General features: G+C 52.9%; 10 protein-coding genes across 24 annotated transcripts; 4 read left to right on the top strand and 6 right to left on the bottom strand.

Annotated features, from left to right (window-relative positions):
* Positions 1-3514: 3514 nt before the first annotated feature.
* Positions 3515-6030, top strand: SSTR4 (somatostatin receptor 4). 3 transcript variants are annotated; one of them, XM_077176183.1, is made up of 3 exons: positions 3515-3635; positions 4015-4155; positions 4622-6030. In XM_077176183.1, exon 3 carries the CDS (start codon positions 4669-4671, stop codon positions 5899-5901), a length of 1233 nt encoding a protein of 410 aa, XP_077032298.1. In that variant the 5' UTR covers positions 3515-3635; positions 4015-4155; positions 4622-4668; the 3' UTR covers positions 5902-6030. The 3 variants fall into 3 exon arrangements, with proteins under 3 accessions (XP_077032298.1, XP_054484833.2, XP_054484832.2); XM_054628858.2 differs by having other exon boundaries at positions 3544-3696; XM_054628857.2 differs by lacking the exon at positions 3515-3635 and having other exon boundaries at positions 3703-4155.
* Positions 6031-6605: 575 nt separating this feature from the next.
* On the bottom strand, positions 6606-11186 carry THBD (thrombomodulin). Its single transcript, XM_054628856.2, has 2 exons — positions 10933-11186; positions 6606-10341 (listed from the first exon to the last, which is right to left on the bottom strand). Exons 1-2 carry the CDS (start codon positions 10953-10955, stop codon positions 8436-8438), a joined length of 1929 nt encoding a protein of 642 aa, XP_054484831.2. The 5' UTR covers positions 10956-11186; the 3' UTR covers positions 6606-8435.
* Positions 11187-13227: 2041 nt separating this feature from the next.
* On the bottom strand, positions 13228-17685 carry CD93 (CD93 molecule). Of its 2 annotated transcripts, none has more exons than XM_077176184.1 (3): positions 17620-17685; positions 17212-17499; positions 13228-17076 (listed from the first exon to the last, which is right to left on the bottom strand). In XM_077176184.1, the coding sequence occupies exon 3, from the start codon at positions 16897-16899 to the stop codon at positions 15157-15159; it is 1743 nt and encodes a 580-aa protein (XP_077032299.1). In that variant the 5' UTR covers positions 16900-17076; positions 17212-17499; positions 17620-17685; the 3' UTR covers positions 13228-15156. The 2 variants fall into 2 exon arrangements, with proteins under 2 accessions (XP_077032299.1, XP_077032300.1); XM_077176185.1 differs by having other exon boundaries at positions 17179-17499.
* A 17594-nt stretch (positions 17686-35279) lies between these two features.
* On the top strand, positions 35280-43920 carry LOC129117884 (GDNF-inducible zinc finger protein 1-like). 2 transcript variants are annotated; one of them, XM_077176192.1, is made up of 8 exons: positions 35280-35382; positions 35613-35796; positions 37393-38304; positions 38927-39784; positions 40648-40742; positions 41683-41850; positions 42371-42528; positions 43363-43920. In XM_077176192.1, the coding sequence occupies exons 3-8, from the start codon at positions 37394-37396 to the stop codon at positions 43603-43605; spliced, it is 2433 nt and encodes an 810-aa protein (XP_077032307.1). In that variant the 5' UTR covers positions 35280-35382; positions 35613-35796; position 37393; the 3' UTR covers positions 43606-43920. The 2 variants fall into 2 exon arrangements, with proteins under 2 accessions (XP_077032307.1, XP_077032308.1); XM_077176193.1 differs by lacking the exon at positions 35280-35382 and adding an exon at positions 35405-35540.
* An 80-nt stretch (positions 43921-44000) lies between these two features.
* On the top strand, positions 44001-52999 carry GZF1 (GDNF inducible zinc finger protein 1). 2 transcript variants are annotated; one of them, XM_054628846.2, is made up of 6 exons: positions 44001-44158; positions 45321-46620; positions 49071-49165; positions 49625-49792; positions 50425-50582; positions 51444-52999. In XM_054628846.2, the coding sequence occupies exons 2-6, from the start codon at positions 45335-45337 to the stop codon at positions 51753-51755; spliced, it is 2019 nt and encodes a 672-aa protein (XP_054484821.2). In that variant the 5' UTR covers positions 44001-44158; positions 45321-45334; the 3' UTR covers positions 51756-52999. The 2 variants fall into 2 exon arrangements, with proteins under 2 accessions (XP_054484821.2, XP_054484823.2); XM_054628848.2 differs by having other exon boundaries at positions 44035-44158; positions 45324-46620.
* A 457-nt stretch (positions 53000-53456) lies between these two features.
* NAPB (NSF attachment protein beta) lies at positions 53457-61833 on the bottom strand. The gene is made up of 11 exons (XM_054628843.2): positions 61600-61833; positions 59675-59754; positions 59267-59383; positions 58489-58535; positions 58334-58411; positions 57595-57650; positions 57301-57385; positions 56618-56722; positions 56309-56377; positions 56025-56075; positions 53457-55063 (listed from the first exon to the last, which is right to left on the bottom strand). The coding sequence occupies exons 1-11, from the start codon at positions 61695-61697 to the stop codon at positions 54959-54961; spliced, it is 891 nt and encodes a 296-aa protein (XP_054484818.1). The 5' UTR covers positions 61698-61833; the 3' UTR covers positions 53457-54958.
* A 135-nt stretch (positions 61834-61968) lies between these two features.
* On the top strand, positions 61969-71358 carry LOC143693646 (uncharacterized). Of its 4 annotated transcripts, none has more exons than XR_013181581.1 (9): positions 61969-62563; positions 62706-62921; positions 63051-63231; positions 63373-66555; positions 67075-67317; positions 67582-67754; positions 67999-68116; positions 69049-69444; positions 69659-71358. XR_013181581.1 is itself a non-coding variant. In XM_077176186.1 (8 exons), the coding sequence occupies exons 1-8, from the start codon at positions 62481-62483 to the stop codon at positions 69307-69309; spliced, it is 4458 nt and encodes a 1485-aa protein (XP_077032301.1). In that variant the 5' UTR covers positions 61969-62480; the 3' UTR covers positions 69310-71358. The 4 variants fall into 4 exon arrangements, 2 of the variants coding, with proteins under 2 accessions (XP_077032301.1, XP_077032302.1); XR_013181582.1 differs by having other exon boundaries at positions 69758-71358; XM_077176186.1 differs by having other exon boundaries at positions 69049-71358.
* ZC3H6 (zinc finger CCCH-type containing 6) lies at positions 71037-84429 on the bottom strand. 4 transcript variants are annotated; one of them, XM_077176190.1, is made up of 13 exons: positions 83808-83874; positions 82265-82405; positions 80022-80202; positions 79612-79737; positions 78824-79079; positions 78484-78623; positions 78277-78393; positions 77224-77337; positions 76614-76721; positions 75889-76142; positions 74948-75450; positions 74331-74570; positions 71037-73458 (listed from the first exon to the last, which is right to left on the bottom strand). In XM_077176190.1, the coding sequence occupies exons 4-13, from the start codon at positions 79684-79686 to the stop codon at positions 71957-71959; spliced, it is 3309 nt and encodes a 1102-aa protein (XP_077032305.1). In that variant the 5' UTR covers positions 79687-79737; positions 80022-80202; positions 82265-82405; positions 83808-83874; the 3' UTR covers positions 71037-71956. The 4 variants fall into 4 exon arrangements, with proteins under 4 accessions (XP_077032305.1, XP_077032306.1, XP_077032303.1 ...); XM_077176191.1 differs by lacking the exons at positions 82265-82405; positions 83808-83874 and adding an exon at positions 84102-84429; XM_077176188.1 differs by lacking the exon at positions 82265-82405 and having other exon boundaries at positions 83808-84429.
* Positions 84430-86880: 2451 nt separating this feature from the next.
* FBLN7 (fibulin 7) lies at positions 86881-92439 on the bottom strand. Its single transcript, XM_054630203.2, has 8 exons — positions 92281-92439; positions 90927-91086; positions 90657-90827; positions 90203-90328; positions 89982-90119; positions 89463-89600; positions 88329-88467; positions 86881-88004 (listed from the first exon to the last, which is right to left on the bottom strand). The coding sequence occupies exons 1-8, from the start codon at positions 92374-92376 to the stop codon at positions 87632-87634; spliced, it is 1341 nt and encodes a 446-aa protein (XP_054486178.2). The 5' UTR covers positions 92377-92439; the 3' UTR covers positions 86881-87631.
* A 1443-nt stretch (positions 92440-93882) lies between these two features.
* MERTK (MER proto-oncogene, tyrosine kinase) lies at positions 93883-111446 on the bottom strand. Of its 4 annotated transcripts, none has more exons than XM_077176195.1 (19): positions 111081-111446; positions 107171-107504; positions 106957-107057; positions 106688-106861; positions 105448-105534; positions 104756-104871; positions 102384-102567; positions 101615-101766; positions 99056-99209; positions 98639-98759; positions 97458-97543; positions 97267-97362; positions 96990-97070; positions 96785-96877; positions 96573-96691; positions 96253-96362; positions 95952-96111; positions 95521-95657; positions 93883-94413 (listed from the first exon to the last, which is right to left on the bottom strand). In XM_077176195.1, exons 1-19 carry the CDS (start codon positions 111160-111162, stop codon positions 93939-93941), a joined length of 2862 nt encoding a protein of 953 aa, XP_077032310.1. In that variant the 5' UTR covers positions 111163-111446; the 3' UTR covers positions 93883-93938. The 4 variants fall into 4 exon arrangements, with proteins under 4 accessions (XP_077032310.1, XP_054485668.2, XP_077032311.1 ...); XM_054629693.2 differs by having other exon boundaries at positions 98639-98792; positions 99056-99206; positions 111081-111445; XM_077176196.1 differs by having other exon boundaries at positions 98639-98792; positions 111081-111440.
* Between the last annotated feature and the right edge of the window lie 2734 nt (positions 111447-114180).

The following is a 114180-nucleotide window of genomic DNA, read 5'->3' on the forward strand; positions in this document are numbered from 1 at the left end:
TATGGAGCTGTCGCTGCTTTCCCTCTATTCTGTATTCCCAGTTCTTTCCCTTTCCATCAGTTTTGGGATACAGAGCTCCCAGCAAGGAGAGCTACAGCTACACCTTACACTCAGCCCAAATTCCCATGGAGTTTGCTTCCCAGTGCTCCTTTGGTGTTTCCAAGTTGGAAATCCAAGCTCATCCACTGCTGTTGAATCCAGAAGGATTCAGGCAAATTCCAGGTGCTGTTTCAATGTTAATCAGGATTTCTCATCCCTCCGAACCTGGGAGGAACTTTTCAAGCAGATTTATGGAAAAGAGCCAGTGGGAATTGCCTCACCTTCCCCAAATTCCTTGGGAGCTGATGATCTTGAGATTGGGATGAGATTGGAGAGGAACAAGGATAATTCATGGGAAGAGCCACTGGAGCTTCCCTGCATTCCTTGGTCACGGCCCCGCCCCACGGGGGCCGGATCCACTCTTGGTTCCTCTCCACAATCCCGGGATCCCCGAGCTTTGGGACACCACCACGGTTGTCCCCCATCCCTGCATCCCGATCCCCCATCCCAGTGGGAATTTTTTGGAGGAGCAGACACAGGAGCATTGAGCGGGGCCTGGAATGTGGCAGCGGCTGCCAGAGCCCAGGAGCTCCCGGGAAAAGCGCCAGGCCGGGAATAAGGAGCTGCAGTGTGGATCCCAGACTGGATAAACACACCCCAGCTCCCACCTGGCATCGGGAATCAGGCTCTGACCTCCGGCTCCACTTCCCGCCGGGATAACGCCACCTCCTCTCCCACCGGGAAAGGGAAACGGAGGCCTTTACACGTTTTCCAGGTTTTCCAGGGAGAAAACAGCAGGGAAACACCCCGAGGAGCTGCCATGGATCCATAGAAGTGACATCCAGGATCCAAACATCACCAAAATTCCAGGCTTCCCAAATTTTTGGGGGATATTCACTTTATAAATTCCCAAAGTGGATAAATCCTTTTTTTTTTTTTTTCCCCTTATCATTCATCCTGGGATTCTCCCAAATTTTTTCTCCAATATATTAATGAACTACATAGGAATTTTTGGGAATTCCTTTACTTCCCAAAACAAATTCTGATTCTTTTTTTCCCCAGGAAGGAGCAGAAAGCTCCGAGTTAAGAGGGAAAAAAAGCTTGGGAAGTTTCAAGGTTCTTTCCTGGGAGACAAGGACAGATTTTGGCCAAGAACCTGTTCCCAATCCAGGTTTTCCCACAATTCCCCCCAAAAAATTGGAGGTTAAGGAGGGAAAAAAAAATATTCAAATTTGTTTTTTCTGGAATTTGGGAAGGATCCTGTTGGCACCGTTCTTGTCATTCCTGGGAATACCTTGGAGATTTTAATTTTAAAAGCTTTAAAAAATTACAAACATTTCCAAGCATCCCAAATCCCAGGATTTGGCGGCTCCCAGGAGAGGGCAGCAAATCTCCATGTGTCGGGCTTTCCTCGGGAAAATCGGGAAGGAGGGAGGAGGGGGGGAGGAGGCGGGGAAATTTGGGAGCAGCCCATGGAAGTGGGGCTGGAACATCGTGTCTTTCAGGATCCCTTCCGAATATTCTGGGATTGTGTGGAATTCGTTAATTCCGAATTGTTGGAGGCTCAGGGAAGATCCAAGGGGAGGAAAAAAGGATTCCATAGGGGATTTACCTGGAAAAGGGGAACGGGACCCTTTAAATGGGAATTTCTCCAGGAAAATTCCACCCCATTCAGGGGTTCATTAATTCCCAGAACCACAGGCTCCTCTCCACTTTTCCCACTTTTCCCAGGTCGTTGGGATCCAGCCCCGGTGAGAGAGCGGGACAGGGATCCCTGGACAGGGATAATGGGAAAAAAAGAGGAATATTAACTGGATTCCAGGATAAGGAGAGCTGAACAATTCCCTTGGACATCAGGAAAAACACATTCCACTAAACCCCAGGATGGTTTCCCTGGAATTCCTTGACTTAGAGGCTCCCTACGAACCCCGGATTTTAAAATCCCAGAACTGCTGATCCCAAGATCCACACATTCCTTGGGATGCACCGAGCAAATTCCGCTTTTCCCTTGCCACCAGAGCAGGCTCCAAGGTTGGGATCTGGGGCAGCTCCTGAGGGTGGGATTGAGGAGAATCCTAGGATTTTTAGGAGTTGGGCTCTTTGTGGGTCCCTTCCTACCGGGGATATCCCAGGATTTTATGGATGCTCCTGAAATGGGAAGAAAGCCGAGATTTCCTAATCAGGGCATCCTTATCCCACAGCGAGGCTCCAATCACCTGGAATTGTCCCCCTGGAGCCAAAGTTATTCCTGCTCCTCCCAGCCCAGATTTTTCCATGGAATTCTGGGACCACCTTGTGGCTCAAATCCATGGCGGAGTTTCCTCCTTTACAGTAAAGGAGCATTTAAAGGTTTCCTGTTGCTCCAGGAGGTGGAGGGGGCCCATGGAATCCGCGGCCCCTTCCATTGTTTAATTCCATGTTTTCCGGTCTCCTGCTGCAAGGGGAACGCCCAGAGCTCCTGAGCTGGCACCCGGGAATTTCTGTGTCAGCACTGTGGGATCCCATTGCCCTTTATCCCACTGGAACACCCCATGGAATTGGGAGTGGAGATGGGATGCCAGCACTCCCTGGATCCTGGATATTCCCAGTGGGATCAGTGCCAGCTGCACCATTAACCACGGTCACAGATTTAAGCAGTAAGGAGAAAATCCACCTGTTTTCCCAGGATTTCCAGGCACATTCCCAGGAGTATCACATGGACGTTTATCCCTATTTCCATCCTGGCAGTAGGGCCCCAAAATGGGCTCATTCAGCCAGCTCCAAATTCCCAAAAATTCCCAGTGCTGTGATTTTGGGATGACTGAGGCAAGTTTGCTTCATCGCTTCCTGGCCAGGGTTGGGATAAATCAGATAAGGAGGAGCTGAGGGGGAAGGGAATGTTGGAAAAAAGGAGGATCTGGGGGAATTTCATTCCCTACAAGTCTGTGACGGGAATTAGGTGGGAACTGGGCTCTGCTCCCAGGGAACAAAAGATGGGATAAAAGGGAATGGCCTCAGGGGACATTTAGGTTGGATATCCGGAAAATTTCTCTCCCAGGGCAGTGGTGGACTCCTTATTCCAGGAGGGATCTAAATTCGCGTGGATGTGACACTGGGGGACCTGGGTTAACATTGGATTCCATTATTTTAGAGGGCTTTTCCAACCTCAGTGATCCCTTTATTCCATGATGCTAATACTCTTTGATTCCACAATTCTGTGATTTTATGATTCTATGATTCCATGATCTGGACTGAGCTGATTGCAGGGATAGGATTCCCTGGATCCCTCCCATCCAAAAAAACCCAAACCCAGCAACGGATTTAAAAACAAAAACAAAAACAAAACAAAAAACAAAAAACAAACCAAAAAAGATGGAATTTCCTCCTATTTTTACTTCTTGCACCCTCAGTTCCAGCACAGACTGCGGAATGGGGTGGAATTCCCGGTGGGTTGGGATGTGGGGCCAGGCCGGGCTGGCCCTCACCTCTCCAAACGCGGAATCCTGGGATGCGGTGCCGCAGGGAAAGGGCTCTAGCGGGAAGGATCCGGGGGCCCTGCAGCGCTGGGAAGGCGGGAATGCGCGGCAGGAATGCGGGATGAGGGATGCGTTGCCAAGGCAACCATTCCTTCTCCATCTCCTGCCTCTCCCCGGAGCCACGGGGGGATGCGAGGGCGGGGTGCGGGATTTGGGATGCGGGATTCGGGATTCGGGATTTGGGATGCGGGCGGAGGGGGGGGTTCGGGCTGCGGATCCCGCCCTCCGCAGCGCCGGGAAGGAGCCGCTGGAGCGGGAATGCTCCGGCCGGGAGCCGCAGGACAGCGCAGCCCGGCGGGAGAAGGGCGGAGGGCGCTGCGCTGTTTTCCAGAGGAAATCCTGGAGCAGAAAGTTGCGCCGCGTTTATTTTTTCACGGAAAGCCGATGCCTGCGGCATAGGGATGCGGGAGAGGGGGAAGATCCTGCGGGTCCATCCCTGCTTTGTCTTTCACTTTAAAAGGTCCGGATCTTCCCGGTCATCTGATCCAGGTCAAGTAGGACTTTCCGTTGGCGACGGATCCCACCGGAGCATCTTCCCACAGCGGCTTCTTCCCCACGGCAGGAAGCCGTGAGGCTCCTTCAATCCCTGGAATACTGAAAGGTAAAATATTCCCGGCTGACTTTCTCCTTGGCAGGGTGAATGAAATCCTCGAGATTTGCAGGGGCTCCTTAAGGTGGATGGCGTTGATTCCCAGGCAGGGTTGGGATTGATTCCCAGGCCGAGCTGGGATTGATTCCTAGGCCAGGTTGGGATTGGTTGCCGGGCCTGGTTGGGATTAATTCCTGGGCCAGGTTGGGATTGATTCCTGGACCAGGTTGGGATTCCCAGGCCATCCCACCTGGTTTGAGGAGCCCCACGGAGGGTTAATTCCCACCCCACCCCACAGCCTCTGAGATCCCAAAAAACCAGGATCCTCCGGCCTGAGGAATGACGTGGAGGTGTCCAGGCAGGAAGGAGGTTGATGGAGAGAGTCAGGGGGTGGTGGATGGAGGTTCCCAATCCAAGGGGAACGTGGCCACTGGGATTTCTGCGCCCCACAGCCCTCACCCCTGTGCCCTGCCCGCAGGTTGACCCCATCGCCGCTGCTCTCCCGTCCATGGATCACCTCCCGCCATGAGCACGGACGGCGAGCAGCTCCTGGCAGCCGGAATCCCCCTCTGGAGCGTCTCCAGCTGGGCCGGCTCTGAGCCGCCCCCCAACAGCAGCACGGTGGCAGCGGCAGTGGGAGATGCCAGCCGGCCCCCGGGAGCGCCGGAGCGCGGCGGGAGCGCGGCGGAGATCGCGGGCATGGTGGTGCTGCAGTGCATCTACGGCCTGGTGTGCCTGCTGGGGCTGCTGGGCAACGCGCTCGTCATCTTCGTCATCCTGCGCTACGCCAAGATGAAGACGGCCACCAACATCTACCTGCTCAACCTGGCCATCGCCGACGAGCTCTTCATGCTCAGCGTGCCCTTCGTGGCCACAGCGGCGGCGCTGCGGCGCTGGCCCTTCGGCCGGGCGCTCTGCCGGACCGTGCTGGGCGTGGACGGCCTCAACATGTTCAGCAGCGTCTTCTGCCTCACCGTGCTCAGCCTGGACCGCTACATCGCCGTGGTGCACCCGCTGCGCGCCGCCTCCTACCGCCGCCCGCGCGTCGCCAAGCTGGTCAATGGCGGCGTGTGGCTGCTGGCGCTGCTGGTGGCCTCGCCCATCCCGGTGTTCGCCGGCACGGCGGTCACCCGCGACGGCCGCGCCGTGGCCTGCGACCTGCTGTGGCCCAGCCCGGCGTGGGCGGCCGCCTTCGTGGTGTACAGCAGCGCGCTGGGCTTCGTGCTGCCCGTGGTGGCCATGGCGCTGTGCTACCTGCTGCTGGCCGGCAAGATGCGCGTGGTGGCGCAGGGCGTGGGCTGGCAGCAGCGGCGGCGCTCCGAGGGCAAGCTGACGCGGCTGGTGGTCACCGTGGTGGCCATGTTCGTGGTGTGCTGGCTGCCCTTCTACGTGGTGCAGCTGCTGGAGCTGCTGCTGCCCGGCCGCCTGGACGCCAGCGCGCACAACGCCTCGCTGCTGCTCAGCTACTCCAACAGCTGCGCCAACCCCATCCTCTATGGATTGCTCTCCGAGAATTTCCGCAACTCCTTCCACGGCGTGCTGCGCCGCTGCCGCGACGCCGGCCTGTGCTGCTGCCGCGCCGCCGACGGGGACGGGGCGGACAGCGAGGACGAGGAGGAGCCGCTGGATTACTGCGCCGCGCCCCGCGGGGACGCCAAGGGCTGCGTGTGTCCCCCCCTGCCCTGCCAGCAGGACCCCCTGCGCCCCCAGCCCTGCTGCGCGCCCGGGGCCCTCCTCCCCAAAACCACCCCCTTCTAGGGGGCCCCAAAATCGGGGGTGAAAGGGGATGCTGGATGGAGAGGGCCCCCGATGCCGGGTCCAGTTGGCGGCTGCGCCGCGCCGCTCTCCAAAATAAAAAGCCATAAGACTGGCCTGGGATGGAGCAAATTCCATGGATTGAGTGGTTATTACCGTTATTCCGGCATCCAGGAGCTTTCACCAGGGATGGGGAGGATCCCAAAGTGTTAATCAGGAGCACATGGCCCTCCTGATTGATAAATGATAAATTCCCATTTCTTCCCAAGAGACAGGGAGACATTGGGAAAAATCCCAAAGCCCATCAGCTCTGCTGCATCTACAGCAGAATGAGATCCCATCGTACACATCTCCCTACCCAAAATTCCCTGGATTTTATCACACCCAGGACCAGATTTCCACCAAAAGAACCAACATACCAGGATAACCAGATTTTGGTGGGCTTGGAACCCCAGGGTGAGGAACAGCACATGGAGGCCCCATGGAGAGAGCCACTTCCAGCTTTATTTGGGGTTTAACTTTGTCCTTGGAATGGGATCAGTGTTGTCCATTATTCATGGGTCATTCCTTCCATTTTAATCCCACTGGGGAAGTAACCAGCCGGGAACATTTTCATCCCTGTGCTGCCCTGAATGCTCCTGGGTTTTCCTGGATTTCTGGAGGGATTTTTGGGAAGGGGAGAAAGAACAGGCCCTGAGCAGTTCCTCTAAACCAGACTGGCAAAACTTTATTGGTGTCCACACAGGATCTCCATGAGACAATTCCATCAGACAGGGTAAAATTCCAATAAATAAATAAGGATTTACAAATGGGCCCGGGGGGAGCAGGCCGGGGTGAGGGAGAGGATAAAACAGGGAGTGCTGGGAATTCAGGACTCCGATGCACGATGCACCGTAAGGAAGGAATTTGTGATAAGATAAAACTCCGCAGTGGGAATATGAGATTAGGGGGGAGGAGGAGATTTTGGGGGTGTGGTGGCAAAACCTTGGATCCACCCAGGAACGAGCAGGGGTTTGAGCTGGATAACAAGGAAAGATCCATGGGAAGCAGATTCTGCATATGAGATGATGCCTCAGCGAATTCTTTCCTCTCTCAAACATTATCCTCTCTTTCCCTTCCTTTTCCTTGGATATTTTCCCAAGTGACACCTTTATATTTTGATATCTCTTTCTGGATAATTATGGATAATCACAACAGCTCCCTCCTTCCCACTGCAGCCAAACTGTCCTAAAATAAACCTGGCACATCCACAGACTTACAGCCCTCACTCCATGTGGTTTCACTTTAATCCATCCCCAGGGATCCATGGACAGGACCCTCAGTTACGCAGCCTTCAGGATAACGACCTTTTAGGAAAACCACAATTCCTACAAATGCCTCATTTTGATTTTCCTGGGAATTTGCAGCGGAAGTTTAGCATTCCAGGGGGGATGCTGAGTGCTGGGAAGTTCATAGGGTGGGAGGGGGGAATGTGGGGGAACAGAACCCCCCTGTTCTGATCCCAGGCTTCCAAAATTTCTCTGGGATAATATTTCACAGGCATAAAGCTGCCAGTGGCCGCTCGGACAGCAGCCGGAGCAGGACCCCCCCTTTGGCTCCCCAGGGAAGGATGGAGCTGGAAAACCAGATTCTTCTCAGAATTCTCCTCCCAGGCCGTGGCTGGGAATGAGCGGCGCGCTGGAATCCCGCCCCCTGGGAATGTTTTGCCTCGGGCTAGAGTCAGCCCTGCACGAGGGAACAGGGAAAATCCCTGTGGGTAGCAGGGGTCAAATCCAAATCCAAAATCCAACAATCGAGTTTAAAGCAACAACAGCGGAAAGTCATGGAGGGACCTGGATGTGGCTCTGCAGCACCACAAACCTTTCCTACAAAATTCACCCCAGCAGCCTTCGTGTCCCTGTTTAACCTCCACATCCCGCAAAAAAATAAGGAGAGGGAATGGGAATCAGGAATTTCAGTCCCACCGAGCCGGGTCCCTGCTGTCACCAGTGGCTTAAGGTGACAAGTGCTCCCCACATCTTTGCTCCTCCTTCCCTCAGCTTAAAACAAACAAACCCCATCCCAAATAAAAGCAGGAGCTTCCCAGCTCGGGAAAAACATCCAGCCCGGGGGAGGGGGATTTCGGTCAAGGAGTCCTTCCAAAGTCCCCGCCTTGGTCACACCGTGCCCTCATCCCACGGATTTAGGGTCACTTGCACACGGAGCCGTCCCTCCTGGATTTTTCCTTGCGGTTTTCCCGACCGCCGGCTCGGGAAAAGGAGAGCTGAACGCCAAGGAAGCGGGAACAAGGAGCAGGAGCGGAGCAGCCTCGGGGTGTTCTGCTGTCCCCGCTCTCCTGCGCCGGCATTCCAAGAGCCGGCTGGGAAGCAGCGGGTATTTCTGGGAGTGATGTGATCACAGCTTTTCCCGAGTTATCATTCAAAAATTCCAGCCGGGGCGCGAAAGGGCGGGGTGGGGGGCAGGGTAGCGGCGGATAAATGTCACCCAGTTCGGCCTCCCAGTGTCCAATGTCCGTCCGTCCGTCCTGCCCGCTGTCCCTACGGCTTCTGTGCGGAGGGGACGGGCTGAAGTCCCAGCTCTTTCTCGTGGGGGCCGCTGTACTTGTAATCCATGGAGCCGTGGGAGCGGCAGCGCTTCCTGGCCAGGTAGAATCCCAGAGCGGCCAGGGCCAGGAGGCTCAGCAGGGCACCCCCGGCGATGCCCACCAGCACCCCGGGGTGCAGCGGCTCCGCTTTCGGCGGGGGCCGGCTGGGGACGGGCGTGTGCGGTTCCAGCTCCAGATCCCCCGAGGACGTTTCGTCGCCATCCCCGTCCAGGATGGTGGTGCAGTCGATGCCGCTCAGGGGGTGGCCGTGGGGACAGTGGCACTGGAAGCTCCCGGGGGTGTTGGTGCAGTTGAACTCGCAGTGGCCGCTGTCGCACTCATCCACGTCGATGCACAGGTTGTCGTCCTCGTCCAGTATGAAGCCCTCGGGACACTTGCACTTCCCGTCGATTTCGCACAGGGCTGGGCACTCGGTGGTGTTGCAGTGCGGCAGGCAGCGGGAGGGATCCTGCGGGTGCACGGCGTAGCCGGGGTGGCAGCCGCAGCGGTCGCCGTCGGGCAGCTCCTCGCAGCGCTGCTGGCACGACAGATTCCAGCAGGGCGGCAGGCGCTGGCAGCGCCCGCCCACCATCCTGTAGCCTTTGTGGCACCTGCACTCGAAGCCGCCCTTGGTGTTCTCGCACTTCTGCTCGCACGGGCCGGGCTCGCTGGCGCAGTCGTCGATGTCCTCGCAGCTGACGCCGTCGGCCGCCAGCTGGTACCCGACGGAGCACATGCACACGAAGGAGCCGTCGGCCACCACGCAGTGGTGCTGGCACTGCGCGCCCTCGCAGGGCGAGCGGCACCCGCGCCCGTCCGGCGCCAGCACCGCGCCCTCGGAGCAGGAGCAGCGCGGCCGCCCGCGCTCCTCCGCGCACGTCCCCGCGCAGCCCCCGCCGCCCAGCTCGCACGGCCACGCTCCCGGCGTGTCGCGGCCCCAGCGCGGCCCCGCGCCGTCCCCGTCCTCGCAGCGCAGCCGCAGCCCGAGGTCAGCGATGTCCGCCACGCTGCCCGGAGGCAGCGCCAGGAAGTCCGCTCCGCGGGCGCCGAAAGGGGTGGTGTAGGTGACGGGGACGCCGCGCTGGGTGGCCAGGCGGGGACAGCTGCCTCCGTAGCTGTACTGGCAGAGGAAGCCGTCGGCCGGCTCCTCGCAGCTCCGCTCCTCCCAGCGCAGCTCCCGGGACACGGTCACGCAGAGCTCGCCGCAGCGCTGCCCCGACGGCGCCCAGTTGGTGTAATCGGTGCTGCGGTCGCCGGTGACCCAGCGGAAACCGCGGAGCCGCCGGCTGAGGTCGGTGCAGGACAAAGAGGGCGACAGCGAGAGCCCGAGCCAGAGCCGCCCCTCGCGGTTCTGGAGCAGCAGCGCGATCGCCTCCTCGGCCACGGTGGAGCGCACGGTCATGAGGTGTCCCCCGCCCCGCTCGCAGCCCTCGCTGGCGGCGGAGAAGGAGCGGGACGCCCAGAACACGGCGAAACACTCGTGCTCCAGGCACTGCGCGCCCGCGGGGGACAGGTCCCGCGGCTGTGCCAGCGCCACCGTCCCCAGCAGCAGCAGCAGCGGCGGCGGCAGCAGCGGCCGCATGTCCCGCGGAGGGGGCGGCCGGCGGCGCCCCGAGCTGAGCATGGCCCGCTCCTCCCGGCCGCCCCCTTTATAGCGGCCCCGGCGGGGGAAGGAAGCGCCCGCGGGGCCGGGAGGGAGCGCGGCGGTGAATCCCGGGCGGGCGCTGCCCCCGCCCCCGCCCCGCCGCCCCGGGCCCCCTCCCGCATCCTCCCGGCGGCTCCGCCCCGGCGGGGCCCGCCCGGCTGCGCGGGGGGAGCGGCAGCGGCCGGGGCGTCCCGCGGGAGCCGGGGAAAACAGGGTGAGCCTCGGGAAAAGGGGGAGACGGCAGCGGGATTTCACATGGCAGGAGGGGGCGTCGGGGTGGGAGCAGCGCCCGCCGGGAATTGTCACCCCGCTGGGAATTGTCACCCCGCTGGGAATTGTCACCCCGCTGGGAATTGTCAGTCGCTCAGTTGCCCTGCGGAGGGCACAGCTCAAGCCCTGCGTCCAGCTCTGGATCCAGCACAGAGCATCTCTGTGTCCAGACATGGAAATGGAGCCGGGAAGGGGCGGCAGCACCAGGAGGGAGCTGGGAGAGGGGCTCAGCCCGGGGAAAAGGAGGCTCCAGGGGGGACCTTCTCCCTCTCGGCAATCCCTGACAGGAGGGTGGAGTCAGGTGGAATCGGGATCTGCTCCCGGGGAATAATGAACGGGATGAAGGGAAGCGGTTTAGGTTTAATTAAGGAAAACTTCTTTAATAGAAAATTAACATATAATTATGTGTTTCTATCTACAGTTATATATAATTTATATAGTTCTACTATTTGGTATTATTATTATTATTGTTATTATTATTATTATTATTAAGCATTATTATGACCTTTCTTCCTATCCCCCCTATTCCCCACAGACGCCTCTGAATGGATATCCCATTCCATCGGTTTATCCTTGGGGGATCCCCCTCTGCTGCCAGAACAGAGCCAAGAGCGACCTAAAAATGCAACCTAAATGTTCCAAGCTTCTCCACTCCACAAAAAGGCTGGTTTTTGCATGGAATTCCAACAGCCCCGGGCACTGCAATTGGCCTTTGGGATGAGCAGCAAATCCTAATTTCCTCGGATCATGGCAAGGAAGTTTCTTTATTAAATTCTAGTGAACTTTATTGAACTTTGTTTGTCCTTTCTTAAACCCTCGGGGTTTGTTTTGTCCTCTCACATCCCTGGGTGCTTCCTGTAAATCCCATGAGGCTGTGGGGAAAAGGGAAGTTTGGATTATTATTATTATTATTATTATTATTATTATTATTATTATTATTATTATTATTATTAAAAATAAACATAGATATAGCCATAGACATAAACATAGACATAAACATAGACATAAACATAAACATAACATAAACATAAACATAAACATAAACATAACATAAACATAAACAACTATTCTTTAATCCCATTGGACGTTTCGGATCTGCCCCAAATATTGAAAAAAAAATGTCCATGGAATTTAATTCCAGCAGCAGGGATGAACCTCAAGGAGAAAGTGCCCATGGAGGAGCTTGGAACAAAGAATTTATCCAAGCAGGATCATTCCCAGAAATCTCCTGGGAGCTGGATAACTCTGACCTTTACTGGCTTTAGGAACACCTGTTGCTCCCACAATTTTCACTTCACTATTTCCAATTCCTCCTCCACTTCTCCTTTTACTTCTGCTTCTGTTTTCTGTAGAAAACCACCTAGAGAAGGAGGAAAACATCCTGGCAAACCACAGGAAAAGAAGGAAAACAGAACGTGGTGGAGATGAAAAAAAAAACAAAAAAAAAAAACCAAAACAATAAATTTCTGCTCCTGCTGTTATTTTTTTTTCAGTAACTGCAAACCCAGATAAAAAATTCCTTGTCAAGGTTTTTTCCAGGAAAAAACAGAGCCTTCCCAAACAATGATCCCACTTCGCTGGCCTTGCCCGACTGACAAGTTTTGTCCCTAAAAGATAATCGGGATGGGGTGGGAGGAATGGGATTAATCACGCTTTCATAATTCCCTTTTATCCCACTGCTCTGCAGGCTGAGTCAGGGTGCCAGCACTGCCCTGCCTGCTGACAGGCTGCTTTTCCTCTTCCCCAGTCCCATTAATCATGTTTTCCCTGCCTTTCCCTTTGGCTCTGACTCATCCCGGCTGTCCCTGTCACTCTGCTCGGAGCGGGCACTTGGAATGCTTGTCCTGACCCCCCGAATCCGGGAGTTTGCGTCAACAAGGGGGGGAATTTTTGGCTTCTTTGCAGGGTTTTGGGATGAGGTTGCTCTGTTGGAATGCTGGCAATTGGCCATGAAGGAATGGAAAGCAATGGAATGTAAAATAATATGAAATATCATGGGATAATAGGATCTAAAAGGGGTCTGTCCTATGATTTGATCCCGAAAAAGCCCTCGCGCAGAGAGGTGCTGAAATCAAAGGGATTGCATGTGGATTTGGGATCGTGGTCGTGGGATTAGGGCCTTGGTCATGGGATTGGAACCTTGGTTGTGGGACTGGGACCTTGGCCATGGAATTAGGACTATGGCCATGGGATCAGGACCTTGGTCATGGAATCAGGACTTTGGTTATGGGATTGGGACCTTGGCCATGGACTCAGGACCTTGGTTATGGGATTGGGACCTTGGCCATGGAATCAGGACCTTGGTTGTCAGACTGGGACCTTGGCCATGGAATCAGGACCTTGGACGTGGGATTGAGAACATGGTCATGGGATTGGGGCCTTGCTCACAGTTTTAGGAACTTGGTCATGGTCTTGGGACCTTGCCCGTGGGTTGAGGTCCTTCCTCATGGGGCTTCCTTGTGGTTTTAGGAACTTGGTCATGGGATTAGGATCTAGCTCATGGACTTGGGCCCTTCCTCCTGGGTTTAGGGCCTTGCCTGTGGGTTTGGGACCCTGTACATGGATTTAGGGCTTCTCTTGTGGCTTTGGGACCTTTTTTATGGGTTTAGGACCTTCCTCGTGGATTTAGGACCTTCCTTGTGGTATTGGGATCCAACAGAGCCCATCCCAGTGCTCCCACCCCATGGCCTCAGCAGGGATGAAGGGAATGGCCCCTGCCCAGGAGCACAGATCCTGGGAAAGGCTGAGATCGTGCAAAAAGCCCTAGGAAAGGATTTGGGATCACCACCCACCCACCGTGGGGAACACAAAGATTAGGAGTACCAGACCATGGATTTTTAGGAATATCTTTATTAAAACCCACTGCAAACACATTTTTATTCAGGTTTTCTTGGAATTTCATCCAGAGAGAGGTGTTGGGATAACTTTATCCTGTAAATCGAAGAGTTTCATTCTGAGAAAGCAAAACACTCATGCACAACAAAAAATTCCAAGGAGCAGGATGAACATCCCATCTCCTGTGGAAGACAGGGCACCAAATTATCCTGCTCCAACTTGTGGGACTCACCAGTCCCTGGACAACTCCCTAAGGAGGCCACGGATCAAGATGTGGCAGGAAAAATGAGAGACATGAGGCTGGATCCAGGTGGAATTGCACCAGGAGGGAGGATGCTACAGCAGGAAATATTCCATTAAGGAGAATCCAATGTAAACCTTGGCACAAATTCCTGTCTTCCCCTAGATCCATCATCATTCCCCAATGGAATACACAAAGGTTGCAACAGAAATCAGGATTTTGATTTTTGGGGAATAAACAACTCACCTCAGGTATTTCCCACCTCTGGTTCCACCCTCACCTTTTCTTTTCTTTTTTTTTTATAGCCTTATATCCCATAAAAAACCCCAAGGCTGTCACTTCCCACAGACCCCAATCCAGCATAATTACATGGGATTCCCTTCATTGATCCAGCTATTTCCAATGCTCTGCTGACTTGGGATTTGGGAATTTTCGGCAGGATTTCCGAGAATCCTGCTGCTGCATTCCCTCCCTTTCTCCCAACTCAAGCAGCACATGGAAAACGTTCCTATCAGCTCCATTTTTCCTGTTTGCAGCTCACAATGGAGCCCCAAGACAAGAAAAAAAGCAGGAAAGGGTTTTGCTCAGCACATGGAATGACAGGATGCAGCTCCCTGCCCACCACAAACTCCTTTGTGTTCTATTCCCATTCCTGGAGCAATTCAGCTCCAGGGACAAAATAACTCCAACAGAAACTTCAGGAACCTGCTGGACCCTTCAAATCCCGTGGCTGATCTTTTCCAGCCCTTCATAGCATGGATAAACCATGGAGGACGTGCTGCTGGGTGTGCCCTTCAGGATTTGGGGCAGAATTCCCACTGGAAAGGCTGGAAGAGGCTCAAGGAGTTTTGGGAAGTACCTGGGGAGCAACTTGGCCCAGAGAGTTTTTTTGGGAGTTACGAGTTTTACACAGAATAATCAGCAAATATTCCAATTCCTGCGTGTTCCTTACACAGGGAGAGAGGGAAAACATGCTCAGCCTGGAGCCGGGAAGGATCCTTCCCAAAACAAATGATCCAACAGGAAAAGCCCAGCCTCTCATGTGGCTGATGGGAAGGAGAGCATTGTTTTCTCTGTTTAGAAGTGGATTTAGGCAGGATACTCAGGAAATGAGGAGGTGGTTATTCCAAACACAGCTTTTCCTACCTTTATGCCATTCCTTGGCTCCATGATGAGCAGTTTTCCCTGGTTTCAGGTGATAGATTTTTAACATAACCCCAAAACCCCACCCTGGTTGTGCCTGCAGGGGCCTGTTCGAGCTCTGCTGAGGCACATCCCAGTTTCAAACCCTTTTCCATCCTAATTTCAAACCCTTTTCCATCCTAATTTCAAACCCTTTTCCATCCCAGCTTCAAACCCTTTCCCATCCCAATTTCAAACCCTTTTCCATCCCAACTTCAAACCCTTTTCCAGGGGAACGAGGCAAATCCAGAGGGAGCAGTGCACAAGGGGCTGCAGGAGAATTCCAAGTGAGCAGTTGTCCTTTAGGAACGCGATCCAACAATTCCGAATTTGCCTTTTGGAGCAGAGCTGAGGAGACAAATTCCACCCCATTCCCTCTCCCCTCTCGTTAACCCTTGGAGCAGCAGGACTGCAAATCCCACTGGAACAAACAGCCCGAGGAGCTCGCTTTGGGCACAAAGCATTCCCTCCCACCCTTTCATTGGGATTTTTAACCCTCTCCTACCTGCGCTCCCCGCGGCTCTCGGGCTGCTCGGGCACCCAGCAATAATTATCGGCCGCGTTTTTGGCCGGAGGTTTCTCCCTCTTGGCCGCCCTTTTCCTGCAAGCCACGAGCGCCAGGGCGAACGCCAGCAGGAGCAGGATGGCCACCAGGCTGCCCACGATGTAATAGAGCAGCAGCCGCGGGCCGTCGGCGCTGTGCTCGTCCGAGCCGGCCCCCAGTCCCGCGGTGGGCATTCCCAGAGAACGCGGGATGCTCGTGGTCCATGGGATGCGCGTGCTGCGGGGGATGCTGGAGCTCTGTGGGATGCCGGAGCTCTGTGGGATGCTGCCGGAGCTCTGTGTGATGCTGCCGGAGCTCCGCGGGATGACGGTGGAGCTCTCTGGGATGCTGCTGGAGCTGTGTGGGATGCTGGAGCTCTGTGGGATGCTGTTTGGGATCGCCTCTCCGGGGCTGCAGCCGTGGCCATCCGCGTCCCGGAGGGAGCCAGGCGGGCACAGGCACTCGTAGCCGCCGGGGAAGTTGTGGCAGGCGCCGGGACATGGATCCCGCAGGCACTCATCCACATCCAGGCAGGACTCTCCCCCCGGCTGCCGCTGGAAGCCGGGCCGGCAGGCGCAGCGGAAGGAGCCGGGAATGTTGATGCAGAGCTGCGGGCACGCGTGGGGCTGGGCACACTCGTCCACGTCGTGGCAGTGGTGGCCAGCGGGCCCCGCGGGGCGGTAGCCGGGCGGGCAGAGGCACTGGAAGCCGCCGGGAATGTTGTGGCACTGGTGCTGGCACGGCCCCGACTCGCACTCATCCACATCCAAGCACCCGCGGCCGTCGGCTGCCAGGGCGTAGCCGGGCTCGCAGCCGCACTCGAAGCCGCCGGGCAGCGGGCGGCAGGATCCCTGGCAGGGGTTGGGATGGCAGGAATCCTCGGCAAGGCAGGAGGCCATGTCGGCGGCCAGCACGAAGCCGGGGTGGCAGGCGCAGCGCGGGGGCTCGCCGGGCGCGTCCAGGCAGCGCTGCTGGCAGCCCCCGTTGTGGTGCCCGCAGTCCACCGGGCACAGGGGACCCGGCGGGTGCCAGGCGAAGCCACCGCCGGCCAGCGGCCCCTTGCAGACGGCGAAGGCCGAGGCCCGGCCGCTGTCGCACTGCACCTCGGCCAGCGTGCCGAAGGGAGCGGCGGCCAGGCGGGCGCTGCGCACCCCGAACGGGGTGGCGTAGGTGACCTCGCCGCGGCCGGCCAGCGGCAGGAGCCCGCACATTCCCTGGAAGCTGAACTTGCAGAGGAAAGCCGGGAGCGTGCTCCGGCAGGCTCGGTCGGCCCAGCCGCCGGGGCCGTGCGGGCCGGGCGGCCGCAGGGCCACACAGCGGGCGCTCACGCAGGTGACGGCCGGCTCGGATGCCCACTGCGAGAAGTTGCCCGGCTCGCCTCCGGCCACCCAGGAGAAGCCTCGCAGCGGCTCCTGCGGCCGCACGCAGTGACCCCGGGGCAGGGCGAGCCCGAGCCAGGCGGGGCCGGCCCAGCCGGCGCTGGCCAGCAGCTCCCGCAGCCGCTCGGCCTCGCCCGCGCTGCCCACCGGCGCCAGGTTGCCTCCGTTATCCTCGCAGCGCTCCTGGGCGCTTTTCCAGTTGCTCTCATCCCGGTGCAGGGTGTAGCAGGCGCTGTCGGCGCACAGCACCTCCGCGTCCTCCCCTCCGCAGCGCCAGGCCAGCAGCAGCAGCAGCAGCAGGAGCGGCCGGAGCGTGGCCATGCCGCCGGACAAGTGGACAAATGACCAGCGGAGTCACATCCCGCTGTCCCGCCGAGCTCTCCCGAAACACATCCTGTGCTCCAGGCTTTCCTATTTATCACCGGAGGCCGCGGCTTCCTGTAGCGTGCACCCCGTTGTGCTTCCCGGCTTCCCTTTGTAAGAAACACGTTTGCTCTCCTGTGAAAATGCAGAAAGTTTAATAAAGGGCAGCAGGAGACAAAGCAAAGCGAGGATTATGGCTGGGCGCATCCTGGCACTCAGCCAAGAGCACCCCCTCACCTTCGGGGGTATGGAAAACACCTTTTCCATTACCTCTGTCCTTTGCATCTTCACAGAGCCTTGTGCATATCCACAGGGCAGTTTACATATCCCGGGAGCTGTTTTGCACGGCCTCTCCTCGGGTCCGCCTCTCCAGAGCACGCGTGTCCCTCGGGTGTGGTTTGGGCTCCTCTTTATCGCTGCCAATGCGGGGCCTTGGTCCGTACTTCCCTCAGGGCGCAGATGCTGATAGCTGGCGTATCAGCAGCGGGGTCCCCATGGCACGTCTGCTGGGTGTTATCCCCGCCAAACAGAGAATTCATTCACTCACAGCCACCGCCACTGCCATGTCCGAGGTTTTGTTAATTGCAGGAATAAAAACAAAGCTATTTTAACATCATACACACAGCACTCACCCTAATATTTGCAAAAAGCCAACAGTACAATATGTATTTATAGCACCTTTCCCGCCGGCTCCGTGCTCCCATCCCAAAGTTTTGGGTAAGACACGCTGCGTTCCTGCTTTTATGCTCTTATTTTTGTGGTGTTCCTGCTTATTTTTTTTCCCCCCCCTCCAAGAATTTGATTTATTCCCTCCGGCAGCAGCTGAGTTTTCCAAGCCCTAATAGGGGCCGAGATTTTTCAGGCACGTGTTGCTAAAAGGGGAAGGAAAACATCCCGGCTAAAAAGCCGTGGGATCTGTGGATAGCAGCCTCTAAAAAAGAGGGAATATTTGACGCGGCCTCTCCCGCGCATGCTCAAAGATTCCAGCACATTTTCCCCTTTCCTTAAATAGATGGAAGAGCCCTGAAATAGGAGCTGGGTCGTGGGAAGGTCCTGGGAATACCGGGATGGAGCCAAGCTCGGCCGGGCTCCGGTGCCATCCCAAGCAGCGCTGTCCTGGCATCCCATGGATGAGGATTCCTCACAGAACTCGAGGTGTGGGCTGGAAAAGCTCATCCATGAGCAGGGCAGGGACAATTCCACTGGAATGGGCTGTCCCAGGGCAGGGACAATTCCACTGGAAGGGGCCGTTCCAGAGTGATGCTGGGATGCTCTGTGGTAACAACTAGGCTAATCCCGGTTCCCTCCCTGCATTCCCAGGATTTCTCCTGAAGCATCACTTCGGCAGCAGCAGATCCAGGATTTAACCCTGGGAGTCTGGATTTAACCCTGGGAGTCTGGGGAGCCTTTTCCTGCTTGGCACAGCCATGGATCCACTGTCCATTCCAGGATTTCTTAGGTTAGGTGGGTTTGGAATTCCTGAGGGAATGGCTGTGATCCAACAGAGAAATTAAAATCAGGAATCTGCTCCTTCACTTCCCTCCTAAATAAAAAAGCTGCCAAAAATCCCAATAAAAACTGTGGGTTATTCCCAGACCTGCTCATGTACAGCATTCCTGGGAAAGCCCTGACTGCTGGGATATCTTCTGGAATCTCCCATCTGAGGGAAGGTTCAGGGAACCACAGCCAATGCTCCCAAACTAGAGCACTGAGGAAAAACAGCTTTCCAAAAAAAAAAAGGGAGAAACCCCACCTGGATGCCATTTCTAATTGGATTTATCCAGAATTCCAGGAGTGGGGGAATTTTTTTGGGCTTGGAATGAGAGAGCTCAGCACAGAAGCAGTTCCCTGATGCCAGCCCAGGACACGGCTCCACTGTTGGAAAAGCATGGATCATGGTTTGTCCGCCCAGCTGATCCCACAATTTTCCAACACACAACTTCTTCCCACAGCCCAACCTGGCCTTTTTTATCCAACCAAGTTTTCCTGGACAAAAATCTGTGAGTTTTTAACTAAAGCTCCTCTGGATATTCCCAAACTGGGGGAAATCCCAAAATATTTGAATATCGTTTAAATATTAAAAGTCATTCCAGGATAATCAAGGAATTGATGGGAATGTTCTTTCTTAGGGTGTGTAGGATGTCCAATCAGGAATCCTGTCCCAGGGAAGAACTTCCTTTTCAAAACCATGGAATATTCATGGAATGTTTGCAAAAATAAAGCTAAAAACATTTTCCAGTGGTTTGGGTTTGGTGTTTTTTTTTTTTTTTAAAAAAAAAGGTTTATCCTTGTTTCCAAGAGTTTCATGGATAAGAAAGCTCCCTCCCATCACTTTTAGTAAGATCTCCATGTTCCAAGCTTACGTGGGAATATTTTTGAGAATTTTTGGTGCTTCTTTGATTTTTATTGACTATTCCACACTCCTTACATTTTCTTGGATGTTCCCATTGAAAATCCAAGTCCTGGCTCCAAACTTTAGAAGGATTTTCTCTCCCAGCCCCCTTTGGCTGAACACACAACCATATCCATAACGCCCCATTTTCCTTAGGAATCCAATCCCAACGATCTCCTGGAGACCGGAACCCCCACCAAAGGGAATATCTAATATGGTTAACTAAAAGCAATAAAAAAAAAAAATCGGGAATTGCTGAAAATTAAGGAATTGGTTTAAAAGTGTCGCTCGGAGGTTAAAGAAGGAAAAGGGGCGTGGAATGTGTGACGTCAGCGGCGGCAAATCCCAGGACTGGGATGAGGGACAATGGAGCCGGAGTCGGGGACACCTGGGCGGGGGAAAAGAATTGGAGGAACTCGGCTCCCTCTGGAGACATCACAAGGACACGGAGCCGGGGTTGGGAAACTCCGGGAAGGCTCTTGGAATGGGGGAGTTCCTGTTACACTAAATTTTGGGAATTTGGGCAACGTAGAGGAGCAGGAATTAGAAGGGGTTTAATGGGAACAGAATTCCAAGCACCAGGAAAAGGAATTGCTTTGTTTGGGTTTTCATATCCCTTCTCCTGTGCTCCGGGGAAGTCCCACCTGGAATTCTGCATCCAGGTCTGGCTCCCAGCAGAGGAAGGACGTGGAGCTGTTGGAGCAAATCCAGAGGAGGCACCGGAATAATCAGAGGGATGGAGCAGCTCTGCTGGGAGTAAAAACTAGGAGAATTGGAATTGCTCAGCCTGGCAAAGAAGAGCTTCAGGATAATCAAATTGTGGCATCCCAGGAGCTGAAGGAGACAAGGAGGAAAACAGGGAGAGATTATTCCCAAGGGATGGAGTGACAGGAGAAGGGGAATGGTTTTCCACTGCCAGGGAGCAGGCTTAGATGGAATATTGGGAATAAATCCTTCCCTGGGAGGGTGGAGAGGCCCTGGCACAGACTCCCAGAGAAGCTGTGGCTGCTCCATCCCTGGAAGTCTCCAAGGCCAGCTTGGAGCACCCTGGGATAGTGGGAGGTGTCCCTGCCCATGGAATGAGATGAGGAACTAAGATCCCTTCCCACTGAAACCATTCCATGATTTTTTTCATGGAGTGGCTGAATGCCCTCCTAGATGGAAATGAAGAAAGGAAGGAGTAGTTCCCATCCCAAATATTCTGTTCCTTCCAGGCATCTCCCTCCTTTTCATGGAATCAGGGAATTGGTTCCTTGGAGTCCAGACTCCATGCTGGCATTTTTGATTCTTCCCTCCCTTTATCCTGTCCACGATTTTCCAACGTTGGACCAACTTCCAGGAATTCTGTATCTCTCCAGATAAAATCCAAGACAAAACTCCAGGAGCTCCATGGGGTCTCTGCCAGCTGGGAGGGAGCTGCTCCAGGTGTTTTGAGCAGCTCCAAGGAATTTGACGGATGCCAAGTCAGGACATGATTCTTGAATTTTGTCCCATTTTTCCAGCCCACCTTGTGCTTAAAACCAGGAATTCCATTTCTGTTTCCATTTGGAAGCTGTCGCTGCGATTCCAGGGAGGAGAAATCCCACTGGCCCCCAGCAGATCCATGCTTGGAAATTTCTTTGGGATAGAAGTGGGGCACTCTTCCCAAACTCTTTCCTCCTGGAAGCGGAAAGAGTGGAGCACAGCTGGAATATTAGGCTGGATAGCAGCTGGAAAAGTGGGAATCTTGCCTCTGGAAGCCTTCCATCCAAGAAGGACAAGATTCTCAGATCCCAGTGGGAACAGGACAAACACCCTGAGGAAAATCCTCACTCCAAGGGATGTTTTCCCTCTTCCTTTGTTATCTGAGGGATCCTTTTATTATTCTTGAATTTTTCATCTGTTCAGAGCCTTGGAATTGCTGACTGGACTGTCCTGGGTGGTCCAGGGTGGGAATGTGGGCTGGGAACAACCTCTCCTCCAGATGGAGCCAGTTTAGGAAAAAACAGGAATTCAATCAGAGGCTTCCACGGGGACGGACCCCTCCTCCCACCAGGAGATTCTCCAAGGAATATTTCTGGGGGAGCTCTGGAAAAGCAGGGGGGAAGATGAAGGGGAGGACGGAGATTAAATCCCAACCCAAATTCGCTGCCTTCATTCCAGCGGGAGATTTGGGGATATTAATGTTGGAATGCCACCAGGACACCTGGAGAGCACACACACAAATAAACTCCAGGATTTCTCCAAACAATCCAACCCATCCGGAGGGGCTGCATTGGGATTTGGAGCTCAGACCAGTCAGAGTGGGGGAAATGCTGCAGCTCTGCAAAATTCCCTCTTATTCCCAAATTTCCTGGTCATCCAGAATGAGCCATCAGGGAATTTGTCAGCTCCCGCTGTTCCTGAGGGAATTACAACTCACCTCCCTAAACAGGGATTGCCTAGGGAAAAGAAAATTGGGAAATTTTCTCCCCCAAAATACAAAGAAAGTGGAGAACTCACTAAGGATGGGGAATTCCTGTGTGGTTTTTTCTGGGATTTGTGTGCCTGTTCCTTGTGGGAAGCTGGAGGCAAGAGGGAACATCTTTAGGATATTTGGGAGGGGTTTTTTGGCATAAACTGGGGTTTTCTGCTGGGCATTCCCTCTTTTAGCTCAATCCGTTTGGTGGCAGGATTGGTTTTCCAGGTGGAATAATCAAGGATTAAATAAAAATTTAAAAAATTAAAAAACAAACAAACAAAAAATTAAAAACAACCTAAAACTAAAACTAAAACTAAAAATAAAATACAAAATAAACTTAAACTAAAACTAAAACTAAAACTAAAACTAAAATACAAAATAAACTAAAAGTAAAAGTAAAAGTAAAAGTAAAAATAAAAAATAAAAATAAAAATAAAAATAAAAATAAAAATAAAAATAAAAATAAGTGTATCCATAGGCAGGTGCTGCCTGAATAAACATGGAATTACCATGGGAAGGAACCATTCCAAGGGATCCATGAGGAGTTGATTCCTTCTTTTCTCCCCCTCTATCTCACACTTTTTTCCCCATTGAAAACAGGTTTTCCGTGCCCACAAGAGCTCTGGGGAACAGAATTCCCAATTTCCACCAAAAATCAGGATCAGGGGATCCAAGGTGATCCCTGCATTCCCACGTGGTGCCAGAGGGAGAATTCCAAAGGAAGAAGTTTAAGACCCAGCCTCATGATCCCAGAAATGGGGACAGGCAGGTCTGGAAAAGGCACTGGGATCCTGGATGGAGGATTTGGGTAATCCCATTTTTCTTTGGGATGTTTAGGACAACGATCAAGGAAGGTGCATCCATAGATCCATTTTTTTTTTTCCTGGAGCAGAGGCTGGGCTCTCTTATTACATATTAATTTCCCCCCTTTGCACATCCCACAGAATTCCCTGCCTGTGTTCCCTCCCGCTCTTGTTGGAATTCCCACATTTGTGGCACAATCCAGACTTCCAGTCCTTCCCAAATTCCCGCAAGCAGCAAAGACCAAGGATGGGGTTAAAGCGGGATCTGGGCTGGCTCCGGCTGCTCCAGCTCCACCTTGCGCTGAGCCAATCGGGATTTGCTGCCATTCCCAAATGTCGTTCCCGGCCGGAGGGGCTGGGAGGGCCGGGAATGACTCAGCCCTGGCACGATCCCAGAGTTTCCAACACCCCCAGCTGGATTGCTCCCTGTTTTCCCATTTTCCTCCCGCTTTTTTAACGCTGTCCCAGCCCAGCTGCGCTGAATCGCTTTTCCCGCTGATGTGCCAAATCCTGGGAACGAGGTGGCTCTGGAATGTGAAGGGAAAGGCAGGGTTGGAAACCCACCCGAGGCTCGGGAAGTGCCGGGTGTTGCCCGGCAAGGGCGGCAACAACTGGAAGGAAAAGCAGGGTGGGATTCTCCAAAGGGATGAGCGGCTCCTCCAGACCCTGCCCAGCTTTCCCGGGATCACGGCAGCGGCGTGGGGTGGGCTCGGAGAGGGGGATAAAAGTGAAGACATCCCAAAAAAACAGGGATGTGGCTCCACAAAAGGGCAAATCCAACCTGCAGGGGAAGCAGGATAATCAATTCCTTGTTTTCCAATGGGGTTGGGAATGACATGGGCTTTAAAGTCATTCCCAACCCAGCCCAGCCTGGGATTATTGTTCTCCTGATCCTGATCTTTCCAGAATCTTCTCCCCCCAGATGATCCTGTTTGGAATGTGGGATTCCTTTGCTGGATCACGTCACAGAATAAATTCCATTAAATAAAGGGAATTATAAATATTGGCATCCACTGGGAAATCCAGAGCCCCCCCACGTCGGGATGTGGCCGCTCCAGCCCCTCTCTCCATCCAAGGAGAGATCCCAAAATTCAGAAGGGAGAGGAGCTGAAAGTTCAAATATTCCTTAAAATTGTCAGGAAAATGGCCTGAAGCACCTGAAAACATCGAGGTCATTCCCGGCAGGAGCCGATCCCAGCAAAGCCCAGACTGATCCCGCCAGCAGCATCACCATTCCTGCTTCCCACACTGGGCTCTTTTCCAGGTTTTTCCTTTTATCCACAAATCTTCCTCCTCGGAGAGGAGGAGGAAGAGGGACAGGCTCCGGCAGGGCCTTGGATTTGCCCTGAGAATGGGGTAGCACTCATGATTCCAGGGATAGGAGGGGAATCCTGAGGGAAAAATCATCTGTTTTCCTTTCTGCTGATGGAGTTTGTGGCTGGGAGGTGAGGAAAATGGGATATTCCCACTGGAATTTTATGGCTGGATTGAAAGATTATCTCAGCAGGATAATCCCTGTGGCAGGATCAGAAGTATCCCACCTCCTTCTGGGAGGTGCTGGAATGACAGAATTCCCAAAGAATTCCCATTTTACCCTCTTCAAGCCCAGGCAAGTGTGACCTCGGTTCCCACCATTTGTGTGGAACAGATGGATTGAAAATCCATGGCAAACAGGAGGGAAGAAAAGCCCTCTGCTGTTCCCAGATGTTGGTGCACCAATTCCATGATTTGGATTGGGAAAAACACCAAAATTCCTTTTTTTTCACGGAAAAGATTCCCAGTCTTGAGCAAAGCCTGGTGGGATTTCCAGAGCAATTCCAAGATGCTTTTCCTTTTGCTCCAAGTTTTCTTCCCCTTGGTTTTGTCCACTTTAACTCTTTTCACTCTTCCTCCTCCTATTTATCCAAGGAAATGGGGCTGCTTGGGAAATCAATGGGAGGAAGGCAGGAGCTGCTGGCTCCGCATCTGGAGGCTGCTGGGGGGATCCTACTTTTTAATGGGATTGAGGAATAATCTCCTATCAACCCCACTGGAAAACTGATAGAAAAACAAGATCCCAAAAGCTGGAGCCAGGGCAAACCAACTGTTAGGGAATTGGGAAGTTTGGGAAAGGGGGAAAACAAAACAAGCTCTACAATTCCCGGGAAAAGTCAAGCAAGGTTTTAATTCCTTGCTTGGGCTCTGGGAAGAAGCAAATCCTGCCCTTTTTGCAGCATCACAGGATCTCAGGTTTTCCTGGAATGGGATGGCCTTTGCTCTGTGCTGGTGATTTATGTGGGAATCAATCCCTGCTCCTGACCTTGGGATATCTGGGGTCACTGAGCTGGGAGTGAGCTGGGAAGTTGGGAAGTGGCTGGGATTCAATCCCAAATGTATTCCCAATCCCTCTGGTGTTGGGACAGGGCTCAGTGGCCCAGGGGAATATCCCCAGATCTTCCCAGAATCTCAGAATCCCAGACTGGATTCCAGCCAGAGGTCATCACTGCTCGGGCAGCACCTGCAGCTCCCTTTGGATTCGCTCCATTTGAACAGAGGCTGGATTAACAGAATTTAGGGATCAAATCCCTGCCTTAAACTGGGTTCTAAACCCCATCCCAAGGTTTTCTTGGAGCTGCTTTGGGAAGCCAGGGCGTCACTCCATGGGCAAGGCAAGAGCTCCCAGCCCACGGTGGAGCAGGACACGGATCCTGGCAGGATTTGTCCGGAAAACTCCGCGCTCCCAGTACAATGCCCAATTTCCTGCAGGGAGGGTCCCAGCAAGGCAGGAAAACATCAGCACTTTTCCAGGGGCTCCGAGCTCTGCCTCCCTGCTCCCAGCTGCTTTCAGGGCAGGGAGGATCAATCCTATGGTTTTTGCTGGAATTGCACTGCTGTCAATCCTCACCTTGGATCCAGCCCATGGATGCGCCAGAGCTTCTCATAACCTTGGGGATGAGAGCTCTGTAAATAAAACTTGGGATTGTCAGGAATGTGGGCAATAAAGATAAGGGCTGGGAAGGCTGGGCAGAGCTTTCTGGCTGGAGAACGTGTCCCAAGGCTGCTCTTTTCCCTCCTTATCGCGGCTCCACAGGAGGTGGGTGCTACTGCCAAGGGATGTGCCGGAGCTGGGACTGCCTCGGCTGGAACTTCCCTGCCTCAGCAAGGGAAAAAAAAAGGGAATACGAAGTGAAAATTCCCTGGGCTGCCGGGCAGGGAATCACAGGCGGAGGAAAATCTTCCCTTGATTCCACACCAAGCTCTAAGGTGGTTTCTTTAACCCTGAAAACAGGGAAGAAAATGCTTCCTCAGAGTTTTAAAAGGACTTTTCCCTCTTTTCCAGCATTATTTATTGGTGCTTCCACAGGATCCTCCTCCATGCCATGGCTGTGGGCATACAATGCTGGATTTGCCTATGGAAAGGGAATGGATGGAGCAAAGGGAATTCTGAGGCTTTGGTGCAGCGCTGGGAAAATGGAAACAGCCACAAAAAAACATGGATTGGGACCCATTCTCCAGCTCCTGAGATGGGGTTTCATTGGTTAATTACATTCACATTCCCATGTTGGAAAGGAATTAGGGATCATGTTCCAGGTGCTCCCTGCCCTGCTGTGATTCCAAGGGTTTTACCTTTCCCGGGGAGCCAGCCCAGCTTGCCGGGTTATCTATGGCTGCTTCCGGACCTCCCCATGGAATTTGGTGAAGGCCAGCGTGGAAATGGGAAGAGCCCAGTGGATAAGCATCTGGATCCTGCCATTGTTATCCTGAAAGGAGCGGCTGGAGAAAGGTGGGGAGGAACCAGAGATGCTCTGAGGGGGGCTGATGTTTCCAAAGGGATAAAATCCTTGGATTCTTGTCCCTCCCGGCCACCTGCAGGCCAGATCCCAGCTGGAGGCAGCTTTTCACTGACCTCACTGGGTAAACATTCCCTCCTCCCTGGTTTTGCAGGGAATGAGACACTGGATGCAAAAGATTGAAGGAAAAATCCATGGCAAAAAACAGGAGCCTGTTCCTAAAGGCTGAGCCCATTCCCAAATCCTCCTGGGATTTTCTGAGGGCTTCAACTGAAATCCAAGCTGGATGCCTTCAGCTCCAGGAGGTCTTTTTCCCAAGGAATGTGCTGTGCCAAGGCCAAGCTTCCCATTAATTCATCCTGCTGGAGCCGATTCATTTCCCAGCTAAACATCCCAGGTTTGGTGTGGTTTTTCCAAACTTCCCCGGAAAAGCTGGAAAAGCCTTATCAGGCAGCTGAGATATCCCAACAGGGCAGCCAGAGCTGGGTAGAGCCAATATTATCCCTAGGGAACTGGGAAGCATGAACTGGAAGTGGGGCAACTTGGAAAATAATGGGAATGTCATTCTCATCTTGCAAAGAAACAGAGGGAAAAGAGATGGGATGGATTTGATCCCAAACAAATGGAAATGGTTGGTTTATTGCTGGCATTGCCACAGCATCCATGGCTCCTCTTCCCACTGTGTTACCCTGGATAAGGGAATTCCCAGCAGCTAACCAGGATTGCTCCCTTTGAACTATGCCTTGGCAGGATTGGAACCGGGCACAATCTCCAGGATTTTCAACAGGAAGAGATGAAAAGTGGCATCCACTGGCTCAGCCGATGATTTTAGGAATGTGCAGTGCTGGCACTGCCTTTCCTCAGAGTTTTTCCCTGCCTGATTTCCCAATCTTTATTTCCAAATCTGTAGCATTCCACACTGATCTCCTATGGAACTCAGACTATAAATTTCCCTGTCAGTTCTGGCTCCGAGTGGGAATGCTGATGTTGAAACACTCCCACCTGGATTCCAAATGCCATTCCCTAAAGGTGGAGAATCCACCCTATCCTGGGGTGGATCCATCCAGGATCAAACAGCCACGGCTCCAGGGATGAGGAGTGAGTGGTTTCTTTTGGCGGGATCTGTTTTCCCCCCTGGAACTGCTCTCCAGGCATTCCAGCTGTTTCCTGGGAATAGCAGCTAATTGTTCTTCTTAATTCTGTGGGATTTTAGGGATTGTACTTCCCACTTCATTCCCTCCTCCTCTAGAGGTCTTGGTGCCAAACTGGGGAGCCCAAACTCCCCGTGGGAATAGCCTGGAATGTACCCGGAGCAGCTGGAAAAATCCCAAATTGTGGTCCCAGCTCTGTTGCCATGGAAAGGAGCTCTTGGATTCCATGAGCACAGTGGGGTGGGGTCATTCCCAGTTCTCCTGCTTGCCCCAACCAGGATCCCAGCAAGAACAGGGCTCCTTACCATGAGCTCCACATCCTTATCTTGCTTTTCCAAAGGGAACTGTTCCAGCTTCTGCTGCTGGACACAGCAGGATCTGGCGGTCATTCCCTGCTTGGAATGCCCTGGGATGGCCGGAGCAGTTTCTTGGGAAAGGGGGATTAGAGGGAACAGCCTCTTTCCGTCAGAGCAAACTCTGGCTCCTGCCAACATTTTACTGGGAACAGCGTGAAAGAATTGGAAAAGCCCCAGGGAACACAGATCCCCAGAAGAGATCGGCCTCCTCCGTCACGGCACATGTGATCCACCGTCACTTCCCGCCGGGATGCGAATTTGGGATTACTCAGGGGTGAGGTGATGAATCCATGAGTGTCCCAGATGTGAACCCCTGGGATGGGATGTGTCAGCACACATTCCCAAGAATTCCCAAGAAGTGCTCTCCAGCTGGGATGAACTTTACTTTTCCAAAGCCTGGATAAGGAGGGGTTATCCTGGGACACGTGGAGCTGCCAGGCTTGGAATGAGCAGCCCCTGTGGAAGGAGCAGGGTGTGGAGATCCTCTTGGAATTCTGTTCCCAGCAAAATAACCGAAGTGGCTTTTCCACCTTTATTGGGATTGTTGAGAAGAAGGGAGAGGTGCCAAGGCACCCTCCTGTACTCCATTCCCAGCCGCCCCATGCCAGAGGGAGCTCCTGCCCCTTGTCCTTGGAATTCTGGAGTTCTGAGCTTCTACTTCCTTCCCATACACTCCCATTTTCCAGAGGAACAAAGTTCTCCCCTGATCCTTGTGGCCCAGCCCTCAGTGATCTTGTCCCAGCTCTGGGAAAAGGCAGGAAAGCTCGGATGGTGGCATTGCAGTTGGGAATTCTGGGCCTATAAACGGCTCCCTGCTGCTATCCCAGCTCCAGGTGCGTGTCCGGAATTCCCAGTTTTTCCTCCGGAAAGGAAAGTGCTTGTGGAGTCACACGGATCCACTCCTGAATTTCTCCACAGCCTGTTCCTTTGGGAAGTTGGAAATGTGCATCCACAGCATCTCCTGGATGAGCATGGATCCTTGGAACCAGGTCCATGGACCTAAAAATGACGTTTAAGGAATTTGGGATCTTTTTTCCCTTCCCTTGTCTCTCCCACATTTTTCCCTGACACTTTCAGGCTCCAACCTGTTTTCCTATTTTTATATTTTCTAAGGATGGGCTTCCATGTGTTCACATGCCTGGGAGTAGTTAGGCAGTAAAAACACGGATCCATCATATTTTGGGATGTTCTTCCAGCTTCCAACGCAAGCCTAGGCTTGGCAACCCCACTGCAGCCATCCCGGTGCTCCCAACAGATTTTTGGGATAACCTGGAGCCAACTCTCCAGCTGCTGGAAAACCTCCTGACTCCATGGATCCCTCTGAGCTATAAAAACAGATCCATAAAATCATCAGCCTTTGGAATGTTGGTGGGTACCCAGTATCTGATGTTGTGATTTCCATGTGGAAAAATAAAGGAATTTTAGACAGAATTAGGTGCCACATCATGTCCAGCTCCCAGGCTTTTGTTTGTTATAATTCCCTATGGAATGTGTTTTCCCTGAGGAGAAGTTTCCAGAGGTTTGATCCATCCCTTTCAGTGCAGGAGTTTGCCTTGCCTGTGGATATCCCAGAAAATTCCTCCGCCTTCTCCGTGCTTGCAGCAACATTTTCCTATTTCCCTGCAATCCCAGTTTATAAGGGATAATGAATCCAGATGGGAAAAATTGGGGCAGGACATTCTGGGGTCTGGAACTCCAGCTCCATCCAAAGGGATACTTTTCCTTTATCTACTTTGGCATTCCTCCATCCCTGGAATTCCTGGCAATCATTAAATATCCCAGAGTAAAAGCAGATGCTTTAACAAAGAGTTCATGGCCCGACCCAAAGCCATTCCTGCTGCTTTTCCAAAGGTTACACAGCCATTCCCAACCCCACTGCTCCCAATGAATATGAATTTTTGTTGGGAAAATATTCCTTTAAAGACGAGTGGTCAGTCTGGGAACACTTCTGGAGATGGATTTTTGTATATTTGAAGGCGGACATGGTTCCAAAAGCCATTCCTGAAATTAATTGGGATAATTATTGTGATCCTTATTAGGGATAAGCGCAAAGCTGGGAAATTAGCGGTGGGAAAACTCAGCAAGTCCTTCTCCTCCTCCAGAAATCCCTAATCCACACTTTTATCCCGAAGGCTGGCACGACCCTCATGGTCATTCAAGTCTCACTCTGCAGTTTGAAGCTTAGCGACCGTGCCTAATGACTGTGCCGGGGCCGATGGGGATGGATCAGAAGGGATTAATTGGGATTTTAATGATCTTGGACACTTGGCCTGGGATGAGTCCCCGGTGTTCCGTCGGCTTTGCGGGGATGGATCTTGGCATAGACCTTCTCCAGGTGGGAGAGCCGAAAGGAGAAAAGATGGAATAAGATGAAGGCAGATGGGAGTTTCTTAATGGAATGGGGTGTTAGCATTGGAGTTGCTCGGGGAATTTTGGAGTTCCTATCCCTGGAGCAGTTCTGGAACGGGATAAAAGCAGATGGGAATTTCGTGATGGAATGGGTTGTCAAGCTTTGGAATTGCCCGGGAAGGTTTGGAAGCTCACTCCTGGAAGTGTCCTTGAATTCCTAGAGATGAAGGAGATGGGAATTTCTTCATGGAATGGGATGTTAGCATTGGAATTACCCAGGGGCATTTGGAACCCTGGAACAGTCCTGGATGGAATAAGAGATGAAGGCAGATGGGAATTTCTTCATGGAATGGGTTGTTAAGGATTGGAATAGCGCAGAAAGGTGTGGAATTCCCACCCCTGGAGGAGTCCAAGGAATACCTGGACGTGGCACTCCTGGGCTGGGTGACAGGTTGGACACGATAATCCCGGAGGTCTTTTCCATCCTCAGTAATTCCATGGGATTCTGTGGAACTAAAGGCAACCTCCCAAGCTGCAGCTGGGGCCGAGCTTCCCCAGCAAGGCCCGGGATGACTCATCCTGAAATTCCCCAAAATATTTTGCCAGGTGTTTGTTTCTCCAGGCAGCTGCTCCTTCCATGTTTAGTCATTCCTGTGCCAAGATTCCACACCCAAACTGGGACTAAAAAAGGGCATTTTCTCATCCTTGCAGGAGCACCTGGAGGCAGGAGTACTCTCCCTGAAAACACTCAGGCTCAGGGCGCAGATATAAACTGAGATTCCTGCTTTTCCCCCAAATAATTTGGATTTGCAAACCACGGTGAGCGCTCAGCACTAAGGAAAAATAAACACTGAGGGAAAAATATTATTGCTGGGAAGCCAGATATTTATATGAAAAAAAAAAAAAATTGGGATAATTCTGGTGGCTAAAAGTCAAGAGGCTTCTGTAGGAGGACATGAAGTTTGGGATCTTGGGAGGGAATGCTGCTTTCTGGGGAACAGCAGAAAAACACAGCCAGCTGTTGGAAAAACACCACTTAATCTGATGTATTTAGATTTATTTTCCTTATAATTTTCCCCGGTGAACAGCTGTGATCAGCTGGAATTTGTCTGGAATCACCTCCATGAAATCAGCAGCTCTTTTAATCGGAGTCTTGGAACACCAGGAGCGTAAATCTGGCAGGAATTCCCTCTTTTCTTGCCATTAGGAATAACTTTGGGGGTTGTTTTGCTGGATTTCTTCTGGCTGGCAGCAAGGTGCGAATCTGAATTTACTCCCTGGGATCCTCTGCATTCCGTACAGCTTTATCGCAGAACATTGAGTTGGAAGGAACCCTGTGGAGAAGAGGGGGGAGGGAAAAAAGGGATTTTCCTCCCCACCTCCTATTGCTAATGGAATATTTGTTTTATATTGAGCTGTAACTAAACAGGAGGCAGCTCCTTTCCAAGCGGGAAAAGCATTAACATCCTGTCCATTAGCTTGAGACTAAACATTATCCACCTGTTTTCCAGACCCCAGATGGGGAAACAGGATCTTTAGGATATTCCATAACCCCCAGACTCACCTATTTCAAAATTCAACCAGAACTCAGCTATTTAAAGGTCAATTAAAACAATTTCAATTTCGGCTTGACTGGGAGTGTTCAGGAGTTAAAAATACATGGATCGGGCCTTCAATATCCATGGAATGTGATGGAAAATCCTTTGCTTCCAGAGGCAACTTCTGGGTTGGATGCCCACGGTTTAGCAGGGGTTAAAATATTTGGGAGAAGAAGGAAAAGCAGTTTGCAAAGTGCCAAGAGCTTAAAAACGTGTGATAAACAAGTAAATGAGCTGTGCCGAGGATTTATTTTGTGCCAGAAGGAAAACATCATAGATACACTCCCAGAGTTTGGATTTCCATCGCCCTAACACATCACTTGTCAGGAGTGTAGGGTCAGGATTGCAGGGAATGAATCCCAAAGCAGCCCCACTCCTTCTTCTCCTGAAGCTGTGGGAATACATCCTATCACAAACACCGCCACACAGGAATGAGCTCCCGAGAAAAATTAGAGGGAACGTCCGGAATTCACAGCCCAGAGCCAAAATCCTGTGTGCCTTCATGCCCAGGGTGCTGCTGAGCTGGCTCCAAGTTCATCCCAGAGAAACCTTCCCAAACTGGGCTCTTGACCTTGGTGGGAGCCCTTCCACTGACTCCTGGATGTGTCCCCACATCAGGGACACCGGAGTTGGCATCCAAAGTGTTCGCTCCATAACTCCAGGGAACACAGAAGGGTGAAAAGGGCTTTTAACTGATTTGTTATTTATTTTTTATTTAATTATATTTTATTTAATTCATTTATTGCCTTGATCTGTAAAAGTCATTGGTTTCCCAGAGCTCCAAGTGTTCAGCCTGGAGAAAAGAAGCTTTGGGATGACCCAAATGTGGCATTCCAGGACCTGAAGGAGCTACAAGAAACATGGATTATTTCCACAGGCCTGGAATGATGGGACAAGAGGAAATGGTTTCCCACTGCCAGACAGCAGGGATAGATGGGATATTGGGAAGAAATCCTTCTCTGTGAGGGTGGGGAGGCCCTGGCAAAGGTTTCCCAAGAGAAACTGTGGCTGCTCCATCCCTGGAAGTGTCCGAGGCCAGGTTAGAGCACCCTGGGATAGTGGAAGGTGTCCCATGGCAGGGGGTGGGACTGGATCATCTTTAATCTGATCTCTTCCAACACAAACCATTCCATGATCTTGGAATTTGGTGGCTGGACTTGATGATATTAAAGTTATTCTCCTATTCCACCTTGGTTTGCTCTGGTGTTCAGGTTTTTTCCCACCAGAACCTTGGTGGGAAATGAACTTTGCTGGTTTTTAGGATTCTAAAATCTTCCTTTTCAGACAAAACACACGCAGACTTCCCTCAATTGCCGTGTTTTCCAAGTGACACCAGTATCTTGGAAGCATTCTGCCAGGATATACAGAACTCCTTCTCCATGAGACTGAACGCGACGGGGAGAATCCATGGGAGGTTTGATTTGTAGCATGATCCCATGCCAAGATTTCTTATGGAGAACAGGACAAGAGGCTAAGCAGCACTCAGTGCTGACACACGGAGCAAGGGCTGCTCTGTGCTTTCCATCAGGATTTTCTCTGGAATTTGCATTTTTAGCCCGTGCTGAAAGCTCTGTCCCTGTTTCATGGATGATCTGGAGGTTTGCTTGGCTCCTGAGAAAAGGCTTTTGGAAGCTTTCTCTGCAGTGCCATGGTTGATATCCATGGTCGGATTCCTCTGGATTAAGGGGATGAGCAGGGCTACAGTGCGGGCAGCTCTTTCCGAAGCCTGCAGCATCCTCTGGTGGAGCTGTAAGGAAGGGATATCCATCCAGGGAAAACACACAAGGACGCTTCATGGGGGGCTCCAAAATGTCCCCCAGCTTTACTGGGAAGAGCCAAAATTACCAATGCCCCGGCACCACTTCCTGCTGTGTCCAGGGGGAAGGAACGTGGGATTTGAGAACACTGCCATCCCTTGCTTTGCTGGAGATGTCCTGGCTGACCTCGAGCCACAAACACCCCATGGATCAGAAGCAGAACCTGACTGGCAGAGCCAACTCCCAATTTTTCCCCTTTTCCTGGTTTATTCACCATGATCAAAACCCGTGGTATTTCTCCACTCCCAACCAAGGGAAGTGCCCAGATAAAATCTGAGTTCCCAGGCTCCAGTTCTTTCCTGGATTTTATTGTTTTGGCTTAACAGGTTGTTTTATTTCGCCATCCCAGCGCCTGGAATTCTTCACCCACCACAGGACACCTGGGACTGGCATCTCTCACATCTGCCTCCCACGTGTTTCATCCCTTCTGTTAAAATTGCAAAATTAGGGATTGGGAAAGAGCAGCTGTGATGCTCTTCCTTCTCTCTCCCCACAGGAGAGACATGGAGAATTCCATGGGTTCTAGAGAGCCCATGGAAACACATCCAAGTGCACAGAACATTTGGAGAATCAAGTGAATCTCCTGAGAAACAAAACTGGTGGCAAAGAGCAGAGTGAAATCCAGCCTTGGGAAAATCCCTCCTGGGATGGACAGACAGATACAGCCCAGCAGTGTATCCAGAAATTCCCTCCATCCTTGTGGAATTCAGACTAAATTGGCTGGGAGCTTCCCAACTCCTCTGGGTGAGAGCTGCCGAGCACGCCAGTTTTCCGATAAAGGAAAAGCAAACACCATTCCCTCGTGCGAAGATACAGGAATATTATCCTGACATTTTCAACACGGATCACTCATATTGCTCCTCGTTCTTCCCGCTCCGAGAGCTGTGTCTGGACAATAGAAACATTCCCTGGCTACAAACAAAATAATCAGGATTGAAAACGTGGATAACACAGATGTCTGCCTTTCCTGATTTATGTTTTTATGAAGTAATTTATTTTATATTTCCTCAGGGAATTACAGTCATCCAACATTTTTACAAACTGTTTAAATGTGAAGATTTTAAAACGTGCACTTAAGTGGGGAAAAAATGTTTCGAAAGAGGAATCTATCTTTGAAATAAGATTGGAAGTGCTTGGTAGCCTACCTCGAAATTATTTTATGTGATAACAGACAGGAATATGGGCTCACCCGTGGGAAGAAACAGGGAGACCCTGTGTTTGTCCTAATCCCAGATTTATCCCGCTAAAGTTCAGAGCTTTATAGTGGTTTATACAAACACCTCTCTTAACTCTGGCACTGTGAAAAATGTGTATTTTATGATTGGCTCTTTGCAAATATTAAAATGAATATTATATGTGCTATGTTAGAAAGTTATGCTGGCGTTTTTCACAGGCACTGATCTCCCAGTATCCACAATGGATATCCCAGTACCCTCATGGATATCCCAGTATCCACACTGGGAGAGCCTGAGGAGCTGCCCCAGCAAACTGAGGCACGCATCACTGAGGTCATTTAACCTCATAAAACCCGGCTTTTTGACAGCGTGAAAACAAATTGTTTCCAAAACGGGTCGTTTTAGGAATGTTTTTTTTTTTTTTTGGCGGGGGGATTCGGTTCGATTTAAGGCGCGGTTTAAAGGGTTTTTCCCCAGCTGTGTGGGAACGCCCTGCCCTCACTCAAAATGGCGGCGGCGCTGCGGCGCTGAAGCCGCGGCCGCCATGGCGCTTTCGGGCGGGAGCCGGCGGCGGAGGAGGCGGCGGCGGGGTAAGGGCGGGCCGGGGCCGGGGCCGGGGCCGGGAGGGACCCTCGGGATGGAGCCCGGGAGCGCCGGGAATCACCCCCGGGAGCGGCGGGAGCGATCTGGGCTGCTCCTGCCGGGCGGGAGGCGATTCCCGGCTGCTGCCGCCTCCGGAGGCGCACAGGTGACCCCTCATGTCCCGGAGCGCTGAGCCTGCCGCTGGGATAAACATTCCCTATCTCTGCTTTCCTCGCAGCGCTTCTCAGACATCTAGGGATAAAAATCTTGTGGCTGCATTCAAAATCCAGAAAATGATCCCGGCTGTGCCAGTAAGAAAAGGACCAACACGGCACGGCGGCGTTCCCGAAGGATGGTGAGCGCCGGTGCTGGGCCAGCCTTGAATTCCTCGGGGGAGGAGCCTTTCCGGGGGTGTCCCGAAGGTAACGTGGTAGGGAGAAATCGAAGTGATCTGTGCTTCAAAAAAACCCCCAAACTTTTAGAGGAATTTGGCCAGCAGTTTGCTGGAGAGAGAATGGAAATTCTCTGGAGAATAAATGGAGGTTTTTCTGGAGCGCAAATTGAGTGGTGGTTTTTTTTTGTTGTTGTTTTTTCGGGGGTTTTTTTGTGTGGGTTTGGGTTTTTTTGGGTTTTTTTTTTGTGTGTGTGTGTGGCTTTTTTTTTTGGTTTGGTTTGGTTTGGTTTCTTTCCTGGAGCATAAATAGGAATTTTCCTGGAGAATAAATAGAGATTGGAGGGTTAAATGGAGATTGATCCTGAACGATTAATAGGGATGCTCTGGAACATCATAAATGAAGATTTATCTTCATAAATGAAGATTTCAGGTGGATAAAATAGAAATTTTTCCAGCAGGTAAATGGAGATTATAAAAATATACAAATATAAATATTTTCTCGGACATTCAGGCCACTGCTGGGCTTTATTTTTTAAAGGAGTTGTACCAATTCCAGTTGCACTGAGTCCAATTCCTCATCAGGAACTCTGTAATTGAATTGAAATATGGTTTGAGTTTTGCATCAGTTCTGATGCAATTAAAGCGTCTTTGCAAATAATCTCTTGGATTAATTATGCTTTCTGCAAATCTTGCACACGTGTGCATATTTTTTAAGTATTTACTCACGAACTGCCAGGGAAAAAACTGGAAAGAAGTTACAAACAAACCCATAAAATGAGGAGGAAGTGGGGATTTTGTTTAAATCCTTGGAGTGAGTGTTTTGGAGACTTAAGGATTCGGCAGCACTTTGGAAAACTAAATATCAGCTTCCAAATGGGAGCAGAAAATACAAATCTTAGGGTTTTTTCTGAAGGAAAAATGGTAGGAATTGGTGGATTTATGGAAGGATGCCTCAGTTGCTGGGGAGGTTTAATCCAGAAGCAGCTGAACTCAGAGATGATCTTGGAATTCATCTCTCCCATCGGGCTCCATGTCAGATCCTGGTGTTAGAGGAGCTCTCATGGGAGCACGGATCGGGATCTTATCGCAGATGGGAATCTCGCAAAGGAGCAGCAGGAAATTAGCACGTGCTGCTCTCATTGATTTCTCTAAGCACTGCACACAAACCAGGATTTCCTGCTGGAAAACACTGAGGCAGCAGATGGGCTGGAAGCTCCTGTGGATTTTGGAGCTGAACCTCGGGATATGCACTGCTTCCAGTGTGCTGGGGTTGTGTCTCCATGTGGGAATGGTTGGCAGGTGTGTTGGGTCGGGAGCGTTGCAGAGATCCCTGCTGGCTGTGGGAATTGCCCAGTAGGAATCTGGATGTGAGCAATCCTTTTCCAGCAGAATTTAGGAAGCACTCTTTTGCCCATATTCCCTCAATTTCCTGCTCCTGGGAGATGGTTTAGTTCAGGTGGTGGCGCTCCATCAAAGGTTGGAGGTCTTTTCCAATCTCAGTGGTTCTACAATTCCACCCGTGAAGGGTGAACAAGGAATTAGGGCACGGAATTCCACTGGGCTTGAATGGAAAGATAGGAAAGAAATGGAAAGAATCATTCCATTTTTCTGTTTCTTCTGGCAGGATGGAGAAGAAGAAAATCTTGATGAAGTCCAAGGTTGCTGCTCCCAACCTCCTGAGGGCTCTGCATTCCCTGTACCGGCTCGGGCACCTCTGCGACGTGACAGTCCTCACCCAACATCTGGGAATTCAGGAGGAATTCCTGGCTCATAAAGCCGTCCTGGCAGCTTCCAGCAACTACTTCAAGGGGCTTTTCCTGCACCAGGAGATGCTGGACACCCAGAAGTGCACGGTGACTCTGCAGGACATCTACACCGAGGAGTTCACCTCCTTCCTGGAGTTTGTGTACACAGCAGAGGTGGAGATCGAGGCGGGAAAACTCCAGAGGATGAAGGAAATAGCAGAAAGGCTGGAATGCAAGGATTTGCTTGATATCTGTGAGGAAGTGAAGGCAGAGGGCAGGAAGGGCTTGGATTTGAGCCTCCACCTGAAAGGGCAGAGGGGTGAAAATAGGGGATCGCAGTGGCCTTGTATCCAGCAAGAGGAGAACCCCAGGAACTCTTCCCAGGTCGTGGCAATTCCCATGCAGAGGAGACTTTGGGATAGGCAGAAACATAAGGAGCTGCTGCCGGGCTATGAGCTCATTGGAGGCCAAGGAGGAAGCCTGGAGCAGGAGGCCACAGCTTTTCCAGCCCCAAAATCCAGGCCGGCAAAGCTGCCCGAGTGCAACAAGCCACATTCGCCAGCCAGACTGGGTGTGGATATCACCAGCCTGGAAAGCAAGGATGGCCATTCCCTGCGCGGGGGGCAGGAGCGGAAGCAGGAGTCCCAGGCGTGTCCCTACTGTGACAAGGCCATCAGCTCCAAGTGCGGCCTGGCCGTGCACATCCGGACACACACCGGGGACGGGCCCTTCCGCTGCCAGCGCTGCCCCGCCAGCTTCGCCCACAGGGCTGCCTACACCTCCCACCTCAGGTACGGCATTCCCGGCAATGCCCTTCCCTGGGATTCCGGGATAGATCATTCCCGGAGTCCTCTCTGCCTCAGTTCCAGAATTCCTTGGATCTGACTCGAAGCGTGTTGAGATAGGGATTTTTCACTTGGCCTTGCGGTGCGGATGAGTGGATTGAGGTCTCCTAGATGGGCAATTTCCCATTGGGAAATTGTGTGTGCAACCAGATTTCCTTGGAAATTCTGTGTGCATTTTCCTTGAAAATTCTGTGTGCAACCAGATTTCCTTGGAATCCTCAGATTTGGGGTTTTAAGTAGGAATTTTGTGTCTCTATGTGGGCATTTAACTTCCATTTCCTTTGATTTAAATCTATAATTTCATGGCCTAGGAGGAAAAGTCCATCCTACATTCCTGGTCAGGTGAGAAATACAGATCTTAAGGCATTTTAATTTTCTTTAATTATCTGGTCCAACTTTTCCCAAAATCTCCCTATTTTCAGGCTTTCCAAACACACTGGGAATTTCTTAAATGGTGCAAGGAACAATTCAAAGAAAAGGACTCTTCCCCCAAGGCCTGAATTGGAACAATTAAACAATTAATACGTTTCAATTAAACCTAATGGAAGTTGTCCTCCATTTTTAACAGGAAAATCCATGAGTCTGGGCAAGAGAGGAAACTCCTGCCTGTCTACTGGATGGTGGTTCCACCCACACATGGCCCAAACTGCACGAGCCGTGACAAAGATCCCAATGGAGAGACTTGGGATAGGACACCGGAAACCTCAGGGTGTGAGGAAGATGCTGGGAATTCATCTGTTGCTGAAGCAGAAAGGAGCAAGGAGCAAGAGGAATCCCAGGAAGCTGAAGGAGGGAATGAAGATGAAGGTGGAATGAGTGTGAAGGGTGAGGAGCAGGGAGACTATAACACGGGATACTCGGAAGTTGAAGGAAGCAGGGACAACGAGGAATGTTCTGAGGAGGAGGAGGAGGATGAAGCCTCCGCAGAGAAGGACAGCAGAGAACCTGAACCAGGGTTTAAACTAAAGAAGGCCAGCAAAAGTGTGGCCAACAAGAAATCCATCTACGTGATCCGGTGTGACAAGTGCCAGGAGCAGTTTGTCTCCCGGAAGAAATACGTGGATCACTGCCGGGACGTGCACCAGAGCCTGCCTGGCAAGGTGTACCACTGCGAGGTGTGCAGCAAGGCCTTCGCCAGCTACACCAGCTGGAAGGAGCACCGCGCCTGCGTGCACAGCGAGGAGAGGAGGTTCTCCTGCAGCCTCTGCCAGGCCACCTTCAAGAGGAAGCGGGATGTGAGGACTCACTCCGTGCGGAAGCACGAGGGCAGGGCCAAGCGGCCGCTGTGCTCCGTGTGCGGCAAGATCCTGAGCTCCCGCACGGCGCTGGTGTTCCACATGCGGACGCACACTGGGGAGAAGCCCTATGAGTGTGGTGTGTGTCACTCCAGGTTTGCTCAGCCTTCCCAGCTCAAGATCCATACCAGGTCAGATTCCAGGCATGCACATTCCTTGCCCCTTAGAGCAGGAACAGCGGGATACCGGGTTCAGTGGGGTCGTGATTAATTCCCTTACGCAAAGGCTTTGGCTCCACGTTGTGTCTCCCATGGTCGGGATTTCGACATGGATACCCTGTCCAAACTTGCAGGGAATATCCGTCACTTGGGACAGGCTCTAAAATCACACGATGGCCCTCAGTGATGAAGAGTGAGTCAGGGAAATTGGAGAAACAGATCCTGAGCCGTGCTTGCTCTCAGAGCAAGGAATTGCCATGGGATTTCATCTCCATGTGTGACTCCAAATCTGCGCCGCTCAGCTGGAGCTTGACGGGATGAGTTGCTCCCTGGTGGTGTCTGTGTGGATGTGCCCTTTCCCAGGAGAGGGTGAATCATCCCATGGAATTTCCCATCTTTCTCCAGAGCAAGATTGATGATAATGCTTTGTCCTGACAGCTCAAAATCAGGAATGATTTTGGACATCATACTGTTTGGGTTGGAATAAGTTAAGATTGTGCTCAGATTATTCTGATTCTGTGCCATTTTCTGTTATTTTCCCTTTTTTCTCCTTTCCCATGCTCTGAGCTGTCTGGGAAAAAAAAAGATGGATTTTTTAGGGCCTGAAAGTGAGGAAAAGGTAAATTTTAAATGGGAATTTTGAATTTTAAAAGGTAAATTTTAAATGAGAGTTTTACTCCTGGAGTGTAGCACCTGTACCTGGAAACACTCAGTTTTCTGAGGGAGCAGAATTTCCTTTTCCCACTACATTTAAAACCCAAACATTGTTTCAAATCCAGTATTTTAGGCATCAAGACCTAATTAATTACTGATCTTTGGTGTTTTCTCTCCATTAGATCCCACACTGGGGAGAAGCCCTACATTTGTGAGGACTGCGGCGCTTCCTTTGCTGACAAAGGAAAACTCACCGGCCACAAAAGGACACACACAGGTGGGAATTCAATATTCAGGTGGTTTTCCCATGCCTTTCCTGTTTTATTGCTGAAATATGAAATAAATGCCCCCCCCCCCCTTTTTTTTTTTTTGTAACTCATGCAAGAGTTTCCAAGTACCAGGAAGGAATTCTTAGGGATAGAAGGACTTCTAGCCTGGAAAAAAGAACAATCACTCTGGAGGGACTTTGTTGCTTTCCACAATTCCCTGATGGGAGCCAGGGGGAATTTGGCTCTGCTCCCAAAGAACAAGTGATAGGATGAGAGGAATGTCCTTGAGTGGTGCCAGGGGAGGTTCAGGTTGGATATCAGGAAGAATTCCTTCATGGAAAGGGTTATCAGGCATTGGAATGGGATGGAGTCTGTGGTGGTGTTCACAGGGGTCCCAGGACGAGAGAAGAGACAAAAGTCTTGACTCCATGTTTCAGAAGGCTGATTTATTATTTTCGGATATATATGTTATATTAAAATTATACTTAAAGAATAGAAGAAAGGATTTCATCAGAAGGCTTGAAAGGAAAGGAAGGAATGGAATGATAACAAAAGCCTGTGACTCTCGGAGAGTCTGAGACATCTGGACTGTGATTGGCCATTAATTAGAAACAACCAACATGAGACCAATCACAGATCCACCTGTTGCGTTCCACAGCAGCAGATAATCATTGTTTACATTTTGTTCCTGAGGCTCTCAGCTTTTCGGGAGATAAATCCTGGCAAAGGGATTTTTCAGAAAATATCATGGCTACAGGAGTCCCCATGCCTGGATGTGCTCAGGGGACAGCTGGATGTGGCACTGATTGCCGAGGTGGGGATTGGGCACAGGTTGGACTCAATGACCTTGGAGGTCTTTTCCAGCCTGGGTTCCGTGATTTGCAGACTGACTCTGAAGGACAAAATTCCACTGGGATGATTCCCAATGTCCAGTTTCTCTTTCCTCAGGAGAGCGGCTGTTCAGGTGTGACGTGTGCGGCAAGCACTTTGCCACCAACGAGTACCTCAAGTGCCACAAGCGCTGTCACCTGGGAGCCAAACCCTACAGGTGTGAGGTCTGTGGCAAAGCCTTCGGACTCAGAGCCTCCCTGGCCCAGCACAGCAACGTCCATGCAGGTAATTCCAAGGCTGGGAAAAGGAATGGTGGCTTTGTGGTGCTTCCCGGTGTGGATGGGGACATTCCAGCCCATTGCTGAATTAGGGGATCCCAGAATCATTAAGGTTGGAAAAGAGCTCCAAGGCCATCGAGTCCAAGCTGTGCCCAATTCCCACTTTGTCACCAGCCCAGAGCACTGAGTGCAGGCATTCCTTGGACACCTCCAAGGATGGAAATTCCATTGGGAAGCAGGGCTCATGGGAGCGTTGCGTGGTGTCCTAGAAAACTGAGGCTTGGATTGTACAGCTGAAGGAATTTGGAGTAGAGGATGGAGTAGAGTAGCCTTGGCAGGTATTGGGAAATATTTATCAAGGAATGGTTGGGATTGGTAGGGACCTTAGGGGGTCATCTCATTCCACCCGCTGCCATAGACACCTTCCACTCTCCCAGGTTGCTCCAAGCCCTATCCAGCCTTCCAGGGAAGAGCCAGCTGCTCTCTCTTAAGCGCCCCTAACCCTTTGCTGTCGCTGTTATTCCCAGAGACCCGTCCCTATTTCTGCGAGCAGTGTGGCAAGGCCTTCACTCAGCAGGGAGCTCTGCGGCGCCACCAGCGCATCCACACCGGCGAGAAGCCCTACAAGTGCCGCGCCTGCGACAGGCCCTTCACCGACATGTCCACCCTGCGCCGGCACGTGGCGGTAGGACATCCCCCCACGGCACCTTCCCCGCCCTCAGTGCCACCTCCAGCCTGCCAGTGCCACCCTGGCAGCGGGAATGTCCAGCCCTCCGGCGGGGCTGTGCTAGGGATGAGTTTCAGGGCAGGGCGGGGAGCCGCCATCTTAAAGCCACCATCTTAAAGCCACCATCTTCTGAACTTGGTGGGATTTTGCTCCAACAGCATGGCAGCTCCCACTGCTGGATTGGAGGTCACCAATCCTGTCACCTCCCAGCCCTAGGGGAAGGGTCACCATCCCTGGGAGTGACTGGATACAGCACTTCCTGATGGTCATCATCTCTGAGATCTTTTCCTCTAAAAGATTCCATTAAAATGTTGCAGGAGGGACTCGGGATTTTAGACTTTTTATGGATTAACTTCAGAGTCTCCAATGCTTTAACCCTCATTTCAGCCTCATAACACGATGGTTTATTCAACCTCATGCCTCACATTAACAAGAATTCACACATTCCCAGCGTTCCGCTGGAAAATGCTGAGCTCTGCTCTTCCCAGCGACCTCCAGGTCCTGGAAGTGACAGCACAGACAGAACAGGAGGTTCCCTTCCAGCTCCAAGTCAATATTTTGCCTGTGTGCTGAAATTCCAGCTGATTTTGGATGTATTCCATGGCAGCAGAGCCAGAAATTCAGCACGGATTTGGCAAAAGAGCCTTGTTTGTGTTTGAGTTGAGACTTGGAGCACGGGATCGTGGAGTTATCCCAGAATTGTTGGATTTAGCTCTGGATGAAGTTAAACATTTGGCAGTTAAAAATCAGATCTAATTGTTTTCCTCTCCCACTCCCTTTTGTTTTTCCCAGATCCATGACCGGAATGCTCACTGGAGAAGCTTCTTGATCGACCTCACACAAAAAAAAGACCACAACTGGTCCAAAATAGAGACTTTAGTGGAAGCACATCCGGGAGGAGATTCCGTGCCGGAAATTTGGTCGGTTGACCACGGGAAACTTTATAAACCAGGAAGTGCTAAAGCAGCAGCAGCACATGTGACACCTGGGCTTGGGAACACCGGGGACACTGACCCCTCCCTTTTGTACTTATAAAGTCAGGTTTAAACCCAAAAATGGGCAGTTGGAGGCAGAATGGTGGGAGTTATCCTTTGGAATGCAGGGAATTATTCCCAATGGTCACTGCAGCTGCCTCGTGAGCTGCATTGCTGGTGGTAAAGGGGTAATTCCTCATGAGGGTATTTATTCCACTGAAATGTTTGCATCTGTCCAGAGATTTATTTTTCCCAAAGCGGTGGGATCATCCCATTGGGAATGGGCAGGGCGGGGTGTGTGTTGATACAAACACAGCGCGGTGCCGCCCCTGTAAATCACCAATTCCTCCTTTAATAAAGCTGCCAGAGCCGCCCAGCCCGTCCCTCCTTCATTCGCCCGCATTTCCCAGGGGAAAACTCCGGGATTTGGGAATGCCAAAGCCGGGGGCGGGATAGGCCGCATTGCCTAGCAACACCCGGCGCCATGCGTGACGTCATTTCCGGCGCGCCTCCGCCGGGGTCGTGGCGCGTCAGCGCTTCCGGCCGCGCCCGGGGCTGAGCGGGAGCAGCGGCCGGGAAAGGGCTGGGAACAAACCGGGAACGGGCCGGCAGCCGTGAGTGCGGGGGCCAGGGCGGGTTGGCCCCGCCCGCCTTCTCTTTCCCCCTTATTCCCACCCCCCGTCTTTTTCCCCCTTTTTTCCCTCCTCTTTCTCCCCCTTCTTTTCCCTTCCCTTTTCTTCTCCCCCCTTCCCCTCCTTGTTTCCGCCCTTTTCTCATCCCTTTTTCCCCCCGTCTTTTCCCCCACCTCAGCATTCCCATGTGATCCAGGGTCCTTTGCAAATGGGGTTGGAAGTGGGCACTGTGGGGTTCTCCATGACTTCAGCAGCAGCTGCCTGGGAATCCTCTCCCCACTCTCCTTTTTGTCTCTTTCCAGCCAGTTTTGCCTCTGGAAGGGGAAGTATTCCTGAGAAATGGACAGTGCTCAAATGGAATTAGAGGGGTAGTTGTGAAATAACACGAGAAGTAGTTAAAAATCATTTTATTGGGGTAAAAAGGTGGCACTTTGGTATCACTGATTGTTTATAAAGCTTTGGGTGAGACATCGCTTAATTCCCAGGTCGTGGAAAGAAATTCCTCAGATTCTGGTATGAACAGGGTTAGACTCAAGAGATTCCTCAGAGCACCTTTAAATCCATAGAGACCTGGTTTGTTCTGGGGTTAGATATTTGGGAAAGCACCCCAAAACTTCCACTCTTTTTACAAGCTTTGGAGCAGCTTCAAACATTCCTGAGAAATAGGGCCTGATGGAAGGTTGGAAATGGGCCTTCAAAATCTGCAGGCTGTGAGTCCATTTTGAGGAATTCCCATCATTTTTGGGATTTTCAGTGTGTGAATACGATTATCCATCACATAAGAGCTTGGAATTTTATGTGGAAGGCATTTTTAGGCAGCTTTTTAGGATTGCAGTGAACTTTTTGCTTAATTCTGCCTTCCTTTTATTATTGCCTGGTGAGGCCAAGAAACATTCCTTAATTCCAGGTGCCAGCTCTGTTTGCTCTATCCCTGTCTCAAAGGGTAGGTTCTGACAGCCCAAAGGGTTTCATGGAAAACTAGGGTTGGGATTGCAGCTCGGATTCACTCCATGGTTTTCCTGAGGAGCTGGACTTGGATTATACAGCCTCGGAGCTCTTCCCAACCCCAGTGATTCCACGAAACCCCGACCCCCGCTGCCCCAAACCCTTGGAATCCTGCTGGCTGATGTGGAGGTATCTTTAGCAGGGAGAAGGAAGATGGAAAGCAACCCCGTCCTGCTGGAATCCAAGTCCTCCCCCATCAACCTGCTGAACGAGATGCAGCAGCTGCGGCTGCTGGGCCACCTGTGCGACGTCACCGTCAGCGTGGAGTACCAGGGCGTGCGCGCCGAGTTCCCGGCGCACAAGGCCGTGCTGGCCGCCACCAGCAAGTTCTTCAAGGAGGTTTTCCTCAACGAGGAGCCCGTGGATGGCCCCCACAGCAACGTGTTCCTCAACGAGGTGCAGGTGGCGGATTTCGCCTCCTTCCTGGAGTTCGTCTACACGGCGCGCGTGGAGGTGGAGGAGGACAGGGTGCAGCGCATGCTGGAGATTGCCGAGAAGCTCAAGTGCCTGGATCTCTCCGAGACTTGCTTCCAGCTGAAGAGGCAGATGCTGGAGTCTGTGCTGCTGGAGCTGCAGAACTTCTCGGAGTCGCAGAATTCTGAGGAGGAGAGCGCCGCCTGCCCCAGCACTGTGCCTGCGGCTAAGGCCGAGCGGGACTCTCCGGAGTGTTCCGTAGCCGCGCCCGGCCGCGGAGCGTCTCCCGAGGGGCCGGCTGCCAAGTCCAAGGAGAAGGTGGACAAAAAGAAGGAAGTGCTGAAGGCTCCTTACACCAAGATCCGCAGGGCGAGCGGGCGGCTGGCCGGCAGGAAGGTGTTCGTGGAGATCCCCAAGAAGAAATACACCCGGAGGCTGCGGGAGCAGCAGCGGAACGCCGAGGAGGAAAAGCAGCCCAAGGACTCTCCCGAGGAGGGAGAGCGGGAGCAGGAGGAGAACTCCGGCAAACCCGAGGGGGCCTCCCCGGAAAACCCCGCCAAGGGCGAGGAAGAGGAGGAGGAGGAGGACAAGAAGAAGCGCGGCGGCGCCTTCAAGTGCAGCACGTGCCAGAAGGAGTTCCTGTACGAGAAGAGCTTCCTGAAGCACATCCAGCAGAGCCACGGGATCGCCTCGGCGCTGGAGTTCCGCTGCGAGACGTGTGCGCAGACCTTTGCCAACCGCTGCAACCTGCGCAGCCACCAGCGGCACGTGCACAGCAGCGAGCGCCGCTTCCCCTGCGAGCTCTGCGCCAAGCGCTTCAAGAGGAAGAAGGACGTCAAGAGGCACGTGCTGCAGGTGCACGAGGGCGGCGGCGAGCGCCACCAGTGCCACCAGTGCGGCAAGGGGCTCAGCTCCCGCACGGCCCTGCGGCTGCACGAGCGGACGCACACGGGGCACAAGCCCTACGGCTGCCCCGAGTGCCAGGCCAAGTTCTCCCAGCCCTCGGCGCTGAAAACGCACATGAGGTAGGAGCGGCTCTCCCCGCGCGCAAGGTGCAGCCCTCAGGGCCTCCCAAATCCCCGTTTCCTCTTTCAGGGCCTCCCAAATCAGTTTTCCCCTCATATGGGGTGCAGCCCTCAGGGCCTCCCAAATCCCCGTTTTCTCTTTCAGGATCTCCCAAATCCCTGTTTTTTCCTCAAATGGGGTGCAGCCCTCAGGGCCTCCCAAATCCCTGTTTTCTCCTCAAATGCAGTCCAGTTCTCAGGGCCTTCTAAATCCCTGTTTTCTCCTGATATGGGGTGCAGCCCTCAGAGCCTCCCAAATCCCTGTTTTCACTGTAGAGTGCAGGCCTCAGGGCCTTCCAAATCCCTGTCTTCTGCTTCACGGCCTCCCAAATCCCTGTTATGGGGTGTAGCCCTCAGGGCCTCCCAAATCCCTGTTTTCATGTGGGGTGCACCAATCCTTGTTTTTTCTTTTAAGGCCTCCCAAATTCCTGTTTTCTCCTCATACAGGGTTCAGCCCTCAGGGCCTCCCAAATCCCTGTTTTCATGTAGGGTGCAGCCCTCAGAGCCTCCCCAGTCCCTGTTTTCTCTCTCAGGGCCTCCCAAATCTCTGTTTTCGCCTCATATGGGGTGCAGCCTTCAGAGCCTCCCAGATCCCCGTTTTGTCCTCAAATAGGGTCCAGTCCTCAGGGCCTTCCAAATCCCTGTTTTCTCCTGATATTGGCTGCAGCCCTCAGGGTCTCCCAAATCCCTGTTTTCACATGGGGTGCAGCCCTCAGAGCCTCCCCAGTCTGTGTGTTCTCTTTCAGGGCCTCCCAAATCCCTGTTTTTTTCCTTAAATACAGTCCAGTCCTCAGGGCCTCCCAAATGCCTGTTTTCATGTGGGGTACACCAACCCTTGTTTTTTCTTTCAGGGCCTCCCAAATCCCTGTTTTCTCCTGATACAGGGTTCAGCCCTCAGGGCCTCCCAAATCCCTGTTTTCATGTGGGGTGCAGCCCTCAGGGCCTCCCCAAATCCCTGTTTTCTCTCTCAGGGTCTCCCAAATCCCTGTTTTTTCTTTCAGGGCCTCCCAAATCCTGGTTTTCATGTGGGGTTCAGCCCTCAGGGTCTCCCAAATCCTGGTTTTCATAGGGGGTGCACCTCAAATCCCTGTTTTCTCCTCAAATGGGGTCCAGTCCTCAGGGCCCTCCCAAATCCCTGTTTTCTCCTCATATCCCGCATGGGCCAGGCCTGTGCTGCAGGGAAATCCAGGTGGGATTCCTCCAGCACATCCTCAGACTCAATACAAAGACAAGTGTGGAAATATTTGGGAAGCATTTTGCAGGGTTTTCAATGGGAAAATGACGGATTTGGGGGCGAAGTAGGGAAAACAGTGGATCTGGGAACAGGAGGAGGTGGCGCGTCACCGATGTCACCCACACGGAGCTGATCCAGCACCCGCTGGGTTTTATCTGTCCCAGGCTGTTTTTATCAGGGAAAAAAATCACCTCTGAGGGGTTCTAACCTGATTTTGTCAGTCTTTTATCTACCTCAGGGCATTTTGGTAAGGGAAAAATCATTCCTGAGGGGTTTTAACCCGATTTTATCAATTTTATCTTTCTGAGGGCATTTTGCTCAGGGCAGAAGTTGATTCTGAGGGGTTTAACCTAATTTTATCCCTTTTCTTAATCTGTCTCAGGGCAGAGTCCTTTTCATGAGGGCAAAAATAATCTCTGAGGGGGTTAACTTGATTTTCTCTGTTATTTCATCTGTCCCACGGTGTTTTTATCAGGGTAAAAATCATTTCTGAGGGACTTTAACCAGATTTTATCAGTTATTTCATGTGTCTCAGAGCAGACATTTTGATCAGGGCAAAAATTCCTCTCTGAGGGGTTGAGCCTGATTTTATCAGTTTTAATTTTCAGAAGGTGTTTTTATCAGAGCAGAAATTAACTCTGAGGGGCTTGAACCTGATCTTATCAGTCATTTTACCTTGTCTCATGATAGAGACCATTTTATCAGAGTAAGAATATTCTCTGAGGGGTTTAACCTGATTTTACCAGTTATTTTATCTGTCTTCAGACAGAGACATTTTTATGAGGGAAAAAATCCTCTCTGAGGGTTTAGACCTGATTTTTTTCCGTTCCCAGAGCCCTTTCAGGAATTTTGGACACTGGAAACTCAACGCTGCCTTAATTTGGGTGTGGTGGTAGCCGGTGGTGGGGATTTCTCATCCTTGGGGATGTATTTTGCCACGTGGATGTGCCTCTCCAGGAACAGCAGCCATCCCAGTCCCCTGAGAAGCTTTCCCTCACATCCCAAAGGATTTGGCACCACAACCTGGAGAGAATTTTCTGAATTTGGCTGCATTTCACCTTGAAAAATTCGCTTTTACCATAACATTTTTGGATGTGGGTGTTAACCCGGCAGTGAGGATCAATGGGAATGAGGGAAGGGCTCATCCTGGAGTTCCAACATTCCTTTTTCCTTGCAGGATCCACACGGGGGAGAAGCCCTTTGTGTGTGACGAGTGTGGGGCCCGCTTCACCCAGAACCACATGCTCATCTACCACAGGCGCTGCCACACAGGTGAGGCTGGAAAACTGGGAAAATCCATTCCAGGGAAAACGCTGCCTTCAGAAAATGCTTTTTGTCTGCATTTTTTTATGGATAAAATGAGATATTGTCATCTCTTAGGTGGGATTTGCCTGAGAAAGGTTCCTAAGGATATCTCGTGGTTTGAAGCTGAGGGAGGGTTGATTTAAATTGGATTTTGGGAAGAATTTCCTCCCTGTGAGAGTGGTGAGGCCCTGGAACAGTTTTCCTAAAGAAGCTGTGGATTCCCATCCCTGGAATTGTTCCAGGCCAGGTTGTGAGGGGCTTGGAGCAACCTGGGATAGGGGAAGGTGTCCCTGCCCATGGAATGGTTTGGAACTGGGTGGCCTTTAAATATCCCCACAGTGAGGACATGCTCCAGAATTTCTGTGGGATTTTAACAGCATTCCCAAAGCTCTGCTGGTTTAATCCTCCTTTTGCCCCCTTTTTTAGGGGAAAGGCCATTCATGTGTGAAACCTGTGGGAAGAGCTTTGCCTCCAAGGAATACTTGAAACACCACAACCGGATCCACACGGGATCCAAGCCCTTCAAATGTGAGGTTTGCTTCCGGACCTTTGCCCAGAGGAATTCCCTGTACCAGCACATCAAAGTCCACACAGGTAGGATGTGTCCCTTTTCTTGGATACACAGGTAGGATGTGCTCCTTTCCTTGGACACACACCCCTCACCGCTGCAATATTCCAGCAAGGAATTCTCAGCCAGGTTTTTCCCCATGTGCACTGCTTGATGTCTCATGTTCTCCCCCTTCTCCCACTAGTCCTGAGTGACAGCAATTCCCTGGAATGCTTCCACAGGCTGTGGAGATACCTTAATAACCTGCCAGGATCATTGGTGATGGAGAGCTCTGGTATAGCTCCGAAGGTTTATCTAGGGAAGGAGGAAAATGGGATCTCTTTCCAAACAGGGAGTTTGTGGCGTGTTCAGGGTGATCCCAGGGCTGGGAGTGGCTCAGGGGTTCTTGCTCAGAGAAGAGTGAACAAGGGGGAGGAATACTTGGATTATGGGCAGGACTTGAGTCTCTAATGGAAAATCCATGGAAAACCAGAGTGGCAGCACATCTGTACGGGCTGGGAGGAACTTGCTGCCTGCAGACGGGTCGCAGTGTGACATTGGTACCCCAGGATGTTTTCCCTGAGCACTCCCTGTCAGCCAGGGGTAGCTGGGCACTCCCGGGGCACAGCAGCCGTGCTCTGCCCGCGTTCCCAGCCTGTCTCCCATGCCGCATTCCCAGGGGAGCGGCCGTACTGCTGTGACCAGTGTGGGAAGCAGTTCACGCAGCTGAACGCGCTGCAGCGGCACCACCGCATCCACACCGGAGAGAAGCCCTTCATGTGCAATGCCTGCGGCAGGACCTTCACCGACAAATCCACCCTGCGCCGCCACACCTCGGTACGGCCCATCCCACAGCTAGGGGGAATGTTGGGGAGGAACTGTTCCCTGGGAGGTTGGGATAGCCCTGGCAAGGTTTTCCCAGAAAAGGTGTGGGTGCAGGACCTTCACCGACAAATCCACCCTGCGCCGCCACACCTCGGTACGGCCCATCCCACAGCTAGGGGGAATGTCGGGGAGGAACTGTTCCCTGGGAGGTTGGGATAGCCCTGGCAAGGTTTTTCCAGAAAAGGTGTGGGTGCAGGACCTTCACTGACAAATCCACGCTGTGCTGGCACACCTCAGTACAATCCCACAGTCCTGGCGTGCCTGGAGCACATTCCAGCTCCTCCGAGCCACGTTCCATGGGACTGGCGGATCAAGCCCAGAGCAGACTTCCAGTTCAAGCGGATGGAAGTTGGGGTTAAGTGGGACGTTGGGAAGGAATTGTTCCCTGGGAGGTTGGGATGCCCCTGGCACAGTTTTCCCAGAAAACCTGTGGGTGCAGGACCTACACCGACAAATCCACACTGAGCCAGCACACCTTAGTACAACCTCACAGTCACGGAGGATGTTGGAAAGGAATTGTTCCCTGGGAGGTTGGGAAGGCCCTGACACAGTTTTCCCAGAAAACCTGTGGGTGCTGCATTCCTGGAATTGTTCAAAACCCGGCTGGACAGGGCTTGGAGCAACTGGGACAGGGGAAGGTGTCCGTGTCCATGGCAGGGGGTGGGACTGGATCATCTTTATGATCCAGTCTTCCAATCCATAGCATTCCATGACTCCAGAAACCTTTTCTACCAACATCAAATACAAGCTTGATCCATACTTTTCCTTGTCATCCCGTATCCAGCCTTCTCTGTCCTGGTTATTCCTTTGCAGATCCATGATAAAAACACCCCCTGGAAGTCCTTCCTCGTCATCGTGGAAGGAGCCGCAAAGAATGACGAGGGGCACAAAACGGAGCTTCCTGATGAGGAATACGAGGTGTCCCCCAAAATCCCGGAAAAGCTCCTGTCCTTCCCAGAGAACAGCCCCTACCAGAGCCTGGCAGCAGTCCCGGGAAGTGGGAATTCCAGCACGGACTGTAAGGCCTCTGGAGCACAGGAGTCCCTGCTGGGAGAACTCACCGTGCTCCACACGCAGACGGACTCTGGGCAGCCCCAGCTCCATGCCCTGGTGAACATGGAATAATTTGGGATTGCCTCCTGCTCTTTAGGCTGCACCCCTTGTACAGTCCTTGGCCTGAGGGAGGCTGGTGGTGGGAAGCTGGGAAAGAGTGGGTTTCCAGCTTTCCTCTGGAAATTCCTTCCCCAGCTCCATCTCCTGATGGTCAGGCAGGGTGGCACCACAGCAGGGAATTTGTGGGAGTTGATCCCCTGCGAATTCAGGGGGTGGCTCAGGTACCTTGGTGGTGCAGGTTTGTTTTCCAGGGAATTCAATGCCACATGGACAATCAGGAGAACTGATGTTTCTCTATGACATTTGCTGCGTTTTCCCCAGTGGAATTTCATCCAGGAGAAGTCTGGCTAAATTTGCTTTTCAGGAAATGTTGGTTTCTCTCTGCTTTTGCCAAAGATCCCAACGAGTGGGAGCAGCTTTGGAGTTTCATTCCAGGAGTTTGGAGTCTCTGAGCAGCAAAAAGGGGCAGGTGGCAGCCAAGTGCTACTTCCTTGGTTTTACAGTTGCAGGGAAACTGGAGCAGTCTGGCACTTGGATCCTGTCAGTTCTCACCTTCCAGCTGCTCCAGCTCCCATGGATTTGGGCACTAACTTAGGAGAACAGAACATCTCCTAGAAGAGAGTCTGTGAAAAGGAGCTGTGCTGGAAGGGGTTCAGTTCAGAGGCTTTTCCTGCTCCATTTTTAGTGGAATAGGATTTGAGGGATTTCCCCTGGGCAAGGAGGAAGCCTTGGAGTGTTGTTCCAGCTGGGCTGACTCCTCTTTTTTCACAACAGCAGCTCACTGTGCTATGGTTTAATGCTTCAAACCTTGGGATGGGCTTCCCAGTGTAAAAACCCACAGCTTTTTCCCATTCTTTTTCCCATTTCTTTGCCTGTTCTTGTAGTATTCCCACAGCAGTTCCTCAGCTGAAGCTGTGAGCAGAACTTTGGGAAAGGTAAGCACAATCCAGCCTGGTGAGATCCAGCAATAAAGACACCCCCCACCCCCACCTGTGGCACAGAGCTATTTTTTGGGATAAAGGGATGGCGGAGGTGTTCTCATGGAACTTTAAGATAGAAAAAAGGGAATTTTTGTACCAGAGGACATTTCCAAGAGGTTATATTTGAGATATTTATTCCTGATGGAAGGAAAGGGGTTGTAGATATATTTAAGGGCTGAGCACTTGGATCTGGAGCCGGGGAATGTTTTGTACTCTGTGAACACATGGAACTGAGTTACTTGTTTGAGCTGTTCCTATTAAAATATGGAATATGGAGACCTCCCAGTGACTCAGTCGTATCCAGTGGGACACTTTGGGATATTGACAGGCTTGGAAAGTTCACCTGAAGAAGGGAAGGTTCCCTGGAAACCTCAGAAGGGGCCTGCAAGGGAAAGTGTGAGGGATTCTTCATCAGGAATTATAGTGACAGGACAAGAGGGAGGGAATGGCTTCCCAGTGACAGAGGGGGAATTCAGGTGGGTTATTGGGAAGGAATTCTTCCCTGTGTGGATGGGGAGGCCCTGGAAGAGTTTTCCCAGAGAATCTGTGGCTGCCCCATCCCTGGAAGCTGGGATAGCAGGTGTCCCTGGACCAGGATGAGCTTTAAGGTCCCTTCCCACCCATACCATTCCCTGATTCCAAACAGGAACTGAAGGAATCACACCCCCCCAGCCTCCATCATCCCACCATGCTCCAGGCTTTTGAGTTTTTCAGAAGAACCACTTCTCCCTCCTTCCATCCATGATTTTCACTTTATTCATGTACAGAGTCACACCAAACATGATATTCTTGCTAAGGCCATTTCCTTAAATAAGTTTTCCAAGTAGAGAGTGATGGAGGTGGGGCGGGAATACAGCGGGAGTGGCGGAATTGTCACCTGGGAACCGTCACAATTCACCATGGATACAGCAGAGGACATGCTGGAGCTACTCACACACAACTACCAGGTGTAGGGATGGAGTAACAGCCCTCCTGCTCCTCCTGTCCTACAACACCGACACAGGGAACGGCAACAGAACCGAAAAAACACCGGGAAAAGTGGAGCCTTCCAAGCTGTGCTTCCCCTCATCCCGGCTCTCACAGTGCTGGACGCCTGATAAAGCCATTCCTAAGGGTGGGAATGGATGAATTCTGTGTGCTTCCAAGCCTGGAGCTGGGAGACCCCACCCCCACTGCCTCCCAACTTATCCATCTGGTTGGGATGTTTGGGATGAACACAAGGACCTGTGGGAAACGGAGATTGGGAAGGGTGGGAAAACACCAAACCAAGGAGAATTTGGCATGGATCAGGATTTTTGGTTTTCAGAACTTTAGAGCCCAACGAGCCAAGCTCTATCCAAAGCCCAGCATTCCAACCTGACTTCTTCCAGAGGAAAGAGGGGCTGGGGCTGCCTGGAGCCTCCAGAGCAGCCCTCAGTTAATGACTTCACTCTTCCCAAAGAGTGACAAATTGCACAGGCTCCCAACGCCTTCGACGCATCCTGGAAAAACCAGGCAGCTCAATCCTCTCTCCTTAACCACACACCCGTCAATTCCTGCAGGAATTTTTCAACTTTTCCCAAGCAAACTGTGCCCCCCTGCCACCCAAATTCCAGCAAGGCTCCCGTGGGATCCACGTCAGAATTTAGGGATTGTGCCCGGCACACGCAGAGGGTGAGGTACAAAAATAGATCCTTCCTCGGGTGGAATTATTTGGAAGTGGAGGGATGGGATGCACCATGAACTAAAGTGGAAAATCAATCCAAGAAAGATGGAAACCAACCAGGACCTAGGGCCGACATGGATCCCAGGCTCCTGGAATGCCTGTGGCATGGTGGGGGTGTGCGGGATATTCCCAATTCCCAAAGCCTCTGCCTAGCACCATTTCCAGACCCCCAAATCCAAGTGTATCCAACACTTGAGAACGGGAAAACGGGAACACAACGGGCTGGAAGCGCTTATTGGTACTGTGCTGGCCCGGATGGAATATTTACATGCTGGAATCAACGGAACAGCAGGAAAACCGGGAGCTGCGAGTGCAGGCACCGGGATGGGCGGGACCAAACCCGAGGAGGAGAAGGAGGAATTCCGCTCCAAGGGCTTCTCCCGCCTGGCATCCGCCCGGAGCGTCACCACAGAGCGGGGGCTAAAGAAACACAGTGAGCCATGGGAGTGGGAAGCGACGAAAGAAAGCGCGGGATTGGGTCGGGAATTCCCGAAAAGTCCTCGGCTGGAGGCGGGAAGGGCCCGCGGGCGTCACTTGAGGTCGCCGTCGCCCTCGCCCTGGATGGTTTTCTTGATGCGCAGCAGCATCGTGGTGAGCCACTGATCCAGCCGCGAGATGGAGTCGAATTCCTTCACCTGGCACCGGCAAAAACGTGGATCAGGGAGCGGACGGGAAAGGGAACGAGGCGGGAATGCGACCGGGATGGGAGGGTGGGAGTGGGACACATGGGCTCGTCCTGGGAATGCCCAAGGGAAGGGGGAAAGGAGAGAAAAGGGAGAGGGGGAATGCAAAGAACAATAAAGGGAAAGGGATGGGGGGAAACAAGGGGAAAGGGAGGGAAAAAATAAGTGGAAAAGGGAATAAAGGCAAACAAAGGCAAAGGGGAAGCAAGGGCAAAGGTGAAACAAGGGCAAAACAAGGAGAAGGGTGGAAAAGGGGAAGAGAGGATAAAGGGGAAGATGAGGAAAAGAGGAAGAGGAGAAAGAAAAAGAACCAAGGGGAAGGGGGGGGCAGGAAACGAGGGGGAAAAAACAAGAGGGAAAAAAACAAGGAGAAAGGGGGGGAAAACGCAAGGGGAAAGTGGGGAAAAACAAGGGAAAGGAAAAACAGTAAGGGGAAAAAGGAAAAGAAAAAAAGGGAAAGGAAAGGAAAGGAAAGGAAAGGAAAGGAAAGGAAAGGAAAGGAAAGGAAAGGGCAGTAGAAAGGAGGAAGGGAAAGAAAGAGGGGAGAGGGAAAAAGGGAAGGGGCTGAAAAAGAGGAAGGGCAAAAAAAAGAAGTGGGGGGGAAACAATGGAAAGCAGCGGAAGAAAAGGGAATAGAGGGGAAAAAAAGGGAAAAAGGGAAAAGGCACAGGGCCACAGTCCAGAGAAAAGTCTCTGCAAACCCAACCCGAGCTCTTTAAGCTCCTGTCAAACACCAAGGGAGCCGGACCAAACCCAGGCAGGATCTGAACTCTCCATGAAAACCCAGGAATGTCACAGGAGGCAGCTGGGACCTTGCTGGAGCAGCTGTCCCCAGCCCCTCTCTGCAGGGCACAGGCATCCCAAAAAAGAGAAGGGAGAAGCAGCATTCCCAAGTGCACCCATGAGTACTCACAGCCTCGGTGTAGGCCTCACTGTTCTGCTCCTCATGAGCTTCCAGCAGTTTCTGGGAAAACACCAGGAAAAATTAGGGAATGCTCTATTCCTGCATGTTCCTGCTCTGGCATCTCATCCCAGGGAACAGAGACCCATGAAAAGCACCCACCACAAACAGGAATCTGGGCCAAAGCCAGGGAAAAGTGAGGCTGATGTCCTTTAAAATGCTGGGATAAAGGAGAAAAGTGGGAAATCCCCCTGGTTTTTCCCCTGGAAAAGCGGGAAATCCCCCTGGTTACTCACTTTCAATAGCTTGCATTCCCGGGAATCTGTGAAAGCCGGGAACATTTCTTCGTATTTCTCCAGTGCAAGCTGGAAGAGAGAAGAGGTCCCTTCGCACACCATTCCTATTTTTTTTCCCCAGGATTTGCCTTCCCATCCTCAAACTTAGGAAAGTATCCACCAGAATCCAACCTGACAGTGGCACATCAAGAATTCCAGCCACTGCAGAGGAGGAATCAGGGATTTGGGGGTAATAGCTGTGAGCCCATCAAGCTTCTCCCGGCCAGCTGAGGCTGGTGAGGAGGAATTGGGAATTCTGGGATAACTGACCTTGGCATTCAGCTCATCCACGATGAAGTGGCACAGGGCAGCTTTGAAGAAATATTCTTTGGCGCTGTACTTGAGCAAAGGGTTATCCATCGTGTTTGTTCCCACCTGGACAAAATAAAAACCATGGAAAAAAGGGGGCAGGAAAAGAAAGCCTGGATTAAACCGATTCATATTCCACCTGAGACACAGGGCTGGGAAAAAAGGGCATGGAAAAAATGCCAAAAAGCTGTTGGAAAGCAGGGAGGTTTTGAACTCATCCCAAGGGAAGTCAGATCCCACCAGGCTGATCCTTGGTTGATGAGGAAATGGAAAAACAAATCCATTTGGGAAAAAGGTGCTCCAGGATTAACCCTCTGGATGCACCAAGCAGCACTGTTGGTATTTGCAGGAAAATATCCAACAAAAGACAGAGTTGATAAATCCAGGAGGGAATTTTCTGCCAAAGGGAGTTGAAAATACATTCAAAGGGGAATTTTTATGGATTTCTCCCAACCTTTTCCTGGAAACACTGAAAATCATGGATGTGGCACATAGGGACACTTGGCCATGCGGAGGGAACAGTGGGACTCTGACCTCAGAGAGCTTCTCCAGCCTAAACAATTCCCTGATTCTGGCAGTTTTGCCAACCCCTGGGCCCTTTTCTTTGGGAAGAGGTGCAATTCCCATGGGATTTGGCTCCTGACCTGCTCGTAGATCTCGATGGCTTTCTGGTACTGCTCCAGCTGCGCCGCGTAGGCCGCCACCTTCAGCAGACACTTGTTGGCTGAGCTGCAACCACATCCCAAAAATCAGGCCCTGAATCCCAGGAATTAACCAGCCCACGCCCCCAGCACCCCTTCCCAGAGAGAGAAGTGGGAACCCACAGCTGGGATATAGAGGAATTCTCTTGGAACAGCCCAAATTAGAAGTGTGCTGGTTGTGGGAGTGTCTGGGATGGATCCCTGTTCCAGCCCTTCCCGCTGATCCCAAGGACTTGCCTGTTGGATTCCTCTCCCTTGTAGTAATCCGCAGCCTGCTCGTAGTGTGCGATGGCCTGGGGACAGAAATGTGGGATCAGTCACCCCGGGATAAAGCAGCCCAGGGAACAGCACCAACATTCAGGGAGAGAGATGGGATCCAATGGAGCGGAGCTGAGGAAGGAAATCCTTGCCTGGAAAATAACCCCTAAATCTCATCCAGTTTTATCCCGCGAAATTCCAGCAGGAGATCCGCAGCGGGATTCCTGCTCAGGGAGTTTGGAAGTGGGAACGAGGGATCAGTGCTGATGTGGGAACTAAAAGTGACTAAAATGGCTCCATGACACTCCCAAAGAGCTTTTCCAGTGGGAAACACCGAGATGGATTCTCACTGGCGCGTTCGGCCAGTGCTGCTGGCACAGGGACACACCAGAGACTTGGGATTGCTCCATGAAAGCCTCCAGGCTGGGAGAACCACTAACTCCAACTCAGGGCTGGACTGCACCTACCCCAAGAATTCTAGTGCTGGATGGGAGGAGGGAATTGTTGAGCTCAGGGCAAGGAAATCCCAGAGTGGTTTGGGCTGGAAGTGACCTCAACTGTGATCTCCTTCCACTGGGGGGAACAACTTCCACCATCCCAGCCTGCTCCAGCTTGGCCTTGGACACTTCCCGGGATGTGGCAACCACGAGTTTTCCGGGAAAGCCGTGCCAGGGCCGCCGGTGACGTCACTGATGCTGTCACCACCGTGTCCCCTCACCTTCTCGATGTCCACCAGCTCGGCCTCGTAGATCTCAGCGATGGTGATGTGGTGCTTGGCGGCGATGGTGAAGCGGCCCTGGGGACGGGAGGGGAGCAGGATGAGGCGCGGCGTTCCCGGGAAGCCGCGCGGCGTTCCCGGGAGCGGGGCCTTACCATGTCCGTGTAGATATCGATGGCTGCGTTTAAGCAGTTGATGGCCTCTGCAGCGTGTGTGAGAGACAACAGCGTCAGCCACCTCCCGTTCCCAAACCCACCCGGCACCTGCTCCAGGGAATAGCTGCCCACAGAGCAGGGCTCTGCAGTGACCTCAGCCCCAGCACCCCCAGCAATTCCCAAAGGGAACAAACACCGGGATGACCCAACCCCGGGTTTGCTGTCTGCATCACCCAATGGAGCAAACTTCAAGGGATCAACTCCAAAACGCTGCTGTTTTCCAGGGAATTTGGGAGTTTCGCCACTCTAAAAGGGTGTTATCCAGCCTGAGTTTGTTCCCATGTGTCCTGGGATAATGCTGGTGGGAGGTGGGGAGGTTTGCTTCCAGACCTAGCTAGGGAAAAGTGGATTGAAGACCTTCCCAAAAATCACAGCCAGATCCTTTATTCTCATCCCAACAAAGGCCAGGACTGGGGAAAGCCTCGGGAACATGGCAGGGCTCCTCCTGCAATCCAGCCCAGTGAGTGCCTGAAGCCATTCCTCAGGAAGCCATTCCCTAAAGCCAAGCCAAACCAGGATGGAAGCTGCCAAAAGTCCCAAACACCCTGCAGCATCCCAAATCCCAACAAACACCAAGAGGAGACGCCAGGCTAGCGCTGACCTCCTGCATCATCCCAAAGCACCTTCTGGAAAAGCAGGAATGCGGCTGTGCCAGCAGCGAGCGTTTGGCTGGGAGCAATCCCGCATCCCTGGCTGCTGCCGGGTCCCGCTGCCTTACCTTGCGGATCTGCTTTTTTGTAGGCATTCCCAGCATCCACAAAGCTGGTGGCTGAGTCGTGCTTGCTCTGGAGCTGCATGTGCAGCTTGGCTGCCTGGCAAAAGGCATTTCCTGCCGCTGGAAAAGAGGGAATACCCATCCCGTGAATCCCATGAGTGAGAGGGAATGCGCTGCTTCCAGGACCTGGGGAGACTCAGGGATGAGGGCTTCCCTCAGGAAGCAGGATCACCAGCTGGCACCTTAAAATTCCTCCAAGATCCTTCAGCTCATTCCCTTTGCCCACTCTCCCAGTATTTAAATAGGAATTGCATGGACACAGAGATCATTCCCCATGGAAAAATTCACAGGAAGACGTTTGGGCGCTCTGGGATCACCCACGCCCCCCAGATCCCAGGATTTGGGACTCACCACTCCAGTTTTTGGCGATCTTGAACATGTTGGCAGCCCTGGTGTACATCTCACAGGCCTCCTCCACCCGGGTGTTGCCCCTGGAATGCAGCGGGAATGCTCCTGAGGCCAGGCGGGGAGGGAATGGCTCCAGAGCCAAAACTGGGATTGGGAATTGGGAATCTTGGCCTCTTCAGGCTCTGTGAGGCTGATCCCATCCCTATGTGAGAACACTGAAAGGGGAATGCTGGATTTGGGGGCTCTCCCAGAATTCCAAGATGCCAAAGGTCAGATTTTTGAAAAGGAAATGCAGATTTTTCATGGAAACTCTGGGAAAAAAATGAAGCTCTGGGGGGATCTCCTTGGTCTCCATAACTCCCTGACAGGAGCCAGGTGGGATCAGGCTCTGCTCCCACAGAAAAAAAGGAATCCCAGAATCCTTAAGGTTGGAAAATCCCTCGAGCCCATGAATCCAACATTTCCCCAAATCCATGTCCCCAGGTGCCACACTGCTCTTAAATCGACCCCACAACAGGGATTATTCAATATTCTTTTCCATCCCCTGGGAATTCTGGCACTTTTCTCCCCTCACTCTCTCCCTCTGGCAGCCAAGCACGGTCAGTTTGGAAGCACAGGAGGGATTTTTGGATCCCTCCTTGCCCTTGGAAGGCACCTCTGGCATGAGCCAAAGCCAATGGAGGCGGCACCGAGGAATGCTACACTCGGAAAGGCCCCTGGAACAGGGCAAGTCCCAGCCTTTTAATCCCAAAAAATCAGAAATAAAGGAGTAACAGCTCTTGTGCAAGGTGATGGAGCAATTCAAGGAAGAGCCCAAGTGGGAAGAAGGCATTTGGCCGGCACTGGGAATCCTGGACATCCCGTTTGCAGGGAAGATGCCAAGAGCCGAGTCACCCCCACCCCCCCACCTTTCCTTTCTCTTTTTTTCCCTCCATCTGTTTTTAGCCCTGAAAATTAAAAATTCCTCTCTCAAAATCTCTGCCTGTTCCCTCCAAGGATTTTCAGGAATTTGCCACCCGGATTACGCTCCTGGAGCAGGCCCTGACTGATTAATCTGCCGGAGGCCAGAGAGAAATTTCTATTTAAAACTTGTGGATTTTCGGGCGGCTGCAGCCGATTTTTCCGGGCTGATGGATAAAAACCTCCCGGCCTCCACAGAGCATCGCTCCGGGAATGTTCTTTCCTTAAAAAAAAAAAAAAAATAAACGGAAGAAAAGCAGGAGCGAGGTGGCCAAACCACCCCGTTTCCAGGCACACCCCCAGGAACAGCGAGCCCGGAGCAGCCAGGCCCAGGGAAAAGGACGCTCTGCCATTTTCTGGGATAACGCCGGCCGTAGTATTGGGGTTCCGGGGTTCCCTGGGGCTTCGGGAGAGCCCATCCGTGCCAGGGCGAGCCCCGGGGATGCCGGGAGATGAGTCCCCCCGGGATAAGGCCGGGATGAGCGCGGGGAGGGGACAGGAGCCGCAGAGGCCGAGCGCGCCCGTCACATCCCTGTGGTCAGGAATGGCCAGGAGGGGCTGATCCAGGGGAATCCGCGTTTGGATCGGGATGGGAGCGGTCCGTGTGCCCCCCCTCCGTGCTCTGGCAGGGATAAGGAAGACTCTCACCCACACTGGGGGGCAGGAGTTGGGAAAAAGGAGGAAGAAGTCGGGAAGGGGAGGATGGAGGAGAAGGGAAAGGGGGGCAGGAAATAGGGAAGGGGGCGGATGTAGGAGACGGGGAAGGAAGGGATGCAGGAGATGGGAGGGGGGCCGGGGGCTCAGGGGGTGATTCAGGAGCTGGGAATGGGGGTGTGAAGGGGGGCAAGAGCTGGAGAGGGGGATCCAGAGCCGGGGAAGGGAGGGGAGATGCAGGAGATGGGAAGGGGAATGCAGGAGGTGGGAAGGGGAATGCGGGATCCGGGCGGGGGGGATGCGGGGCCGCTCACCCGAAGAGCCCCCGCAGGAAGGAGTGCGAGCCCTTGACCCGCTTCTCGGCCTCCGCCATGAGCTGCACGGCCTCCCGCTCCTTGCCGGCGCTGTCCATCGCTCCCGCTTTTCCTGCTCTCCTTCCTTCCTCCTCCTCCTCCTCCTCCGCCGCGGCACCGGGAGCGCGCCGGGCGCGTACGCGGGGCGGGGCGCGCGCAGGATGCGGGATGCGGGATCCGGCCGGGATCGGGGATGAGCGGCTCCTCCCGGCGGGTGGGACCCGCGCAGCCGCGGCCCTCGGGCTGTTCCCAAAGCGGGATTCCTTCGGGAGCCAACTCGAAAGATGGCTGTGGGAATGGGAGCGGGATCCCAGCTGGAGGTGGGATCTGTGGCAGCAGATCAGTCCTTATCCTGAAGGTCATTTATGTCACTCTCCGAGTTTCCAGGGAATTACCTCACCTGTAAACTCAGATTCCCGGGAGGGAGGCTACACTTTCCTGGGAATATTCCACACTAAGGATAATCAGGAGAAGGGTCACCTGTGTCCTGCCCCCCTTTACATGAGCGCACATTTGAGTTGTTCAAAAAGGCCCCTGGAAGGAGTGAGCCCTGTACGGGGAAAACTGGGATGGATATTCCTGCCTGATCCCTCCCCTGCGCACCCGGGTCGAGGGAATCCCATGACGCGAACCGGTCGAACTACAGCTCCCGGCGTGCCCCGCAGCCGGCGCGCGGCGTGACGACATCGCCCCGCGCCCGCTGTCTCCATGGCGACACTGGCGCATCCCGGCGTCGCTCCCATGGGAACGTCCCGCATGGCGTCTCGGAACCGCGGGAACTGGGCAGGAAAGACCTCGCGCTCTCCCCAGCTCCGCTGTCCCGAATCCCTCCCTGTGAGGGAATGCCGGCTCTGCAGTGCCGGGAACACCCTGTGATGCTCCCCCGGGAAAGGAAATCCCGGCTCCGGTGTCCCAGGAATTCCAGGTGAGTGACCTGGTTTCAGGGCTGAGCGAAATTAAAGCCGGGAGCGTTTCCCAAGCCAGGAACTGCCATCCCCATCCAAGCTTGCTGGAAAACTGTTCCACGCTGGATCCAAATTAACCCCAGGTTTTTTTCCCTTTTCCAGGCAGGACGACATGGAACCTTTTTCTCTCTCTGAGCTTGGGCTCCCAACAGAAAACAAAGCTATCCAGGGAATTCTCTGCCCCATGGCTGTGGAGCTCTGCCACCTCCTCCTCGCCCTGCAACGGGAAGATGGGCTTTGTCCGACCTTTCCCACTTTGGGGGAAAAGGCAGGAAAATTAGCCAAAGCTATGGAAGAACTCGCTGCTGTGGCAAGGAGGTGAGCTGGATGGGAGTTTCCCGCGTGGATTTGGGGGCTGGGAAGAGGTGGAAAGAGGGAGCCTGCATCCTCCTGGAGAGGCAGGATTGGGAGTAGGGATTAGTGCTGAGCCCAGTCCTTCCATTCCAGGCTGTCTGAGGATTCCAGCAAGGAAGGGAGCACGGAGATGTGTCCTGTGGGTGAATCCCTGCTCCAGGCTGGGAGGGACGTGGTGCTGGCAGCATTCCAGCTCCAGGAGCATCCGGACAGCCCTCGGCACCGAGAGCACCTGGCAGCGGCCGCCAGGAGGAGTCTGATGGAGACAGCAAAGGTGAGGGGACACCGGGAAGGGACATGAGCAGGGGGAAGCTCCAGCAGATCCATGGAGCAAACCACTCCTTCCCCCTCCAGGAATGGAAAGGGAATGAGAATTCCTGACCTGAGCGTCTTTTCTGCCTTGTTTCCTGGTTAGATCCTTCAGCTGGAAGAGGCTGCAGGGATGAGGAGGATCAGTGGTGCTGCCAGCTGGCTCCTGGAATGCCTGAGCGTGCTGCAGGATGCCCGGGACACTCCAGGGCTGCTGGCTGCATTCCAGCCCTTTTCTGAGGCCGTGCTCCTGCTGAGCCGCCTGACAGCCAAGCGCCTCCAGGAACTCGGGGATTGTCTTGCAGGGAAGAGCTTGGCCCAGCCCCTGCAGCTGCTCCACAAGTGCGTCTCACTCATCCACACGGCCCTGACACGTTCCAGGGATAGCCAAGCTGACCTCTCCCAGGATTCTGTTTTCCAGCTGACGGAGAGGACCATCGGGGAGCTCCTCTCCATGCTCACGGAGCCCCAGGACAGGAGTGGGATCTTCTCCCAGCAGGTGAGCAGGCTCCAGGCTCTCCTCTCCCACCCTGACCCCCTGAGCCTCTCCGAGGGCCGGTTCAGCTCCCACTTGGAAGTGGTCATTCTCCATGGAATGCTGCTGGCAGAGTTATCCAGGCCGGATCTGCAGCTGGAGCTGGTGGAACATTGCTGGGCCCTGCTGCAGCTGAGGAGGAGCATCTGCAGCCACCTGAGCCGGAGGGAGGGCAAGGGAGAACAGGCACTGGAGCGGGAATGTCACAGCTTGAGGGAGGAGCTGGAAAACCTGGACCAAGCAGCACTCAGGGCCACGCTGTGCCAAATCCTGGATGGATTCTTCGAGGAGAAGGAGCCCCTGAGGCAGCTGGTTGAAGGTGCCCTTAGCCTTGCCCATTCAGGATGTTGTCCAGCAGGACCAGGAGGAGTTTTAAGGAAGCTCCAGCCCCTGATTGCCGCCTTCTTCACTCAGGCCCAGCGGATACTCCGAGCGGCCGATCTGCTCCTGGCCAGGTGTGCCAAGGCCCAAACTGCCAGGGAAATCCGGGAGGGCGTGGAGCACTTGCGGAGCCTCCTGGCCAGTCTCCCTTCCCTGCTCATGGAAACAAGTGGGAATACCAAGGAGCAGCTCCAGGCCCTGTGCTATGCCTGGGCCAGAGCCACCAACAGCCTCCTGTGCTGCTTTGAGGAGACCATCGGCATGAGCGAATTCCTTGAGTTATCCATCCTGGAGCTGGCCAAGCAAAAGGAATGGTGTGAGGCAGCACTGGAACGCTGGGATCCCGAGGGATTCTCCTGGCACAGCGCTCGCCTCATGGGCTGGGCGCGCTGGGTGGTGGGAGCCTCCACCCGGCACGTGGACAGGACCACAGATCCCATCTTCAGGAATGGTTTGCTGGTGTGGGTGGAGCAATTGGCCAAATCCATCCTGGAGCTGGGAGCAGTCACGGCCCTCATCCCAGGAAGGTTTTCCTGCCTCCAAAGCCAGGGTGCTTTTTCCCAGGCAGCCAGCTCCCTGATGGACTCTGCTCTCCGTGTCCAAGCAGGGCTGGATGGGTCCAACCACCCGGAGATCCTCAGCCCGCTCCGGGAGCAAGTGCAGAGCACCAGGGTGGAAAAGGGGCTGGAGCTCAGCCCATCCCACGCTGGGACACGAACCAGCACGGATGAGGCAGCATTCCAAGGAGATATCCAAAGTCATCCGTCTTCACCACCAGCTAACCTCCACCTGGATCCATGGAAAGGGGATACACACCCAGTCATCACAGCTCTCCTGGGAGCATCCCAGGCTGGTGACATGGACACTGTCCGTGCTGCCTGCTCCATCCTGCTGGAGCTCTCCGATGGATATGTGGAAGCAGCACGGGAAGCGCTGCCTGTGGCTGAACCCCCCCAGCTCCAGGTGCTGGAGCAGCACTGGGATATCAAGGCACTTACCCCAAGGATCATCAGCCTGGCCACAGAAACAGCCCCTGGGCAGCTCCCTGCTCCAGGCAGGCTTCTCCAAATGGCACTCAGGCTCTCGGGAAGGATCCAGGAGACTCGGGAGTGCCTGGCAGCTGTGGCAGGCTCTTGGAATGGTCTGGCCCAGCAAGTGCTTGGATTTATCCTGTCAGGTGACTTTCCAAGAGGGAAGCAGGCTTTGGATGAGACCCTGCTGGGTTTAGCAGGAGCAGTGCAGGCGGCAGGAGGCATTGCAGGCACAGCCTGCAGTAGGGGAAATCCCAATCCCTCTCGTGTCCAGGAGAGCTTTCTGCAGCTCCAAGCCAAGTTTTCCCGTGCTCAGCTGAACACCAAAGGGTTTCTGGAGAAGGCAGTGTCCTTCAGGGAATCCTGTGGGATGGAAAAGGCCATCCTGGAGCTGCACGGTGTCCGGTGGGCCATTGGCATGCGTGTCCTGCTGGATGCCATGGATCAGTTCGTGGGCAGGGATGTCCTGTTCCTGAGGGAGCTGAGCAGAGCCGTGAGGAACAAGGTTGGCCCACGGAGCCTCCTGGCTGCTGTGGCTGAGAATTCCCTCAGGTTGCAGGAGGCTGCCCGACTCTCCTACTTATCCTGCCCTGGAGATCACGGTGCCAGAGAAATCCTGGTGCTCCGGGAGGAGATCCAGGTGCTCATGGAAGCGCTGCTGGATGTGTCCAACACCCTCCTGCTCTCCCCACTGCCTACTGCCAGCTTGGCCACACGCTTCGAGCTCCTGCAGAGGGATGTGGCCCTCAGGGCCAAGGCGTTGTTGCTCCACATGGAAAGGGTCAACAAGGAACAGCTGCAGCTCATCCAAGATGTGGTTGGAGCAGCTCTGTCCAACCTCCCCCAAGAGGAGAGGCAGAGGAGCAAAGAAGGTTTTGAGGAGAAGGCAAATCAGCTCATGGCTCATGTCCAGAGGGTCAGAAACACCCTCCAGGGTGCTCTGGGCGCCGGTGCTCAACTGGCATCACAGCCCGACCTGCTATCCATGGCTGACCACCTCCTGCTCCTCACGGCTGATGTGGTGGGAAGTGCCTGGCGGCACTTCCAGAGCCACCAGGACACTGGGGACCCCTGCCAGGACCCTGGGGATCCCCACCTGGAAGGCATGGTGTGGTACTGGTCGGCCAAGGCACACTACCTTGTCACACAGCTCTGGGTTATCCCTGGAATTGACAGGGACATCCTGAGGTGCCTCACAGAATGCCTGCAGCAGGAACGCTTCCCAGGATCACCCAGCAGCACAGCTGGACTCTCCCCAGCCCCAGAGCCCCCTGAGGCAGCAGGAATTCATCCATGCAGGAGCAGAGGAGCGAGTGGAGCCATGCGGGAAGCACGTGAACTGGTACGGGAGCTCTTTTCCCTGGCAGGGTGTTGGTCTGGGCTGTCCATCATTCCTGGTGCTCCCAGCATGGAGCAGGAATGCAGGCAGGGCCTCTGGAGGTCAGCAGGCTGACCCTGGGCCACTCAGACAGCTCAGGTTGCTGGCAGCCCTGGATTCCTGGATATCTGATCGGCCAGGCTCTCCTACATCCATCCCAGTCCATTTCAGAGGCAGAGAGGCTGTAACACTCTCCCTCACGTCCACACATTCCCTCTGGGAATACCAACAGCTCCATTCCCATGGGTGTCAGGAGCTGGGAAAGGCTTTGGCACAGACCCAGGTCCCTCAGCAAAGTGCTTTAGAGCTCTCATTGTGCTGGGAATTAATTGCAAACTGTCAGCTTGCAGGACACCCCATTCCCATTTTGAGATGGCTCCAAGGGCTTTGGATTTAGGGAGAAGGGCTGGTGGGAAGGTAGAGTGGACCCAGAAGGGGGTGGGCAGCTCTCCCACCAACCTTACTCACCAAAATCTCCTTCAGAAACATCCAGGTGGAGGAGACCACTCGGCATCGCTGTGTCCACGCATTCCAGGTCTGGAATCTGCTCCATTACTGCCCCGACAGCACCAGGATGGCCCTTCCAGCACCTCCCCTGCAAAGCAGGAGAGAGGAAACTGTGACAAGTGGCAAGGTGGCCCCAGCAAGGTGTCCCAGGTGACCCAGGACATGGCCACAAGGAGGCTCCACATGGCTCAGTTCCTGCGGAGGAAGGGCCCCATTGCGGTAAGGCAGCGTTTCATCCCTCTAGTTTTCCCTTAGGATCATGGCAACTCCATCCCAAATCCCTGTGTCAGCCAGCTCTTGGCAGAGTGGCACCAGTTCTATTTATGCAAAATACTCCAAATTCCTTCCTCCTGGTTGGATGTGAGCTTGGCATCCTGTCCTTTCCTCAGGATGTATCTGAGCCTCCTGGACCTTCCCTGTTCTGCAGGAAAAGCTTTTTTTCCCCTTCTCTCCCCAATCCCATTGATTTTTATCCCATTCCAGAGCAAGGAGCAGTTTGTTGCCTGTGCCAGGCAAATGGTTTCCGATGGGCAGGTGGTTGTTAAGTTTGGGAACATCCTTGCCAAGCACTGCCTGGACCAGAGGTGCTCCATGGAGCTGCTCCGTGCCACTGAGCACACCCAATCCATCAGCAGCCAGCTCGGCATCGTGGCCAGGTGAGCTGCCAGCAGCTGGGATCACCTCTCCCAAGGTCATCCAAGAGGGATCCCTTCTCCAAGGAATGTGGGTGGTGGTCCCCAGAGGTCCTAGGGGAGGCGGGTATTGTCCAAGAGCTGAGGAACAATTTGGAGGCCTCCCTTCCCTCCATGGGTTTCCCTGGGAACAAGCTGGGTTTGGAATAACAACACTGTCAGGATGTCCAATGTCCTTCCAATGAAATCCTTTGGAATGTCTTTGAAGGGTGAAAGCAGTGACTGGGGAGAGCAGGGCCTCCTCTGAGCTGCTGCTCAGCAACGTGCAGAACCTCATTCAAGCAGTCCAGCACGTCCTGAGGGCGGCCGAGGCGGCGTGTGTCAAAGTGAGTCCATCGTGGAATCCATCCTGGAATTGCTTGGGTGGGAAGGGCTGCTCCAAGCCCCATCCAGCTTTGAGCAGTTCCAGGGATGGGGCAGCCACAGCTTCTCTGTGCCAGGGCAGTTCCATGCTGTGGGAGTTTCTCATCCAGGTCCTTCTATGGGAGCTGGGATCTGGCTGCTGTGGGGCTCCAGCTGGAGCAAATATTCCTCATGGAATACTTTCATTCATCCCACGCATTGACTGTCCTTGAAGTCACCTTTACCTGGTCCATTCCCCACTTAATTTTTGGATCATAGAGCACCCTTATTTGGAATTAGTCCATGCTATCCTCTTTATTCCCAAAAGCCAAATTCCCAAGAGTTTCCCATCCAGCTGCCATCTACAGCCACCTGGTCTGACTGTAAAGTCCATGGGAGCAGATTTCTCCTGAAAACAACTGGAAAACAAGTGCAAACATCACCAGCCTCTCCCTGAGGCAGCATTTCCATCTGGATCCCATCCTCCTCTATAATCCTACTGCTTTTCCTGGGATCAGCATCTCTTTTTGAAGGAAACACAGATTTTTTAGAATCACATTTGCTGAACAATCAGCCCCAAGGGTGACAAAGCTCCTCCTGTGCTTAATTAAACTTAGCACTTCCTCTATTTGCCCATTTTTCACTTTGCTGATGCTGAATTAATTAATTCATTAATTTTGACTATGCAGATCCCAAAGCCCTTATGACCTGGAAATTTCCCTTTGGAAAATTCCCAGCTTATCAACAAACTGCCCTCCTTTCCTCTCCCTGTAAGAAGCTTTTGAAGCATTCTGAAGCATTCTGAAGCATTAAGAGATAGCGATGCCATGTGGATCATGCACACATTGGCACACCCAGACTTTTCCATCATTTAGGATGCACAGGGATATATTAAACCAATTCCTTCGTCCAACAGGGTTTGGGACAACCCCCAGCAGACCCTGAAGAAGAAGAAGTTGCTGCTTTCTGCCAGCAGTGGAGGAAAACCCTGACACAGCACAGAGCCAAGGAGGCTTTAAATTCCACCCGGGATGAATTGGGGCTCCGGAAAACTCGAGGGGCAAAGGCTGAGCCCACCCTGATGTCTCTGGTGCAAGAGCAACCCCCTTGGAGCAGGAATATCCCAAAGCATCCCAGTCCTAGGAAAGGACACACAGTTATGGACAGACATCTGTAAATCCAGAGGGGCTCCTTGTCCCGGTGCTGTTGGAAGCAGAGGGATACTTTGCAGTGTGAAGGATTCATGCTGGAGTTTTTCATTGTGGCAGGAAAATCTTGGAACAGGCTCCGTGGGGAGGCCAGGAATCTTCTGGTGAGTGTTTTACCCCCAGGTGGTGAGATGGGATGGATGGGGCTCTGGAGAATCCTGATCCAGTGGGAGGTGTTGGAGGTATCCCTGCCCATGGCAGGGGTTGGAATGGGATGAGTTTAAGGTCCCTTCCCACCCAAACTATTCCAGGATTCTATGATCCAGGGATGCTCAGGCTTTGTGCCATCTTTCAGCCTTTCCTCTTTCACATATCCAGGGATACAGCAGTGGGGAGTGCTTTGTCTCACCTGCTGCCCCTGAGCCTGCAGATTTCTTCCCAAAATCCCACTCAGCCCCAGGATTCTCTCCTATCCAGAGTAAACATTCAATCCCCAAGATCACCTACCTCACAGCTTCCAGAGCATCCTAGACTGGTGACACTGCTGCTCCTGTATCCTGGCTCTCCACATCCATCCTTCCGGTCTCAGGATCGTGAATTGTCCGATGGAAACACTGCTCCATGTTGGAATTCTGCAGGAGAGGTGGAAGGGAGCCTCCTCTGTGGAATACACAATCCAACACCACAGCAGATCACAACTGGCTCCATGGTGGCTGCAGCCCATTCCAGCCCACCTTGGTGTCCCACCTGCATCCCAACCACCTTCCTCAGACCAGGAATTCCATTACGGGCATGGCAGCAAGGAATCTCCTCCATATTCCAAGAAAAAGCAGCAGCAGGCACACTGGAGACTCTGGGAAGCTATCTGCAATGGATAAAGCAGGGGAGGGAAGGAGGGAGGAAGGCAGGAAGGAAATACACATGGAGACAAGAGGCTGTGAGGACTCACAGGCCTTTGTATCCATGCCCTATTTCCACACTATTTTTCCCTGCTGGCTTGGTTTTTTGAGGAAAACCTCAACCAGCCACACCAGTGAGTAGATGAAGAAACAACAGATTACTAATAAGGACTAATGGGTTACTCCAAAATCACAACCCAGTGCCATGTCTATTCTCTACTTCTGCTACACAAAAAAAAAAAATCATAAAATTAATGGAATTCATGCTCTGGCAAACCAGGAAGACAAAATGAAACCACGACTGCCTTCGGAGATGCCTCCTCTGCTGTGCAAGAATCACAAGCTTCCCTTGGCTCACCCATGCAAGGCAAAACCTCAGAATTTGGGATAAACGCTCTGTTGTCCCAATGGAAACACCACTTGGCCAACAGAAAAGAGGGAAACGTCCATGTCCATCACTTGGCCAAGGGAAAAACAAGAGGAAAAGGTCCACCAAGGAAGAGACTTAAAGCAGAGAAAGCTTCCAAAGGGGTGGGAAGCAGATGATTGACTGAGAGGCTGGCACATTTTGATTGGAAAAGCAGCTGCCTAGGAATGACTGCACTCCCTCTGGAGAAAAAGCAGCCCCAAAGGCTGGACAGGAGGTCTGGAGGACACAGTTGTGCTCTCCCATACAAAACCTGGGGAATTGATGACATGCAGGATGTTCCATGATGGAAAATGGCAACTCTCTCTCCATGAGACCTAGGGATCAGGTACAAGGTTATGTTAAAACCCCACGAACCGTCCCAAAAAGCCCAGCTTTGGTCCCCCTCCTCCCAGCTGCCACCATATGTGCACGGAGTCATCACCAGGAATTAACTGTACCCTTTTTAATTGTTTTGTTAAAAATGTCGTCGAGACACCATGAATACAAGTACTGCAGTTACAGCCATACAAAAAAAGCAATACAAATTAAGCAGCTGAATACAAAAATACGTTGAAATACATGAACACCACAATGGAACTCGGAGCACTAAATCCCAATCGTGTAGGCGTGGAAAAAAAAATTAAATAAAAACCTTTTTTTTTTCGTATTAGACAATGTAGTTTTCTCCACTTTGAACAGTTACTTTTGCTAGTTATGTACTTCACAATTTCTTCTATGTACAGCATAGAATAAAATACTTTTAAAAGATATGACATTTTTCATCCTCAATATGTGATATAGTCTCTTTTACACTAATATTGACTGCAGGAATAAAAACTGTCCGTGTCTTACATCAACTCATTGGAAAAGGAGGAGCGACGCTTTCCTTTGAAATCATTTCCGTGAGGTTTTCCATCAGTTCAGGGGTTTGGCAGTCCTGGAACGGCATCTCTCCCGGGAATTCATGTACATAATATTGCTTGGATCTATACAAATGTGGCAATCGGATCTAAGTGGTGGTTGGGAAAGAGGCAGCTCACACATATACAGCTCTGGGAATTTTCCATGACTTATTTACAATGAAAGTGCTTTTCTCAGCTCTAACACGATCCGGGGGGATTGGTTTCCTTTCTACAGGTCAATTATTAGTCTCCCTGAAATTGGAAAGAAAAAAGGATTCTCTAGAAAATACCACAGCTTTGCAAACACTCGAGCGTACTGGAGAACTGCGTGTGGTTCGGAGATTAGCAGCTGAAAAGTGGTGGGAATTATAATTTAAAAATAAATAAAGCCAAAAGAGGTAACCCAGGTACAAAACAGCAGAGAACTGCAATACCCACAACGGTAAAAAGACTCCAAAGCCGTCTGCTAACAAAACGGGGAAGCAGTTGGATCAAAAGTCTTGAAAACATCTTTTAAGGATTTATCATCCGACTCCCCGTTGGGATCGCTCTCCGGGGCCTGCGTTACCTGTCCGGGCTGCCTCACCTGCCTGGGGTCGCTGTACTGTGGCCGGATTAACCCCGACAGAGCCTGGATTGGGAGATTATGGACGGCAGGGGCAGCGCTGGAGTGTTTAGCCTGAGATTTACTGGTGCTGTTTGCCTTGTCTGAAGCAGCTTCCGCTGATCCTTCCGTGGGTTTTTCCGTGTTGGAGGCAGCCTTCTGCTGGGACGCATCTTCCGCAAGACTCGGCTCATTTTTACTGGAATTTTTCAAAATGCTTTTTTTCTGGTTCTCTCCATTCTCTCCCGAACTGGCTGGAGCCGTGTCCGAGGATGAGCTGTGATCCCTGGGATCGTACAAACTGATCCCGCTCAGGATGGAGCCGGGAGTTCCCAGCCTAACACCACTGGATGATAATTTGGGTGCATAGGGAGGCAGAGCATCGGGGTCGGATTTTGGAGTCGTGGCTTCGGAGGGCTGGGATGAGCTGGCAGCAGCTCTGGCAAGCCGGGGGTCAAACTTGGGAGGGTGGGAATCCTTCCCGACTCCGTGGTGAGTGTCTGCACTTGACAGTCTGTGGAGTCTGGGATCAACGTTCTTTTGCAAGCGAGGATCCCCCAGTTTGCTGGAGCTACTGGCATGGGAATCTGTGGATGGATCCAAGTAGCCACCCCGGCCCACAAGGCTGTTTTTGGCCTTGGCAGCGAGCCGGGGATCAGCTGGCATCGCGTTGGGGTGTGGATCGTTCTTCAAATTCCGCAGTTTATTCAGTCTCTGGTCAGCAATGAGTGGAGGGAGAGGTAAATTGATGGAAGAGACGGGGTCGGGTTTAGGCAGAGGGATTGGGAGCAAGTCCTCGGGGGCCCACACAATGTGCTTGGCAAAGTTGGGTTTCATCAGGGTCACATCCATCTTAATGTGGCTGAACTGCCGCAGCTGGGAGCGGGGATCCCGTAACGTGACGCCCGGCAGCGGCTCCAAGGGAATGAGGAAAGCTCGTTCCCTCAGCTCCCTCTCCGAGTCCTCCTCATCATCATCCAGCCCTTTCTGCTTGACCTTCACTCCGGCGTGGGCGTGGTGCAAATCCAGCTTGGCCCCGGGCAGGGAGGGGCCGGGATGGCCGCCCTCGCTGACCTTGTGCATCCGCGGATCGCGGGCCAGCCGGGGATCCAGGGACGCCGACTCCGAAGGTTTCCTGGGATTGGGCCTTGGAGACGCCCGGAGTCTCGGGTCAGCAGCCTGAGGCCCCACGCCTTTGTCTTTTGCCAGCCTGGGATCTGTTGGCATCCCAAGCATGTGCTGCTCCGTGGAATGTTGTTGCCGATTCCTAAAGTTTTCGCTTTGTTTCTTTAAGGTTTTGAGGATTGATTTAACACTGCTCCCCTCTTCCTCCTCACTACTGGAATACCAGTTGACATTGTCATCTAAAAATCAAAGAAATGCCACAAAATTTAGATTATTCCAGCAAATAATTCTTAGAGAATCCAACACTCCCTAATGGGAGTAAATTCAAACTGAAAAGATCTCATATGAAATCACTCCCAGTGTCATAAAAATCACAACCTCAAATGATTTGTAAAATCCATGTAATTAAAGAAATGCCATTACACAAAAACCTGGAGATAGTGGAGGTAGAATACAACACAGCCTGGGAGTGTCTCCATATCCATCAATATTAATTTGGGAAAGTAACCTGCTTTCAAACAATCCTTACGGGTACTAGTAAAAAAAACATATCTAAAATCTGAGTCTTGACAGGAGAAGGAAAAGTAAAATGGCTCCTTGCAGTGGTCTTTAATCCAATTACAAATTTAATTACAAATTTGCTGCCTTACTTAATCCAAATCCCAAAGATTGTAGGAGAGGTTGAGATTCAGGAAGGGAAGAAATTACAGTATTTTATTTTAAAGGATATCAGAGAAGGAAAAATGCTGCTCTAGAGGAAACAGATCAAGAGGGGCACCTGAAGAAACAGGACAGAGAATGCACTTCCAGTCCTTGCAGCGAGAAACAGCCCCTCTGGTGCAACAAGGGATTTTGTTGTAATTACCAACCAAAAGTAATTATCAACCAAAAGACCTTTTAAAAGTGCAACTAGATTCAGAAATTATTCACTGGAGCCAGGATGGACTGAACCTACACTAAGATCCTAGAGCAAGCTGGGAAGAAGAGCTGAAGACACTGAGCTGCTGCTGCTTCCAATAACAGTGAGCAGTGACATGAGGCGAGCCAACGCCAGCGACCTGCTGACCACGGCCTTTCAGTATGATGAGAATTCCACCCAAACCCTGCTCACCCTCATCTTTGCTCATGGCCCGCTGGCCCTGGCTGCTGGCAGAGTCTCCATCCCGCTGGTGCTTCTGGCTGAGCCTTGCATACAGGGCCTTCTGCATGGCCGGCAGGAAGTCGGGCACGTTGATGCCCTGGTTGTGGCCCATGTGCCCACCCATGCAGTCCGACTCGCTCCCGCCCGGATGCGACTCTGGAGCCATGAGGTGAGCCTGGTGATCCGTAAATTCTCCGTGCCATGCTCCGTCTGCAGGACAAAACTCCAGTTAGCAGTTATCCTAGAGAAATGTTGATAGCTATAAACATGGAATCATGAAATGGACTGGGTTGGAAAGGAGCTTAAAGGACATCCAGTTCCATGCCATGGCAGGGACACCTTCCCCTATCCCAAGCTGTTCCAAGCCACATCCAGCTTGGCCTGGAACACTTCCAGGGATGGGGCAGCCACTGCTTCTCTGGGAAAACTCTGCCAGGGCCTCCCCACCCTCACAGGGAACGATTTCTTCCCAATATCCCGTTTAACCCTAAAGCATAACATGACTTAACAACACAACTGAGAAAGCCAGAACACTGAAGACATTCCCAGAAGCTTCTATCCAAAATTCATCCAGCAGATGTCCTTACCTCCAGAATTATTGGCTGGCTGGAAGTTGTGTACAGCTTGGTGGGAATAATAGTTGTCATAGAAGTCAGCCGGGTTCTGCATGGGCTCGTACTCGCCGGGCATCTGCTGGTACTGTGGCCCCGGGGGGCAGTGATTGTCCCTTGGCATGTTCACCATGTGTCCCTGCACTCCAGGGGAATTGTAGGATCCTCCCATCCCCGGCGGGGTGAGGGGTGGCCCACCCTGCTGCCCCTGCATGGGCATTCCAGTCTGGTTCTGCGGGCCCATGTACCCCGGGGGAACGCCCTGCATGGGGGGGCTCTGCGGCATTCCCGGCCCTTGGGGGCCTCCGCAGGGGTGGTGCCCAGGAGAACCGGGGTGCATGGGGGGCCCGTTGTGTCCCTGGGACATGCCAGGACCTGGCCCTGGACTCGAGCCTGGATTGTACATGTGCTGGGAATGGGGGTCGTTGCCCTGGAACGGCGGCCGCGGGGGGGACGCGCTGTTGTAGAAGGTCGGTGGCCTGGAAGCAGAAGAAAATCAAGGAATCAAATTTTGGACCTACAAACACCAACAGCTGGCTCTCTTCACCCCCTCCCACTCTAAATTGATCTGACATTGGATAAAATTCCCAAAGGAGCATTAATTTCCAACTACACCCATTCCACATTCCTTAACTTGGCCAAAACCACATTTTTTCCAATATTTGCTCATCTCCATCAGTTTTGCCCAAAAAAAAGCCAACTACAAAAAGACTGGAGCAGGGAACAAACTGCTCCACCTGCAGATGGAGATGCAAACCAAGAGTCAACTTCTGGAAGGTCAGGCCTAAGCTCCTTTCTATGGAAAACATGAAATAATCCTGGTATCAACTATCTGGCAGATTCCTCAGAATCCTGACAGGAACAATGATTAAATGATAAATATCCAGGAGAGTTCTCCCCAGAATTCCAACACCTACTTCTTCCCAATTTTGTGTGCCAGATCCACAGTGGGCTTCACAACGATTTCAAAAAGCGATGGGATTTTCTTATAATCTCCTGAAGGATCTTGGTAATTTTCCATGTCGGACTCGGAGAAGGGATATTGCTCTGGGGGGGTTGGCAGGAGGCCGACCCCCGGCGGGGGTTTGGGAAGGGGAACAATGCCCCGCTTCCGGAGTTCCTCCAGCTCCTTCTCATCTTCATTCTGGGGCTCCTCCTCATTATTCAAAACCTGGAACAAAGCCACGTGGCAAACATTTAATCAGTTTTTCAGTATTCCAGTTCAATTTAGTCTCGTGCCTTTTATTGAAATATTATTTCCATATCTAGATAAACAACTTTCCTGTTATTTGCTACAATACTGCTGGATATTGACATCCAATTCAAAGGAATTCTAAACCCATTTTGGGAGTTGTTTTTCAGGGTACCAAATCCCAGCCAAGAAAATACTTCTCTATTTCAGGAAGGAACAATTTCCCACAAGTCCACTTAGTTCAAACAGGAGCGGAAGGAGTTATCCCTCAAATTTTTAGTGTTGGATTCACACCCCTTTTCTTTTAAGGCCTGGTGGGCAGTGACTGGAGAGGGAGTATCCCAATAAACCAGAGCTCAGGGTCTCCCAGAGCACAAGGAAAAAACTCCTCCATCCTTTCCCTACTCTGAGTGTAGCAATCCCAATATTCCCAGTATCTGGATCACTCACCTTGTCCAACAGCTCCTTGGTTTCTGCAGTCAGGGGCGCGTGAGAGAATTTGCATTTATCTCCTTGATAACACTTTGCTCCTGTGTGGTAGAACTTGCAGGGGAATTCATGTGAGGAAGGAATTAAGGATTTATAACAGTTTGGGAAGGTTGTAAAATCCAGCTGGCAGCTATCCCTCAATTCTTCATCAGGAAGTCATCGTTATGGTAGGAATTTTGGAAGCTAACAACCAACTTACTGCTTACTTCCATTTAAAATTCTCCTAAAAATGGCATTTCTGTGGCATTCAGATTTAATTTTCCAATTTCTCAATTCCAGAGGAAAACACCAAAATAATGAGAAATAGGAAGAGATCAGGATCTTAAAAGTGTGGATAAATGTATCTAAAATTCCTGGGATTTTATTTTCGAAAATGTTACAAATCAGTAATTTTGTATTTATTTTTTCCTCTGAAGTATTTGAGAAAAAGAATCTTGTAATTAATCTATACAGTAGATGGTAGAGTCTCTTAAAAAACATTCACCTTTACAAATCCTTTATATCAAAATAAATGGAAATAAAAGAATAGAAATTAACATTTCAGATAAATTTAGAAGTACTTTTAAAGGATATTGTGCAAATAAATGCAGTTCTCTCCTTTGGTGCAGTAACCCTGGATGTAAAACTTACAGATTTCCTTTTTCTTTTCAATCTCTGCATCATGATCAAATTTACATTGTTCTCCCTATAAATAAATTGGAAAAAAAACAAAACAAAGAAAACAAAACAAAACAAAACATTATCCATCTGAAATGCTGAGTAATTTAATTCCATAGTAATAAGAACATCCTCCTCAGCTGAATTTAGACTTTTCATCTTTACCAACATTAAATTCCATTATAAACAGTAAAAACTGTAAATAGAGGGGATCTGAACATAGAGAAAATTCCTGGATTGGAATTCAAAGGAATAGATGGAATGGTGACAGAAAACAATCCCTGTTCCCTGCCTTCACCTAGGAATTTGCATTAAAAAGGCACTGAAATAATATTTTACTGAATTACTTTAATATATTCTGTTATTCTTCAGAAATATTTTGCCAGATGGAGGTTTGGGTATTTTTTTAGGATTTATTTTCCTGAAAAAGGCACCAAGTGCTCTTTCAGTCCCTTCTAAAACTGAAGGTGGCAGCAAATAGTCATCTGAGCCAAAGGTATTGAAAGACAGCAAGAAACACAACATTTCACTCTTATTTTTACCATTTGGGTTAGAAACAGAAAATTCCACTGCTAAATCCCAGGGAACCAAATAAAAATGAAAAGCATTCAGTGGTTGTGTTTTCTACCAATCCCACTTTTTAAAGTTTAGCACCACAAAGCAATTCCTTCAAAGTTCCCAAATCAGCAGGAAATAATTTAATATATTCAGGAATTGTTGCCTATTTAGATTCCAGACCTGTGAGAAATTATGTCAGTAGTAGCTTATCATTCTCAGGTAAGTTTAGGATGCCTTTATTAATAAAAATATTAATTTTTATTAGAATTTAAATCAAATTGTGTAATGGAAGGGGATGTTTTTCCACAAATAATTCCATCTAGAAATCTTCAGCACATCAGAAATCAAAATACTGAGTTTCAACACCCAAGTTTGCTAAAAATTTATTTTAAAAAAGAATTACATTTACCTTAATGCACCTCCCTTCGAGGAAGTATTTACAGATCTGTTTGCCCTTGTGCTCCACTGTGTGCTGGTTTATGAACTCCTGGCTCATATTAACCCATTTCTTCACTGGTTTGCCATCCTGGGAAAAAAAAAAATCCACATTTTATCAGCTCCTTTTTGGAGCACTGGTGATGCAGACACTGGGAATAAGGACTGGAATTGCAGGTACCTCGTGGAAGCCATCGGATCCTTTATTGCCGCCTCTGCCCCTGCCACGATCTTTGCGCTTCAGTTTCTTTTGCATTCCACGCCCTCTTCCGACGTTGTAGTTGTTCCCTCGTTGGGAAATGCCTGGAAAACAGGAATAACCTCTTAAAAGGATCACAGAAATTAAGGGAAAATGGTTCTTTCATGGCATCAAAGAAAGACAAATGGATTAAGTTAAATCACTCTCTTTTTACTATTGGAAATGTTATTTCTGACCAGCCAGAATATCCCAGGAAAACCATTCCTGGCAGCTTCCCTCATCCAGGTCTCCACCCCAAAAATGCCACCAAAACTCCCCTTACCTTTCTGGATCCCTTTCATGCCCTGTTTCTTCACTGGTTCCTTTGAGAACGGAGGTCCCAAATCCCCACTGGAAGTCTCTTTAGCTTGTCTGTACTGTTTGAGCTGGTCAGCAAAATCCTCATCCTTTTCCTCCTCATTGTAGTTGCCAAAGTTTTCATCACTGTAATGACTGTAGTTGTCATATTCCTTACTTTTGACATTTTTTTTATGCTGCATTTTCTGGGAACTCATGTAATTCCCTGACACGTGTCCATGCTGTAAGGAAAGGGATTGCATTAGGAAGAAATTCCATATTTCCAAACCCCAGCCCTCCAAACTGCTCTAAAAATCTATTTATGGGGCTGTTTTATCATTAGCAGATTTGCCAAAAAAAAAGCATCAATAAGTATTCAGGAAAAATTAATAATTTTAATTCACCAGCTGAGAAAAGCCAAGAAGATTGGGCTCCCAAAAAGCAGAATCAACTTTAGATACTGAAAAGTGGCTTTTCAAGAGTGTTTTTCTTTGAGGCCAGCCTAAATCCAGTGCAGGGAATAAAAAGATTCCTTAATAATAAAGATTCCTTAATTCCTGATGCCTGATGGAAGAAAAATTTGTATCAGGCTTATTTTCTACCACAGATCCTGCTTTACATCTGGGAATCTCCTCAGGGAGATGAGAACTGGATGTGCTTCCAGAAATCCAGGCACAGGGATGGAGCCAAACTTCCAAACCCACACTGTTTATATTTGTATTTTTGGAATGTCACCTCAATAAGGACATGAGGAATGAGTTTGAAACTTCCTACCTGACTGAAGGAGGAATCATAATCCCTGTAGGAAGAGCTGCTGCTTTTTTTGTGGGGCCTTTCCGTGCGCTCCATGTCAGAGTCGTGGCTGTAGTCGGAGCTGTCATCGCTGGAAGGGGAGTTATGCTAGAAAACAGAATTAAAAAGCTGGGAATTTTGAAGAAATCATCTTCTTCCCATTAATATAATGAGCACAAAAGTGATACATTTACATTGTGCATTTTATCCTAAAAACTCTCCAATCCCTCTGGTTCAGCTTCCAAGTCCTGCGCTTAACTTGAACATTTAAGACCAGTTTAAGTCTTAATGGTAATAAAACCATTTTAATTCCTTTGCCAATTTCTTGGATCCTTGTCCTGGACACCCATTAATCAAATCAGAACTTCCAAAATGTTGGGTTTTTTCCTAACCTTATGCTTGTCCCGTCTTCTCCTTTTGGATTTTTTCTTTTCCTTCTCTTTTTTGCGTTTTTTCCGGGATTTCCGGTGGCCTTTCTCATTTTTCTGTTTATCATCCCCTTTTGAGCCGTGTTCCTTCACATCTTCATAGGCTGCATCATCTATTTCCCCATCTTCCAGCTCTCCATCTTCCCTGAAAGAGGGATACCAGGAAGACAATAAAATTCCATGTTATCATCCAGCTCACCTGTCACTGGAAAAAAACAGTTAAAAAGTCTGAAGTAACCCAAAGCTGTGATTTTTGGGATAAATGGATATGCCAGGAAGAAGACATGACTACTTTATGACCTGGAATTTCTTGGAATTACATTAATGAAATAAAACTGGAACATTATTATCCCTGAAACACCTGCAGCTATCCCAAAAATCCAATTATGCTTTGATTATATCAGTTAAACTCATTCCCTCAAGGATCAATTAAAATATCCTCTTCCATGAAATACCTATGGGAAAATGCTCCTTGGGAACAAAGTTGCTCCCATGTCTCAATTCCTATGGGAATTAAACTCATGGATTTCCAATTTTGGGATGCATCCAGGACTGGAATAACTTTCCAGGTAAACCAGTCTCAGTAATACAATCCCTTGGATTGCATGGCAGAGGGAAGATTATAAAAGCCCTCTAATCTCTAAATTCTTTCCACAACATCCAAGCATTTTCCAAGGACTGAGCTTCAAGAGTGTAAAAAAGGGGATGGGGAAAGGAAAAAGAAGGAAAAATCCAACAACTGGATAAATATGGATTGAAAAGATAATGGTCAAATACACCATTTCTTGGAAATTAAGTTATTTTTCAAGGAAGTGCCAAGGCAGGAATGCTATTCTGGTTCAGCTGCTTTTATTCCCATTTAAATCCCAAACTGGAGCTGTGCACCAGGAAGGGAGAGCAGAACCTCCTTTTCAGGAGATCTCCCCTCTCCCACAGCCTCCAGATACTTGGAGCTAGATGTGAAAACAATCCCAGAAAACATTCCCACTGTCTGAGTGCATTCCTAGAGCAGCTCTCAAATGGATCAGAAAGGCACAGAAGCCAAATGACCTTCCAGGGAAAAGCAACCTGATGAAACCCCTGAGCAGTTCACAAATATTTGAGAAGGGAGAATCAAAAAACCCTAATTCTGGTATTTTAATTTCATTTCTAACCTTTAAACCTGGATTTTAGCTCCCCTTCCTTGACCTTATTTCAGGTCATCCTTAAAAATAGACTTCTTTATGCCCAAAGCAGATTTACTCCAGAAGCTCCTTAAGTCCAAGATCCAAACCCAGAATGCATTTTCTGAAATATTCTGGGAATCTTTACCCTCAAACATTATTGAGGATTTCATTCCCCATCATTTCATCTAAAAAATTTACTTTAGGTTAAAATTCCCTGATGGCTAAAATTCCCCAAATGTTGATACTAAGGTGCTGCTTAAGAAATTAGGAATTAATAAGGAAAATAACTCCAAATAGCAGAGAATTTTCACTGGGAAAATCAAATAAAAGCAGAGGATGGCTGGGAGCAGTAAAAAGTGAAAGTAAATTAATTTCAAGCTATTTTCTGGGAAATCTGGCATTGATTTGTGTGTAAATAAACTTGCCTCCAACTTATTCCTTACCCTGCCATGGATTTACCCACACAGAACCAGGAAATCCTCACAAAATCCTTGCAGGAAAAATCTGTCCAGGACCCCTGTGCTGGAAGGCTCAGACCCTTCATCACCAAAATATTGTCAACAACAGGAATTAAACTAATTAAAGGACATTCCTGTCTTGAGAAAACTGCATTAAAACCTTCCAAATTGGAATGTTCAAAGTGTGGACAGACAGTAAAATTATTTTTTACTAATTAGTAAAAGTAATTACTTTATCATTCAACAGAGCAGCTCAAATCAAACTATTAACAGAATTCCTGCTGCACAAATTGATTGGGAATCATGAGGTTGCCAGTATGGGTGTTCCCTGCACTGGACTGGTTTTACTGGTCCTACAGTTGCACACCTGATGTAACACAAAAACTTTGGAGTTGGGCCTTTTTTGAAGTGAATGAACTCATTTTACAGAGCTGAAGTTTTAGAAAAAGTACAAGTTATGATCTCCCAGGTCACGTGTATTGTTGCTCTTCGCCTCATAAATTAAAACATTATAAAGCAACACTTGTAAATTAAAATTAATTAGGTTGTTAGGTGGCACTTATTGGCTCTATTTCACAATTACCAGTGTCACAACTGGTTGTACTGGTGGGAACAGCTGGTGAGAGGATGAGAACTCCAAGCTGGAAAAACTCTGCTCCCAGCACTACCCGGAGTCACTCGGGCTTGTCCTCAAGGATTTGAGAACTCCAGATATTTTCAATCCCTGAAACAGTGAAAAGTCACAGCCTGATTGCAGGAACTCCACAGCACAGCTCTGCCCCAGCTCCAGAGATCCCAGTGGATTCCTGGTGTGCACTCCGCTCGGAAAACAGAGCATGACACAACTTCCACCCTTGCCCAAGGACAAGCAGGAAGGGGAAAACAAGAACCGGGAGCTCTGGGCTCTGCCTTGGACTTGCACTAAAGCCCAGGCCCATTTTAGGGATCACTTCCCGAGGACAAGCAGGAAGTGGAAAACAAGCACCAGCAGCTCTGGGCTCTGCCCTGACCCTTGCACTCAATCCCAGGAGCATTTTCCAAGGACAAGCAGAAAGGGGAAAACAAGAACCAGCAGCTCTGGGCTCTGCCCTGACCCTTGCACTAAACCCGAGGAGCATTTTGGGACCACTTCCCAATTTATAACACAGAACTCAGGACTCTTTTCTCCAACAAGGAAACAGTTTTGCATTTACCCACAAGCCTTTTTTTTGTTTGTTTTTTTGTCTGTTTGGTTTTTTTCCCAGTGTTTCCTGGTCCTCTGAAGTACCACAAATGGTTGTGGAGCTGTGTGGGGGGAGGCCAAGCTCTGGGAATGGCAAAACCTCGGCGTTTTTAACTCCTGCAGCTTTGTCAGGAACGCTCAGGGTAGGTGTAGGCTCAAGCACTGGTAACTGCCACCCTGGCACAGTATTTTTGGAACTAGTTAGGAAGGCCAGAGCTGCCTGGAGAAAGGATTTGAATTTCCAGCAGCTGCAGGAGAGAAAAGGAGGGAGGGAAGGAGGGAGGGAGCAACAGAGGTCCTTTCACCAGGAACAGGACTCTGGGTTTCTGCGCATGGGGATTGAGAGGTGGCAAAGATAACGTCAGTCAGCCCTTAATCTGCATAAAAAAGATCCAGTTAAATGTGTAAGGTGGAATCTGGCAAGAAAATGACGTTAAATATGGCTCTAGTGAGAGATTGTGGTATCAACAAAAACAGCCAAAAATAAAAAACCCGCCCAACTCGGAGCACCCTTTCCTGCCTAAGACAGAGAACAATGGTGACATTCAACAGACACCCCCTGGAAAGTGCAATTTATGGAAAGAATGGCAAACAGCCCCCCTTCCCAGCCAGAATAAATCAATGAAGATGTAAAAACGCATGCATTCCAAAAGGAAAAATTAAAACCTTGCTAAAGAAATGCACTTTTAATGCAGTGACACCCCCCCTCCCCAATTTGCATTCCCCACCACCACCACCCCGCTCCAGCCTGAAGGTGACCTGCCCCCCAAAAACATCGTTAACCCCCTCAGGCACATTAACAGAGCATCATCATCATCAGCATCATCATCATCATCATTACCAGCATCACCCCACTAAGTACCACCATTATGAGAAGCGGAGAGAGAGAAGAATGTTACTCGACCTTTCGTCCCCTGCATGTTGCCTGTCAGAGTCGGGCATGTTTGGGTCAAGAACTGGGTTTGGGGGTTTGGAGAACAGGCTTTCAAAGGCCATTGTGCCTGGCTGTGGTGTGGTGAGGAGGAGGAGGAGGAGGGAGGTGGAGGAAGGCAGGGCCCCGCCGCTGCCCGCGGTGCGGAGCGGCGGGAGGAGGCGGCGGCGGCGGCGGCGCGCACGGCCGCGCTGGGGGCGGCTCGGTGAGGAGGAGGAGGAGGGCCGGGCCCCTCAGTGAGGAGAGATGATGAAGGTTTGCACTCACGGTTACTTAGTGAGACACTAACGGGCACTCAGCGCCCGGGCCCGGCCGCCCCGCGCGGGCGCTGCGGGGAGGCGGTGGCGGCGGCGGCGGCTCGAGCGGCAGCCCCGGGGCACAGGAGAGCGGGAGGACACACACACGGGGGGAGGGAGGTGCTGCTGGCCGGAGATGGCGGCCCTAATTCTTCCTTACAAACATGGCGCCCGCGCGAGGCACTCGCACAAAATGGCGGCGGCGGCTGAGGGAAGAGAAGGAGGAGGAGGAGAACGGCGGCAGCAGCAGCGGCGGCAGCGGCCCCCGGCGCTTTGCCGCACACGCTCGCTCAGCGCCCGCGGCCCGCACGCGCCGCCGCCGCCGCCACAGCGTCTTCCGCGCCCGCCGGGGCCGCGATGTCGTCGCGTCCCCTCACGCCGCCGCCGCCGCCCGCCGCGCTCCTCCTCCTCCTCCGCCGCGGTTCTGGGCCCGCCCTCCCCGCGCGCCGCCATTGGCCGCGGCCGCCGCGTCTCGCGCGCCCATTGGCTTTTCGCCACGCCCGTCAACCTCGCAGTGACGTCACAAGAGGGCCCCGCCCTCCTCCGCTTCCCCTCGGCCGCCGCCGCCGCCGTGCGCGCGCTAAGGGGGCGGGGCCTCGCCGCGCGTGCTGTCACGTGCCCCGCGCCCGTCACGTGGCGGTGGCGTCCCCCCGGGAATGGTGGGGAAAAAGGGGGGAAAAGGGAGGGAAAGGGGGAAAAGGGCGGCGGCTTCCGCCTGGCGAGAACCGGGACGGGCACCGGGAGCGGGAACGGGCCTCCCCTCCCGCCGCTGCGTCATTGCCGCCGCCCACCCCCACCTCCTCACGCAGTGTGGGCAGCGCCCCCTGGCGGCCGGTGCGTGTGAGGGGAACCGGCCCGTGCGTCATTAATTAGTGACGCTCGTAATTAAACAGAGAGTGTGTGGCCCCAGGGCGGCACAGAAGCGGTGCCTGGAGTCGCTCTCGGGGTCAGGGCGTGACAAAACCCGGGATAAAGCGGTTCCAAGACAGTCACTTAATAAAAATGTGGTGGGCGAAGGGAAGACGTGTTTGTCAGAGGCACTTCAATAACGTTTAATCAAACGTTCCCGGGAAAAGTTATATTTGTATCCTGTCCAGCTGCCTCCCTGCCTTTCAGGGCTTTTCAGGACGCGGGACTCGGCTTTTTTCAGTGCTAGCAACCGAATAAATTTTATAAAAACAAAGCGGAACACTCGCATGGATTCCCATGGGATGCTGAGCGGGAGGAGCCTCAGATCCTTCAGGGAAGAATCATTTCCCTTGGGCCTCACACACCTGAGCAAGGCAAGCAGGACCCAGGGTCCTGATCATCGGGGAAATCAGGCAAATCCAAGGAAAAGGCTGGAAAACAGCATTCCTACAGGGGATAAGGTAGTGGTGGCTGGGGAGCGTCATTAGAACTACTTAGGACTAATTAGCCCCATTGGCACAGATGGAGCCCTGGAGCTGATGCCCACAGGGCTCAGCATCATCTCCCTAGGCCGTAGGCAAGGAAAAAAGGGATTCTAAATCTGGACTCGAAGGAAGAATCCTAAATTTTTGGTTAAATATTCTGGGGTGAGAAATGGTGGTTTTGGGGATATCTGGGGCCAGCTGTGCCCACCAAAGGGAAGCAGAAACATTCCTGCTATTTTTTCAGCTCCCAAATATTATTATCCCAAATGAAAGTTGTATTTCAAGACCGGAAGAGCCTCTCTCTTCAAATTCCAACCTCAGGAAGTCTGAAAGATGCCGGAGCGGCTGCTCTGGGAAGGGAAAAAAAAATCTCCTTTAGTCAACTGGAATGGCAGCCAGAGGTTGAGAAAGGCAAAGAGCCGAACTTAAACTTTTCCAGGGCTGGAAGGGAGAAACCAGCTCACCCTGGCCTCGGGAATTAGGAAAATGTTGTCAGTTTGGGATGGTGCCGCAAGGAAAAGCCTCCGGAGCGTGGTCCAGGCGCCCGTCTCCAGCTGTGTTATCCGGAGAAAGCAGCAGATGGAAACTATTCTGCCCTGTCAGGAGCTTGTCCTCTCCCAAATTCCTGGTGTTCAGCTCCCAGATTTTGTTATCATCCCCAAAATAGGGTCATGGCCTGTTGGAGGAGCATGTCCAGCCAGGCTGGGAAGCGGCAGGGAGAGGAGCAGCCGTGCTTCTAGAAAAGCATTTTCTCCTAATTTTTGGGGGTATTTTTGAAGCACTCTGGAGTTTTCCCTTCCCTCCCCCAGCACAACCCTGGGATACATTTCCCTGCCCAGCTCCACGTCCAGCCGGAGCTCCTGCCAATCCAAACATCCTCCATCCGCCGACAACAGCCCTGAATGTCCCTTCTTGTTCTGCTGGAGAGATCCAACCCCTTCCCAGGCTCCTATAGCCCCCAAAAAATCCAGGAGCTCGATCCCCTAGAGGAGACAGATCCATCTTGGGGAGTCTCTTTCCCCGGGACAAGGAGTGGGAATGGTTTTAGTGGGTGCAGCTCAGCAGGATGTAAGGGAGCGAGGGTTCCCAGGGGAAAGGATGCTCAGGGATGAGGATTCCCAGGGTGAGGATTCCTTGGGGGGAAGGATGCTGCAGGCTGAAAATGCTCAGGGATGAGGATGCTCTGGTGGGAATGAGCCCCCCGCTATCAGCCAGCCCCTCCCAAACAAAACAAAGCAGGAAAATAAAACCATGGATAATGGGTTCTTGCCCTCCCAGACCCCGATTCCCCTTGGACTGCTCCAGGTGAGCATTCCCCCCATCCACACATCCATCAGATGCTTCACTCCCGTGACATCCTTTACATCATCCTTTAATTGTACTAAATCCAGTGGGATGAGGGAACATGCAGAACATGCATAAGCAGGAGGGTGAATCCCTCTGGGAAAAGCCGAATCCCTGCTCTTCCCAGCGTTCCTATGCCAGGATGGAGGCTCTGACTGATGGAGCAGGGAATATTCCCACCTCCACATGCAGCTGAAGCTGTGCTGTGAGGAGGATCCATGGGGGATCCCCATTTGAGAGGTTCAAGGAGCAGGGATAGCCCTGGAATTCCTCCTTTGCCCCATTTGCCAAGGAGGGCACCCAGGTGGATGTTCATGGAGTGTTCCAGCCCTGATCAATCCCAGGGGATAGAGGCACCAGACCTCAATCCCTACAGGCTGCCAGGGGGATTCTCAGCATCCAGAGGGAAGTGGAGGAGTGTTTTTAGGGAGCAGGACTGAATGCAACAAGGGAGGGGAGCAGGAAAGGCCATGAGCCTCCCTCTTCCCACACACTTGGCTTCACTGCTTCCTAAAGGAAAAATCAGGAATTCAAAGGAAATCAGGGCTGTGGTTTCCATCTGCTGTTGCAGGACATCATCTCTCTGGAGCTGGGATGAGGATGGGGATGAGGATGAGCTTGTCCACCTCATTTGGTGGTGTAAATCCACATGGGAAGAAGAACTTTGGGACAGAGCAGGGGGAGGCCGGATGTCTGCAGAGCAGCTCCAGCCCGGACATTCCCTGTGAGCCATGGGATGCCGAGCAGGGAGCAGGATCCACCCCTAAAACTCATAAGCCGAGACAAAGAGAGTGATTTTGGACAGGTGCTTGGCCTGGAACGCCCGGTCCAGGTACTCGGCCATGTCCACGTCCACGTGGACGGTGCGGGGCCCGCGCAGGCTCTGCAGCAGCAGCAGCTCCCCGGTGTGCCGGTCCGAGCGCTGCACCACAAAGTGCCCGCGCTCGTTGCCGCCCGCGATGCCGAAGCGGAGGCTGTCGGGGCCCGGCCGGCCCGGAGCCGCCGCCGTGGCCATGCGGAACAGCGGCGCCGGGGTCTGCAGCTTGGAGGGAAGGGGCAGGTAGTGGAAGGAGATGGTTTTGGGCGCCTGGTGGCACGAGCGGCTCTCCATGGGGCACGGGTTGCGCTCGCACTGGCTGCGGAAGGAAAAGCAACGGGAGGTTTTTGGGGGGATGCGGCATCCGCGCACCCCGCCTCGTTGGATCCATAGGGATGCCATGCCGTGGGTTCTGTGCCCTGCACTTTCAAGGAGGAGGTTTTGGATTCTGTGCCCTGCATTTACAAGGGGAGGTTTTGGATTTTGTGCCCCGCACTTACAAGGGGGAGGTTTTGGATTTTGTGCCCCGCACTTTCAAGGGGAAGGTTTTGGATTCTGTGCCCCGCATTTACAAGGGGAGGTTTTGGATTCTGTGCCCCTCACTTACAAGGGGGAGGTTTTGGATTCTGTGCCCCACACTTACAAGGGAGAGGTTTTGACGTAGGAGATGTTGCCGGCAGCCGGGGGACACTGGGGGGTGACACACTGGAACCCCCCCCCGGTGTTGATGCAGGTGCTCCCGCTTGTGCAGTTATCCTGGGATAGGGAGCACTCGTCAATATCTGGAAAACAAGGAGGGGGAAGCAGCGTCAGGGCCTGGAAGCCTCCAACTGAGCTCACTTTTCCATCAGAAAATAGGCTAAACCACAGGTTACACACAATCCAAACAATATGGGAGTATCCCAGAATTCCATCCCCGCTCCCCAAGCTCTGCCCCAGGCCAGCATGGGTTAAGAGCAGCCCTCTGCCAGCAGGAAGGCAGCTGTTTTTCCAAACTTTCTGCTTGATTGTTTGGAAACACCGTCCCTTTTTATTTACTGAACACCCGTGGGATGCCTGGCAGGAGCTGGAATGCAGAGGATTTGCTGGGAGTGAGATGCCATGGAACACAGGAAAAACAGGGAGGAATGGGGAAATAGGGATTTTCTCACCCTGAACTGCAGCAGTCAACACTTCAGGGCACAAAAAATTCCCTGTTTTTCAAGAGGCTTTTGGCGGTTTTGGCCTCCCACCATTCCCACCCACTGCCTTCCACCTGCACCCCAATTCCCTCAGATTGGGAGAGATGCTGCCACTCTCTGAACTGATCATGGAATTCTGGAGGGTTTAACATTACTTTTGGCTCTTCCCAGCAATTCTCTGCTCCAAGAACATCCCCCACAGCCACAGTGGGGTCATCTTCAAGGAGGTGCAGACCCAAAGTGTTGCTCCATCATCCAGAGAGGTAAAGGAGGGGGAGAGGGAAAGGGAGAGGAGGAGAGGGAGAGGAGCAGCCATGCTTCCAGAGAAGCATTTTATTTTCATTTTTAGGGATCCTTTTGAAGCACTCTGGTAGAGTTTTCCCTTCTCCAGCACAACCCCGGGATTCATTTCCCCACCCAGCTCCGCATCCAGCTGGAATTCCTGCCAATCCAAACATCCTCCATCCGCTGCCATCCTGCAAAGCATCCCTCCATCATCCCCCTCCCCTCTACACCAGCCTTTCCCTCGGATATGGAGAAAAAAGTGGAGGGAAATGGCAGAGCACTTGGGACCAAGTAGATTCCAGCTTCCTCACCTTCGCAGCTCTTGCCATCGCCCAGCAGGACGTATCCGGCGGGGCAGGAGCAGCGGAAGGAGCCGGGAATGTTGACACAGGCGTGGGCACAGAGCCGGGGTCCCCCTTGCTGCCGGTACACCTCGCACTCGTTGAGATCTGCGGAGACAGGGATTCACCAAGATCTCACTCCATCCTCCTGGGAAAGCCCAGCGAGCGAGCGAGGGCTGGAGGAGCGGGCACGAGGTGGGTTGGGAAGGGGCCGAGGGCAGATTCCAGGGAATGGGAGCACAGCTTGAGGGCTGTGACCAGCGGTGTCCCGCAGAGGGCGACACTGGGCCCGGTTTGAGCTCAGCCATCCATGGATGGAGGGCTTGGAGCCTCCTGAAGGAGCTTGGAGCAGCCGCCGATCGCTGGAGATATTCCAGAACCAGCTGGGCACAATGCCGTGCTGTGTGCTCTGGGATGGTGGGGCTGAGCCGCTGTGGTCCCTTCCAGTGTGACTCCGTGACCCTGCAGCCCTCCTGCATCCCGGCTCACCCTGGCAGATCCCGTTGGAAGCTGTGCCGCTCATGTGGAAGCCGGGATCACAGCTGCACTGCTGGGTCTGGGCGATCTGGGCACAGCGGGGCTGCCGGCTGAAGGCCGGGTCATCCGTCACGCTCCACGTGGGAGGAGCTGCGGGAAAACAGCGGGATGGGCAGTTGGGATGAGTTGGGGGATGAAATACTCCCATTTATCCCCCAGCAAGGGTCACCCACCAGTCTGAGCCTGGTACTGGCAGGTGGTTCCGGTCCACTGCGGGGGACAGAGGCATTTGAAGTGGTTGAGACCCTCCAGGCACGTCCCACCATTCTGGCAGGGGCTGCTCGAGCACTCTCTGATCTCTGCGGGAAGAGCAGGCACGTTCCACGTTATCTCCTTTTGGGAAGCAAGGCTCAGGAATGCTGTACACACCGGGATGCTTTGGCACCCTACACCAGGCACGTCATAGCCATGATACCGTTTCCCCTCATCTCTCCTGCTGAGCTGCTCCAGCTGTAATTCCCAGATTTCCTTAAGACAGAGAAACCCCAAAACCATGGGAGCTGCAGCATCCCTGGAACTCTGAGGGGCAGCTGCGATCCCTCCCCTCCTTGAGCGACCCGATATCCCCCCATGTTTATATAAATCCACTTTTCCAAAGGACATTCCAGGGCAGGAAATGAGCAGTACCTGCACAGAGGGCCTCCTGCCCCGTCCAGCTGCCGTTGGCCTGGCATATCCGTGTGCTGGAGCCCAGGAGCTGGAATCCTGGGTCGCAGGCAAAGTGAACCTCGTGATCCACCAAATATTTGGTGCCAAACTTCCTCCCATCCGCAGGGGCTTGGAGGGCAGGACAGGCAGCTGCGAGACCATGGAAATGGGATGAGTTTGGAGAGGTGCCTATCCTTCCAAGCCACCCTTTACCTGCGATTTCCCCGGAATGCTGTCCCAGGGACTCACCGGCGGGCGGCTCCGGGGCGGCCTTGGCCAGGGAGGCATGGATGGTGCTCAGGCGGCTCCTGACAGCGCGCAGCCCCTCGGAGAACCGCGTCTCCTGCCCCTTCAGCAGCTGCTGCATCTGCCGGATGGCAGCCAGGAGCTGCTGCCTGCTGAGGCAGCTCTGCGGGACACAGGGATAGGGACAGGGATGGGGACCTCCCTGTGCTGCCACTCCTCCCAGGAGCCAACCTGCTGCCCTTGGGAGGAGGCTGGCGCAGGAGCTCCGCAGCATCTGATGTTCCCTGAGCGCCCTGACTTTGTATTTTCCCCTGCATTTACCCAGATCCAGGAGTTTTTTCCACCTAGGCCTGCGCTCCAGGCAGGGCTGGGATCGCTTTGTGGGAGAGATGCTATAACTCATGTTTCATCCTGCAGGAGCTCCAGCCCTGTCCCACTTCCACATGACAAAAGAAGAGGAAAACAGCTGTCTTGTGAGCTCTGCCGGGGCCAGGAACGCTGGTGGGACTCCTGCCTGCAAACCGATCGCTCCCACGGGACTGACTCATGCCGGAGACGGGCATCGTTATTATGGGATTCCTGCGGAATTGACTTGAAACCGAGGAAAAAGAGCAAAGCCGTTCCCAGAGCTCAGAAATCTGGGGAGTGCAGTGAGGAGAGAGCGCACAGGGACTGGCCTGGGGGCTATGGAATTCCAGGAAAGCGAGCGGAGGTGGTGGGCTCTGTCCCACCTGGTCGAAGGGATTTCTTCCCTCCTTTCCATAACCGCACTGTGGAAAGATTCCCATTTCCAAAGAGCTGCTGAGGGTTGGGAGAGGACAAACACAGCAGCCCAAGCAATGCACTCGGTGTCCTCTGCTTTCCCGGGAGCGGCTTCGGGGGTCCCGGGCTGCCGGGGGGGATGAGCCGGGCTGTGCTGGCAGCTCTGGGATACCCCGAGCCCAGAGGAAGGGAGGCAAAAGCAAATAGATGCTGGCGCGTCGCTGGCTTTAATAAACAGCTCTTTGTTAGGGCTGGGTTTAACTCCGAGAGCCAGCGCGAGCTCCGGCGGGATGCTGAGCCTTCGCAAAGCTGGAAAATCCCCCCCCCCCTCCAAAAGCCCCGAACGGGGATTCTTTGCTCGGGGACAGCTTCAGGTGTAGGGTAAGAAGTGCGAAAAGAGCCCAGAAGAAGCCGCGCGCGCTTTAAGCGCGGCTCATGTGCAGTTTAAGCGCGGGTTGGGGCTTTGCCCACCTGTTTGCCGGGGCAGGAGCGCGGGCAGCGCTGCGGGGCTGTCGGGGCGCACGGCAGCGGGGAGCGAGCGGGAAGCGGAGAGGAGCCCCCCAAAGCCCCTCCCGGGGTCCCGGTCCCCCCTCACCTGGGCGGCCGGCGCGGCCGGGAGCGGCAGCAGCAGCGGCAGCAGCAGCAGCAGCAGCGGCGGGAGGCGGCCCCGCGCCCCCCGCGGCCCCGCCATGGTGCGGTGCGGCCCCGCCGCTCTCCGGGACCGGCTGCCCCGCGCTCTCCCCGCCCCGCCCGCGCCGCCCCCGCGCTGCCCCGTGCAGGGGACGCGGCGCTTCCCCGCCCCGGCGCCGGGCCGGCCCCGCGCATCCCCCGGGACACCGGCCGGGCTCCGAGGGCATCCATCCCCCGAGACACCGGCCGGGCTCCGAGGGCACCCATCCCCTGAGACACCGGCCGGGCTCCGAGGGCATCCATCCCCCGAGACACCGGCCGGGCTCCGAGGGCATCCATCCCCCGAGACACCGGCCGGGCTCCGAGGGCATCCATCCCCCGGGACATCAGCGGGGCTCCGTGGGCATCCATCCCCCGAGACACCGGCCGGGCTCCGAGGGCATCCATCCCCCGGGACACCGGCCGGGCTCCGAGGGCATCCATCCCCCGGGACACCGGCCGGGCTCCGTGGGCATCCATCCCCCGGGACATCAGCGGGGCTCCGAGGGCACCCATCCCCCGGGACACCGGCCGGGCTCCGAGGGCATCCATCCCCCGAGACACCGGCCGGGCTCCGAGGGCATCCATCCCCCGGGACATCGGCGGGGCTCCATGGGCATCCATCCCCCGGGACACCGGCCGGGCTCCAAGGGCATCCATCCCCAGCGGCTGGGGTGCCAGAGGGTGGCTTTTCCCCCAGCAAAGCTGTTTCTGGTGCTGCCGGGACGAGCGGGCACCGTGCCGGAGCCCCTGTCAGCCCCCCCCGCTCCGGCGGGGCCGGGACCACCCGTGCCGGGCAGGGAAAGCCTTTCCCAGCCCTGCAGCCCCTCCTCAGCTCGGCACCCCGTTTTCCAGCTCCTGCACCCCATCTCAGTCACTGCATCCCTTTCCCCAGTCCCAAAATGCCTTCCCCCTCCTGCAACCCCCTGCCCCCAGCTCGGTACCCCCATTTCCAGCCCAGTCTCCCCCAAGGAGAGGCAAAAGGTGCTGGGTCCGGTTCTGGTTGCTGCCGAGCAGCTCCAGCTATGGAAGCAGCAGAATTCCCCCCAAAAGGAGAAGGGTCAGCAGGGAAGGGCCAGGCCGTGTCCAGGGGGCTCCAGCTCAGGCTCCTGTTTCCCTGGTGCTGCAGCAGGAGCAATGGTTCCTTAGCATGTGGAACCCATCAGGGAGAAGGGAATGTGGGAGCACCCGCTGTTCCCATTGGGGCTCCCGTTGCTGTTTTCCACGGGGATCTCTTGCAGTGTGAAATCCCCCAGCAGGCTGTAGAGGTGGAGCACTCATCATCCAGGGGGATGCCCATCCCACAAACCTTAACACAGGATGGAAAAGGGGGAAAACACCAGGCCCTGCAAGGACAGCTGCCCCCTCAGCACCATCCACCCCACCCTGCCCTGCTCCTTCTGGAGAAGATGAATAATTACAGCAAAATAATTCCACTGTTAATTCCAAACCCCTGGGACTTCAGCCCAGGAAAAAGCTCCTGGGGAGAGCCAGCCTCCACCAGGCAAACCGTGCAGGAGATAATAAATAAAAGAGATGACTGTTTATTAAAATATTCCCTCTGTGTCCTTGCCATGGTGCCGCTCACACCATTCCCAGCGGCCCTTCCGAGTCCTCCCCGCAGCTCCCGGCGCGCGGCCGCTCCGACGCCGGCAAAGTGCTGGCCTGGCTCCATCGGCTCCCCGGCTCCAAGGCCTGGCAGGGCAGCAGGGGCACGTAGGGCTCCTCCACGGGGCCAGCCAGCTGCTCCTCCACAATGTACCTGCTGTCCCACAGCTCGCTGGGATGCACATCCACAGCCACCAGCGCCCCCTCCGCGCCGGGGGAGCCGGGCTCCGACGCCTCCCCAGCGTCCAAATCCGAGTCTGCTTGCGGGAAGCCGGAATCCTGCGTGGAGTCCGGGCTCTGCTCGGGAAGGCCGGTGTTGATGTAGATGATGTCCCTGCACGCCTTGGAGCTGGGCAGGTTTTCCAGCAGCTTCTCCAGCTGGACTTTGAGCTGGGAGAAGGTGGGGCGAGTGGCAGGGTCGGCTCTCCAGCACTCAGACATTATTTCATACCTAGAAATTGGGAGAGGAGAGTGGTTAACAGAGGATCCCAGCATCCCAGAATGGTTTGGTTTGGAAGGGACCTTAAAGCTCATCCAGTCCCACCCTGCAGGCATGGGCAGGGGCACCTTCCACCACCCCAGGTAGCTCCAAGCTGTCCTTGAACACTTTCAGGGATGGAGCAGCCACAGCTTCTCTGGGCACCCTGCACTTCTCTGCATTAGGGGAGGTATGGGGGTTAATTCCCAGTTTCCCTCCAAGCTGGGCAAGCCTTGAAATTCCCATTAAATCAAAGTGAAACCAACTCCCTCTGCTTAGGCTGTTTCCCAAGGGCATGGATTTATCAGCCCAAGCTGTTGTTAGAAATGTGAGAAGTCTCTTCCAGTGCAGCCCTGGGATCTGTTCCCTGGGAACATCCCAGCTCTGTGTGTGGGATGCCCAGTCCTTCCCTTGGCAGGTGCCTGCTCCCGGGCTGGATGTCAGGGAGCCCTGGAAGCTCCCAGCATGTCCCTGCCAGCCTCTCTGCCCTCCAGCAGGCTGGATTCTTAGAGGTTCCTGCACTGCTTCCTTCAGGAACAGGGAGTGGAGAGGAGCCTTTTAGGAAATGTACCACTCTGTTTATCCAGTTGAGATTCAAAGCTCTCAGCCATGGGGGGTTAAACATTCTCAGCTCTAACAGCACTGGAGAAAAACTCAGGAAAGAAGCTTGGGAGAAAGGCCTTTCTGAGCTGAGCTGCTCAGAAATCCAAAGGTTTGTGCATTTTCCATCTTCCCTTTCCAGGGGGACACAGATTTATAGATTTGAGGCAATGAAGGGACCTAGAGGGAGTTTTGTGGAACAAAGAGGAGCATCACCAGCCAGGACCTTTTTGGCCAAATCAAAAAATAAAGAAATAAAAATACTAAAAAGTCCAAGCACTGACTGTTCCTGGTGACCTTGCCAGCCCTACAAACCCATTACTTCCCCTGAGGATATTTGTTGGGATTTTTGCCTGCAGTTCAGCAGATGCTGGCACACGCTCTGCTCCAGGATCTGGCTTTCCTTAGGCACGTTGTGCAAACATTAAGGGGTTTGTTCCTAGGAAAATCCATTTTCCCAGCTGGCATCCCAGGACTCACAGCTCATCCAGGCAATCCTCGGGCTTCTTCAGGCGCTGCCCATGGAAGAGGTACTCGTAGATTTCGTGGTTCTGCACCCCTGGGTACGGCGTCATCCCGCGCGTGGCAATCTCCCACATGGTGACGCCAAATGCCCACTGCCAGCACAAAGGGAAAAGGCCAGGGCTGAAGGGACACTTCCAGGAGGAATGAATGGAATGAACCTTTTCATGGGGAAAGGTCACTGCCTGGCATCCAAGGGACAACGGGCAGAGCTGTGGTGCTCCCAAAACTGGGAATGACCAGGATGGAGGTGAGGGGCCCACCCAAGGAACTGACTGCGCCAGCAGCAGAAGGGCTCCGGCAGCCTCCTGCACTTCCAGGGAATGACACCAACAGGAGCACGGCGTGGCTGAGCCCAGGGGACTGTCCCTCCAGGCACAGGGACCTACCACGTCGCTCTTGGTGGTGTAGACACGGTCAGCCAGGGACTCGAGGGCGATCCACTTGACGGGCATCTTGGCGATGCGGCCCTGCCGGTAGTAATCCCCGCTGTAGATCTTCTTGGAGAGCCCGAAGTCTGCCACGCACACCGTCATGTCATCCCGCAGCCTGGGGCAAAACAGGGATCAGGACAGCCTCAGCGCTGAGCTCTGGGTCTCAGAACCAATGGAACTTTTGTGGAAAGGAGCAGAGCTGTGCTGTAAATCCACAGGGCTCATCCCGCGGGATGGAGCAGAGGAAAACACTCACATGCAGTTTCGAGCTGCCAAGTCCCTGTGGAGGAAGTTCCGACTGCTCAGGTATTCCATGCCCAGGGCGATGTCCACCATGAACTTCACCAGGGTCTGCAGGGGTACAAACTGGGGAGGGAAGGTGGAGGTTACACAGTGTTGATCCAAAAGGCTTCCCTATCCAGGGCTGCCATCCCAATGGATGAGCCCATGGCAGCAGACGAGCTCTCATCCCTCAGACCCTACCATTCATTGACCCATGAGCCTGCAGGAGCTGCAGTGGGGGATTCCCTTCCCACCTTGATCCCACCCCACTCCTCTGCTCCTGGTGCTCCCTACCTGGGGGGCCATTTCCAGCCGGGAGCGGAGCAGGAAGCTGTGCAGGTCTCCGTACTTCATGAACGGCAGGATCACCATGGGCTTGGGCACCTGCAGGGAGCTCAGCTCGATGCACACCCCTGGGAAACATGGACAACTCACACAGTGCCCTGGGAAAAGGGATCCAGGTCCACCCAAATCCCAGCTGGAGGGTGGGAAGGGACAGCCCATACCGAGGAGCTTGATGACATTGGGATGGTCGAAGTCCTTCATGCACGCTGCCTCACTGAGGAACTCTTCAATCTCCCTTTGGGAAAAGTTATCCACTGGGAAGCAGAGAGAAAGAAAGAGCTTTAAAACCCCAAAATAGTGCCAGGATGCTGTTCCTGAGAGAGGTACTGGGAATGCTGGTATCCAGTGGGCAGAGAGACAACTTACACTTCATGGTCTTCACAGCCACCTTCTGTGGGGGCCCTTCAGGCTGGCTGAGCCGTCCCTCCATCACGGATCCAAACTCCCCTGCACCACAGGAAAGAAGGAATCCCTTTATCCAAAGCAGCACCTTTCAGGACATCGCCAGATCCCTAAGACCTGGAATGCTCCAAGATGGAGCCAAAAGGCTCGTTCCTCATCAGTGACAGAAGGAGGACAAGCTGGGCTCACGGAAGGTTCCCTGCCTGTGGCAGGAGGTTGGAATGAGATGGGCTTTACTCACCCTCTCCCAGGACCTTTCCCAGGCTCAGGGCGTTTCTGTCCACAACAACATCCTGCAGCTTCTGCTGCAGCTCCCTGCTGACACCCAGGCTTCCCACTGCAAGAGAGGGGGACAGGAGGAGCTCAGGCACCTCCCACCTGCTGCCATTTCCCCCTCCAGCTCCTTCCAGAGGGACAAAAACGTATCCTTACGGGTCAGTTCCACAGCTCTCCGGCAGTAGGACTTCTTGGCTGTGTAGTTCACTACCAGCTCCGAGTCGTTCCTGCTGAAAGCATTCCTAAGGGAACACAAACACATCTGCTGTGGCTGCTTCACCTGGACGAAGGAATGAACATGGCAGGGGAAGGAGCCCAGGGGATGCATAGGAAAAGGGGAAATGCATGTTCCATTTCCTTTTTCCTGGATCAGCACCATTGCCTGCAACGTCTGAGCAAAACAACAGCTCCACAAACACCACTGAACCATCAAGGAGTGAGTCACAGAGCTTTTGGGGAGGAAATAGGATACTCATTTCCTACTCAAGGAGCAGGAATGCTGCTGGAGCCCTGCAAAGTCCAGCTTTGGGAAACAAAACCAGGGCAGGATGCTCCAGAAGTGGGAAAGCAGGGAAAGAGTGACAATAACCAGTTAGGAAAGGGATCCTTACTCGGTACCAGTTCCCAAACTGGGAGCACGGGGCAGTTAAACAGCACTTGGGAAGTCACGAGGGTGAGTGAGGAGTGTTGGGCTATTGCAGGAGAAAACAGCCCTTTGTCTGTGTTTTTAAACAATGCTGGGCCATTGAACCCGGGCGTGGGATGAGGCAGGAGGGTTTCTCTAGGACATGGGATGTGATGGAATCATGGAGTTGAAAGGAACCCACAAGGATCATCCAGTCCAGCTCCTGGCCCTGCACAGACACCTCAACAATCCCACCCAGTGCATCCCTGGGAGCATTGTCCAAATGCTCCTGGAGCTCTGGCAGCCTTGGAGCTGTGACCATTCCCTGGGGAGCCTGTTCAGTTCCTTCCGGGGGAAGGATCTTTTCCTAAAATCCAGCCTAACCTCTCCTGATACAGCTCCAGCCACTCCCTTGGGTCCGGGTCACCCTCTGGTGCCCAGTGACACCCTCTGCTCTCTCATTTCCGTGACAAAACACGTCCCCCACCAAGTTGCACAAGTTCACTTCCCTTTGAAAATAGGAATAGTGAGCAAAAGGTGAACTGCTGAGCTAAGGAAGGGAGGGGAAGGAAAAACCCACTTAAAAATGGGATAAAAAAATGTCATTTGTGGCAACAACATCACTCCTGGAGACAGAATTCTCGCCCCCAAATCCAGCACGGGCTGCTGGCCCCCCATCCCTTTGGAGCCACCCTGTTTTCCATCCCCTTACCCATATTTTGTCTCCACACATCGTTTGTGGATGACCACGGACAAGCAGAGGATGACTCCGACGGCAATTGTCCCGCAGATAAATCCCAGGACTACGACAAAGGAGTCGGCATTCCCGGAGGCTGGAGTCGAAGAGGGGGCTGAGGTTATTAATCCTAAGAAAATATCCTGTTAATGGAGCCGGTGAAAGAGTCAGCCTGCAGCACCTGGGGCTCGGGGCAGGGCTTCCCTGGGGTTTTCAGCAGGGCCCAGAGGGTTACACGGGAATAAGGAAAAAAGGGAATGAGGAGTGAGGCTGCCCTGCTCCCAGATCAGGATCCTTGGCTGACAGGGAAAGCATCTGAAGGAGTGATGCCAAACGGCCTCATGGAAAGCACACCCTGGGCTATTCCCAGCATCCAGCCCTGCACCTCCTTACCACTGGCAGGGATGAAGACCTCCATGGGAAGGCTGAAAGGTCCCACTCCCCCCTTGGTGACAGCAGCCACACGGATGGAGAAGGTGGCGTTGGTGGCCACCACGGGCAGCACGGCCACGCTGCCGTTCAGCCGGACCTCGTCGGACACGATCTGCTGGAGAGAGGAAGGGAAGGAAATCCTGGGCTGGGGAAGGCAGGGAAACCTGGGGATTTACTGAGAACTGTCCCCTTGGCAACCTCGGGAGCTGCTTTGCTCTCCCAGCTCAGAGGAAGTGCAGCACCCGGCTATTTAGAGAGAAGAATGGCCCTGTGTGCAAGGGCCGGATGGGATCGGGAGCGGAGCTGAGCAGCGCTTCCCGTTCAATCCGAGCATTCCTGGCCCTCTCTGCTTCACAACAGCAGCAGCCAGAGCCAGAAAAGAGGCAGGGAAGGAGCTGGCAAGGAATGGAATGGAAAGGCTCTGGTGACATGGATTGCGACCCTCAGCCTTCGTTGTGGCCAGTTTGGCCACTGGAGCCCTGTGAGCACCCACAGGATCCGTGCACTCCTGGTAGGATTGTCCAAGTGCTCTGGAAGTAGATCCTAGGTCCAAAAACCTCTCCTTCTGTGGCTTTTGTGTCCAGCTAATTACAGTCCCACGTATTTTATGCATATTTTTATGTAGATTTTTATGTATTTCCTTGACTGGTCCCATGGCTTAGTAAAAACATAGGAAAACTAAAACTAAAAACTAGCATGGCTTAGTAAAAACATAGGAGCCTTTCCCTGCAAATTCCATCCTTTCCTGGTCATTTCCAGCTGAGAAAGTGCTGCTGCTGCTCCCTGCCGATTTCCAACTGCAAAACATCTGCCCAGCTGCAGCCAAAACATCTGGCAGGCTACTGTGCCCAGCAGTGCCTGGCTCCTTCCTGAACATTCCCACAAAAAAAAAGCAGGAGCTGAGGGGGATCAGTGGGCCAGGAGAGGGAATGGAGCTGAGAGGGATCAGTGGGCGAGGAAATGGAGCTGAGAGGGATCAGTGGGGGAGGAAATGGAATGGAGCTAAGGGGGATCAGTGGGGGAGGAAATGGAGCTAAGGGGGATCAGTGGGGGAGGAAATGGAGCTAAGGGGGATCAGTGGGTGAGGAGAGAGATGGGGAGAGGGATTCAGAGCTTCTCATAGGAAACCAGTTTCTGTTCCCTGTCCCAAAAAAGCCACGGGAACAGATGTGAAACACCCATGCCCTGGGAATGCGTGGGCACCTACTGGCACTGACAGGAGCTGGGACCTGTTGTCACCTCTGCTCCCACATTCCTGCCTTCCTCCTCCTGGTATCCACATGGGATCCTTTCCCTACCACCAGCCTGAAACTGGGATCTTTCCCTGTCCTAAAAGGCTCTGCTGTATCATCTGAGGACAAGCCCAGACTGTGAGCACAAAGCAGGGCTGACCTGCCAAATTTAATGGGATTTTATGAGTTTTGTGGTAGTTGAGGAATTTCTTCCCGTCCCAACTCAGGCAGCCTTGGCTCCAACAAGGACTGCTAGTTAAGGAGGAAAATAAACCAACTTTTGGGAATTTTCTGGTCGTTGAGAGGCCTGCAGGTGGCCCTGTGTCACCAAAATCCAGCTTCTTCCTGACTTCATCCTGCAAAAACTGGTGGTTATTTTGGGGCAGTCCAGATTTAGCCTGTGCAGGGCCACAACTCAGGGACTTTAGTTCATGGAATCAATCACACAGAATCATTTAGGTTGGAAAAGACCTCCGAGATTATCGAGTCCAACCTTAGAAGGAGCTTTCTGAGGAGTCAGAACTCCAGTCTCGTGTCTCACACTCATGGAAAAATTGAGAACTGGAAAAAATTTCACTCCATAAGCTGGAAAAATGGACAAAAATTAACAAACAACAACAGCAACAATAAATCTCTCAGGGCTTAAAGGGCAAGGCCTGGGTTTGGCCTTTTGCTGGAGAGAGACAGCTCCTGTCAGCACTTTTTTTCCGAGTCACAAGACCATGGTTTTGTTTCCCTGGCTTCATTCAGGCTGGATCTATACGGGGGAGCAAAAGGGGAACGGAAAGTGCAGCATCTGACAAAAAAAGGGGATGAGTCACTGTTTCCAGCTGGGGTCACTCTGCCAGCCTGGCACAGAGGAACCCAAACCACAGCTGGATCCATTCCTGCTGTTATCCATAGGCTCTGGATGGGATCTTTTGCCCAGAGCCCGGGCCAACCTTGCCCTAGCAAATTCCTGCAGCTGCTTCCCAAATCCTAGAAAAGGCAAGCAGGGTGTGCCAGGTGATTTCATGCACTCTCAGAGAGGCCTTTGGGCCAAAGAGTTCCTCGAGCTCTGAAATTCTGTGCTGTGGGGCTAAGGAAGGGAAAAATCCCATCTGAGTAAGGAACAGCTCAAAATTCAGGGAATGCAAGGCCAGGAGTGGTTTGAAGCCCACATGAAAGCCCAAGACAGCAAAGAAATGAACTCCAAAAGAATCTGTGGAAGCACCAAAACCCATCTGGACATCCCTGCTGGGATTTTTCCAGGATTTTAGCCATTCTTCCCCATTTCCTGGTGACTCACCATGCCCTCGGAGTTGTGCCACCTGTACCAGATGAGGTAGCCCTGGAGCTCCCCATGGATCCTCTCCAGGGGTGGCTTCACCCAGTGGATCTCCAGCAAGGAGCTGGATTTGTTGAAGGACACCGAGATGTTCAGCGGTGGCGTGGTTGGAGCTGTGGGAATCAATGGGAAAGGAGGTGAGGAAAGCTGGGAGAACTGGGAGAATGGGTGCAGAGATGTGGGAATCAATGGAAAAGGAGGTGAGGGAAGCTGGGAGAAGGGGTGCAGAGATGTGGGAATCAATGGGAAAGGAGCTCAGGGAAGCTGGAGGAATGGGTGCAGAGATGTGGGAATCAATGGGAAAAGGAGCTGAGGGAAGCTGGGAAAACTGGGAGAAGGGGTGCAGAGATGTGGGAATCAATGGGAAAGGAGGTGAGGGAAGCTGGGAGAAGGGGTGCAGGGATGTGGGAATCAATGGGAAAGGAGGTGAGGGAAGCTGGGAGAAGGGGTGCAGAGATGTGGGAATCAATGGGAAAGGAGGTGAGGGAAGCTGGGAGAAGGGGTGCAGGGATGTGGGAATCAATGGGAAAGGAGCTCAGGGAAGCTGGGAGAAGAGATGCAGGGATGTGGGAATCTGATGGAAAACGAGCTGGAGCTCAACCATAAAGCCCATGAAAAAGGGGGAAGTTTCCTTTCCCACCCTGGGAGCAACCAGGACTCCAGAGGTGCCTCTCACCCAGAGGGATTGAGGCAGGGAAACCCTTCTCAGTCCTCACTCCCTGTTTCCTACCTCCCTCCGTGGTGCTGGCTGTTATCCAGGAGCTAAATGCCGACCAGCCAACCTCATTCCCGCAGGAAACGCGGATGTTGTACTCTTCCATGGGCTCCAGCTGCTGGATGTGATACACGTGGGGAGGCACCGAGGTGTGGAAGGCCTGGAGGGAGACGTTGCCTCTTGGAACAACTTCCCTGACCTTTAATTGGAAAATCAGTCCACAAACAGGGATTAGTCAGCAACAACCTGCAGGGAGAGATGTTGGAAAACAGGATCCAGAGCCCTGCCTCCCATTTGAACTCTGCAGGGGAAAGCTCCTGCAGGGAAAGCTCATGGCAGGACATTCACAGGGCACAGGGAGAGGGCTCCAGCACGTGTGGAGCTGGGAACATTACAGGGATGTTGGGAAGGAGGGAGGGATGATTTGCTGTTTCTTGTGGCATGGAGCAGAAGGAGCCCTGAATAAAATAACCAGGCAGCACATCCCAAGTAAACAAAATAAAGCTCCTTTTTTGTGCAGCACATCATTGGAAAACAGGATTTGTCTCCTTGGGATGTAACGGGACTAATCCCAATCCTTGTCGCATTTAGCAGCATGGATGAATTCAACATCCCAAAAACAAGTCCTGCTTTTCACAGAAAGACAAATTTATGGACATGGAGCCCTTATGGAGCGGCCCAAAGAGCCACTGCAGCTTTCTAGGAAACATCTCATTTTATGGGAAGCACTTCCTGGATTGGGACAGAGGGGGGGAAAGAGGGAAGAGCAAGAACAAGAACAAGGAGAACCCAGCCCATGTGCCCAGGGCTGTGCACTCCTCTGAGAAACCTCCATCTGTGATTTTGGGGTGGCAGGACACCTATCCTTGTGCTCAGTCAAAAGAGCCTCCCATGGTATCCCAGGATGGTCTCAGCATCTGTTTTACAGGCAAAATATAAAGGAACAGCCCTCATCCTCAGGTTTTCATGGAGAAATTCACAGAAATGCTCCAAGTAGTTCTCTGGAAGACTCTGCAAGCCTGGGCTTGCTGCAGCCACACACCTGTCCTGGTCACACACTTCCCAGCCAAGCAGCATTCCCAAAGTCAGGATTTGGAGGGGCAGGTTTCCCTCAGCTTCCCATTCCTTACAAATAACGGGAAGGAGCTGAGGGGTTGCCTGTCTCCTGAAAAAGTCAGGGAATGCCACCTCCATCCCCAAGCTGTCACAAGATGCTCTGAGCAAGGTGAGCAGCGACCAGAGGAACACACACAACGCTTCCAGGACCAGACATCCTGAGCATCCAGCCCAATCCTCAATTGTCTGAGAATAACCCATCAAATCCATGGATTCTGGGAGGAAATCCAGGATGTTTGCAAACTGCAACAGTTGGAGCTGGCAGGTGGGCCAGCTGCAGCCCTCGGGAATGAGTCACTGGCTCGGTGGGCCCAGGGACTATCCAAGGGGACAGCAGCAAAAGGGCTGAGTCACTGCTGTGTTTTTGCCAGAAGCCCTCTCCTGTTTTCCACTTTCAAAGGCTATTTCCTACAGACAGACCATGAATGTTAAGTCATAGGAAATTCCTTGGCTCTCCACCCAAGCTTCCCAAGCTCTGGCTGGAAGGCAGCAGCAGGACATGGTGCTAATATTAGCCCTGGTACCTTTCTTCCCCGAAATTCCTTTCACTTTTACCTGGCTTCAAAGGTCTCCTCTCTCCACGTGTTATCCCAGCTGGAGTGGAGATTTTCCAGGATAAAAATCATATCCATGAGACAGCAAGATGGGCTTGGACTGGCAAAGCCAGCCACGTGCAGCAGGTGGAAAATGCCTGCAGGCTCTACCCATGGAGGTGGTGTTCCCTGAGTTCTCCAGGAACACAGGTGATCCCTCAGCTCCTTCCCAGGAGTGGGGAGCTGAGGGAAATCTGCCCCTCCAAATCCTGACTTTGGGAATGCTGCTTGGTTGGGAAAGGTTTGACCAGGGCCATAAAACACATGACAACCTGACTGTGTTGCCCAATGGAAAGGGGTTCCAAGAGAGCTGGAGAGGGACTGAGGACAAGGGCATGGAGTGGCAGGACAAGGGAGAATGACTTCCCACTGCCAGAGGGCAGGGATAGATGGGATATTGGGAAGAAAATGTTTTCTGTGAGGCCATGGCACAAGCTACCCAGAGAGGCTGTGGCTGTCCCATCCCTGGAAGTTCCCAAGGCCAGGTTGGAGCAACCTGGGGTAGTGGAAGGTGTTGGAAGGGAGTTGGAACTGGATGATCTTTAAGATCCTTCCAACCCAAACCATTCCAGGATTCCGTGAAATCTGTGCAGCTCATGCCAAACACCACCAGCTTCCACCTGCCTCAGAGCATCCATGTGGGGGAGTTGCAGGGATATGGGAATTCTGGATGTTTACCTGGACACTGCAGTTGTTCAAGGCAGAGAAGGCATCAAAGCCTGGCACCCAGGATATCCTGATTCCACGGGCTGTCCTGTTGAGGACCTGCACACTGACGGGAGCTGATGGAATTCCTGCAGGGAGAAGCCAAGGGCAGTCAGTCAGCTGGAAGCCTAAACACAAACCTGGCACGGTGGCTTTTCCCTGGAGCTCCCAGGGCTCAGTGTGTGACCCCACATCCGAATTCTGCGGATGTGCCGGACCACCGGATAGGGAAGAACAAAAATGTCACTTTCAGAACTATTTTGGCAATTTCTATATTTGTGACCACTCTGGGGAGCTTAAAGACCATGACCTATTTCAGGGAACACCCTCCTTACATTGCTGGAGCGGCTCCCATCAGGAATGTCAGCAATTTCCACTGTTTCCTATGGAAAATTCCTATGGAGCACCGCCCTGGTTATGAAGGAAGGAAAGGAGCGATGCAGCCCTTCCGAATCCTGCTTTGAAGCTGACAGTTTTGCTTTCAAATTTAGATTTTGGTGCTCCCTCCCCCATCCCAGTGCTGGGATGACCAAGCCAGGATGACCACATTACAATCAGATCCCGCTGGATTTTAATTACAGGATTGAAGGGATCTCCCTCAGCTTGTGAAGGATGGGTGCTGGGATGTGTGGGACACAGGGGTTTAACAGGGAATGGGAGCTGACCTTTGATGTTGACCTGGCCCGGGCTGGATGCAGTCAGGCCTTTGCTGTTGTGGGCCTCACAGCTGAACAGCGTCGGCTTGATGAGTCCTGCCAGGAAAACACAGCTCCATTCCCTGGATATCCCAAAACCATCCCAACCCCACCACCAAACACTCGAGGTTTCCTTTCTTAGCCCGTTTTCACTTCCCTCTGTGACACTTTTGGTGCCAGTGCCCGGGGGTGACCCCAGGCTCCAGCTGCCCCACTCCCACAGCAGGGGCACACGCGTGCCATCCCTGCGGGACCCGGCGCGGACAGGACGTTCCTACGGAGCCCTTGCACAAGCTCCTGAGCAAGGGGTTGCTTTCCCTCCAAAAGGGGAAAGGCAGAAAGCAGAAGAGCCCCTGCCACGGCCTGGTCAGATGATTTAGTGCTGGTCAAGGATTGCTCAAATCCTCCAGCTGATGGCAGGGAAGGACCGCTGGAAATACCCGAGGGCAGATTCTCCCGGCCTGGGTGAGGTGACCCCGGGCTCGGGACGCCTGTCCCATGCCAAGGTGGACGTGGGGAGTGCTGGCTCATCCCAGCAGTGCCTCAGGGTGCCAGGGCTCCTGGGCCAGGAGAAGCTCTGCTCCAATGACCCATCCTAGCGGGTGCCAGGCGGATGTGAGGACATCCAAGAGGAATGAGTCACTTCTTCCGGCTTTCACTGCCCTTTAAAGGCCACCTGCCGCTGGAAGCCAAGACCAGGCAATTATAGCCCAGCTCTTAATTAACCATCAGCCTCCTCCTCTCCTCGTGAGCAAAGCAAGAAATACCCCATCTTTTGCCTCTGCAGCAAACCAGAGTGGGGGTTTATGGGACACCAAGGATTTTTCTCCCTGAGTCACAGCAGCTGTCATGGACACACAACACAGGGGGGCATCCCAAACTCTTCCAGGGACACAAAGTGGGGACCAGAATTCCAGCAGCCCAGGAGAGCAGCCAGGTTCCTGTTGGCACAGCCAGAGGCTGGCGGAAAAATCTGCTGCTTGCTCAGGAAAGAGTCGGCAGAGTATCCTGCCTCTTTCAAGGAAGGGATTTCTGGTAGCAGCCAGAGGGGGCCAGATGGGGCTTCCTGCCCCAGAGGGGCCCCAGGACTGTGCATGGCACGGGAACAGCCCCTCCTGGCAGGGAGCAGCTCTGGGACAGCACTAGGCACATTCCCAGCTGTGGTGTCCCACAGCAGGGACACTCCATGGCAGGGACACTCCCAGCTCACCTGGCACAGTCAGGACCGACGGGGAGATGTAGGGTTTCTGGTTGACCTGGATGTTGTTCTGGAACCAGTAGATCTCCACAGGCTCTGGAGGCCCCACAGCGTGGCACGTCAGGTTGAAGGAGCTGTTCCTGGTGACATTCAGCTGCTCGGGCTGATGGATGAAGTGTGGGAGACCTGGAGGGACACAGGGAAGCAAAGGATTCCCCATTTCTGGCTCCCAGCTCCTGGTCACTCAGCCAGGACACAACCCCACAGCTGCTCCAGCTCACCTTCCAGCAGCACCAGGATGGGATCAGACACCACCTCCACGCCGGAGATGTTGAGTTTGCAGACGTAGGAGCCGTTATCGGAGCGCTGGGCGCCGAGGATGCTGCCGGACAGGAGGGACACCACCTCAGGCCTTGTGGCTTCCCATCGTCCCTGGGAGCCAGCCCTCAGGGCACCCCTCATCCCCACCTGCTCTGAAAGGCCAGCAGCACTCACCTGAAGGTGGAGGTCATGTCCACCTTCTCCTCATCGGGGATCTCAAAGTGGCTGCTGGCGATGCGATCCAGCACGTGCAGCTCCCTCCCGTCCTTCCAGAGGGAAATTCCCGGGGCATCGGCCCGGAGCAGCTCCTGAGGCACTCGGATGGAGCAGTTGAAGGTGACGTCCTTGTGCTCGTTGATGACCACGCGTGGCACCGTGGGGTTGAACCTGAGCTGTCCAACGGAGCTGCCTGGGGGCTCCTCCGTGGTGCTCCAGAGCAGGCTCCGCTGGGAACGCCGGGAATGCGCCAACAGGGACGGCCTCACGCCTCCTTCTCCGTCAGCCTCCTCTGCAAGGGGACACTTGAGGTTTGTCACCACCACCAGAAAGTTTGGGAGACCTCGCGGCAAAACAACCCCACTGCTTCCAAGAATAATTAAAGGCAGCTCGTTTCCATTTCCTAAAATGTTGTCCCAGGATTCTGTACAGGTAGCAGCCCTAAAAAAAGTCCTTTTTAAAACAAACAGGAGCAGCCCAAGCTAAAGAAAACACTCAGCCACGTTTCTTTGGGAAGGGGAGAGGCAGGAGCTATTCCTGCTGCATTACACCCCCGGGACTGGAACATAAAAGGATCCCTGGGCAGCAGGAATTTGGGACTTTACGGGACTTTGGGACTTTACTCCAGCAAACCCCTTGCGGGGCCTCATCTGAAGCATTTTCAGCTGGGGCAGAGGAAGAGCTCCCGGCTGGAATTTTGCTGATTTTAGGCTCTGCCAGGAGCCTGTCCCTTCCCAGGACAGGGAGACTGGGACATGCTCTGAGTCAACTTTCGCTAAGTGCCTCCACTCACTGCCTTTCCCAGGAAAAGAGCTGCAGACAGATGAAGAAATGCCTTCGGACAGCGTATAGGAGCCAGCTGCTGTTCAGTGTTGCTCTCCCAGGGTCTTCTCCCACATTTTTTTTCCCAAGGGAAAGCTCTTTTTGAGGACTTCATACCCCCACTTCCAAGTCAGCAAATGTCATTTTCCCCCTCCCTCCCAGCACTTCCCACCCAGCCATGGCTGAGATAAAGAGCAGCTCCACTTCAAGCAATTCCCTTCCAAAAATGTGTGTATTTTTGAGATCAGATCTAGGGGATCCACCACGTGGAGGCTGGCTTTCCTGGACCATTTCTGAGCTTCCTGAGGCTTTCCCAGCCATCAGCAATCCCGTGCCGAGTGGTAAATCTCCCTTTCAGCAAGCAAAGGCATTGTGCCAGACAGGAATTTCAACTAAATTAATTCCCTTTACCAAGAAAGAAAAGCCAAACAACCACTCACAGTTTAAAAGATAAAGAAAGCACAGTTCTTATTGAACCTGAGCTCAGCTGAGTTTGTTTTTGGGCAGGTTTTAGCCCTCAAACATCAAACAACAAGTTTTTAAAGCTACGTCATCACTGTTGTGAGTAATGGGGCACGAGCCTGGTGTGTTTTTCCCAGAGCCAAGAAACACAGCCCAATTTTGAGGTTGGATATATCCCTTTGCTAAATCTCTTCCTATTTTTAACCCTCAAGAAATGCTGCTTGAGGACAGAATGCCAGCAGGGTTTTTCAGTCTAGAGGGAAGGGGGAGGCTCTCCCTGCCTCTCCCGCAGCACAATGGGTTTCCCTTTCAGAAAAAAAAAAACCAAAACAACAAAACAAAAAGAGCTGCAGCTTTTCCAACCTGCGTCCCTGAGCCTCCCAAAGCAACACAGACAGAGCCCATGTGACTGCTGCAAAGCTGCAGGGACAGCCATGGATGTGCAGCCACGTCTCCAGAGCTCCCAAAGGATCTGCCAAATGCAAACAAGCAGCGACCCCAAATTCCCTTCCCTCCCCTGCTCCTCCCAGAGGTCACTCAGGCTGGAGCTGCTCCCTGCCTGGCACAATCCAGGCTCCAACTGCTTTTTTCAGGCTCCATTTGAAGGGGTCTGGCTCTGGCCAGAGCAGCTCCCCCGGCACAGACCCCTTGCTGGGGAGGACATGGATTTGTGCTGTGTCCTGGGATGCTTTCTGCTTCCCTGGGCTGCCTCAAGCTTAAAGGCAAAGAGCAAGGAGGATCTCAGCCTTGTTTTCACACTAATTAAGTGGGAAGAGGTGTTTGCTGGCCGGGGAATGAAATACTTTCCTCTCTGACTCATGAGAGTACAGGAATTCCTCATCTCCAGCACCGCCTTTGGGTACCCCAGAAGTTTGGGATGGGGATATCCTCCCAGCAGTTTGGAAGGGACTCGCCCTGTGTGGCAGGACAGCTCTTCCTTGAGTCCAGAGCAGTTAGGCTGGCTCTAAAATCCCAGGCTAAAGCCAGGGAGCTGCAAGCCTGACGTGCCTCTGTGGGTGCAGGAGCAGCTCCCGTCCTAACCACAGCCAGGCCTGAGGCAAAATCCGGCGTGGAAATTAAACCACTTGCAAGGGCACTGCTGCTCTCCTGGAACACCTGGAACTGCAGCAAAACTCCAGGGCCAACAGAGGCAGATCTTGCTGCACAGGTCCTGAGTGCCTTTCTCCCTGGATGGGAGAAATTTTCCTGCACAAATTTTAGCAGGAAAATCGGGCGGAACCACGACTGAAACAAGGTCTTTTCTGCAGTCATGATGCATCCAGGTCTGCCAAAACACTGGCTGCATCCCCAGCCCTGGAATTCCCACTGCTGGGAGTAATTCACCTGCTGACAGGAGCTTCTGCTCACTGAGCAGGAGGAATGAGGAGCCCCTGCCCGTGGGGTATCCAGCCTCCCATCCCCTGGGAGCTGCGGTAGACCTGGAAGTGTCAGGTTAACGTTGCACTCGATGATCTTTTCCAAGCCAAACAATTCTATTATTGTAAGAAATTAATTTTCCCCGGGGCCACACCTGAATCCAAAGAAATCTTCCTTATTCAAACACCTTTTGTGCAAACCAGCCCAGGATTCCCGGTTCCATCCACAGAGAGTCCCCCTCACTGCAGGCTCCTGCTGTGACAATCAGGACTTTAACTCCTCCCTGCCCAAAGCAAACACTCACATTCCTTTCTTCCCTGCTAAATTCCATCAGCACAGAGACTCTTGAGACCCCCCAGCAGCCCTGAGGTCCCGCAGCAGCTCCCAAAGGTCGGGCAGCCCTGATCACAGGATTTTTGAAAGTCCAAAAATTATTTTATCTCCTCATTTCTTTCTGCAACTGGAGTTGAAAAGCCACCAAGCTGCCTGCACTACAAAGCACCACAAACCGTGGTGATTCCCGAGGATTTTTCTCAGCATCGCTACGTAGCTGGCTCATGACTAATGGGGCAAATGCCACACCGATCTGCCACAATTTGTGGTCCCTGCTTGTCGTGGTATCCCCGGCAAGCAGAGGCACATCAGGCAGTGAAGTACCGGGGCAGGACCACGCTGCGGAGGCAGAGCTTTGTCCTGGGACAGCCAGACTGTGTCCCAGGACATCCAAATCACGTCCCAGAAGAGCCAGACCCTGTGCTCCAGGGCAACAAAATCCCGTGTAGCAGGACAGCCAAACCGTGGGTCCGAGGACAGACAAACCATGTGTCCCGGGACAGACAGACCGTGGGTCCGAGGACAGACAAACCATGTGTCCTGGGACAGCCAGTTCCTGCGTCCTGGCACAGCCAAACCGCGTGTCCCGGGACAGCCGGACCCTGTGTCGCAGGACAGCCACACTGCGCGTCCCGGGACAGCCAAACCCCGTGTACCCGAGCAGCCAGACCCGCTGCGGGTTGCGATGCGGCCAGAATCCCCTCGGGCCATCCCTGAGCAGCTTCTCCCCGGGACCCACCGGGCGCCCGTGCTGCCCCCGCCACAGCCCGGCCCGGAGCAGCCCCCGCGGGGAAAGCGCTCCCCGGCCAAGCTCCGCTCGCCGCCCCCGTCCCGGGGCCGTCCCCGGTTCCCTCCGTGCCCGCTGCGGACTCACCGGCCCCTCCGCGGGGCGGGCGCAGGGCCGCCAGCAGCGCCCAGAGCAGCGCCCAGAGCAGCGCCCAGCGCCCGCCGCCCATCGCCCGCCGGCACCGCCAGCGCCGCCGCCGCGCTCCGCCACCGCCACCGGCACCGCTCCGCCACCGACACCAGCGCCGCTCCGCCGCCGGCACCGCTCCGCCGCCGGGAACAAGGCTGGCAGCGGCAGCGCTCCGCCACCGGCACCAGGCAGGACTGGCAGCGGCCCCGGGAACGGGACGCGCTCGCTCCGCCGCTCCGCCGCGCTCGGGGGCCGCCGGCGCCGCCGCTCCGCCCCGGGCCTGCCCCGGCCCGCCTCCCGGCGGGGGAGGGAGCGGGCAGCACCGGCGCTGCCGGGCCGAGAGCGCTCCCCCAGGACTGCGGGGCCAGCGCTGAGCCCTGTCCCCAAGGGCCGCACGGCTCTTGCACCCCTCCGCGGTGGGGAGTCACCAGTTCCCTGCGCAGCTGGGCCAGTTCTTTCTGGACAGTCTGGACAGTCCTTTCTGTGAAGGAACTTTCCCAATGTCCAACCTAAACCTCTCCTGCCACAGCTTGAGGCAGACTCCTCTTGTCCTGTCACTTGTTACCTGGGAGCAGAGACCGACTCTCACCTGGCTACAACTTCCTCTGCCCCATCCCTGGCAGTGTCCAAGTTGGATGAAGCTTGGAGCAACTTGGGCTAGTGGAAGGTGTCCCTGCCCGTGGCAGGGAATGGGATGAGTTTTAAAGTCCTTCCAACCCAAAGCATCCCGTGATTCAGACACTTGTAGAGAGTGACAAGGTCCCCCCTGAACCTCCTTGTCTCCAAGCTAAGCCTCCCCAGCTCCCTCAGCTGCTCCTGGTGCTCCAGACCCTTCCCCACCTCCATTCCCATCTCTGGACACACTCCAGCTCCTCCAAGTTTTTCTTTTCATGCAGGGCCCAAAATCACCCCCAGGATTTGAGGTGAGGCCTCACCAGTGGTCACACAGGGAGGCGGTCACTGCCCTGGTCCTGTGGCACCACCAGTGCCATTGGCCTCCTTGGGCACACCTGGGCACAGCTGGGCACACCTGGGCACACCTGGGCACAGCTGGGCTTGTGCTCAGGCACTGCACACCTCGGACCTTTCCCAGCCACTCACTCCCAGCCTGCAGCGCTCCATGGGGTTGTTGTGACCCAAGCACAGGACCGGTCACTTCACCCTATGGAATCTCCCCCCACTGCCCTCTGGCTGGTCCAGCACGGGAATGCTGAGCTGAAGGCACTGCTCCTTCTCACCTGGCCCACGCCAGCAGGACAAGAGGGGACAGGGACAAAGACAAGGAAAGGAGGGAGACCCAGGTGAAACCAACATGAGCTGTTAACACAAGGCAAACTGAACACATCTCCTGTGGCATGGGAAGGAAACAAGGGAGTTTCTGGATATTCAGAACCTGCCCCAACACTGGCCTTGCATGGGGACATTTGGGACCAAGGTGTATCAAGGCCATGAGTGTTCCCCCCACCATGGGAAGGGACTGGGATTTGGGGAACCAGCATCCTGATGATGTGGCTGAAAGGCACTGGAATTTCTCTGCACTAACCTCTCTGCTCCCTGAACCTGTGACACAAGTCACTGCCTGCTGCACTTTTCCCAAAGAATAGGACCATTCCTAATCCACTTTGAAGCCTTTTCCATCTGGGAAGAAAAACCTCCTTAAGCTCAGCGAAAAAACTCCAACAAATCACTCCCAGACTTCTTTGACTTGCAAAGCTGCTTATTCACTGCACATTCCCAGGCTTTGGTGACAGGGATTGAATTTTCCTCCCAGCTTCCCACATCTTGAAGCCATCAGCAGCCAAGGAAGGGCTCATGGAGTTGGAGGCCCCGAGGAAAGGGGAGAAGGAAAACATTCTAAAACTGCTGCAAGAAGTTAGAGCATCTTCCATGCAGATCCAGCAGCACTGCTTTTCCTTCAGATGTTGGGCACATTCCCTGTGGATCCAGCATCCCTCAAGGAGCAGGACGAGACCAGGGACAGACATGTGTCCCATGCCTGTCATTTGTGGTCAGCCTTTGCCACACGAATTCACTTTGATCTGGCTGCTTTCCTGGCTGCTCCTGCTGGCTTCGCAATTTTTGGGAACAAAGCAATGGAAAAGCCTTTGGACTTTGTGGGCTGCAGAGTGGGAATGGCCCTTGCATCAGGATACAGTCGCCCCACTAACACGGGGTGAGGAAGAGAAGCAGTTTGTGCAAAAGAGGAATTAAAGAAATAAACAAGAGCATGCAGGACCATAAAGAGGATTTTAGCAGCTCCCCAAAATCCCCTGATTTGGGTCATTTCTTTGCAGCAGGTTGGGTTCTGCTCCAGCTCCAGAGGGTTTGTTGCACAACCTGACATGAGGAAGAGGCTGGTGCACGGAGAAGGAGGAAAAATTCAGAGAGGAGAAATCAGAGGAGAAGCTCTCAGGTGAGGTTTGTGATAGGAAAGGCCTGGAAGCAGCCAGCAGGAGCCAGTCTGACCCCTTTGGCTCTTGGACACCTCACTGCCATCCTCCTGCTCCTCACGGCATATGGAATACTGGAGTGGCCTTTTTTGGAGCAGGTGACAGATTTCCAACCTCAGAGCCCAAAAGCTCAACAGTTGCTGGGGGTATCCACACAAACCACTCATGGTTTCTGGACCCTGACTCACCAGATCTCCCCAGGCAGCATGCCGTGTTCCCGCTGCCCAGGGTTGGGAATTAGGTGGCATTTGGCCCTAAGAACACCTCCTGGGACAGCAGGAGAGGGAAAAGGGCAACTGATGTCAAAGGAAGGAGGGACAACCTTTCCTGGACACAAAGCCTGCCTGTCTGAGCAGCCGGATCAGCCCTGAACCAGCTAAACCAGTCCCTATCCAAGGTTATCCAATCCATCACCAGCGAGCTGTCCATGTTTCCTGCTGTGTCCTGCCCCAGAGGGAGAGATCCTTATCCTCACAGCTTCTCCTGCCTGGGTGAGGGCGTCCCAGAGGATCCCTCTCCACAGGGATCCCCAGCTCTCTCTTGGCAGGATCCCAGCGATGCAGGTGCCTGAGTCTGACCCCTTTTTTGCAGTTTCACTTCAGAACACC

The sequence above is a fragment of the Agelaius phoeniceus genome, chromosome 3 (assembly GCF_051311805.1).
Source record: "Agelaius phoeniceus isolate bAgePho1 chromosome 3, bAgePho1.hap1, whole genome shotgun sequence".
Classification (NCBI taxonomy): domain Eukaryota; kingdom Metazoa; phylum Chordata; class Aves; order Passeriformes; family Icteridae; genus Agelaius; species Agelaius phoeniceus.

Excerpts from the sequence above, each read along its gene's own strand:
- LOC129117884 (XM_077176192.1), top strand. The coding sequence starts at position 37,394 with ATGGAGAAGAAGAAAATCTTGATGAAGTCCAAGGTTGCTGCTCCCAAC. Across the intron at positions 39,785-40,647 it reads CAGCTCAAGATCCATACCAG|ATCCCACACTGGGGAGAAGC; the intron begins GTCAGATTCCAG and ends TCTCTCCATTAG. Across the intron at positions 40,743-41,682 it reads CCACAAAAGGACACACACAG|GAGAGCGGCTGTTCAGGTGT; the intron begins GTGGGAATTCAA and ends CTCTTTCCTCAG.
- SSTR4 (XM_077176183.1), top strand. The coding sequence starts at position 4,669 with ATGAGCACGGACGGCGAGCAGCTCCTGGCAGCCGGAATCCCCCTCTGG.
- CD93 (XM_077176184.1), bottom strand. The coding sequence starts at position 16,899 with ATGGCCACGCTCCGGCCGCTCCTGCTGCTGCTGCTGCTGCTGGCCTGG.
- GZF1 (XM_054628846.2), top strand. The coding sequence starts at position 45,335 with ATGGAAAGCAACCCCGTCCTGCTGGAATCCAAGTCCTCCCCCATCAAC. Across the intron at positions 49,793-50,424 it reads GCACATCAAAGTCCACACAG|GGGAGCGGCCGTACTGCTGT; the intron begins GTAGGATGTGTC and ends CCGCATTCCCAG. Across the intron at positions 50,583-51,443 it reads CCCTGCGCCGCCACACCTCG|ATCCATGATAAAAACACCCC; the intron begins GTACGGCCCATC and ends ATTCCTTTGCAG.
- LOC143693646 (XM_077176186.1), top strand. The coding sequence starts at position 62,481 with ATGCCGGCTCTGCAGTGCCGGGAACACCCTGTGATGCTCCCCCGGGAA. Across the intron at positions 62,564-62,705 it reads CGGTGTCCCAGGAATTCCAG|GCAGGACGACATGGAACCTT; the intron begins GTGAGTGACCTG and ends TCCCTTTTCCAG. Across the intron at positions 67,318-67,581 it reads GGAGGAAGGGCCCCATTGCG|AGCAAGGAGCAGTTTGTTGC; the intron begins GTAAGGCAGCGT and ends ATCCCATTCCAG.
- ZC3H6 (XM_077176188.1), bottom strand. The coding sequence starts at position 83,899 with ATGGCCTTTGAAAGCCTGTTCTCCAAACCCCCAAACCCAGTTCTTGAC. Across the intron at positions 78,624-78,823 it reads CATGAAAGGGATCCAGAAAG|GTTATTCCTGTTTTCCAGGC; the intron begins GTAAGGGGAGTT and ends TCCTTTTAAGAG. Across the intron at positions 75,451-75,888 it reads GCACACAAAATTGGGAAGAA|GCCACCGACCTTCTACAACA; the intron begins GTAGGTGTTGGA and ends TTCTGCTTCCAG.
- NAPB (XM_054628843.2), bottom strand. The coding sequence starts at position 61,697 with ATGGACAGCGCCGGCAAGGAGCGGGAGGCCGTGCAGCTCATGGCGGAG. Across the intron at positions 58,536-59,266 it reads CAAAAAAGCAGATCCGCAAG|AGGCCATCAACTGCTTAAAC; the intron begins GTAAGGCAGCGG and ends CACACGCTGCAG. Across the intron at positions 56,378-56,617 it reads TGGATGAGCTGAATGCCAAG|CTTGCACTGGAGAAATACGA; the intron begins GTCAGTTATCCC and ends TCTCTCTTCCAG.
- MERTK (XM_077176196.1), bottom strand. The coding sequence starts at position 111,162 with ATGGGCGGCGGGCGCTGGGCGCTGCTCTGGGCGCTGCTCTGGGCGCTG. Across the intron at positions 101,767-102,383 it reads AGCCAGCACCACGGAGGGAG|CTCCAACCACGCCACCGCTG; the intron begins GTAGGAAACAGG and ends TGATTCCCACAG. Across the intron at positions 97,544-98,638 it reads TGTGTGGAGACAAAATATGG|GAATGCTTTCAGCAGGAACG; the intron begins GTAAGGGGATGG and ends GTGTTCCCTTAG.
- FBLN7 (XM_054630203.2), bottom strand. The coding sequence starts at position 92,376 with ATGGCGGGGCCGCGGGGGGCGCGGGGCCGCCTCCCGCCGCTGCTGCTG. Across the intron at positions 91,087-92,280 it reads CGGCCGCGCCGGCCGCCCAG|AGCTGCCTCAGCAGGCAGCA; the intron begins GTGAGGGGGGAC and ends TGTGTCCCGCAG. Across the intron at positions 90,120-90,202 it reads CCAGTACCAGGCTCAGACTG|CTCCTCCCACGTGGAGCGTG; the intron begins GTGGGTGACCCT and ends GTTTTCCCGCAG.
- THBD (XM_054628856.2), bottom strand. The coding sequence starts at position 10,955 with ATGGGATATCCATTCAGAGGCGT. Across the intron at positions 10,342-10,932 it reads GGATATCCATTCAGAGGCGT|CCTGTTTTCCCCGGCTCCCG; the intron begins CTGTGGGGAATA and ends CCCGAGGCTCAC.